The sequence below is a fragment of the Lepisma saccharinum genome, chromosome 1, assembly GCF_977018435.1.
Source record: "Lepisma saccharinum chromosome 1, izLepSacc3.1, whole genome shotgun sequence".
Taxonomy (NCBI): domain Eukaryota; kingdom Metazoa; phylum Arthropoda; class Insecta; order Zygentoma; family Lepismatidae; genus Lepisma; species Lepisma saccharinum.
This window is the reverse complement of record NC_139229.1, coordinates 185,855,516-185,965,948: the sequence shown is the minus strand read 5'-3', so window position 1 is coordinate 185,965,948 and position 110,433 is coordinate 185,855,516. Positions and strand designations below refer to the sequence as shown.

The 110,433-nt window shown below is 37.6% G+C and overlaps 3 protein-coding genes across 4 annotated transcripts; 2 read left to right on the top strand and 1 right to left on the bottom strand.

Moving 5' to 3' along the window:
* Positions 1-7,947: 7,947 nt before the first annotated feature.
* Positions 7,948-23,522, bottom strand: RpL21 (ribosomal protein L21). Of its 2 annotated transcripts, none has more exons than XM_083126276.1 (5): positions 23,390-23,522; positions 18,645-18,780; positions 16,505-16,638; positions 11,899-12,028; positions 7,948-8,083 (listed from the first exon to the last, which is right to left on the bottom strand). In XM_083126276.1, exons 2-5 carry the CDS (start codon positions 18,771-18,773, stop codon positions 7,997-7,999), a joined length of 480 nt encoding a protein of 159 aa, XP_082982402.1. In that variant the 5' UTR covers positions 18,774-18,780; positions 23,390-23,522; the 3' UTR covers positions 7,948-7,996. The 2 variants fall into 2 exon arrangements, with proteins under 2 accessions (XP_082982402.1, XP_082982403.1); XM_083126277.1 differs by lacking the exon at positions 23,390-23,522 and adding an exon at positions 23,265-23,285.
* A 343-nt stretch (positions 23,523-23,865) lies between these two features.
* On the top strand, positions 23,866-63,575 carry scf (Calumenin B scf). The gene is made up of 7 exons (XM_083144280.1): positions 23,866-23,964; positions 36,276-36,390; positions 36,805-36,932; positions 45,215-45,408; positions 46,633-46,875; positions 47,996-48,111; positions 61,553-63,575. Coding segments are annotated over exons 1-7 (987 nt in total). The 5' UTR covers positions 23,866-23,962; the 3' UTR covers positions 61,742-63,575.
* A 15,257-nt stretch (positions 63,576-78,832) lies between these two features.
* LOC145990787 (uncharacterized) lies at positions 78,833-85,463 on the top strand. Its single transcript, XM_083126275.1, has 4 exons — positions 78,833-78,940; positions 81,727-81,888; positions 83,095-83,211; positions 84,935-85,463. Exons 1-4 carry the CDS (start codon positions 78,880-78,882, stop codon positions 85,165-85,167), a joined length of 573 nt encoding a protein of 190 aa, XP_082982401.1. The 5' UTR covers positions 78,833-78,879; the 3' UTR covers positions 85,168-85,463.
* Positions 85,464-110,433: the final 24,970 nt, after the last annotated feature.

Below are 110,433 nucleotides of genomic sequence, written 5' to 3'. Positions count from 1 at the left end.
TTGTAATCGATTGTTTACATAAAGAAGTTAAAGGAATAAAGACATCCCTTTTTTGAAAGAATAGACTGTCCCAAAGGAAAGGGGGAAGAAGCACTCGTGCATTTTTCAGCACAGAGTAGTTGCAGCTGTAGTTCTTGAGCCTTTTGAGTAGAAGGCTATGTTACTTTACGCGATGGCTGCATAAGTTTACCTGCAGCAGTTGGTGCGGAGATTTCGACTGAGAGGTGTCACACTAGTGTGCTTGGTCTGTTGAGTTTTGCAGACCTTCGTGGTCATTTTCTTCTGGCGAAGTAATAGTAGATCTTCAGTTGGAAGACCACGCTAGTCCATCGTTTGCAGAAGCACTAGAAACGTTAAATTGGCATTAAGGCTCTCCGGAAGAGAGATCATGCGGGAGTGTACTCTGTCTGCAACAGTTTTGCAGATTTTCAGTCAGTGAAGCCGAGGTTGCAGAGAGGGAATTTCTTCAACTTCGAGGAACCATCAGGAAAAGAAGACTGAACATTCAGTAAACAACGAATAAGTGTTAACTAATGTCGAGAGCTCTCATGTGTGAAACCCCACAAATCTAATTCTGATACAAAATCCCCTGTAAAGTTTGGAGTATAGCGCTAATCCGATCTAAAAGCCGGCGAGGTATCCATTAAGTAGGCCTACATGTAAATATTTAATATTTTTATGAATAAATGAAACTTTACATTTTTCCTTTCGCCAAGATAATTCAAAGTACTAGTGTTGACTTTTTGTATTGGGAGTTTTCTCATGTTAATCAAGAACCAATGGCGTATCAGAGAAAACCTTCATTTTTTAGTGAAATTGTTTTAGTTTTCTACCGTAATTTAAAGTAAGGAAAGATAACCTGTTATTGTTTTCTTTCATATATTAAAATTATAATAATACTAGATATTAGTTTATCTTGATCAAACTGTAATTAGAAGCAAAACTAAGAATAATAAACTAAAGTCACTTGTGAAAGTTTGGCCCCCTAGTTTATATCCCACCCTCTGGATTGCTTCCTGCCTTAATCCCTCCTTTCACCTCACCTTGGGTGCCAAGCGAGTGGCTTATATTTGCACCGGAATTACAAAAGAGGGGGGTTTCACACAATAATTTATATTTTTATGTCCCTGGTTCGTTTACACATACACAGAAAGTGAATATACAACTTGTTAAATGGACACTACCGTAGTTCTTTAAATCATAACATTCTAGTAGGATATAATGGTTTATTATACGTAGTTATATATATATATATACATATTTTACATAGCGTTTCCATGTGTGTGCATAGACCAAATCTCTAAATCAATATAATCGCGCACCTATGGCATAACCATCGGTACTTCATTTACCGCAGAGTTAGCATAACTATCTCTGCGGGCCTATCCTCAGCTTAAATGATATTCCGTTCATTACAAATGAGTTTCCTTACGCCTTCACTCCTTCCTTTGGGCATCAATTATTCAATACGGAAATATCCACATATTCAAAGCTTTTTCTAAAGGGCGACTTGGGACAGCAACAGGGGCTGGCTTAACCAGATGCTACATTATTATATCCAGTTTAGCTACCATAAGTGGACTAAACTTGAGGAGACGTTCCTCTTTCGTCGATCAATGTGGAAACACTGTTTTTTTTGCCAAAGCCCACTGGCCTTTTTTATGGTCGGGGTAAACGTCCATGGACATGGACCCCATAGTGTTGGAAAATTCCACTGCAACGGTCTTTTGAAAGACAGCTAGCTCCCCCCAACTGGGGAGGTAAAACACAGGGGAATCTAACATCCAGCAAAGCACAATCCAATAAGCATATACACTTACATGCAATAACAACATAAAAGTACACTCATGGAAACATATTACTTAACCCTACATCTTGTAGCTGGCCAGCAATTAATTATTACAATATACCAAAACCAGTAATGGTCAATCCGACCGTTACACACACTAGCCTTCTTAAACCCAAAGATTTATGGCTGCAGCAACAAAAGCCTTCCATCTGTCCATATCTTGGGCAAGATCAATCTTTTCCATCGTTCCTTTAGGTTAATCTCAACACTATCCTATTCCATCTATATTTGTCTTGCCCTTCCTATAGGTCTCTTACCATCAGGTTTCCCAACAAGAATCCTGTAAACTTTTCTTTCCTCTACAATTCCTGCCACATGGCCTGTCCATCCAAGTTTTCCTGATTTAATCATGCTAATATCATCAGGACATGAATACAAATTATGCAACCTTGTCTACTCACCAGTCTCCGCACCCATTTTAGGTCCAGATATTTTTCTAAGGATTTCATTTTCAGATACTCTTAATTTATGTTCCTCTTTTAATGTAAGGGACAGAGTTTCACATCCATATAATACTACAGGCAAAAATCACAGTTTTGTATATTTTAACTTTGTTTCTTAGATATTATACAAGAAAATAAAACTTTATGAAGAGAAAAGTAACATGCATTTCCAGAATTAAGTCTGCTTTTTTATTTCCTCTTTAATATAATTTTCATTAGTTAGTATTAACGGATTCAAGTGAGTTTTAAATACGAAGGGATATCAAAAAGTAAGAGTAAAATTTTTACAGCCAAACTGAAATATACATTTGGAAGTACATGTATTTCGCCACCTTTCCATGAGATGGCAGGTGTGTGGACCTTGCACCCGAGAGGCAGAGTTGAGCTGCAGTGAGAGATTCGGTTTCTGTGGTCAAAGGGACAGAACCCACCTGAAATCTATCGTGAGTTGTGTGCAGTGTATGGTGACACGTGCATAACATTCTGGTGTGCAAAGTTCAACGCAGGGCATGTAAATGTCTTCAATGAACCCTGTTCTGGACGGCCTCGCACATACCCCACACAGAACAATGTTGATGCTGCGGAGGGATTGATTAAGGAGGACCGGCAGTCAACAGCGGATGCAGTGGACATTTCATATGGCAGTCCATACACCATCATCCATGAAGAACTTTGGTATCGCAAAGTGTCAGCGAGATGGGTCCTCAGACAGAACACACCACAGCATGTGGAGGACCATGTGGGTTACAGTCTTGAGCATTTGCTCCGGTACCATAGGGCTGGAAACTCATTCCTCGACCACATTATTACCGGGGACGAATCGTGGGTTTTCATTACACTCCTGAATGAAAGCAACAGTGTGTGGTATAGAAACAGAAAAACTCGCCCCCACCCAAAACAACCCCACCTGCAGGAAAGGTTTTGGTTACCATTTTCTGGGACAGCCAGGGTGTCATTCTTGCTGATTTTGGGATAAAAGGAAGCAACTGTAAATGCTGCTGCATATTGTGCCACACTGGATAGTCTACGAGCTGCTCTGAGCCGTAAATGTCCAACAAAATCTCTGGAGGAGGTCATCATTCTCCACGACAATGCTCGTTTCCATGTGGCTGCATCAGTGATGCAAAATGTCAATTCCTGGCATTGGGAAATTCTCGAGCATCCAGCACACAGTCCAGACCTGGCCCCATCACACTTTCACCTGTTCAGCCCACTGAAGGAACACCTTGCCAGCAAACACTTCAGCTGTGACATGAAAGTTGTGACGGGCATGTGTCATTCATTGGTTACGAGTGCAGCTGAAAGATTTCTACCAGATGGTCACCAAAAAATTGGTGTCACGGTGGGACAAATGTATAAATGTGAATGGATGTCATGTGGAAAAGTAGAGTAATGTTCAACCTTCAAAATGTATATTTCAGTTTGGCTGTAAAAAATTTACTCAATTACTTTTTGATGTCCTCTCATAATTAAAATTTGGTACCTAACATTTGGTTTTGGCCTGTAAGCATTTGTATAATTTCTCTCTCTTAATGGAATCATATACTTTCTTAAAATCAATAAATACCTAATGGAATTTTATTGTGCTGTAACAAATTTAAGAAAAGTAAAAATGCTCTTGTTTACTTCATTTACGTTAGGGATTTTACATTTGTACACAATCAAGTTTTCACATATTTATGAGAAGGAAAAAAAAATGATTGGAAATCATTTCAAGAAAACAGGGCATAAAAATAAATTTGTTAGGTTTTCTTGTAGAACACTATAATACTGCAATAAGTTGCCAAAACTACAATAAAAACCTCGAGTCTCTTGATGCATTCATCACTTTTGACTAATTGCAAAGATGAGGATGATAAGGAGGACCCACACAACACCCAGGACCCCTGGCATTATAGCAGGGTATGTCAACCACTCTGCCATGGAGGCCAGCTTGAATATCACGATAATTACAGAATTTGTTATACCACTCCAATGGATATTGCTTCTTCATACTTAAGATGTATGTCGATTAATGCTGTTAATTTTTTCTTTTAAATGAGAACATATCATCGACTTAGAATATGCACTTTGTTCTCACTTCATAACTAACTAACTCTCTAGCCTTCTTAAACCCGAAGGTTCATGGCTGCAGCAACACAGGCCTTCCATCTGTCCCTATCTTGAGCAAGATCTATATACTCTTTTCCATCCCTACCGATTTCCTTTAGGTCCATCTCAACGTTGTCCCTCCATCTTCGTCTTGGCCTTCCTACAGGTCTCTTACCATCTGGTTTCCCAACAAGAATCCTGTAAACTCCGCTTTCCTCTCCCATTCGTGCCACATGGCCTGCCCACCTAAGTCTTCTTGATTTAATTATTCTAATAATATCTGGACATGAATACAAATTATGTAGTTCTAAATTATGTAACCTTCTCCACTCACCTGCCTCCTCATCCCTTTTAGGTCCAAATATTTTCCTAAGGATCTTATTTTCAAACACTCTCAATTTATGTTCCTCTTTTAATGTAAGGGACCAAGTTTCACACCCATATAATACTACAGGCAAAATTACTGTTTTGTATATTTTAACTTTTAGTTACTTAGATATTAAACGAGAAGACAAAAGTTTATGAAGAGAGAAGTAACATGCATTTCCTGAATTAAGCCTACTTTTTATTTCCTCTTTAATATAATTTTCATTTGTTAATATTACTCCTAAGTATTTGAATTTGGAAACTGGTTCAAACGAGTTGTTATCAATAATTAGATTTTGATTATTACCTAACACTTGGTTTCGGCCTGTAAGCATATATTTAGTTTTCTCTTTGTTAACTTCCAAACCTATCTCTTTAGCAGTTTTGAAAAATATTTTAGCATTATTCTTAATCGTATTTATATCATCCCCCAGTAAGTCTACATCATCTGCATATGCTAACAACTGAGTCACACCATTTAATTTTAGTCCTTCTTTAGTTTCTTTTACCTTCCTTACAGCATATTCTAAGGCAAAATTAAAGAGCAATGGAGATAATGCATCTCCTTGTTTTAACCCATCATGAATTATAAATTTGTCAGACATATTATTACCCACACGAATTTTACTTTCTGTTTCACTGGTGCATATTTTTATCATACTAACAAGCTTCTTAGGTATTCCAAACTCTACTAATATATTATATAATTTATCTCTTTTGACCGAATCATATGCTTTTTTGAAATCAATGAATAGCTGATGGACATTTTGATTATATTCCCACTTTTTTTCAAGTGTCTGTCTGATGTGAAAAATTTGATCTTTAGTTGATCTGTTACGTTTAAATCCACATTGATAATCACCTATAATTTCATTAGCATATGGGGTTAGTCTTGTTAAAAGAATGTTAGACAATATTTTGTATGTTGTTGAGAGTAGAGAAATTCCACGGTAATTATTGCAGTTCATTTTATCACCTTTTTTAAACACAGGAACAATTATGGATTCTTTCCACTGTTGAGGGATTTCTTCTTTATTCCATATTAAACAAATTAATTTATGAATTTGACATATTAATGAATTTCCACCATATTTAATTAACTCAGCTGGTATTAAATCAATGCCAGGTGCTTTGTTATTCTTAAGCCTTTTAATAGCATCTTTAACTTCAGTCAAGTTAGGTTCTGGAACTAAAGGTTCTGCTGTGTGTACTTCACTTACTTCTGATTTATCTCCTACATGGACATTTAAAAGGTCATTAAAGTAGTTCTTCCATCTATTTAGAATATCGCTTGGGTCAGCTAGAAAATCACAGTCTTTATCTTTTATCAAGTTTACTTTAGGTTGCCACCCCTTTCTAAATTCATTTACACCTTTATATAAATCTCTGATATTTTTATTTTTGCTGTTTGTTTCAATTTCGTTAATTTTGCTTTTCAAGTAATCTCTTTTTTTACTTCTAAACGTGCGGTTAACTTCTCGCTTTATTGTATTATAATTGCTTAGATTTGTATCATCCGAGTTATTTAACCACCTAAGTCTAGCCTGATTTCTTATTTCTATTAGATTATGACATTCATTATCAAACCATGGCTTACTTTTTCTCGGTTTATGGTATCCTATACTTTCTTTAGCTGCTGATTCTATTGCATTACGTATGTGCTCCCAATTCTTATTTACGTCTGTTTCATTTATATTTTCATCATCATTTAAATCCTGCAAAACCTCAAATCTATTTGACAGTTTAATTTGGTAATCTTTCTTAATTCTTTCATCAGTAAACTTTCCTGTATCAAATTTTATAACTTTTAGATTTTGTTGCTTATGATTTATCACTGAGAGTCTTTGTCTTAATTTAGCAATTACTAAATAATGGTCACTGGCACAGTCAGCACCTCTATGTGTACGAACGTCAATTATACTAGTATGCCTTCTCTTATCAATGAGAATATGATCTATCTGATTATGAGTTTTACCATCTGGAGAAGACCAGGTATATTTATGAATATCTTTATGTTTAAAAGTGGTACTTTTCACAATTAAATTCTTTGAGGTTGCAAAAGTAATCAATCTTATACCATTATCATTACTTAATTCATGAAGACTTTCTTTACCAATCGTGGGTTTAAATGTATCTTCTTTGCCAATCTGTGCATTACAGTCACCTAACAGAATTTTCATATCATACTGAGAAAATTTATCAAAGACCTGTTCTAACTCTGTATAAAAATCATCTTTAGTATTATCATCTTTATCTTCCGTTGGTGCATGTATGTTTATTAAAATAATTTTACACCACCTACCCTGTAAAACTGCATATGATATCCTATCATTAATAAATTCTACTGTTTTAAGAGCCGAGATAATTCTATTATTTATGAAAAAGCCTGTTCCAAAATTATGATTTTCAGTACCACCATAGAAAAAATTATAATTTTTAGTTTTACAATTCCCTTCTCCTGGCCACCTAACTTCCTGGACAGCTACTACATCTAATTTATACTTCACTATCTCATTAACTGTACACTGAAATGCCCCAGGCCGGTAAAGGCTCAGAACATTCCAGGTGCCTAATTTAATATCCCTATTCCTAACGTAGATCTTATCCTTAGTCCAGGGACCTCCCAAAGTAGTCCCCACCCGGAGATCCGAACGGGGGACTATTTTACCTCCGGAATATTTTACCTTGGGAACATCCATGGCCTTATATTTCTGTTTCTTGACATGTCTTTTTACAGTGCAGAGTTGTCAGCTCTACGCCTAACCCCCGATATGAATGGAGGAACTACTACACAAGACAAACACAAACACATTAGACAGCACAATTACTACACAAGACAAACACAAACACATTAGACAGCATAACTACTACACAAGACACACACAAACACATCACAACTACTACACAAGACACACACAAACACATCACAACTATAACACAATATAAACACACACACACCACAACTACTACACAATATAAAAAACAAAAACAAACTAACACACACACACACAAACACACACTCGTGGAAGTGATCGATTTGCTACACCGGGACGGCAATACGACACTTCATTAAAAAGTGTATTACAAGTTTTTTTTCAAACCAGAACAATATCACAGTTCACTTACTCTCCACTTTAATTTTTCATGCCAAAAATACTGAAGGGTCAAGGATCAATATTTGAAATAAAAACCATGGTATTTATTCCATTCACTTTTAATAGTTCCAAATGTTTATGTACAGTTACACTTATGCGATGAATTCATATGGAATTGGTGCCAATTTGATAGGCTCCACCGCACCACTGACAATGTGTGCAGGTTTTGGTGGCTTGGGCTGAAATAAGGAAGAAATGTATTACATTTACAGTACATATAAACACGTTGAATACCATATTTACCTGTGTATAATGCACACCCTGGTTTTTGATGGGGAAAAGGGACAAACATATACAGGGTGACTGGTAATTAGATGTATTCCCTGAAAGGGGTTAAAGTAGAGACAATTTGCAATAAATTTGACCATATGATACCCCGTCCGAAAATTAGTAGTTTGAGATAATCGAGTTTCTATTGTTTTTTCTAAAAATGACAATTTTCCACATAAAAAGATGAATTGAGAAAAAACTGATAATTGTAGGGAACTTATTTAAGCGTTTTCTGATAGCTAACAAACAAGTGGTTCGTTTAAAAAAAAGTTTTTTCCAAATAACAATCACATGTAAGTACCGGGTGGGTCTAAACTTACAAGTGATGATAAAAAAATGCACTCTTAGTTTACTTGGCAACGTATTAATAACAAAAATGGTATGACACGAACTGTACAAATTACTTAAATTACTTCCTTGAGTCATCAGCTATCCAACAAGGTACAAATGTTGCTAACATTTACATTTGTGTACAAGAAATAATACTTCATTCATCTTCATGTGTATGGAATCAATGAACAATACAATTAAAGAACATTACACGTCTTGCTCAAAGTGGGCACCTCCGTTACGAATGCAGTCATGCAGGTTTTTACGGGTCATTTGGTCTCTTAACTCGTGATGCGATGGTGGCCTTGATGTGTTGACCAGCTGTTAAGATCCTCTCCCTGAGCTCTTCTTGCGAGTTTACCGGTGCCTTGTCATTCTTTAATTGTATTGTTCATTGATTCCATACACATGAAGATGAATGAAGTATTATTTCTTGTACACAAATGTAAATGTTAGCAACATTTGTACCTTGTTGGATAGCTGATGACTCAAGGAAGTAATTTAAGTAATTTGTACGGTTCGTGTCATACCATTTTTGTTATTAATACGTTGCCAAGTAAACTAAGAGTGCATTTTTTTATCATCACTTGTAAGTTTAGACCCACCCGGTACATACATGTGATTGTTATTTGGAAAAAACTTTTTTTAAAACAAACCACTTGTTTGTTAGCTATCAGAAAACGCTTAAATAAGTTCCCTACAATTATCAGTTTTTTCTCAATTCATCTTTTTATGTGGAAAATTGTCATTTTTAGAAAAAACAATAGAAACTCGATTATCTCGAAAACTACTAATTTTCAGACAGGGTATCATATGGTCAAATTTATTGCAAATTGTCTCTACTTTAACCCCTTTCAGGGAATACATCTAATTACCAGTCACCCTGTATATATACCTTATATAATGTGCAGTACACTCCAGGTCCAAGAAATGACTTTCTTAGTTGTAGGTCGTAAAGCTGTTGCTATGCTGATCAAAAGTGAATGACATCCTACCTATTCAATGAGTCTACTGTTGCTATGTGGACCAAGAGGAGAATAATCTCTTGCGTAAACAATAAGTCACCAACCCATGCCCCCTCTCCCTCCACTGTGTTTAGCATCCCAAAACTTTCACTATTTAATCCACCTTATTTATTCTGTAATAGTAGAAAGAGATCAAAATTAAGTTTTGAATTTTTCAGTGGTCAGGAAGTTATTTTCTATTTTCCTCACCCAACAACTACCGCTGATATGCATCCCTAGTGACGGGAGGTGAATGCTCAAATTTCACCATAACGGAACTGCTTTCCTGGTAAAAAAAAAAAAAAAAAAAAAAAAAAAAAAAAAAAAAAAAAAAAGGTAAAGTGCTCCCCTGTGCATAGCACCATGCCATGAAGGCATATAGGGGGTGTGGGGGTAACGCCCCACACTTTCTTGATCCGGTCGTGAGTGGGGGTGATGTGATCAGCATCACGCCCCTGACCGCCTTTACCCCCCAGGGTTTCCCCCAGGTACCCATGTTATTTGACGCTGGGTGGGCGCCGGGGCCGCTTCCATCGTTAGAAAAGTTCCCGGATTTGAACCGGCCGGGGATCGAACCCGGGACCTTTAGCATGGTAGTCAGACGCGTTACCGACTGAGCCACCGCGGCCACTGCTTTCCTGGTATCAGAGAACATTACATTACAAAGTGGAAAATGGCCTTTAAACTTTTATACATGGTTTTCCTAATTTACTTTTTACTTTTTCTCAAAAAAAACTTCAAAATACATACTTTTTTCATGGCTAACGTACTGTTTATAAGAGGCACATTCAGGACCCTCAAACTAGCAGTGAGCAGCACAAGATTTCTTCCATTAAGGAGGATTTACACACTCCATACATATCATATTACTTGGCCAGTAATACAGTTTAATTATTATTTTGTTTTCTTTTCATCCAAAGTACCCTAAAAATCAGAATGTTCCTTCATTTTGTGATGAGCTTATTTCAACCACACTGCACATTAATGTTACCATCTTGAATGTAACAGTATTGCCATTTTCAGAAACTGCAGATTTACAACGATATATAACATCATATAAATCATGAAAAATCAATACAAGTGTTACAAAATCATGGAATGACCCTGTGCGGTTTCATGTTGGCTGTCCAAATTATTCCCTGTATAATACCCACCACAGTTTTTGGGGCAATTATTTTGGAAAAAAGTGTGCATTATACATGAGTAAATACGGTATCTTCAACTTGTACAGGTTTACACTTGAAATACAGCTATATTAATAGACACTTTCCTGTCACCAGTACAATCTGGGATCAAATTAATATATAAATTATAAAACACTGTTGTTAAACACCAATCTTACATCCTCCTGCATAACTGATCTGCCCTGTCCTAATTCAACGTGATGTTAGAATTAACTCTGATAAACTTACTTTTCATTTTTCCACGTAAATTTCTTTCGCGATCGATTTCGCCACCCGTCTGGTGGCTTCGTCATGCGTGTACTGAAATTTACGTGGAAAAATGAAAAGTAACTTTATCAGAGTTAATTACCTATCTCCGTGTAACCACCAAATAGATATCTTTATTAGATACAATATGATGTTACAATTACTTACGTGAAATTTAAAAGATTTCGTAATTCCGCGTTGCACAATTTAATGGTTCAATCCTATCAATTTCGAAGATCCACTGTCTTCATTCACAAAAGGGTACGGCGTTTGAAGCGGAGGTGGTACCGCGTGTGTGCAACGCGGAATTACGAAATCTTTTAAATTTCACGTAAGTAATTTTAAACCGCGTTTACCGCAACCACCATGATGTTACAATGTTTTTCTGTATTTGGACATTTTTCCATATTTTTGGTTTATCAGCCTCCAGTCCCTTAAATGTGTAATGAAGTTTCACTGTATAGTGGGACCACAAGCTAAAGAACATGCACAGAAGCATATGTCAAGTGCAATGCACTCATGAGTGGAAAGGGGGGGGGGGGAGCTAAAGGGATTGAAGGGAAGATATGTGAAAGGTCTTTTGTTTGTGGTGTTAACATGATATAAAAGGAAAAGCCTTTTACCAGAGATGATTTTTCGGCAATTTAATATTTATAAATGTCTCCATACAGCTGTTAACATATATCATTCCAAATAAAAATAAAGGATCACAAAAATGGAAAGGGCCAGACTGCATGAGGAAGCGTCCAAGGCCTTCAATAAAAGTTCCATCCAAACATTCACCTGGAATGACTAAGAAAAACCACACACTACTAAAGAGCTTCAAGTTTTTAAAATTATTTTTCTTCTTTCTTGAACTCCACTCAAAGTTAACAATGAAAAAGTAATGCATAAACACTACAGTTAATGCAAAACGTATGCAGTTCTACAGCTATTAGTACATGAAGTCTGTGCACTTACCTGTCTCTTCAGGCAGATCTTCAGTCCTCGCTTCTTTGCTTCCTTCTTCAGCCTCTCATTCTCCTTCAACCTCTTCACGAAATCTTCTCTACATCTGGAGTGGCGCACATGCTCAATCCTGATGTTGATCCTGAAATGTTTATGATTTTGCTTTAGTATGAAACTTGATATTACAAATTCTAGCAATACACAACTTTTGTATTGAGTATCCAAAACAAGATCTGTATATTTCCTATTACCAAGTGGAAATTTAGTACTTTTGGTACCATTAAATAAAGAAATAAACATATAAAACCAGATGCTCCCAGATTTCTAAGGTTAAACGTTAAACTTTTTTGTTATCAATAATTTTCTCATTAATGTTAAACAGAAAAACCTATCACATTTTCTTTCTTATACTAGAATTACAACAATAATCACAAATATTAAATGTTATTATAATGAAAAAAATATCTTTACAATTTCAATAGATGACTGATTCATGTGTTATTAAATAACAGTATAGAGAAAGAAATTGACTATATGCTAAACAATAAATATGTAAAGGATCTTTATATTTGTCACATAACTTCTAAATTCTCCTTGCAGGGTAGGAATCATTTTCGCTATGGAATGTTGCTTTATTTTCAGTTTAGTACAAACATCATTCTCTGCAAACATTAAACATTATACTTTTTTACTACAAGTTTTAAGTTATGTCAGAAAAATTTCCATGTTTTAGTAATTTTTTTAACCTTTGTGGAGAGGAATGAGTAAATTCTAAAATTAATTCTACTTAGATTTCTAGAGATTGTAGAGGGAAAAAATCACACCACGATAGATTTTCATGGGGGAAAAAAACCTGGAAAGCAAAAGTGGTGTCTACAATTTCAAACACAGCAAAAATAGTGATGGAAACAGTAAGTTGCAACAAATTTCTGGCAGATCTGGCTTTTGCAAGTTCCATAGATCACTGGTTCTCAAACTTGCAGACTGACGTACCATTCAACCAAAATTCATACTTTCGCCATACCACAAAGTAAAGTTATGGGATTTTCAATGTTTATATTTAAAACTGCATATCATTGCTGAATACTAGCTACTAATGACTATACAATTACTAAAACTGTACTTGGAATACTATCTTTTATCAATATTAAAATAAGAAACCACTATTAATACCGTATTAATAATGGGATTGGTACACATACCATAGTTTCAGAAACTTTGCGTAGCAGGGGTGGCCAACGTATCGACTGTGGTCTACCAGTCGACAGGCAAGCCGCGAAAGGTAGCTCGTGGTACTCTGTCATATTATATGTATTTTATTATGCAGTCACAAAACATTTTATTACTTAACTCTCTATATTTTCAACTGTTGTATCAGGAAAAGAGCTTTGTCGTAACACTTAATTTCTTTCTTTGTTGAATCACATAATAATTAACCATAAAAAATGTAAATATTCTTTGCCTTCTCCGTTCGAAGTAACCACCAATTCGTTATTGAACGACTGAACAATGAGCGATCGAAAGCTTTCTTCTCCTACACTAGATTATTGTTAACGACAAGGCCGGTTTGATTACGCTGTTAGATGCAACATTGTTTGCACAAAATACTGGGCCAGGGGCCAATGGACAGTTATCCGCAACCCTGTGCTGTGGAACGCTGCGAAGTTTGTTGAAAGTTCGCAATCGTAAGACTGCAAACTCGCTGAGAGGCTGCTGTCGGCAATTTATTAGTTGTGCCACAAGCTGCCAAGTCATGAGTGAACCAGGTAAGAAGAAACAAAAGACTTACCACTATCATAGTGAATGGGAGGAAGAGTTCTTATTTATTATTGTGAAAGATAAGTGTATCTGTCTTCTTTGTAACGTAACCGTTGCACTCTCTAAAAAGACTAACAAGGGAAAGAAAGGGAAACAAGTGAACTGCCTGCTGAAAAGTAGAAAATAGGTTGTGTAATTTTTTTTACCAATCCCAGCAACAAGTATGAAAGAATAAAATTGTAGTAATTATGATTATGTAAAAAAAAAATTTACCTTCTCATTAAAAGGATGAAAAGATGTGTTTGTTACATCAGAAAGCATTTAGTACTGTTGTATACAGAAAGTCTTCAAGTTTACGACCTATGCTTTTGTTTGTCTCCGTGACGTCAGCAACATTGACGTAAGTCGAGCAGTATGGCTGCTAGCCAGCTGGAGAAGGCTTTTTGCATGATTGAATTTGCAAAAACAAATTCTGTTACTATCATGTAGCATCACTTTAGAACAAGGTGTGGTAAACAACCACCCACAAGGCAGTCAATCTACGATTGGAGCAAGAAATTTAAGGAAACTGGTTGTCTGTGCAAGGGGAAATGGCCCCGGAATAGGAGAACTGGACTATCCCATTTGATATGTCGTGTTACAAAAGGGCCACATGTAGAACACTTGTAACCTTCAGGACCTAATCTTCAAACCATGTGTAAGTATTTCAGACCTATTATTAAAAACTCTTCTTTCTGTAAAACTTTGAAAGCATATTTCTTTTAGGCTAACCCTGTATATACAACATGTTAAAAAGTGTGTGCAATATGATTGTATAAGGATGCAACAATCAATTTATTTTTAATTATATGAGCAGTGACCACATTACCATCGAGGTTAATTACTACCTTTTTTTGTCTGGAAGGAAAAGTTCTAGGCAGGGTTGTTTATAAACCATTCCCTGCAGCAGAGCTATATACAGACTCTCCAAAATTTGGCCTTTTTTGTTGAGTATCTATATATAGATGGTATTTTAAAATTAACTGTTTTTGTATTGTGGCATGTCAATTTTGAGCCAACACTTTCTCGAGCTGTTATTAGTCTATGTGAGGTATTGGCAATCAATCAATCCATTGTTGATGCTTTGTCAGTTGCTGAAAAATATTTCTTTTGCAAAATGGAATTAGAGCCACGGTGGTCTAGTTGGTTAGGTGTCTGACTGCCATGTAGGCGACCTGGGTTCGGTAATCTGAGGTTGGAATTTTACAGGCCTAGTCCCTGTATAAAATGGCTCTGGAAATCACACAGTTCCTGGGGGTAACCCTGGAGGTTAAAGATTGATTTAATGTTTTAAGTCCACTTTATGCGCAGTAAGGCTAATAGGGACTGGACGTACAGTTTAAAGTGGGATCCAAACCACTATGTGCCTCCACCAGGTATCGAACCTGGGACCCCTTTGAGGGTACAGGCAGCTGGAGCATGGTGCTGATCACATCACCTCCTAAACGGCCACGATCGAGAATATATAGCAGGGATGTGGGTACCTGCCCGCACATACCTTACTTAATGTGGAATGTTTATTTGCGGCAAGTCTTTTTATAGTTAGTTTTTGCATTATTTACGATGACATGAATTTGCAGTTGCATCTATATATACACATGATTTTTTTTTGGTCGCACTTCCCTTCGTCACCACAGGGAAGGGGTTAAAGGTCCAGGAACCAATAAATTCTAATGGGCTCTATTGGGTTTGGTAACATGGACCGGAACCTTTTTCTTTACACAATTTAAATATGGTTCAATTTGCATATTGTTTTATTTCATTACTGAAATTTGACAGCATTTTAATTGCTCTGGGAAAAAAAGGTTCTGGCACCAAAATTAGAGTTCTACATGGGTTCAGAGTTTATTTCTCTGCTCTACCTGGTCCAATTTAAAGAGGTGCGCCAGTACATTTTATATTTGAATAGCATACACATGGGTCGTAGAAAATGTAGTACATGGAAGCAATGACAATGCTGTTGCTCTCATGGATCATGTCCTTAAACCTCCCTTGGTAAAGGATTAACACAGTGAGTAAATCTGATCGAGAATGAAATGTGGAAAATGGGCGTTATTCTCCATAAAGCACAAGCAAAGACTAGTGCAAGTGCAAACACACCATCAGTATCTCAGGTTTCATTTACATGGAATTTCCATCTGCACTCTTATTGTCTATGAAATCTGTGGACCAAGACCATGCATAATGTTAGAGAATGGGAGAAAGTGAGTGGGCGGAGCAAAGCAGTGCATACTGCTGAAAAACAGCTGGTAGCAGCAGTTGCATTTTCTCCTCCATGGACTTGCTTGTTCATTGGTTGAACCTTCGAGACTTGTTTTTATTGGCTTGCTGCAGAGATTATCTTTTAGACTTCAATATTATCCTCCACCATGGCTGAGTGCTGTCATCTGAATGAGCTCTGGCCAAGGATTTGTCATTTCAGCTTGCCAGCAAAATGAAGGAACATGCCCTACTGAAATTTTCCTCTATCAAAAGCGAGACTAGACCTAACAAAAAAGGTGGCAGTTTGTGCTTCAAGAACCCCACAATGATTGAAACTAGGTAGTTCTGCATGAAGTATAGTGTGCCTCTTCATCCTGACAAATTATATCATACTCCCAAAAGCTACAAAGATGCTACTTGAATGTATTTACAGAATTCTCATTGTTCCAAAATAATATTTCACGTGGAATGTGCAAAAGGAATTGGGAATGGTTGTTAATAGCATCTGTTGTACTACACAGAGCTAATAGGAACCTTAAAAACAAAAAAATGCTTCTGATATTTAAAAGGATGCTGAGACACACACCAATGTATGCACTGAAGAGAAGATGGTACTTACTTCTTGGCAATATATCTCTGTCTCACACGCTTGTTGACAACAACCCCCAATGCTCGCTTGGTCACACTGAAAACTCTGCCTGTTTTACCATGGTAGTATTTGAATGGCATGCCTTTGTGAACAGCTCCATGTCCCTAGAAACAACAGAAAAACAAATAAAAAATGCTTTTGACCTTAGAATCAGTTTGCCACATCTTACATTTCTTTTCCCTTATTTTTCATACCTGTTACAGAAAACTAGTAACATGTTTTCAGGTTTGTTATTCTTGAACAAGCATTTAATTTCCCGGACATGCAGACCTGGAGGAATCCTTATCTCCCTCCTCCCCTTGAAAGCACTGGGCAAGTTGACCCAATCTACCCATGCCTGTGAGGACTAAGAAGGTGCAGGAAATGTGGGTAAATTTGGCCAACTTACCTTAGGCATTCAAGGGGACAAAAGACTGTAGACCGAGTGAATATCACCTGGTCATGAGCTTACACATTATCCATTATTGTCTTGCCATATCCACTTTTCAATGAAATTCTATGTTGTAAATGTCAATGAGAAGACAGTGGTGAATGATCTATTATGCCAAACATAAAATTTACATTATGGGTCTCTTTTTCTTAACGCAATACAGAAATATCCAACTAGTTAACCAATTTACTTTCACTTTTCCAAAAATGGATTATCTAAATAAGAAATAAAAATTTGGTGGCTTCCATAATAAGAACAAGTAGCAATGCTACCAATCATGTGAATAAATGGTGGGTTAACCCTCCATTGGTCACCCTGTATCTGTGAGATACATGTCTCTAAAATTGTTTACTTTCTCGGAAACAATTCGGCCTGCAGTCCTAGGCTTCTCATTAGCTGCTTCCGTCTTTGTCTGAATACAGTGATACACAGTCTGTCTGTGCCTAGGCTTATGTAGGCTGTTTGTATCTGTGTGATATCTGTATTTTGTCGAATAGTTACTAGAATTTTGGATTAATGGGTTATGACCATGCTTCCAAAGAGCAGAAACATGTAACAGCAATTCTGAGCACTAATTATCAATTATTCTGGACATGACCGGGAAGCTACCTGTTAGTAACAACATATACTTGTTTGCTTATTTTCTTACATATCTATATTTCTCTAGTAGAGCTTAAACAAATAGGTCACGACCAGAAACTAATAGAATATAATCATAAATACGAGAGTGTGGTGCATTATCTATGGTTCAAAAGCACATTGAAAAGCAGAATAAGTGACATTATATAATCAGAAAGAACCATGAAGTTATGATTTATTTTATCCAGGCTGGTGTACATCAATCCTGGTTCAATCAAGAGGTGATGTAAAATTGCCACAATTACCCGTGATATTGTACACCCAAAAGACATAAATTAATTATAACATTTATGTATGCCAATTTGATTAGATTATTTCTGTAAGTTTGCACAGAGGAAAGAAAATTCTGTATTTGCACGTGTTCAGACTTCACTGATTGACAGTGTTAACAATGCATAAAATTTGTACATGTTTACAAGCAATGGCTAATGGAAATCTCAGAATAAATTGACTTCAACAGTGAAAATCACAGAACTACTTACGTTATTGATGAAACATTATGACAGACTTCCACAAAATATACGTGCTTTGGACAGGATTTGGTATCAGATTCATTATGACAGGCAAGGATACTTTACAGACACTAACTATACACCACGTGCGTGTGTTAAAAAATTGAAAACATGTTCGAAATGCAATCTTCATTACATACTAATTGTTTTGTTCTTTTTCACTGCAGGCAGTGATAATTTTAAGTAAGTTGTAACTGGAGTCTATACAGACCAGAAAAACATTCTGAACCCAAACTGAAGAAAATATTTTCATACTATTTTTAAACTGTGGATATTTGTAAATGTACTTAATAAAATATTAGTAATCTAAGATTTATTTGTTTTCAACAAACTGGCACAATAATTTAGATACAAACAACAGTTTATAAGAAATAGAGAAACAAGTAGTGTACATATTAATGCACCTCCTGAAAAATAAAAGCTAAAAGTATCATCGATTCAAAATAAAATGTATGTTATGGACTGGTTTGGCTTCTTGCTGACAATATTACTGTGTTATATATACTTTACGGATACAAAATACACATACCTTGATGTCAACCATATCCCCAATTTTGTAAACGTGCATATAGGTGGACAATGGAATGACGCCATGTTTTCGAAATGGTCTGGAGAACAGACTCCTTGTTCCCCGACGGTAGCCTTTAGAATTTGTCATCCTTTACCTAGTGCAGAAAAAAAAAAATAGTTCACAAAACATCAACATTTTGCAAATGTCTATTACAATTAACACTAGAGATTGCATACTTATTTGGAAGGTATTTTCCTTTAAAAATGTGAGCTCTATATACTATATCAGAAAAATTTGCTCCGAATGTGTGTGCACATTGGTCCACTGTTCCATGAGAGCATATAGCATTCCATAAATTTCTGGCAGATAACTCCCCAAATCATATTGGCACTTCTAGTGGAGTACTGGGTTTTTCAAAATGTTGGCAACCACCCATCGAGGAAGCTCCAAACTCAGGTTTGGCTACAGACAAGCAGAAATGAAATTCCCTAACTTTTCCAGGACAAAATTTGCATTTTTTCCCTTACAATTTTAAACTAAATCCACATATTTGTATATGGAAGTAATACAGATCTGGAAATGCAGGTATGGATTGTATTAAGTATCTATATTAGCTTACAAGAAATTGACTTGGCTTCTCTATAATTTATATTCAAACTGGAAAACAGTAAATTTAGAAAAGCATTACAATTCAGAGGCTAGGGAGGGATTTTACATCTGCAAGCAGGTTCAAATAAAATATTTGATTATTTTTAAAGTTACAACTAAATGAGATTAGAGTGAATTAGTTGTTAAGGAAGACATTTTGTAAGTTCTCATTCTTATATGTTGATATTTCATCTAATTTGGAGATTTCTAAGCACCTGTTATTTCAAACCTACTTCACTGTTCTATGTGTAAGGCAAACAACTTAACAAGTGAGGGACTAAATGTTCTGAAAGTGAAGCAATGGAATCGTACAAAACAAAGTGTCATAAGTCCACTTTATGCACAGAAAGGCTAATCGGGACTGGACCTACAGTTTAAAGTGGGATCCGAACCACTGTGCCTCCACCGGATATCGAACCCGGGATCCCTTGATTACAAGGCTACGACGCTACCACTGCGCCATCGGGGAGGCCCATTTAATGCAATCAATTTATAGAAGGGAAATCTACTGCATTGTACAGGCATCTGATTTAGTTAATCAAATATTAAAACAGGAACATGCTGTTGATAATATTTTTGCTAACAAAGAAAATGTGTAATACTTTTGCAAATAAAAAAAAGGCCAGGACAATTTTCACCAGGTGGTCGTTGTCAAAGTATGGTCCGTATAAGTAAAAACCTGCCATCTCGGGAGTACTTTCTGCACTTTTTATTATTAAAACAGTTTGTATGCACACTAAAATAGTGAAAGAACACATCTGAAATTGCTATCAATGCCAACGTAACGACGTAAAATTACAGCTGGTTTTGGAATGTCGTGTTGTGTGCCATATTCACCTGTAGGAAACTGCGGGTAACATGCTAAGGGGCAATGGTTCCGATTGTTTTATAATTTTTTTTTTTCAAATTCTCCTAGCAGGAAGACTAATTATCATAGAACTTTGGCAATCATTGTCATACAAAATTTGAAGTAAAGAATTTACAATACCAGACCCTTCTGTAATTTCTATGCTACTGCTTATACTCACGAAATAATTAGTCGTGATGATTTATCTGAGGTTAACATGTTGGGGTGAAGTGTAGAAATTGTTCACTAACGTGCAGAAGTTGTAAAATAAGCTTTTCTATTCTCGCAATGATGCTCCGTATACGAGTATGGGAACCATATTTGTTGATATGAACAATTGACGTTCGCAATTAGTTACGCTGTCCACAGCATGGATGTAAGAATGACGGAAAGAAAACAGTAAAAAAATTGTTGTAAAATTTTAGTACCCGCGAAACATATTTCTTCAATTTTACAGGAGAAAGTACTTACCGAACTGACTTTCGTACACTTATGAAAGGTCGTGGAAGTGTTTTTTCCATCGCTTAATTTATTTTGCAGGTAAATCATGTATTTTTGAAGATTAATGTCTCTCCAATGCAACGAAAGCGGTTGCCTCTGTGTCCTCCTACTACATGAACCAAATGTTGCATGCATTCGATGATGTAACCCTGGGTCAGTGTTTCCAACCACACTGATGTTTTCAAAGAACATGACAATTTTAACTGTTTGCCTAACCTAACCGAACCGTACTGTGCATGGTTCTTGGGGTTAACCCGGAAAAAAAAATACAAAATCAGTAACATTAAAGTAGGTATTTTTCGATGAAGAAGGTTGATAACACTGAACACCCACTGATCATAGACAACGCTAGTCAAGATTTGCCCGCCATATTGTGTGTAACTCAACCAAAAAACGAACGAATAATAATTACTCAATATGTGGAAAATTGAAATTATTTTCGTGAAAAAAATGAAATGCCACCTGCAAGAATCCTTAGCAATGCAGAATACGTTAAGTACCAATGTAAAAAAAGAAAATCAAGGAATTTCCGACGTTTCGCGGATACTAAAATTTAAATGTTGTGGTTAAGTTAAGTTAGGCAAACAGTTAAAATTTGGGGTCGTAAAACCATGCACGGGTAGCCCCACAAACCATTCACTGTAAGGTTAGGTTCACCAAGCATACTTGTTTACTATCCGTCGGACAGATTTCTTCATTTCTACAGAAGAAACTACTTACCATAATAAGTTCCTGTAGTATTGTCTAACATCGGGAAGGTGTTTTGTGTGAAATTCAGGTAAGTTTTCCATATCCTGGAAACGGATTTCTTCAAATTTAAAACTTTGGGGCTCATTTGGGGGCAGGTGTCTCCGGCCAATTTCTAACATGCCTTTAACAGGGAGTTTATAGAAAAAGCCGGGGAGTCGGAGCGGAGGTGGGGCCACGTTAGCGGTTGGGGGTGGTAGGTCAATTACCCAGGGGAGCCCCAAAAACCATTCACGGAATGTTCCGCGAAGCAGATAGGTAAGTACCAATGTCAAAAATTGAAGAAAACTCAGAAGTTATAGGTGTCCGACGGATAGTAAACTTTTACCTAGTTAAAATTTGGGGTCGTAGTATTGTCAGGAATGTATATTTCTTTTTTTAAGTATTGGAAACACAAAATCTTCCAGTAAATAATGAGCAATCGTACCTGTCTGTTCCGATCACGGACCACTCAATTTCGCTTCTTTTGCAATTTCTACATGTGACCCCCCCAATTTTAACTTCAAATTACTTATTAAAGGTAAAAAAAGGTAAAGTGCTCCCCTGTGTATAGCACCACGCCATGAAGGCACATAGGGGGTGTGGGGGTAACACCCACACCCCCTATACTAATTAGGAGGCCTCAATTAGTGAGTATGCGGAATATTACAAAAATCGGGGAAGAGTCCGGTACTGTAAATTCGCTCCAATTTGAACTTAAAAAATTACCTTGTGCAAACATGGGCGCTTCCCATGGACAATGTATTTTTGGTTGACAAGCGACTGTAAGTATCGTAGACTAGTGGGAATTAATGTAGAAGTAGAAGCTCAGTAGAATGCATTTAGGGACTTTAAGAACCAAACCTGGCCCGCTTAACCTAACTACAAAAGCATATATGGAACAAGATCCTAAGTAATCGGTAAAACTCCGCAGTATGTGTTTACAGAAGTAAATCGAAATCGGATCATGCATTTGTAGCATGATGAAATCACAAAAAAACAATAGGAACTTGGGCCCGATAAGGTAACACGATCTTTATTTCACAATAACACATCTTCGCAAGCTAAAAACAACGGAAGACATTCACAAATCACAAACCATGCAAACTGTTTCTTTCTCCAGTGTGTCAAGGGTACCAACGAATCATTGTTATTGTCACCACCTGGTGAAAATATATCTGTAACACTTTACTATACCGGAGACGGATTTCTTCAAATTTACAGGAGAAAGTACTGACGCAAATCATTTACTGTGGCGTTGTTGATGTTCGGGAATGTAGTTTTGATCCATTTTAATGCGAATGCATGTGGTTTTCTACGAAAATCTATTTTCGACACGCTATTGCTGCTGCCGCCATTTGCTTTCTGCACGAGAGCACAATATGCTCTCATATTGTCCGTACATGCTAAATTGAACGAAAGGAGTGCTAATGGAACCTAACCTAACCTAGTAGGCATACCTCGTCCCCGTGATGGTTCGTGGGGCTATCGTGAATTTTTGGGCTACCGTCAATGGTTTTTGGGGCTGCCCGTGCATGGTTTGTGGGAAATAAGGAACAACAGTAAGTACTCGTTAATGTAAGAAATAGACATTATTTTCATTAGAAATTCATTATTTCACCTAAAGAAATGTTCCGCAGTGCAGAATAGTACGTTAGCAATGTAAAAAATTGCGAAATAAATCATTGATAGGTGTCTCCGGTATAAAAAAAAGTAGTACCAATATAACTTTAAACTATTCTCATCACCTGCTGGGAATAGTAGTGCCCTTACAAATTTCACAATTGGAACTTGGGCCGAATGTCTATAAGATGTTGTCAACCAAAGTTGATTTTTGACCATTTGGAAAATCTCAAAATGCATTGCATGCTAATGCGAGCTCAAGAAACACGTGGCTAACACAATATATTCCTTACAATGTTTAAATACAGCATTAACTAACGCTCCTTTTTCTCAAAATACACATTCCCTTTTGTCCAATTCACTTCACATAACGAATAAAATGTTATTATGTAAAAGAAGTCGTAATTATAAAAATTACCTGTGGACTTCAACGCTTTCCTCGGTAAAAGAAGCACACAAGCCAGTGTTACTAACTTCAGGACACAATTTCCCTTAGCAAGGTGCAAAATTTCCCTTTATCGTCAAAATTTTCCCTTCACCTGAAATAAAGACCGCTGAATGCTGAAACCACTATTCTATGCTGAAACTTCTTTAATTTGTTTAATTATAGAAGAAATCGTGAATTGACTGTGTTATGAAACAATGTAAATTCACTATCATACAGTAGATTTCCGTTTAACATGGTCTAACAATGAAGGGATGCTTTTCGAGAATTTTGCTACGGGGAATACGTAATCCTTCTTTATTTTATTTCACATTCCGCCTTACTTCGAGCACTGTAGCAATTATTTTTGCATTTCGAGGAAAAATCATATTTTTTCACAGGGAGAAGAGATTTGATTTGGTATTCTAGAAAGAAAGTGTAATATTTGGCAACGTTGTAGATGAGTTGGAACTTCGAAAAGATGAGAATCAACTTTCTTCCAGCGGGGAAAGACATCTGTGGCATTGCAGCATCCACCGTGGCAAAACATCCGGCGTTCATGTTCGAATGTGAGTATCTTAGTTTCTTAACTTACAGAATAATTGCTGGAGAAATATTCATTTGAATTTTAAGTACATTCTGAAAATGAATTATTTCGTGCAGAAAGCTAAAATTTTCTATATCTTTATTTTTCCATTTAAAGTTTACATTTCGTCTTGTGTCAAAGAGTAAATACGTGGACATCGTACAAGTTATCTAAACTCTATGTTACACGATTATAGTAAATATCGAACTTCATTTTTTCTTAATTTAAAACTCGACATGAAGGTTTACAGAGACCACTCAGGAAAGTTCTCGTTTTATTTCCTTCATTGATGATGTCAATAATACAAACTCTCTCACACACTCCAATTTTCTAATCCTGAAGCTTTATTTCGGTAGCAACATAACTCATAAATCTTCTATTTGACTCTTATCTTGGGCAAGATGAATTCATCCCTGACCACCCTTACCAATTTCTTTCATGTCCGTCTTAATATTGTAATTCGTGAAGCTTTTCTGACGGCGAATGATGAACTTTTCTCGGGATATATGAGCCAGCTGATTTCCGGATAGGCTTTCGAGAGGTAACGTCACACTTTTCTTCACTTCAATCCCTGAAGATGAGAGTGACGTTAGCTCTCGAAAGGTCGGAAATCACCTGGCTGATCCCGAGAAACTTCTTCATCAGTCTTAATATTGTCATACCATCTTTGTTCTATGGATGTCTCACCAAGTTCCCCAATAATTGGATATTGTAAACTTTTCTATCTTCTCCCATGTGTATGATCACATGATCCACCTAACGATGTGTTTGACATTTAATGATTTTAATAATGTCAGAAATTGAATACAGGTTATGCAGTTCTGCATTGTGGAACATTCTCCACTCCCCTATTATTTAATTTCTCTCCTTTTTTTAGGCCTTCAAATACTCTCAATTTAGATTCTATCTATTTTGAGTATAAGAGATCATGTTTCATATTCATATGAGACATCAGTCAGTACATTTTAATATTTCGATTCTTTGACATCATACAAGAGGATAAAAGTTTATGAATAGAAAAGTGGGAACGAGTTTACAATACCGGACCACTCTCCAATTTCTATGAAATTTCGCCTACTCACTAATTGTGAACTCCTAATCACGAATCTGCATGTAATAATTGGCGGTCAAGTATGGAAATCGAGAAAAAAATGAAATAAACTATGTTTTCTTAACGTAACGTAACCCTACCATAAGAACAATAGCTCCACGGAAGACGCCATTTTCCCAACATGAAGAAATCAACAGGCAAGATAAGGTATAGTTCTCTTAGCTAAAATATTAATTTTTCTTTGTATTTATGCTAATGGAACCTAACCTAACAGGCCTAACCTAACCTCGTAGGCATTCCTCGTCTGTCGTCAACAAGATTGTTGTGCGTAAAGGAAGACCATTAGCTAATTAATTGCGAAAGAAAGATGGTTCCGAATTGCTGTGTATGGACAATCACCGTGGTAAATTGCAAGGTTATTTTACAAGTTGTACACGTAAATGTACAATTTTAACAAGTGACCGCCAAATATGAACTACAGATACGTCATCAGGACACCGAAATTAGTAAGTAGGCGAAATTTTATAGAAATTGGAGAGTGGTCCGGTATTGTAAACTCATGCCGAAAAGTGACATGCATTAACTGAACTAAGTCTGCTTTTAATATCCTCTTTAATACTTTTATTAAGATACAGTTTTGCATGAGGCATACGTTTATGTTCATTGTCAAAATGCAAGTATCACTTTGCAGTTGTATTTGTGTTTTAGTTATTTAGTAGTGTCACTTTTCTGCCAGTTTTGGCTAATTGTGATGAGGATGAGCAGGGTGCGAAATCATTGAAGATTTGTAGTGGGAGGAAGATGTAGTGGGAGGAAGAGCTTACAAAGAAGGTGCATATATTCTGTGACAATATGGCTGTAGTTGCTTGCCTAAAGCGACAGGTTTGTCATATTTTTTTTTTAGTTCTTGTATATTTCTCATGTGGTTTATACTGTAGTAGATTTTGATGTAAGATATGTACAATCTGATTAAAATAAAGCAGATGTTCCAAGCCGGCATCTCATCCGGTAACCTCAGTCAATCTGTGGTGCTGCCACTGTCACATGACTCCCAGCAGTCTGAGCACCAACAGTGTCTCGGTTATCATTTGTGGGTTTAAGTATCTCCTCTTTGCCAACATGTGAATTGCAATCATCTTATAGAAATTTCATGACATATATAAAATTTTACCAAAGACCTATTCCGATTCATTAATAAATTCATCTTTAATAAGCTCATTTTTATTTTCTCTTGGAGCATGAATATTTATTAATACAATTTATACCACCTTCTCTGAAAAGTGACAAGTTTTACATATCATTAACAAGTTATCTCATTAGCTGTAGACTGAAATGCTCCTTGTCTGTAGAAGCTCAGAATAGTGGTTATTGACTTTTCATTTACCGTTAATCCCACTTTAAATATCTTGTTACAGACCCCATCAAACAACTCCAATATTTATTTATAACTAGCTGATTGCCTGAGTATTTATTTATTCCAATCTTCTATTAGACAGAAAAATAATGAGCTCTAGTAAAATGAACCTGTAGTTGAATGGCATTGGGAGTGTCACTATTCATCTTAGCGACCCTGAAAACTATGGATTCCACACTAATATCGGTCGTTTTCGATTATTTTTCCATGTCACCCCTTCCCACCCCCACCCTTGGGGTGCCAATGTAACTAATTTTATTTACAGGTAAATGTCACCAATTAGCTTAGCGACTCCGAAAAGTATGGATTCGACACTAATGTAGGTCATTTTTGACATTTTATTTTTCACCCCCCTCTCACCTTCATGCCGATAGGTGATGAACTTTGAGTCGAACGGCATTGGAAGTGTCACTATTCATCTTAGTGACCCCGAAAACTATGGATTCTACACTAATATCGGTTGTTCTCGATTATTTTTACATGTCACCCCCACTCCTAGGGGTGCCAGGGGTGTCTTACCTCCACAGTATGACACGTTCTAAGCACAATTATTTAGATGCGTCGTATTATTATACTATTAATATTAACTTAATAATACTCAGCGGTGAACGATGAGACTCGGTGAAGTACACAGACTCCTCTCAGGTACAGGGGTAGTGTTAGGCAAAGACAATATTCACAGCACAGAGAAATAAAATCACATTATTGCAGTATATATAAACTGAAAGGTTTTATTCTTTATTCATTGCAATTATAATGCAAATATACTTGAGATGAAAGCGAGGATTTCGCTTTGTCGATGAGTTGACTCAACTAAAACGCATAAACTCAATGCGTGGCTATCGGCAAGCCTATGATCACATAGACCTAGCTTGCGCCCCGAACTACCACACCAAGAGATATGCAATGATAACTGAGCCAATATTTGCTCTTTAGCCTTTTATTTCCAAATTAATCTTTAGGCTAGCTTTATTATTTAACGTAGAATGGTTGCAGTATTGTGCATATCATCAACGCATGGCTATCGGCGTACCTATGTTCACATAGGCCTAGCTTGCGCCCCGAACTACCATACCAGGATGTATGCACAACACCAAGGAGTTGTTTTTAAGTTTAAAAGCTTCGACGATCCGTGGCGAAAGTGTGATGATTCTTACGCGATATCCTCGCTTTTATACTATTTTTGAGAACACAGATTAAAGTACAGATGAATCACTCACTATCTACAAAAGGATACTACAACAAAACTGACATCTATACATGTTTAGAAATACAAATTCGTATAGTGAACTCTCACAAACATGAAGATACATTAAATTACCCATAATGTAGCATAAAATACAATAAACATGAAACAAAAGATATAAATTACTAATAAGGCGCAATATTACATAGAATAACAAGGAGGTTACGCTTTCTTTCACAAAATAAATATAATAGTGACACATTTTCTACTGATGACGTCACACAAAATATGGATCATATCATCTGCCCCTTCCTTTCGAAAACTAAGTTTCAGGAAGGAAGTTATCTACCTGGAGGAAACTTAGTTTTAAAGTACAAACTCTTTCTTTTTATCCTCCGAAAAACGCACCAGTTTTAGGTTATCCAAGTTAACCTTATCATATAATTCTTTAGTCCTTGGAATAAGCAATGTCACAACATTATTTTCCACTTTGTCCACTAGATAAGGTCCTATCCACAACATAAATAACTTTTGAATGGTCCTATCTAGTGAGGAGCTTAAGGAATGGTTTTTAACCATCACGAAGTCTCCAACTGTCACTGTCTTGGCGTTTCCCTTCTGTTTTAAATCCTTCGACAGCTTCTTCTTCTCCCTGACTTGGGCTAAGAATAATTTGGACTTCCAATCCGGTTGGGCTTCTTCCCGTTCGGGCCAATTGAAATGAGTTAGGATCTCTCTGGGTATGGGATGGTTGAAGAATAGTTCAGCAGGTGAATATCCAGTAGTCTCAGAAATGGAATAATTAATTAACCAAACAACTTTTGATATGTATCGCGACCAAGTCTGATGTTCTCGATAACAAAATAAACGAAGTAATCTGACTATCTCTTGATTTGCTCGTTCTACCATGTTCCCCTTTGGATTGTAAGCTGTTGTGCAAACATGATGGATACCACGGCTTTTGGTAAATTCCTTCCACTGCTTCGAGGTAAACTGAGCTCCTCTGTCGCTTAGGGTAAACGTAACGTTTGGATAGTGAGCAAAATATCCTCTCTGAAGCGTGTTTATAATTTCTGTGGTGCTGGCAGTCCGTAAAGCATATGCGGAGACAAAACGTGTACCCACATCAATAAGGCTCAAGATGTACTGGTATCCATTACACCGAGGAAGCTTCCCAATCAAGTCCAGAGAAAGCATCTCATGAGGTTGCTTGGGACTGATATGAAGGGTCTCCTTGAGTATCCCTAATTTGTCTGGTTTACTCTGGGCACAAATTTCACAATCTCGGATGTACTGTATCACGTCATCCTTCATGCCTTTCCAGAAGTATCGTACTGTAAGTCGCTTCAATGTCTTGGATACTCCAAAATGTCCAGCTTCATCATGAATTACTTTCAAGAGAGGTTGCTTCATTACCACCGGAACACACAGTTTCCAAAGGGACTGATTGTCTGATCCTCTCTTAAATAAAATTCCTTCTTGAATGCGATAGGAACGATGCAATCTGAGGTTAGGTTCCTGAGAATTTAGAGATTGGAGTAAATTTTTGCAGAATTCATCTTCAGATTGTGCCTCTCTCCACTTGTCGACGTCATCTATTTCTCCTCTTTCGGCCCACAGGTAGTTTATTCTGAATGTCTGCTGGCTATTTTCAGGTTGAATCTGGGGTATATCATCAGCAGGATACCGAGATAAAATATCTGCCAGATCGTTTTGGCGACCAGAGACGTATACTATTTTATACTGGTACTGTTGAAGTTTTAGAGACCAGCGAGTCAAACGACTGTTCCAGTTTTTCTTGTATGTACGCATTGCTTGCATTATAGAATTATTTTCCTGTAGTTTACGGTTATTACAAGCATAATAAAACAGTTTTTTCTTTGTGACGTTTCAGGAGAACACACGCTCCTTTCATCAGACATTTATTTTCATTTTGACTAAAGATACAGTTATAACAATGGTTAGTAATTTTTAAACAAAAAGAATCTGTTATATAATGGATGTTGTCAATGTTACATTGTTGTAATATAGCAACTTAACTGTGAAAAAAAAAACAGTCTGTTTTATTTTTATTTAAATTATGAATCCAAAATATCATCAGGCAATTCAAATTCATCATTGTTTTCACAAAGTCTCTTGATGTTTTCTGTTACATTAAATTTTAAAGATGGTGGCTTACTCCATTTGTGAAAAAGAAAACTCCATACTGGATCTATGTTACCATTTTCATAACTGTTCCAGTTACGGGCGTCTTGTAACCATACCAACCCTTTATGATCACTGTAGATAGTGAAGGGCCTACCTTTCAAATAAACTGCATACTTCTCAACTCCAAAGATTATGGCCAAACATTCTAACTCATTTATGGAGTAATGGCGTTCGTTCTCCTTCAGTTTTCGGCTTGCATACTGAATGACTTTTCTCTCTTCACCATCCATTTGGAAAAGAATACTACTCAATCCTTTCCCAGAAGCATCACATTGGATACAGAAATCCTTTTCAAAATCAGGCTGTGCCAATTCAGCATCTCTTACAAGTTCATTCTTCAGTAGCTGGAAACTTTGTTCTTCCTCATCTCCCCAAATCCAACGTTGATTTTTACCTAACAGCTTGGTGAGCGGTTCAGATTTAGCTGCAAAATTTTCAATGAACTTCCGCCTCCAGTTGGCGAGGCCAAGAAATTTCCGAACATCCTTTCTAGTTTTAGGTTTAGGAAATAACTTAACGGCGGAATTTTTGTCTGGTTGGATTTTGATAGCATCTCCAGAAACAATGTGACCCAAGTAGGTAATTTCCTTTTTGACAAATTCACATTTTCGCAGCTTTACAGTCATCCCCACTTCTTGGAGTCGCTGCAACACTTCGTCCAGATGTTCGAGATGCTTGGAGAGTTCTTTGTCGAAAATCAGCAAGTCATCCATATATTGAGTTAGATACTCTTCGGTTTCAGGACCAAATACAGCATGCATGGCAGCTATGAAAATTGACACAGCACTAGAGATACCAAAAGGCATTCGAGCAAACATCCACTGACGTCCTTTATAGGAGAAGGCAGTACATGGTTGGCAGTCAGTTTTTACAGGGATCTGTAAATATCCAGAAGCCAGATCCAGATTTGTAAAATAACGAGCACCTTTAAATTTTTGTAAGGCATCCGAAATGGGCTCAACTGAATTTCGTGGAACACGTACAATTTTATTCAAATTTCTGAAGTCAATGCATGGGCGTACTGTACCGTCAGGCTTGTCGACTACAATTAAAGGGTTCAAGTAAGGGGAATTACAAGGCATTATAACACCCCATTGTCTCCACTTTTCTAATTCTTCCTCCAGGAGTTTCCTTTTTGCTATAGATATGGGATATGGAGATCGATACACAGGTTCTGTGGTGGTGAGTTCAATCTCACACTGGAAGTTTTTAATAGTACCTGGTCTCTCGGAAAATACATCTTTATGCTTCAGTAAGACTTCCTTCAATTTGCATCTACCCCATTCGCATAAAATCTCATTCGCATTGACCTTCTGAAGAATGTCGTCAGGACTAGCCGTCCACTGATCGACATGGGAACCTTCACGGACATTTCTTACATACGTCCCTTTCGAAGATCCATTATTCACGAGGTCCTGCTCTACCGGAACTCCGTCTACGGTGAGGGATAACTTCTCGCGCTGTAGGTCAATTCCTGCTTCATATTTCCTGAGGAATGAGTAGCCCAAAATAAAGTCAGCTTTGAGACCTCTCAAGACAAACATGTCCTCCAATAAATTTCTTCCAGCAATCTCCAGATATACTTGTCTACATCCCACAACTCTAGTTTTGTTTCTCCCAGTGAAATCAGTCAGCCTAACATCTGGACATGTTTGTAACTGCAATGACGGCAGCTTCTCTTTAATCTTCTTCCAAATGGCATAGCTCATGAGATTACATTCGCTGCCAGTGTCCAGAACACAAATAAACTCGACGCCTGTTACAGTTGCCTTAATTAATGGAGCCCTGGGTAAATTTTCCTTTCTAACTGCCTGTTGTAGTGCTCTATCAAAACTTTGTTCTCCTTCATTGAGAGTCAGCACAACAAAAAGATGATTGTCTTCACTATTTATAACGCTTTCATCTGTTCCCAGAGAAGTCCAAGATTTTAGCCCAACCGTGATCGGGAACGAAGAATTCACGTTGGGCGACTGGCTAAATCCGACTGCATACCACTCGGATTAGCACTAGTCGATGGTGCCCAACAAAAGTCTCTTGTAATGTCGACGCTTTGACGTTGCTCGTTCGTCAAACGTGAAGCAAAAGGCTCAAACGGAGGCGCCGTCGCTCTGAAGTTACTGGGTTCAGAGGCGTTACGTGAAGAGTCACGGGAATGTTCTTCTGGATCAGATCTGGAACGACGCGGCCCACGTGCGTAGTTGTTCCTGCCATCCCTTCTCGGAGGATTACGCCGCCTGTTGTAATTGGAATATCCATTCCTCTGGTTCTGCATAACTTGTCTGACTCTGGGTTGTTGGTTTCCAATTCTATTTTGTCTGGGAGCATTTCCCTGGCCTGCACCTTCCCTATTCCACACAGGCTTCCAACTGTCCTGTTCCTCAAGCACCTCGAACCTTTTCAGAAAGTCGGCTAGCTGCCGTACAGTTTGAGGAGAATTAGCTAGACTCAGACTGCGAGCTCTATATGGAAGCTGGGAGATGATTAAATTCACAATCTCAGGTTCTATGTAACGGGCAGACAGATTGCGGTAGGCTGAGTAAATAGACCAGGCATATTCCTCCATGCTCATACCGGACTGCTTTAAGTATCGGCGAGATCTCACTGCTGTCAGCTGCCTCTCTTTGGCTTCTTCTGAAGCATATTGTTTGCGAAAGCGACGGCAGAAATCAGAATAGGACTTGAACTCTAACTGGTTTGCTCGAAACCAATGCTCAGCCTGGCCCTTGAAAAGCCGAGGAATAATTTCCAATCGGTATTCGTATGGAATCTGCATTAAATCAAAATTGATATTAAGTTCTTTTAAGTATTGCTCAGCATTCTGGGCTTCCAGGTCTCCCTTGAACTTCGACAAGGAATTAAGGTCTGCCATCCTTGGAGTTCCAGTCATTGCTGATCGCTGAGTTCTTGGCGGCGACTCATCTGGCCCGCTCCTTGAATTTCCATGCCTTCGTGTTCGCTTCCTGATTTTTGCTTGATACTGAGAGTCAGAGGTGGTGCTGGAAGAGGAGGAACTGCGATCTTTCTTCCTTTCTAGACGTTTCCTCTTTGTCCTTTCTTCATAAAGACTGTGCCGGGCCCTGCGAGATTCACGCTCTCTGTAACCTCTGTCATCGCCCGAAAGACTAAAGGTAGGTGGAACAGCAGACGCCACTTCATTAGCTCTTGAATCAGCAGTAACTCGTGGGCGACAGACTTGTTTGTCTTCTCTAGTTCTCTCTCCACCGGCTCTGTCCATCGCTTCATTTAGTTCAATGTTCATGGTTGGCAACGCTGCACTCTCAGCAACTGCAGACGGATAACAAGCTGTTCGAGATCCAGTTTCTGTTTCCGTTTGGCGGGTAACGTGCATGGTATCTAACTGATTCGTAAGTTGTTCTACTTGAGTTTTTATTTCCTCAACGTCCTTGCTTCTTTGAGACACAACTACTGAAATCTGACTAATATTTTCTTGGACCTCAGCCCGGAACTGTATTTTGTCAGTCTCGGCCTCGGCCAACATCTGTTCTATTGTCTGCTGTTTTTCGATAATCCTATTGCACTCTCCAGTGAATCTCGAGTTAATATCCTCCACATCTGTGCGAACATTTTCCGTGGCTTTATTTACATCGGCTGCCAAGCTGCGCCGGAAGTCGTCAAAGTCTATCTCTCTAGCCTGCTGGATTTCTTCAGAGAATCGAGCCCTAGTTTCCTCGTTCTCAGACTTCAGTTGTTGAATCTCACAGGCCATCTCGCCTATTTCAGCTCTTAATACTTTTATAGATTCATCGTGCTGCTTACCGATATCATCCTTTAGCAACGCACATTGTCTGAGGATATCTTCCTTTAATATGTCAGATTGTCTACAGATATCAGCCTTCAGTGCTTCAGACTGTTTACACATATCAGCCTGCAATGTTTCAGACTGTTTGCAGATATCGGCCTTCAAGCTGGTAATGGAATCAGCTTGCTGTTTAATATCAGCTTTCAGTGCTTCAGACTGTTTACACATATCAGCCTGCAATGTTTCAGACTGTTTGCAGATATCGGCCTTCAAGCTGGTAATGGAATCAGCTTGCTGTTTAATATCAGCTTTCAGTGCTTCAGACTGTTTACTAATATCATTGCTAATATCGGCCTTCAAGTTATTAATGGAATCAGCTTGCTCTTTAATATCAGTCTGTAATTTTTCCATACTTTCGACTTGTTGCTTGCTAATTCCTTCAATCATGGCTTTTAATGCTTTAAACATATTTAATGGATCAGATGAACTATCCGTAGACAATGATTCACAATCTTTACAAACCAAATCGGTAGCATCGTGGCTTTCAGTTCGAATATCTAAGCCACAACATTCAAAATGTAGAAGCTTTGTACATTTCTTGCACACAAATGTGGTTTTATCTTTATCAATGTCCCGACAACAATCGGGAACATTAAGTCCTGAACTCGAAGTGAGATTTTTATTTGCGCTACGCAAATGCTTCTTGTCCATATCGAAACAAAATAACTCTGTGCTTTTCAATAAATATGAAAGTTCAGTTCTCTTGCACAATTAATCTCAACTTTAAACAATTGTCTTGCCCTTGTACACTACAAAATCGAGCCAACACGTTGAGCTGCCACTTGACACGTTCTAAGCACAATTATTTAGATGCGTCGTATTATTATACTATTAATATTAACTTAATAATACTCAGCGGTGAACGATGAGACTCGGTGAAGTACACAGACTCCTCTCAGGTACAGGGGTAGTGTTAGGCAAAGACAATATTCACAGCACAGAGAAATAAAATCACATTATTGCAGTATATATAAACTGAAAGGTTTTATTCTTTATTCATTGCAATTATAATGCAAATATACTTGAGATGAAAGCGAGGATTTCGCTTTGTCGATGAGTTGACTCAACTAAAACGCATAAACTCAATGCGTGGCTATCGGCAAGCCTATGATCACATAGACCTAGCTTGCGCCCCGAACTACCACACCAAGAGATATGCAATGATAACTGAGCCAATATTTGCTCTTTAGCCTTTTATTTCCAAATTAATCTTTAGGCTAGCTTTATTATTTAACGTAGAATGGTTGCAGTATTGTGCATATCATCAACGCATGGCTATCGGCGTACCTATGTTCACATAGGCCTAGCTTGCGCCCCGAACTACCATACCAGGATGTATGCACAACACCAAGGAGTTGTTTTTAAGTTTAAAAGCTTCGACGATCCGTGGCGAAAGTGTGATGATTCTTACGCGATATCCTCGCTTTTATACTATTTTTGAGAACACAGATTAAAGTACAGATGAATCACTCACTATCTACAAAAGGATACTACAACAAAACTGACATCTATACATGTTTAGAAATACAAATTTGTATAGTGAACTCTCGCAAACATGAAGATACATTAAATTACCCATAATGTAGCATAAAATACAATAAACATGAAACAAAAGATATAAATTACTAATAAGGCGCAATATTACATAGAATAACAAGGAGGTTACGCTTTCTTTCACAAAATAAATATAATAGTGACACATTTTCTACTGATGACGTCACACAAAATATGGATCATATCAAGTATTTCTTTCCAGATTGTAAGTCATATGTGTATCAAGTTTGGTCATCATAAATGTCACCAGTTAGCTTAGAGACTCCGAAAACTATGGATTCGACACTAATCCAGGTCATTTTTGACATTTTAATTTTCACCCCCCATCCTGATAGGTGATGAACTTGGAGCTGGACGGCATTAGGAGTGTCACTATTCATCTTAGTGACCCCGAAAACTATGGACTCCACACTAATATCGGTCATTTTCGATTATTTTTACATGTCACCTCTTCCCACCCCCTCCCCTAGGGGTGCCAGGGGTGTCTTACCCCCACAGTATTTCTTTCCAGATTGCAAGTGATATGTGTACCAAGTTTGTTTGAAATTGCTACAGGCGTTCGAGAGTTATGCCGGAACAAACAAACACACACACACACCCATTTATATATATATATATATTGGTGTCGGATATTTTATAACAGTTTTGCAAATTTATTACAATATTCATACTTTATTGTGGTGATAATAATAATGAACAGGGGAATAATATTTTTCTTGTGCACAATATTTAGTGAAACAGATCAAGGTTATGCTAAGAATTCTCCTGGGGGAGGGGTCCCCTGGACCACATGTTAGGAATTGCTGGCTTAGAACACTTATATTTAATATGTGTTTATATATATAGGTAGATACATAAATCATGAACCCCTAAAGCAGTTCTCACCTGGAGATCTGAATGGGGAACTATTTTACCTCTAAGATTTTTACTTGGTCTCATGTTGCTGTTTCTTAGGAGTTGTTTTTAACAGGGCAGAGTTATCAGTTCAAGGTGTCTTCAATAATAATACAAAATGCATTTCTTTTGTAATGTTTATTTTTATGTAGGTTATTTCCTTTCAGGTTTTCCACAATGAGCGTTTCAAGGGTGCTGCTTACAGTTACACTGGTATTTATAATTGGTGCAAGCTTTGCCATACCAAAACCAGAAGAGAAAAAAGAACGGGTATTAAACAAGGTGAATATGATAGTAATTTTTTCTTTCTGTAAGATAAAAGAATGTTGAATATTGTATACATTTATAATTATAAATGTAATGTTCGTTTTCTAGGTCTTAAGATGTTTTTAATCTTTTGACTAGATTTGGTTACAGGGAGAAGGGGAAGGAATAGAAACATGATGTAAACAAATAGGTTTTTGAAAAATCATTCAATCAGCTCCATTTAGTCAATGCTTTTAGTTACAAATCATTGATTTTATAAATATTTTCAAAAGCGCTCTCATTATATTTGGTTATACATCATTTAAAATTTTACCTTCATTCATTGTCATAGAATTTCATTTTAAATATTCAATTCAGAATGATTTGTGATAATTATGATTTTTTTTAATTGTTAAAAAAGTACACATTTACTATTTCATTTCCTGAAAGGACCTAAGTGAAAAGGAACATTATGAAGATGGTGAACATAACCCAGATTATGATCATGAAGCCTTCCTTGGAGAAGAAGCAAAATCATTTGACCAGTTATCCCCTGAAGAAAGTAGGCGAAGATTAGGGTAAGTACAAGCAACAGGCCTTTCCTTTGAACACAGGGGTGGACACAGGCGGGTGATTTTTTCCATTCAAATTATATAATATACAACTTTTATATATTTTTCCAAAGTATCGTAACGAACTGTGAAGTTCGTGGGATCTTACCAAAAATGTTAACCAATTAATCAATGGGTGATGTAACTTAACGCTTGGCAGTGCGAAAGGCACAACTAAAACTAAACCCCTATCAAGCAAAACTAACAACTAGAAAAGACAATGGTCACTCATTGAGTTTTATGAACCTTTGAACCTGAATCATGGCTGGGTTAGGATAAGTACCTGACGAATGAAGATAATTTCGAAGAATAAAATAAACTAAGTCCTCTGTAGGCTTCATTACAGGTTGACCAGTGTCTCGCCTCCATTTTCCTCCAATCCTTTTCTCAGCTCTTCTCTCTCCTCAATCCCAATTGAAAGTCCGTCCCTTCTCAGTCTCTCTCACCTCTATATCACCCAGGCCATGGAGACCTTCCTCCATGCCGAATCGTGATTTTTACTGCCACTATGCAAACCGCTGACTCCATAGGCTGATGCAACTTCCTATATCCTGAATACCTCAGGAGGTTTGCATAGCACAACACTGTGCATTATTTACATACCTCAGAGGTTGAGACAACTGAGATGAACAAGTGAATGAACTGGTCAACATGAAGCATCAGAGAGGCTTTAAATAAAATATAATCTTATGGATTGATATGGTATATGTAAACATTTTATACCTTAAATACACCATATTTAATCTATTGGATGAAGAAAAGAAAGTGATTATGGGTATTATCGAAAGGGGGGAGGGAAGAAATATCCAACTCCTACATATTAGGCCTTAATTGAAACGTGGGTTCTGGGGAGATTCTGAATTAAATGTTGAAGGGTGCCAGTATCCAACTCCAGGCATTAGATTATGGTGGTTACTGTAGTTTGAGGGGGATTGAGCATTAATTTGAGAGCTATCCAATTTTTGTGTATTACTATTATCTTAGACTTTTGCGTAAATTTTGGTGTGGAGACCGAGAATAATTTTTTTGGAGGAGGCAATATGCAATCTTCAATATTAACAGTAAGTCGAAAATTGGCATGGAAATTTTGGTGGTAGGACTGAATATTAAATTTAAAGGGGGAGATATGAAGCTCTTGATAAAGCGTTAAATCTTAGATAGTCAAGGGGTTTCTGTAGTGGAGAGAGAGTTCAAACATTACATTTTGGAGACTGTAGTTAGCGATATGGTATCCACACATTTTCAACCCCAAACTTGCCAAAAGGGAAACTGGAAAAGACTAAATATCTCTGGATCCTTAGAATGTATTGACATCCATGGACATTGGGAGGGGGGGTCAAACCGGTCAGTGGAAATTGACATTGTTCATTTAAAGATACAGGAAAGTTGAAAGTTTGTTACTCTTATTATTGTTAAGAACAAGAATAAAGTTCATTTAGATATTATTCGAAGAGAATAATTAAAGTAAAAATTAATTGGATGGAAAACATTGAGTGAAATATACACAAATAAGCTTATATTCTACCATTTCATTCAAAGAACAAATGGTTCTACAGTTTTCAAATCTCTAAGAATTACAGTTGTAGGTGAGAGGTCACACAACAAACTTTATGAAAGAAAATTCCCCCTAACATTTAAAGACTTTTCTTGAACGAGACGTGCAAAACTTAATATCAAAATGCATTTCAGATACTAAATGCATAAAATGTAAAAGAAATAATGGAAAATAGTTGTGCTGGTATTCACTCGTTTGGTGAATCGTCTCTCCCCATTTATGTAATAATAATAATAATATTTATTATTGTATAATAACATTTACAACTGTGGTAATAATACTTATTAGTTTTCTACTATTCAACTGTTATCATATTCTCAACCCCCCTCCCCCCGCAAAAATTTCTGGCAACACCCATGTTGACATCCTAATACATTAATATTCTTGAGAACCTGCAAAGAAATGGATGTAAAAATTTCCTTGTGTTGCGAGAATGCGTGTTTGGCTTTTTTCTGTGTTGGATGTTAAGTTTTATACTATAGCTGCATTACAGGACACATGCGATATTCATTAATAACATTGCTTCTTAAAATATAATGCTTAATGTTGGTATACTGCTTAATTTAAAGCAGGGGTGTTATTTGAAACAAAAATATATTGTGGAGGGTAGGGTGCAAGTGACGCACGAATCTTGCCTAATGCCCATGTAAGTTCGATGTCAAATATGCACCTCCCTGCTATATAAGCACGGAAGCAATTTACGTGGGGTCTCTTTTGTCATCGATCTCTTGTAACGTTTACACCTAAGCTATTGGGATGGTGATCCTGGAATACTCTGTGCTCGAAGGAGTGCCGTCAGATTATGCAAGGTGAGTGAGCGACGGTGTGCCTTCCGTTTACAATCCTTACCTCCAGAGCCACATCAATAAATATAATGTGGAGAGAATATCGATCCTTGTAATTTACTGTTTGTCTTATCCCAGTACGGTCTCTACTCTCCCATAGGATACACGTTTAGTAGAGCTATGGAATGTGATGATCCAGCATCGTCTTGTCCTATAGCGGACGCCGTTCACTCGGGGAGAGCTGAGACTAAAATATCGAATCCGCATTCCTAATTTCTTGTCACTGGAAAAATTTTACTTTAACAAGTTGAATTTGCACTGAAGATAAAATCCACGTAATTATTGTTATGCATTACTAAAATAATTATATTTATCCTAAGAAAATGGTGGGGGAGGGTGAGTTGTTTGAAAGAGGAACCATATTATATTATCGCCGAGCTTAAGAATTTCTAACTAGGGTTCTTTAATGTTCATACGGTTGGAGCATGTTATTTGGTTTGCCAAGATTGAATTTTCAATCTTTATCTTAAGTTGTGTAACAATTTGTGATAAATACTGAAATTGTGAATTTATAAACCCACTCAAAAACACTGTTTATATGCATATTTACATAATTTAATTTACTACATTTAACCAATCAATATGCTAGCTTTATGTTTTTCGAAAATCAAACAATTAAAAAATATGGACAGTTTATTAACATGGAATTTCATTCAAATAGACATCAATTATTATGTATTCATCCAAACTATTTTGGGAGATTATAATGAACAATTTTAGGGGCCATTTTGATTGACCTTGTCTTGTGTGTTCCTTGACTTAGGGCACTCCTGTTTAGGGAGGAGGGGCAGATCAAGTATAGTGTTCAGTAAATCGAAGAAAAATATACTTTTGGTAGACATTCTGTCATAATTAAATACTTTGTGGGGATTACGATATGGTTTGAGGGTGTGAATGATATGATTGGGGGAGGGGAGTCACATGACATGATTTTGGGGGGGATGGGCACCCCTGCTTGAACAGCATTTAAAATGGTGTGGTTATGGGCCTGATTATCTAATGAATTTTGCAGTTGTACAGAAGGATAAGAAATGCATTTAGAATGCAGTTATTGTGGAAGTATGTTTGAAGGTTATACTGCATAAGCGACACTTAAGTTTTTCCGTTTCGACGTTTAAATAATATATGTTCGCTATTCATGCTTGAAGATGCCACTCTGCATTTTTCACTTACAAGTTCCTGTTCTGTGAAAAAAAATATATAATTTCGTACATTACTTACCATAGCTGCTTTCCTGTATCGGAATCCATGTTGTAAACATGCAGTATTGCCAGGTCAAACTTTTGCTTCTTAATATGGATATATGTGAGACATTAAGTTAGATTAGGGGGAAGTGCTTCCTAAAAAAATACAGTGGTATTCCCTGCGCAAATTAAGCTCATTACATTTCATTTGTAATGTATGTGCCTCAAAATTAACAGTACGTTCTTTTTCCATTTCCAATTGTTTCCTCAGCCTAAATCCTGGAATCCTTGATTCATACCTTTTCCAATGAGGTATTATATGTATTTCTATTAAAAAGGTTCTACTCAACACCCTTATCAGTTTGAAAATAGGGGAAACTTATTTGTGTGTTTTATAGGCTCAGAAAGTATTAATTTGCAATTGATTGAGTTGGTGTTTTAAGTCCACTTTATGCACAGTAAGGCTAATTGGGACTGGAGTTACAGTTTAATGTGGGATCCAAACCACTATGTGCCTCCATTGTGTTTCAAACCAGAGATCCCTTGATTACAAGGCGACGATGTAATTGCAATTATGTTGTGAAAAATAGGCAGTGGCATCGTGTGGAATAAATTATTGGGTGTTTACAAGCCTAAATTCACACATATAATTTCCCCTTGGCTCAGGACTGGACATGAGTGCCCCTACAACAGCTTCATTTAGTCACATTCATTTCCATTGTTGTGATTTGCCAAATGTGGAAGAAAAGAGACATAATATAAGAGATGTACAAATATAATAATGCATGTTTTATCAAGGATACGAACCCAGCACCTGGTATTTGTAGCACCTTGTGCTAACAACTCTGTCAGAGAGTCCACCAAAAATAAGTCCATTTTCATTTATTTCAAATTATCATTTGCTTGTAACACTAGACTTCCTCGCAAAAAAGGAATTATTACCAAGGTAAATAATGTAAAAAGTCTTTTGTAAATTTGAATTATTGAAACACCTGGCTTTTCTCCCGATTTTAGTATTGAAAATTCCTTTCCTTGCTTGTAAAAATTATCTACCCCTCATATCCGCTGTCATGGAGTGTGTGGAATATGTGTGTTTTTTGTCTTATTTTCAATTTCATTGTCTATGTATTTCATACCAGCTTCCATGTATTTCTGGTGATGCTGGATGGCAACCTTTATGATGCATTTGGAACTCATGGAACTTAAAATCACTGTTTTCAAGTTTATCTTTAGAAGCTTATAACAATCATAATTTCTTTCAATAAATATGTAATGAGTAATTATCTATCATCAGCGTGATGTAGGTGTAAATCTGCTCATTGTGGTGAAATTGAGTTTGAATAATCAAACCTTCATCATTAAGGTTTTTGGTGCACGACCACTATTTGCAATGAAGTTGTTGAGGGAGTTTGCGGCTGAAATTTTTGTTGAAATATATTGCAAAGAGGAAGATATTAAACAAAAGCATCACAGATCGTACTACTGCTTACTTTCCTCCAATAACTAACTAACTAACTCCCTAGCCTTCTTAAACCCAAAGGTTCATGGCTGCAGCAACACAGGCCTTCCATCTTTCCCTATCTTGAGCAAGTTCTATATACTCTTTTCCATCCCTACCGATTTCCCTTAGGTCCATCTCAACGTTGTCCCTCCATCTTCGTCTTGGCCTTCCTACAGGTCTCTTACCATCAGGTTTCCCAACAAGAATCCTGTAAACTCCTCTTTCCTCTCCCATTCGTGCCACATGGCCTGCCCACCTAAGTCTTCTTGATTTAATGATTCTAATAATATCTAATAATATCCAATAGAGAAGCTAAATGAAACAAGCAATAAAATTCTCAGGAAAAGCAGAAATGCCAGTGACTGGCCTTGTAATTTGAGTCATTCATGGTAGAGACTTTTGTGGGTACCTAAAACAACTGAACGTTATAAGGGGGTAACCCTGCCTGAGACATCCAAATGACTTCTCTTCCACATGGTACACATGGACTACATTTTGCAGACTAACAAGGCTCTTGATTCATTCTCTCTATGAGACTGTATGTTTGTCATTGTTCTTTTACCAATCTAATCTTCTCACTTTTCATCATCTTTATGGTTAGCCAAAAGTGACTATTCATTTGTCCGCGAAAGTTTTTTTTAAGCAATCGATTTCGCCACTCGTCTGGTGTCTTCGTCAGGTGTGAACTGTCTTGCTGCAGCTTGCGTGATTCTTTCTTCTTCCGCTTGTGCTTGTGGCGGTGCTAGTTGATGCAGCACTTTCACTTTTTGTTGTTCTCGTGCGGGTGTAGAGCTTCCCTCTGTTGCTGTGCCTCGGGGTTTTGGCCCCAAACGTTCACAAAAAAGCCAATTGCACACGCGAGCAAACACCACCCTGCGAAAGCAGATGACAAGATCTGGAACTGCCTTGTGCAGTGCCAAAACCCCGAGGCACGGCAACAGAAGGAAACTCTACACCCGCACGAGAACAACAAAAAGTGAAAGTGCTGCATCAACTAGCGCCGCCACAAGCGGAAGAAGAAGGAACCATGCCAGCTGCAGCAAGACAGTTCACGCCTGATGAAGCCACGAGACGAGTGGCGAAATGGATCGCTGAAAAATGAATAGTAAGTGTATCAGAGTTAATTACCTATCTCCGCGTAACCGCCAAACTGAAATCTTTAGAGGCAATGTGAAATGATAGGTATTTTGTTATTCTGATTATCTCGCTTGAAAACTTATGAATATTTTATATCTAAACTTTGGTAGATTGGCATGGTATAGTTTCAATGGAACACTTACATATATGCATTTGTAGATATTCTGACCAATTTTATTAAAAGTTTTTTCACTGAAGTATCAATGTCAATGAGAATCGTTAAGTCTCTGCATTGGTATCATTATTGGTTTAGTCCTAATTAAAAGAAGCTTTGTATTTTTTTTATTTCTCGTAGTCTACGGTTTTACAAGCATAAAAACACCATTTTTCGTTATGTTGTTTCCCTTCATCAGACATTTATTTTAAGTTTGATTAAAGATACAGTTATAACAATAGTTAAAGAAAATTAACAAAAAAGAATCAGTTATTCAGTGGATGTTATCAATGTTACATTGTTGTAATATGGCAACTTAACCGTGAAATAAGCAGTTTTATTATTATTTCAGATAAAAAAATTTGATCACGTTTTTAAAATTTTAAAATTTTAATTATGAATCCCAAATATTGTCAGGCAATTCAAAATCATCATTGCTTTCACAGAGATTCTTCATGTTTTCTGTTCCATTAAATTTTTAAGATGGTAGCCTACTCCACTTGTAAAAAAGAAAACTCCATAGTGGGTCTATGTTACCATTTTCATTATTTAATTTATTCCAGTGTTCTTCTGCAATGAATGAAGCTTCCCAGACATTCAAATCTATGTTTCCCGTCACTCTTTTTAAAACCCTGTGTGTTGTAAATCTTTTCAGATTGATCATATAGAACCCCCCCCCCCCCCTGCCTTTTTTTCACCTCCCAAAAAAAAAAAACAATTTGAAATCATAATGTTCTTGCAATTACCTTGTACCAATTTTACTTGTAACTGTCAGCCTCTTATAATACTAAATGCAAAATACCATGACTGAAATGAAGTTCAAGTAAGTATAAACTATGCAATTCTCAGCTGCCATTTACCTACCACTTGGGGAGTGGAAGGAGGATTTACTGTTGACAAGTTAATGAGTACACTTTATTTGTAGCTGCTCATACTTTTCCACTAATAATTTAATATACATCTCTCAAGAATTTATTATAGTCTTGAGGTGAGGAATTGCGCTACCCCTTCCGCCATATTTTTGCTAGTTGTTATATTGTGGAGTATCTGGCACTCTTGTAATGCACAGACATTGCAGCTGATTTTTTAAAACAAATGTGATAAAAGCAGCAGCAGTCTAATTATTCTTTGACTTTTTTATATGTATACACACGCACAGAAAACAGTGTGCGGTATCAAGAAACTATCTTTATATTCATAAAATACATACGACAGGTTAAGATCATCTTGAAATCTGTGATGCTTGTAGTGTTGGATACAAATGGGGTGGTTCAGTTGCTCCATTGTGAGGACAAGTGGTGAAGCACTATGGTGGGGTGAACTGGCCATGCACATAACAACTGTAAATTGGTTCATAGTAATTTAAACTATTGTGTGTGTAGTTGCAGACTACATCGAGTGAAATTGTTTATTTTGTTTAGTTGTAAAATGTTACATTTAGTTCAGTTTTCATTGTAAATTTGCTGTTTGTATCTTTTGCTTGTTTTATTTATCTTTTTTTTCCCATTTAGCACGTATCACATTTAATCATGTGAAAACTGAGTGTTTCTTTAACGGTAGTCTACCTGTTATTATTATTTTTTTCAATCCATAATGTCATTTGGAACTATCTACATGTAAGATGATGTATGTTTAATGTTTGAAGGTTCAGAGGTTGGGAGAATGTAGGAATAAAAAATCTGTTTGGTGCTGATCTTTGTCAAGTGTAATACAAGGTGAATTATGTTATTTTGGTGACTCCCTTCCACTACTTTACCAAACAAAGAAATAGTTACTCAGTGTTGTTAATTTTAAAACTATCAATTTTGGAGGTTTATCATGTTGGTATTGTGATAAAATTCAGCATAAATAATAAATATTGTCTTTCATTCAGGCTAATAGTGGAGAAAATTGATCAAGACAAAGATGGCTTTGTTTCTCAAGATGAACTGAAGACCTGGATACAGTACACACAAAAGCGGTACATAGTAGATGATGTGGAGAGGCAGTGGAAGGCCCACAATCCAGAAAATAAGGAAAAGATAGAATGGGAAGAATATAAAAAAATGGTATATGGATTTATGGATGGTGAGTTAAGGGAGACAGCTGGAGTACATTATTTGTAGGGATTGACTGATATGAAATTTTTGGCCAATATAGATATAGTACCGATATAAATTTTACCAATACCGATATTGTATCGATTTGATATAAATTTCTAAATGGTCCTTGAAGAACCTGAATAGTTAATTGACTTCCTTAATAAATGTGTATTTACATGTGACTGCAATGCAAAAGAAGTTGCATATTTAGACACTTAATTTCTTTGAAATGTAGGTCATGGAGATTATCCAAAAAGAAAAAAATATAACAAACGGGCAGAATTTTGCACTAAATTAGAAGATATATCGGATTGGTAATATAATCGGTAATTTTACAAACAAACCAATACACCGATATGCCTATATCTGATGATACTGATAGAGTACAGATTAATTTGTCCCATCCCTAATTATTTGTGCAAAGACAATTATGAACTCATGACTAGTTTCGCAAAGAAATATGGTGTACTGTCTTAAAGCCTTACATGCCCAAGACGTATTCATCAGAAAAATGACTAATGAAGCTGTTTACCATGAAGACAGTATCACTTAGTGTATGCTTGTGCTCACATCCCCTTTCTCCAGCCCCCCCCCCCCCCACAGAAAGAGAGGGAGAGAGAGAGAGCATATGTGATATTGAGTGCCTCTATAGTATGAATTGAGATGCCTCAGCCCCACTAATGCAGTGAGACGACATGGAAAATGAAATGCTGAAACTGCATAGTAGACCTACTTGATCCCTGGTGTATGGATGATGTGTATTCATATGCAAAATACCAATATATGTAGTTACATTGTGATCTATCCCCCTCTTTTTTAGTATTATCTAGGTCCTTTCTGCAAGCCTACTGCCTAAGACCTGTTATCAAGAGCATGATTTCAGTTTTGAACTAAATTTGTGATTTAAAACTATTGGTATTGTACAGTCGTAAGTAAATTGCCATCTTCATGTTTTAATTTCATTTCGTACAGACATGCCTGGTAATGCTAAAAATCAAGATGCAATACATGATGCAAGACTGTTTTTCAGGATAGGGTTCAAGTTTTAGGAATTTGGCACACAATAAGTCCCTAACAAAACCAATTTCCTCCTGACTACATTGAATCAAATTTCTCTATTCTGTTGAAATCTTGTGGACTATGTTGTTTGAATTGGTTAATAAGTGTGCTCTTGTATGTGAGAACTACTGTGGTGCTTTTCCCCCCCTAGATATGGATCAGAATGAACTGGACAGAGGAGAGGAGGGATTCTCTTATCAGGATATGCTTCGACGTGACCAGAGGCGGTGGAGTATAGCTGATGTTGATGGGGATAATGCATTGACAAAGGAAGAATTTGCAGGCTTCCTTCATCCTGAAGAAGCTGGGCACATGCGTGATATTGTGGTCCTTGAAACAATGGAAGATATTGATAAGGATAAGGATGGCAAGATATCATTGAAGGAATATATTGGTGAGCTCTCCATTCTTTTTTTTTTTCTTCATAATGTTCAAAATTGTAAACTGAAACCAGGTTCAATGTTGTTGTTGATGATGAATTTGTATAATCTTTAATACTTACCTGTTTTGTTTTACCTCTAAGTGATTGTAGTAGAGCCAGCAGAATTTTGTTTAAAGATAGATGCAAATCAGTCTTACATAAATTTGAACTTTCATTTTTTTACCGCCCTTATGTAGATAATTTTCACATAAGCCTGTCTTATAATTTATGTTACAACTCCTTATTAATAGAGGCACATATTTTTGGTAAATATAAAAGCAAAATTTCGGTACAAAAATAGTCTATTTCTGGTCCAAAAGCGGTAAATAAAATGAAATTTCACTCTTATAGCGATGAAAAAGCACCATATAAAATGACATTTTGGTTTTAAAAAATGTGAATATAATCCTAAATTTGATTTAAAAACTGCACTATTACACAAAATAAACTTATCCCTTCTAATAGCACATTAAATCATTACCAGAATATTAAGTTTATTCCTGTATAAAGGAGTCCATTTCTGGTTCTCAAATATTTACAGCAGAATTCATCAATTTTCCGCGAATTGCATAACTCATAGGATAATTAGCAATTCAGAAAGTGTCCGTCGGTATAAAAATAGTAAATTTCATGTTTAAGAGTCTATTTCACATTTTGCAGTTCATTTCGCTTCATTTCGTGACAAAACAGGATAGGAAAATGCAGCTCACACCTTTCAGAAACATGAAAAATTAACGTTAGAATGTGTTATTTCACATTTCGTGTTTTCGTCAAAAACGAAATAATGCATGCCTCTACTTATTAAACATGCTCTTATCTTTTAAAGTCCAGGAACAGAATGAAAGAAACAATGCACAATAAATTAACAACAATATCCTGATGTTTCACCTCTTTTTCCACTAGCGTTGGAAAGTTTAAATTGGAGTGGTCAGGGTGGTGAAAATCAAGCATCAGCAAAACATCTCAATTTGTTTCCTGAATTTTGTATTAGTTCACTGAATTCCTGTCTAACTTAGTTTGAAAGTGACTGTATGTGTGTTCAAAACCAAGTATTCCTCTGCCTTTTTCTAAGATTCTGTGTAATTTTTTTCAGGGGACATGTATAGAGGAAGCGAGGGAGAAGAAGAACCAAGCTGGGTAACAAATGAGCGAGAACAGTTCACAAAGTTCAGAGACAAGAATGGAGATGGAGTCATGGATAGTGAGGAGGTATGTATTCATCTTTTACGAAAGTCACTACGAAAATTTCAGAATATGCCCATGTGGGTTAAGATTGGATAAAAAAACAATAATAATAGTTTGTATGCTGTTATTGTTGAATTCAGTGGAGATTAAAAGTCAGAACTTTAAGCCAGTGATTGTTTATGATATTAGAGGTTGTTTAAAATAGATTAATTCATTCGAAGTTCTCCAGAATACTGTTGGCGATCTTGCAGTATACTGCACAGCAGGTGTTTAAAATGAAAAGAAATTATCTTTACCTTTAGTAGACCGAGCCTTTCACATCTGCCACCCCACTTGCGGACTGGGCTTTTCAGACTGATAGGTAACGTTAAGAAGAAGAAATAGGCAACTTGCATGTTGTCATGGTATACAGAGGTTGTTTCCAATCTATGGAGACGATTTCAAGCTGCTCCTACCTTAAGCGAAACCATGTCGCCACCATCGAGAGTGCTCTATTTGGTGGCCCTGCATCTTGGCAATTGAGCGACAGCGAAGTTTCCACTGTAGGAGACTGGCACGAAGTGTAGTCATGTCCAGCCTCAACCACTCCACCTGACAGGCTTTCCATAGCCCTTCAATGGTGCGGGGTCTCCTCTGAGGAAACAAGGCTCGTTTCAGTAGGCCGAAGGCTTGTGTGACTTGATGCCTTGTCTTGATGCACCCACACACGATTCTGATCCCTCCCGTAGAGATGGGGAATGTCATGGCGATAAACAGGTGTCAGGACGTTAGCCTGATAATAATTGGAATTAACTTTCGTATTTTTGGCAACATGATGCATGGTCAGCTTGCCATTGTACGAGTATCCAGCAATGATCATGAAACCTATGCCAAAACTTTCCTTATATTCAGTGAACCATCTTTGAAAGTCCCTCGAACCTGTGGATCGATAAAAAATTGCACGTGGCTTGTGACGGTCATCAAGATAAACATATGCCTCGTCTAATGTAACAACGAACTTCCACTTTTCACCTGACAGGTGCCGCTCATAAAGCTTGCGACAGTTTGTGCGACGTTCCTGGATGTGTTTTGGCAAGAGCTTATGAACACACCCCTTGCGTCGCTTTTCCAAATCCAAATCTAGGTGAATGATGGTGTGCACTGTCTTCAGTGATGTTTGTAGCCGGTTCGCGATACTTCTCTGTGTGGCTGGATTCTCCCTGGTGACCAGTGCCCTGACATCCCGAATTGTAGCTGGTGTGTGGCTAGTGGCAGTTTCTGCCCCACAGGAATCATCCCACGCCTTGTCTTACCTGCCCCCTTCAACACCCGTGATATGCCATTTTTGGACACAGTGAATCCACGCTCCTTGCACAGTTTTATAATGGCACTATAACTATAGTTTACGTCTGAAAGTGCAGTTATGTAACCCTCCCAATATGCACTGATTTTCAGCAGCATTCTTCCCGATACGCAATGACCACACTTGTCACGCACAGTCAACGGTTTAACGTGCCCACACGACTGGCAACTTCCTTTCTCTTCCCGCTTGGTGGTGGTGCAAAGGGTGTGCAATTTCGTCACCATAGGTTGGAAACAACCTCTGTATTTTGTTTTGTTGATTGAAAATGTGTTTGTAATGGAAGTGAATGGTGAAAGCACGGATTGTGTAAAATATTGTTTTGCAGTTAATAAAACCATGTGCATGAATAATCAGCCATTGTACACTTCACTACATGGTTCATCTTTTCCAACGCTCGTCACAGGAATGCACTTTTCAAATGTGTCTTATGAACAAAATATCCTAGCAGGACAATGAATTGTTATAGAGAGCTGATGTCGGTTTTATCTTTGTGATGCAGGTAACAGTTATAAAAAGAAGAAGGAAAAGAAATTTGAAATTTTACAAAAGAAACTTATTTGGCAGGTCACTAAGGCCACCACAAAAAACTGAAATGAATGAGAAAAGAAATCACATTTTCAATACTCATTTCCCATTATTTCCCAATACTGGATTCCCATGCTATCTGTTGAACAGTTTTTAAACTTATTAATTCATACTTTTCTCATTTTATATAACTATTGCAGTGAGAATTAGATAGGAATGATCGAGTGAAATAAGTCACATGCTTTTCAAAATAATATGAAGCTGTTGTACATTATAGCAAAGTATATTAATTTTAATGAGTAAACCGACATTATTTATGTACATATACAAAGAATCTGCCATGTTACTCATTAAAATTAATGATAGTAAAGCCAAAATTCCTAATTGTTGCTCAAAAGGTGAAAGGTAAGTTTGCTGCTATTTTTATCATCAAGAAAGAGAATTACATATGAATTTGTTATTTAATTTGGGCTTGTTGACTTTTAACCATGCAAATGATGATTAATTATTGAATGAATTAACCCCTAAATAGGGCTTAGCCGATACTGATACTTGTACAGGGTCCGGCGGAATGAATAGCCTGATTTGAGTCACGTAGTACGGCGTCGCTGTTGCGCCTACGCAACGACGTGTGTGCTCGCTGCATTGAGGAAGGACTGCCATTTGTAAGTATGGCCTTGTAGAGTTCGGAACATCGAGCATTTGCCGTTGAGGTGTATTTAAAAAATAACGAGTCTCCAATCACCGTGCAGCGGCTCTTTCGTCGCCATTTCCAGGTGGGCCGACATCAGAACGTCCCGGATCATAGGACGATTGTACGGTGGGCGCAACAATTCAGGACTACTGCATAGTGTGCAAAAAAGAAAAGCCCGGGGCGACCAAAGACACAACGGACCCAGGGGCGAGTGGAGGAGGCCCGTCAAGCACTGATCCGAAAACCTCGGCATTCTGCTGCCAGACATGCCTTGGCGCTAGGAATGTCAGATCGTTCCCTGCGGCGCATCATCCATGAAGACCTCCACTTCCACCCCTACAAAATGCAGGGCGCACAGAAACTAACCGAACAAGATAAACATGCCCGACGAAAGTTTACGTTGTGTTGCTTGGAACTTTTAGCAGCCGAGCCGCAGATGCGAAACAACATACTGATGTCGGATGAGGCTCATTTTGATCTGCACGGTAGTGTCAATAAACAGAATTACAGATACTGGGCGCCATTTAATCCTCGTTGGCTGCATGAGCAACCCCTGCCCAGTGCACGTGTGACGGTGTGGTGCGGTGTGGCATCGTTTGGCATCATCGGTCCATATTTTTTTGAGGATCTTCATGGACGTGCGGTAACGGTTAATAGCGATCGCTATGTCCAAATGTTACATGACTTTCTCCTTCCAAGGGTGAACAGAGACATATGGTTCCAACAGGACGGGGCAACAGCCCACACGGCCAGCCGGTCCATGACTGTCTTGCGGCGTCATTTTCCTCGTCGTGATTTCCCGATTTGGGGACAATCATTGGCCATCACGGTCGCCCGATTTGATGGCCCCTGACTTCTTCTTGTGGGGCTACCAGAAAAGTCAAGTGTACGCTACACGTCCTCATACCGTGGCTGAACTGAAAGCAAGGATACGTACAGCTGTGGAGGCGATCCCATTGGACATGCTGGAGCGGGTGATCCGAGCTTTCGTTCGCCGCCTGGAAGAATGCGCTGAACGTGATGGCGACCATCTGTCGGGCGTTATCTTCAAAACCAAGTAAAATGGCATATATGGTATGTAATGGCATCTATTATTCTTTGTTTTCAATGTGTGTTTCAATAAATTATTCGATTTGTTTCGACGTTCTGTCCTTTTTATATCCTTCTATTCATTCTGCCGGACCCTGTATAATTCCAGTTTAAAATAACATAGGCTAGTTACCAAGTCATACTAACTTATCACAGCATATTTTAATGACATTAAATAACTCCCAAATTATTCTTACGAAACAATATAGTACTTTAAAATGTCTTGTGATAGTTTGTAAAATTTTTTATGTGAACTTTCCTCTGGACCCAGAGGATGCAAAGAAAGAAGTTTTTGAAATGTTGCAAAAAATCTGTGACTTCTTCAATTTCTTGTCGTTTGGGGTTATTCTGGAGAGGGACAAAATCGACGTATTTACAAATACAGTTATTATAACAACTCTCTTCTGGTCGCCTGTGTTTATGTCCTACTGTCCCTTATTTTGTCATTTGCAATTAAAACAAGTCACTGTGGTATCGGCCGATACCAACAGTCACATAAAAGACTTCCACAGAAGGGAAGAGCACAAGAAGAAATTGTCTCCCTCCCCCCACCTCTGCTTGAACATATTGTTATTGGGTCAGCCCTACCCTTAAATATATACAAAAAATACTTTTTAAATTAACCACTTGAATCAGTACATCAAAATTATAATCCCAATCCACTCCTTGTGCATGGTAAGCTCTTACTGGTAGTCTTTCTGCATTCATCCTTTTCATGTGTCTTCATTCATCTCATCTGTGCCTGATCTATCCTGTCCTGAAGATTCACCACACCCACTGTCTGTCGGATCTCATCATTCCTTATTCTATCCCTTCTAGTCTTCCCCAATATACTTTTTTTAAAAATTTCATCTCCACTGCCTGCATCTTTCTTTTGTCTCTCTCTGTCATTGTCCAAGTCTCTGCTCCATACATAATTATCGGCACATAGTATGTGTTATATATTACCTTCTTGCATTTCATAGGTACATCCCTGTTCCATATTAATCTTCAAACGCTTTGATATACTTCATCACTCATTTGTCCTCTTCTGTTTACCTCCTCATCTATTCTTCCACTTCTCTCAATTATGCTTCCTAGATATTTGAAACTCTCCACTACCCTCAACTCTTCCGTGTCCATCTTTATTCTTGGTTCATTTCTGGCTTCGTTTCTTGGTGTTATTAGCACTTCACTCTTTTCTGCACTGAATTTCATTCCTGCTCTTCTGATTTCCTCATTCCAACTATCAAGCTGTCTGTACTTCTTCTTCCCTGTTCCCCCATATTACTAAGTCATCAGCAAACAACAGGGCCTTCATCTCTTCCTCTCCTATCTTCTTCCCCACCTCTTTGTTAATTGCATCCATTGTAATTATGAAGAGCAGTGGGGATAGAGCACTTCCCTGTTTTAGTCCATTACTTATACTGAACCACTCCGTTCTTCCCACTGGTGTCTTCACACAGCTCTGGTTGGCCTTGTATGTGCTCTGCACTCTGAACACTATCTCTTCCTCTTCAAAGAAATCCTTATTTTTAAATTTGTAAACAATGGAAACATATACTCTTTGGAGTTGGTAGCATATAAAAACATGAAGTTGCCCTAGTTCCTGCATTTTACATGCGTATTTTTAGTTTTGCTCTTCTGTTGGAATATTAATTAACTAAACTGTATTTTTGACATTCATTTCTGGGAGGGATTGACTGGTTCAAACCCTAGCCTCCTCTTCGCAACAACCATTGTAGTAACAATAATGTATTACTAATGGCAACAGCAAAGATTGTGTATCAATAACTTTTGTTTCGTTTTACCTTTAAAGTAAATAAATAAATAAAAATAATAAATTAAAAGTTGCTCTGTTTTGCCCTCAACTTTTCTAAACTACATGGAGTTTGCATGCAAATGCATGATGTACATGCCATTTTGAATTCAGGTTACTTCAGGATTATATTTAAAATGGTTATGGCTAACCATTTTTCTATTGTAACCCTGCATCGTTAGCCGTAAGCAATTTTAAATATAACGGTGAGAAAGGAACTTGTAGATTATTTTAATCTTTATATGGAAAAGATTGAAGGCACTGCCTTCCTGGGGATCACGTCAGAATGTATTTATGTAAATTTTTCTTAATTTACTTTGCAGGAGTGTTCAATAAACTTGAATTATTTGAATAGCATATAATGGGGATTTAACACTTACTAACAAGGTACTGAAATAAAATTATAAGTCAGTTTTTAATAGATAAGATAATTTCATAATTTTCACCATTGTATTTGCAACACATGGGAGATATCGTATATTAGTTTTTATGACCACTGGAGAGATATGAAATTTTACCGATTCTGACAAACTGATTTGATATGAAATATTAGACATTCAACAAGGAATCTTGCACTGTTTCCATGTTATTAATGATTCAAATTAGAATTGGGCAAATTTTGGATTACTTGGATTAGTTGTATTTATGCAACTTGCATGTAAACTTTGTTACAGTTTGCTTATTTTATCATCACTTGAAGCTATTTTTGTGAATAGTTGAAGCTGAGCATTATACTATATTTCTTCGAATCCAAGATGCCATCTTAATTATTTCTTTAGCTTTTGAGAAAGAAATGTACTTCCAATTTAAGGTGCATAATACGTACTGGAACTTCATTAGAACAACAGGGTGGCAACAGACCTGGAAAACCTGGAAAAGTCAGGAAATTAGAGAGGTCAAAAAAGTCAGGGAAATGTCAAGGGAATTTTGTGTCGATTGACAAATGTTTTTTTGTTGAACTGTAGATCTGATGTGATGCAATGTACCTGCCAGACTTGATTTTGAAGTTGTAATAAGAGCTGCACTTAAAAGGGAAATCATCTTGCCAGCCTTTGGCATAAACATTTAGGTCTATTATGCATTAGACACAACCACGGGGCCAGAAACAAGTGATGGAAGATGAGGAGGTGGGGGAGGAGAAATTTCCAGTGAGGCAGACACATTTGACGAACCTCTAAATGTTGAATTTCAAATGTATTGACATACTGTCACTTATTGCATCCAGTCCTTACACCTCTCACAAGTTCCGGTGGATCTCTGCCAGTATCCGCTTCTTAGCGTGCAAAAATCTGATTACAGCATGCAGTCAGTATATTAGAACTGCCATCTTTCTCATAGAGTTGAGCCAAGTTAACTCCTGCTGGTCCCCATGTCAGAGTTGTGGTCACATTGTGCTACAACACCAGGTGTCCCGGGTTCGAATTCCAGCCTGAGCATGGATGTTTGTGAGTGTCCATTCATCAATTTCATCATGTCATCATTAATCCCCATCTTCACAAATTAACCAAAAGTGACACAAAAAGTGAAGTAAAATAAAGCAAATCAATCAACCAAGCTAACTCCTGGCGTGGGACCCATGTTTATGGCAGTGACCCCTGTTGCCACTTTTACCTACGAAGAAACTTGCTGTCAAACAGCCAATTAGGCCCACCGCTGCCCCTCCTCTTTGAGCAACAATCGACAACCTTAGAATACCTCCTACCTGAAGTGGCCAGTACAGAAACAAGGATTTTGCCAAAATAACCATTCTGTGCTGTGAATACAGCCAGAAGATAGTTTGGCCCTCGTATAACTCTGTTCTTAAATTGACTCCCTTCACAACAATGAAGCTGTATCACATTACAGACACATACCACCTCTTCCTATCTGTATCTGCACGTCGGGCTCCAATCACTAGCACAGCATTACAACAATATCGGAACTTACTTTCTGGACATGCCTCATATATAAACGTATGGAAATGTTATTAACCTTTTAACATAAAAGCCCGAGTATATTCGGGTTTTTAATTTCCATGAAAATATAATATCCCGAGTATATTCGGGGTAACTTCTTTTTATCCGTACACATTTTAAAAGGACGATTATACTCGTTTTTCTATGTTTCTGCATGTTTCCGCTAGATAGTGCTGTTGAAGTTGTTGTTTACTTGTTTTTCCGGTAGATGTCACTAATAGTGCTGTTGAAGTTTTATTTTCTTTGCCTTTCCAGTAGATGTCAATAATCTCCTTCTTTTGACGTTTATTTTCGTCTAGGGCGTAGGTGTGAAAAAGTCAGTTAGGGTGCCTTTGTTTTCTTCAATGTTTCTTGACGGTATTCTTCTTCTTTTGCGAAAATGGAGATTGAAGAAGAGATTGATATTGAGTTTAGTGGTTCAGATAGCTCCGAAGAAAGTTCAGAAGAAAGTGATATGTCAGATTCATCGGAAACTGACTTTGCAAGTGCCAGACAGTGGTTATTGGTTAGTGTTTCAGTGCTATTTTGTGTTTATTTTGATTATTAAAATAACTTATCATGATTTTTTAACAAGTTCTATTTGTAATATTTTACTCATTGATAGCACGAGAGCACGAGTATACTCGGGATTTTATTTTAGGGGCTTTTCAGACGCATGTATCTCATTGTTGAGTTGTCAACAATCAATATTATTATAACTATTTATCATGTTCTTAACTGATTATTTCAAACTAGTAATAAAAAAATTACAATAAAATCGAACAATTTTTCTTTAAAAATCTGTATGTTAAGAGGTTAAATATTATTAAAGTGGCCACGGTGGCTCAGTCGGTAATGTGTCTGACTACCATGCTCAAGGTCCTGGGTTCGATCCCCATCTGGTTCAAATCCGGGAACTTTTCTAACGTTGGAAGCGGCCCCGGCGCCCACCCAGCGTCGAATAACATGGGTACCTGGGGGAAACCCTGGGGGGTAAAGGTGGTCAGGGGCGTGATGCTGATCACATCACCTCCACTCACGACCGGATCAAGAAAGTGTGGGGCGTTACCCCCACACCCCCTATACGCCTTCATGACAGGGTGCTAAGCACAGGGGAGCACTTTACCTTTTTTTTATGGAAATGTTATTAACAGCATGTTCCCATCTTATCCTGTCTGATTAGTAAAATTAGATGCCTGTGCATTGCAGTAGATTCCCCTCTACACACACACACACTCAATTTTTGGCAACAATATAGGTAACAATGTGTTGTAAGTTTCACGGTACTTGGATATACTGTGAATGTTTGCTCCGAGAGAGAATTCACATTGATAATATAAGGTAATATGACACTTTGTTTTGTACAATTCCATTGCTTCACTTTCAACGTTTAGTCCCGAGAAACAGGTTTATGATATGTTATGGTTTTGGTTGCCAAGCGGATGCCATGTGGTGCCATGTTCACATCAAACAATCTGCTAATTCACCATTGTGCATGCATTAAGAGACTTAGGATACAAGCGTTAATGCTTTGAAAATAAGTTTTTGGTCATCGTTCTTGCAAGTAGCAGGCGAAATATCAACATTTAATAATGAGAAAGTCTTAATCTCATTTAGTCATAACTTTAAATATAATCAAATATTTTATTTAAGCTTTCGTGCAAGTGAGAAAACTCTATAAAAGTCACTCCCTAGCTTGTGAATTGTAATAATTTTTCAAATTCACTATTTTTCAGAACGAATATAAATCATAGAGAAATTAAGTCAATTTCTTGTAAGCTAATATAGATACTTAATACAGTCCATACCTGAAAGCTGTATGAGTTTATTTTCCATGTACAAATACATCGATTTTGTTCAAAATTGTCAGCGAAAAATGCAAAATTTGTCCTGGGAAAACTGGAAATGTCAGGGAATTTCATTTCTGCTTGTCTGTAGCCACCCTGAACAAGATCGTAGTATTAAATTTGTTATATTTACCATTCACAATACTACCATTGCCATTAGCATTTACATTTACCATTTGAACAATAACTGCATATTACACTCTATTACACTAGTAGTATGGTACATTTATATGTATATATACTCAAGTCCAAGGCACCTAAATTTTCAGCATACAAAAGCCGTAAATAAGGTGCACCTTAGATTCGAAGAAATACAGTATTCATGATGGATGCGATAAATTCAGTTTAAGTATTCCGTACGTGAAGTTTCATGTTTCTGCGTTACACAATTGGATAGTTTTCTACCCGATTAATCTTGAAGGCTCACCTGACCAAATGGCTCTTCCAGAAACTCACTGCTCACAACAAGCTAAGCTGCTGCCTAAAGAACAGCCTTTAAGAAAAGAAAGAAAGAAGAAAAAATGGCACGTCTTTCATCAAAGCCAACAACGTTTGATATGTACTATATTCCAATCAGCCTTGCATTTGACTACCAGAACATGGTTCAACAGCAGCGACACCCCCCCATTCGTAACTGATGAAATCTGCAACCTCCTACAAGCCTGCCTCACCCACAACTATTTCCAGTTCGAAGATTGTTTCCTCCACCAAACAGAGTGCCTAGCGATGGGACGTCATTGCCTTGTAATCAAGGGGTCCCGGGTTCGATACCCGGTGGAGGCACAAGTGGTTCGGATCCCACTTTAAACTGTAGGTCTAGTCCCGATTAGCCTTACTGTGCATAAAGTGGACTTAAAAAAACACCAACTCAAGCCTAGCGATGGGCAAATCCCCTTTCTGCACCCCTGTCAACATTGTACTGCATGTGGCAGAGAAATCAGTACTCACTCAACCACGCACATAAGATACAGAAGATATGCCTATGACACCCTAGTTGTTTTAAATCGAACGAAAACCTAAACTGCCTCCTAACTGCCCTCAACAACATACTTCCCAAATAAAATTCACTGTACAGAAGGAAGAAAATGGCCACCTCTCTTTTCTCGATCTCAGCATCCTACGCCAAGACAAATTCATCACCTCCATATACAGAAAACCAGGCTCAGGAACCCAGTACATCCACGCAAAATCCAACCACTCGTCAAAACAGAAAGCTGGAGTGTGGATGAACTTCTATAGAAGAGCCTTCACACACCTGCACGGAAGACAAACTATGATGAAATAGCATGCATCACTGACATAGGACTAAGCACCAGTTACACCGAGCACCAGCTTTCCATGTGGTGTGAAAAACAGTCAGCTCAGACACCCATGGGACAAGAGATAACCCGAACCAAAATCCCAAACCCAAATGGCTCATTTTTCCTCCATACCACCCCACCACATCAGGCAAATTATCCAAGGCTCTCAAACCCTTTAACATCAGACTGGCACACCAAACCTGTATTCCAGATCAAAATAGTCCTACCCAACTTGCCAGAGATACTACCTACCAAAACTTGCATCCCCTGGTGTACACAAAGCCCTATGCCAATGCCACGACAGCTACATCGGCAGAACCATCTGTACTGTTCAAGAATGGATCACATTAAAGATGACAAGAAAGACAGACCAGGATCAGGCTGTTCACACCACAAACACTATCAAAGAAACCCATTCCATCATCCAACAGAAACCAGCACTGAACCTAGACAATGGACAGGCACACCCAACTGGACATGCCATCCTTCAAAAAATCCCGAAGAAATGCAGTAGCTCGACCTCGCAAAGAACAGGAACCACACCACACGGAGCAACACAATGTAGAAGACAGACCAACACCACCACTCGGCAATGCCACCTGACGACGGAAAGTGAAAATTACAGCAGACTACACAAGCCAGGAAACACACCAGCACTGCCAAAAGGGAGAAAATGCAACTACTACCACCCGGGAATGAACAAAGAAGTGATGTGCCACCATCTCCGCTCCAGACGCCATACTCTTGGCGAATGAAGGCAGTGAGCCTTCAAAATTAATCTGATAAAAGCTATCCAATTGTGCAACGCAGAAACACGAAACTTCACGTTCGTAAATACGGTATTATTTTGTACCTAGTAACATGATAAAGGACAAAAATATCAGTGAACATGGCTCTGACTTCATCCGTGAAAAAGATTATTACTTCCAAGACTTCATTACTAAGTATGTGTACTGAGAATAGTTTTCTGAAAAAGCGAAATTTCATGAAACCATTTTTTTTTCTTTCTCCCTTTCTTCAAGCAATGGAAACAGATTCAAATTAAAATGTAAAATCAGTCATGTGTTTTCTTTCCCTTGTTTGTATTTGAAGACTTTAAAAAATGTGTTATAAGGTTTCCAATAACTTGGAAACTGCTGATGCTTGTTTCAAACCATAATAAAGATTCTAGCTTGCATAAAACTGATGTTGAAAGATGAGTTGTGTCATTCTATCAATCCATCCTGGCTGACGTTTTACTTTGGTTGCATTCAGTTTCCCTAGGTAATTCCAATTAGGGGACTTTTATATAGGGCTAGTATACTTCCTTACACTTTTTGTTTCTTTACCTCCATCCAATAAATCATCCCAATGGTACAAATTAGCTATATTAACCCTTCCTTGGTATACATGTGAGTGTGCCGCTTAACGTATGATATAATTATAAGTTTTCCAGGTCCAAATAAAGATATCACTTTCTGGTCTTGAGTAGTTGTCATTGGTAATGTCTGTGACCAGGTGATACCAGTTGTGGGTTGTGGCACTGCTCACAGTTTGCACAGACATGCCATTTTGATGGTAGTCTGTGTTTTGTGAACACTACTCTCTCACGCATACCAACCACGTAACCATTTTCGGCAAACATATTTTATTTTTGTGCTCACTGAATTTGCATTGTATCATTGTTTTCTGGTCTGATCCATTTACTTATTACTGCTACTATTTTTGGCTAAATGATGTTTGAAATCTGATATTCATCACGAATAAGGAACAGCAGGCCTAATCTGTTGAGGAGTCATTTAAAAGTGATCATGATAGCAACACGGACCAATCTCCTTGTGAAGATGAACCTAATTTACTTGTCCTTTCTCCACAATATATTGGGTGGGATTAAACTAGGAAGTAGAATGTACATCCTTCTCGTCAACAAATAATAAATTATGGTATTTATTACTTATGTTATACAAATTAGTTAACATCAAAATTATATTCCAAGTAAAATTATAATAATTTTTATACTTGATAAATTATATCATAATAGGTAATCAGTAGGGGTATCCATATTTTGTTTTTGACGAAAGCACAAAATTTAAAATAGCACATTGTAATGTTAATTTTTCATGTTTTGTGAAGTGCATTTTGCTACCATGTTTTTCACAAAATGATGTGAAATAAACTGCAAAAGAAACATGTTGTTACCAATGCAACATTATCTGAGGTCTTAATTATCCTGTGAGTTATGCAAGAAGTTAATGAATATTGATTAATTCTGCTGTATATATTTGAGAAGCAAAAATGCACTCCTTTACACAAGAATAAACTTAATACTCCGATAACTATATAACTGAACTATTAGAATTGAAATGTTAATTTTGTGTAATAAGTATAGTTTGTGAATCAAATTTAGGTTTTTATTCACCATTTTAACACTGAAATGCCATTTTGCATACCATTTTTGATACTGAAATATGCCCAGTTTTTGTACCAAAACCTTGATAATCAGTAATATTGCAACACAACAATATCATTTTTTTTGTTATATAATAAATAAGCTAAATATTAACTTATAAGTGATACATATTAGGCAATAAATATTTTTAACTCTTGTTAATATGATAAATGCAAAAATATATTCCAAAAATGGGCAAAGAACAATGAAATAAGTGATACATATTAGGCAATAAATATTTTTAACTCTTGTTAATATGATAAATGCAAAAAGATATTCCAAAAAAGGACGAAGAACAATGAAATTCACAGTGAATGCCACCCTCACCACATACCAACGAAGGATTATAATTATTAAATCAACCACAGACTAATTCTGTGAAAATCCACTATCCTCAAAATATTCATACAAATTTCAGAGTTGCAGTTTCATACTGGCCTTGGAGGTGGCAACACTTATTTTTTTCCCCTGGCTGCATGTAAACTGAATCTTAATATTCCTTTCCAGGTAAAAAACTGGATAATCCCACCTGACTTTGACCATGCAGAAGCAGAAGCCAAGCATCTTATCTACATGTCAGACACTGATCAAGATAAAAAATTAACAAAACAGGAAATCATGGAAAAGTATGATCTTTTTGTTGGATCCCAAGCAACAGATTTTGGAGAGGCCCTAGTGAGACATGATGAGTTTTAAACATACATAACATTTAAGCTATTTCAATTATAATTTTTATGTATAACTAGTAATTAGCCACTCTGACATTTTGAAACAAAAGCGTAAATAAGTAGCATGAAATATTACAAAAATACTCTAAAGACTGCACACTCTTGTCTATAATTTTAATATATACTTACAAGCTGACAATAAGTTTTGAATGTTCTAGCTTGTCTTCCTTTCGAGTACTTTTGCTTTAAAAAAATGTCAGGTGAATTATATATGTGTGTCCTAATTTTGTATATTTTTAACAATTTTTTTACATATTTATATTTCTTTTTTATACCTATTTCAAGTATGTTTATACCACTGATTTTATTATATATATTTATAATTTGATGAGTGTGAGATATGACACTAAGAGTAACTTAACTTTAATTTGAAAGCATACATATTCAGGAGTGAATGAGTTATATAAAGAAGCAGAAGATGTACAATCAATTAAATAATGGGATTATTTTCAATATATATCAATGGAATGAAAAAAGTTTCAAGAGGCGAAAAAATATTTATAGTATATGTCAGTGTAATGCAGTTCAAGCGGCTGTTGTGAAAGTGTGTTCTTGCTGTCCAAGTACAAGTGTTATTGCATTGCAGATCTGTTATTATATATAGTTTATGTTATGAATGTTTTCTTCAAGTATTTTGTACAACCATCATTTGTCAAGTCTGATTTTTTCACACACTAGCTTAATTAGTTGGTTTATTTGTATATCTTCATTGACATTTTCCTGATACCTCTCAAGAAAAATTGGAATCTCAAATGTATTAGAAACAAACAATACATTTTAAAACCAGATTTTTACTAAAGTATTGTTTGCATTATTTTCCATAAGTGCAATGTTGTTGGATCAATAAGATATTGTTAAAATATTTTGTAGAAAAAGGATGAGCACTGTTGTTTATATAGAAAAGCACTGAACATTTTTGGATACTTTTTTATATACATAATTTTTATTTTTTCTGGTTTTGAATGCTTGATGCATAATGAAAAAATTGAAAATAATATATAAGCTGGCATATAAATTCAAAATTCTATTTTGTGTGAATAAATTGTTTTTGAAGAAGCTTGATTTGCAACTAGGAGAGAAATGCATATTTCCCCTACCATATTCCCATATTCTGAGTTTTTAAAAATGTTGGCAGAACAGAATGTTGATGTTCATTAATAAAAATTTTGTAATCCATGTAGGGTCTTCTGTTACTCTGTTCTTAAGAAGAACCTATCAGATAGTAGTAGTAGTAGTGGTACTACTATAGTGTGTGTCTGAGATTAATTAGAGCTGCAAAATGAAGTATTATCTATAGAAACAAGTTTTTTGACAAATTGACAACTTTTTGAAATACTTGGAACTTTGAAATGCATGCAAAAAAGCATCAGTTTGTTTTCCTGCAATGGTCTGTATCATTCTTGTAAAAATCGGCCATTTATAGTAAAAGCCGTTGATTGTATTCAACATTATCTAAAACTGTCCCTTTTCTTTTGATTTCATTAGCTTGTTGCAAATCAAGCTTTTTCAGTTCTTATGTACATTTTTTGTCCTTAAGGTCATTTTTCTATTATTTTATTATCCCACTTAATTTAGATGAGTGTACCAGCATCAACGAGTTACCTGTTATACTTTTTTTTTTTGCATTAACCCATTTTGCTTCTCAGTAAGTGTGAAAGCTGGGTCTACACTTGCGAATCTATTGGTGCTAATGAGTAGTATGTGTGTGTATCTTCTCTCAGGCTAAATGAAAAATTTCCATGGATCTACTTAAGTTAGTGTACGAGTTAATAATTTTATAAAAATAAAGCATTTTTCTGTTAGTTTGAATTATTATTTCTATCTTACTCCCTTGTAGTGCTGTTAGAATAAGAAATATAATTTATTGAAAAGTTGCTTAACCTGGAATTCAACCTTATCTTTGTCTTTCTGAAGAGGTGTAAAATGTATAACGTTTTGTTCTTTTTAAGAATACTGTAATTATCATCTGTAAAATATGCATAACTAGGGTTATCAGATCGCTACAGGGGAAAAGTAGTACATGATGTCCCAAAATGTAGGACACAAAACATTTGCAATAAATAATACATATTTGTATAGAACTTAAAACTGACACTTTTCAATTTAAAGAAAAAAAAATTCTTAATGAATTCTTGAATGCAGAGTTTCCAAACTTGTAATCATACAGAACAATGCTCCTCTTAATATGTACGGTAAGAATTTACAATATAGAGAAAGTCTCCAATTTCGTTAATTTTCGGTATTCTAACTAATTTTGGCCTCCTAATCACGAATCTGTTGTAAAAAACCGGGGGTCACATCTGGAAATTGTACATTTTGATGAAAAATTGTTTGTTAGCGCAAAAAACCATCCATGGGTAGCCCCACAAACCATTGACTTTAGCCCCAAAAATCATCCACAGGTAGCCCCACAAACCATCTTTGGGTAGCCCCACAAACCATTGACGTTAGCCCCAAAAACCATTCACACAAGGTTAGGTTAGGCCTGTTAGGTTAGGTTCCATTAGCACTCATTTCACCCCTAAATTCAACGAAAAAATAGGGATCGTACTAGAATTGAACATCATAAATCATTTTCTTGTAAATCAACGGCGTGGTTGGACACAATGACAGGAGATTACATTTTTGTTCGTAAAACTACACATATATACCTATATATATATATATATATATATATATATATATAAAAATTCAATCGGCTTTTTTTCAAATTTTCAGATGTGACTAGGAGGTCAAAATTAGTTAGTATACCGAAAATTAACAAAATTGGAGACTTTCTCTATATTATAAATTCGCTCCATATGTACTACATGTTTTAACTGGTACTTTTCAGAGGAGCCAATTTTTCTCAAAATTTCAGATTTGGTCAATATATATTTATGAGAGAGAGGACAGCCCAACTCTTAAATTATAGGGACCAGTACCAAACTTTTCACAGACTTGTGAAAAAATTATTTCTCTCGTGAGTCAGTTGTGCTGATGGTAATGAAAGAAGTATTCTCTCAACATTTGCATTATGACCTGTAATGACAAACAAATATTCAGCAATTACCGTGATTTGAAAAGGTTCCAGAAGTTACATTTTGGAGGGTGTCTACTAAAATAACAAATCCAAAATTCTTGACTTTTTTCGTTTTTATGAACCTTTATTTATTCGACCCCTACTTAGGTAAAGTTGGAAATTAGCAATTTAGAAAATACATATCTATTTAATGAAAAACCTGTACCAAAAGCCAGTTAAGATAAAAACTGAAGTATTTAACAAGAGAATTGTACCTGCTTTATCTATTAATGCATCCTAAACTGCATTTGGTAGACTAGCGAGGGTTTGGCATCTTGACTCCCAACCAGTATAATGGTATGTGGTGCTCATGTTGTCGTCCCTATATCTTTGTGATTGTCCCTTTGTCCATCTTATCTTACAATCACATATCCTCACATTTGCGATTAGCCAAAGGGGCAGAAAAGTGAAGTAAAATGAACTTAATCAACCAATCAGTCATTGTTTTAGCAAAAATTCTTGACCACAAGTATGATTTTTAACTTTTTATTGATTTCTTGACCTACTTGTTCATTTCTTTCCTTTTCCTGACTTTCTTGACTGGTGGACACCCTGAACACTTTATGCCCCCTATTTTACAATCAAAATATTGATTACGAATGGGAAACAGCATTGAACGGAATGTGGCTCCAAAACTTTGTTCATTAATTGCTTCTCTTTGTCAGTTTGTTTTGTAGCACAACAAACTTTTCTTTTCTTTTTGGGCAAGGACTGAATAAAAATTAATTTCACCATTGAGTTTGGGAGTGTAGTCCATGGACTTGTAACTTGCATGATTTCTTTTTGTTCAACTGAAACATGTTTTTTCCTAATTATGATCATGTGACGGTCAAAATATAGGACATGTCGGGGTAAAAACTGACATCTGGTAACCCTATGCATAACTTGTTTTAGTTCTATCATTTGCTGGGGTTGGATTTTTTTAAAAAAATTGGCCACGAAAATCTGTATTTTTTGTTGTGATTGCAATCTGTGATGTTGGATTTTTGGCTGATCTCCCTACCAAAGTTCCCATGCATCCATGGGTATTATTTGTTAGTGTCCCTTCATTAATTTCATCTTAATTTCATTGTCATGATAACGACTAGCAGAAAAGCAATGCTAAATAACAATAATATAAATAGAAATGAAGCTATGATTTGTTTTTGTTACTACATTGTTGGGGATACCAGGGGACTGCTGAGGAAAATTACTTTATTGAAACACAATATACATAACAGCATGATAAAGGAGGCACAAAAATTAATCCTGTACCTCAGAGTCGTCATCCATGATGGCAATTTTGATTGCGGATAATGTATAAAAGTATTAAAGTCAACGTGACAAAACTTGTGGTAGGAGTAGAGAGAGCAATAGAGAGAGAGAATGAGAAAAATATGACATGTAGAAGCAGTGCACAAACTATTGAGACATGAAAGAGTTTTTCAACAATTTCTTTTATCCACAACAAGTACGATAAATATAAATTTCATCTTCCAGTAATTATATTTTGTTCTAATTTATTTTGATAGTGAAAATTTGTGCAATAATGGAAACTTATTTTAATCTGCATAAAAATGCTAGCTTTGTGTTGAATAAAAAATATATGCTGGTTATGAGGCCAGATAAGGGCAATTCCATTGTGAGGGGGTGTGATATTCAGAGAAATTTACATTCATTTTTAAAAATTATTTTCTCAGCACCTTCAAATATGTAACTCTTATCAATTCATGTAATTTCATTTTCCTTTATGAAAGGTATTTAATTGCAGAAAATACTTTTTTTGTACTTGTGACAGGTGTGACACTTCTGAGACATGACTTTATGACCTTCCTCAGTCTTTTAAAAAAACTGTGAAATATATGGGTGTACTGAAACAATTGGATTATATTTTCACAAAGCAAACTTGACTCGACATTTAGCTGCTTGTAGTTTCTAAAAATATTACTACATATTTTTTTATAAACATTTTTTGCCTATGATGGGTGTGAGAAATTCTGTTACCCTTTTGTGACATGCACATGTAGGATTATGGAACTATGAAAATTATCATAAATAAATTCTTCAAACTAAGGTTTGTATCAGAAATTAAGTCGGATACTTCAGAGCTTAAGATATAGAAACAGTAAATGAGACAATTAGAACAAAATTTGAATTATTTTAGTCTTCTTATGGTATAATACTGCACAATTTATGTAATTTTTGCTGTTGGTTTATTGTGAGATGGATGAATTTATTGTGTAATGTATTTAAATAATATATTGTATTGTAATTTCTACTATAAATAGTAATAGGTTTGACAATATGTTATTTAAAAGCCATGAAACTAAAGTTTGTATTAATAATTCCAATTTCTGCATAGTTTTCCCTTTAACTTCATACATATTAAGTTATATTTTCAATATAAATGAATTATACGCCTTTCAGTCATATAAGTTTTTATTATTACTTCTTTACAAATCATAAAATTCAAATTGAATGGAAAATACTTGAATGTTGCATACAAGTTCACTGGTGTCTATTATTTAAATAGAAACCGGATTTGCCTTTCTTTCTTTCTTTCCAAAACATCTATCACTTTCATAATTAGGAGAAGAGAGAGGCGGTAGTAGATAAATACGGAGAAACTAGTACTCACTTTATCCGTGAAATAAAGTGAGTACTAGTTTCTCCATATTTATCTATCACTTTGTTGATGAATAGTTCTATGTCTTTTTTGTACTTGGTACCTCTGATCCATGCCTTTACATGCCAAAGGGTACCAATTTATTTATTACAGGGTCAGCTTTTGAAGTTACATAATCCATGTCATAGTTTCATTTCTTGCAATTTTACATATAGATATTTAGCTTCCTTTATTCTTCTAAGAATCTGTGGGTGTTTATTAGCATTCAGCTTACCCTTTAGGATTATAAACTGGGTCTTCTGGGTGGCAATCATCAATTTCACCATACCTCACAAGTCTTCGAGAGTGTTTCAGTTGGAAGAGGGACACAAGGCCATTTGTACCTTACAACCTTGCGCCGGAGAATCAACTGCAATCGACTTCATATATCGCTTGCAAATACACTCGCAGTGGTCAGAAGTAGCGAGCTACTTGTAGCGTCGCTACTGTAGCTAGCTACAAAATTTGTAGCTGTAGCTGTAGCGACGCTACATTTTGAAAATTATAGTTGTAGCGGTAGCGAAGCTACAAAATTCCTGTAGTTGTAGCGAAAATTTCGCTACAGCTACATTTTTTCTCGCCATTTTGAGGTGAATTTTGAATGTGGCAACAGAGTCAGAAAAATCGACCATAACCCTTAATTTTGCAGAAGGTTCATAAAGACAGTCTATTACATGGAGATACAGATTATCTAGATTGTAGATTATAGATATCTGCGTAATTTATTTAATTAGTATCTGAAGAATTCAGATATCCAGATAACTATCTGACATATATGAATATATTCCTGCTAACAGCTACGTTTTTTTTTAGCTGCCTCGCTATTTTGCCTCCTTTGCTGCACCACTGGAAGAAAGTGCCTCGTTTGCATCACCCCCGGAACAAATCCTGTGGATATTCATGGTGTAAGAGACACCAAAATGTCATTAATTGCTGTGTAAGAGACACCAAAATGTCATTAATTGCTGTGTAAGACACAACTTGCAGTGCAAAAACGAGCAATGGAATATCCACTGCACTGACAAGGGAATAGTGCCACCAATAAATGGCTCAGTACGTTAACAGCATTGATCATCATCAGTATATAGGATCTCACCAGCAAGAAATTATTGTTACAAGAATGATAAGAGTTACTGGAATTACAATTATTTTCGCGATAGTATTTGTTCACAAATTTTAAAATTACAATACGTTTAGAACACTCCGGTTTATACGACAGTTTCCTCAATAATTTTATCATATTGCAAAAAGTATGTACGAGTTATTGACTTTCCTGCAGAAACGACAATTTTCTTTAGTTAATATACATAGTTTTCAAATTTATGTATTTCTCCTACTTTTGCGTCACTTTTCTGTAACTTTTGCTAATCCTGACATCATCATCCTTCGCTGTTTCCTGCCTCTTGCTGGGTCGGCATAGAAGTCAAGCCTCTCCATTTTCTCCCGGTCTTTCACAACTCCTCTCTTTCCAAGGTGTTCCAATCTTGTCTCCTAACACTCTCCACTATCTGCTCTTTCCACAGACATCTTGGTCTCCCCCTTGGCCTTATTCCCACTCCTTGTGCATTGTAAGCTCTTACTGGTACTCTTTCTGCATTCATCCTTTTCATGTGTCCGAACCATCTCATCTGTGCCTGATCTATCCTGTCCTGAATCTTCACTACACCCACTGTCTGTCGGATCTTCTCATTTCTTATTCTATCCCTTCTAGTCTTCCTCAAAAGACTCCTTAGAAATTTAATCTCCACTGCCTGCATCTTTTCTTTGTCTCTCTATGTCATTGTCCAAGTCTCTGCTCCATACGTAATTATTGGCACATAGTGTATGTTATATATTACCTTCTTGCATTTCATAGGTGCATCCCTATTCCATATTATTATTATAGTCCACCACCATTCATTTGTCCTCTTCTGTTTACCTCCTAATCTATTCTTCCACTTCTCTCAATCATGACAATGAGGATGAATGGTTTATTTAATTATTCTCTTATCTATAGTCGCTTTCTGCCACTTTCGGCTAATTGTGAGAACGAGGAAGAATGATGAATGATGAGCAGTGTGGGGAATGGAGGAGCAGGAGGATCTCATCCTCCCAACTTGGCATTTTTCCTAGTTTTTGTTTTGAGTCCATTTTAAGCATAGATAATCTGATCGAGACTGGATCCTAACCACTATGTGCCTCTGCTGGGTATCGAACCTGGGGACCTTTTGTAGTCAAAGGGCTCCAGGTACTTTTCATTTAAAATGCTGACTTCATATCAGCCTATAAAAAATGAAATATTTATTGTCAAGAAAAATATGTTGATGTGAGCATAAATACGTAATCCTACCAAATTTTATTTGTGTATAATTGTAATAATTAATTTGGGTAACACCCTAATGGACATTTCCACTTTGACATGAAAAACGTTTTAAATCCATTCATTTTACAGATAATGACACAAACATGAGACGTGCAAAATATCTCTGCGATATTTGTTTCGGTTCTCGAGAAACACGCCTTCAAACACCGCTGAAATTCACCTACTACGTCACGGATTTGAAAACGTCCTCTCCACAGACAGGAGGTCCTCTGACGTCATCACTTAGAAATGCGTGGAGGCGGGGCTTCTGCTCGTCCCGTCAACTTAGCATGAGTCGCGGAATCGACAGCAAATTCACTTGTTACTGTGTAAAACAAGTATCTTACAACTTCCAGTGCAAAAATCTGTGCTCCATTTCTTGAAGATGAATTATGCCCTAGCATTATAGTAGTATTTACTGTAATTCAGCCACTCGGTAGAGAGTTTTCCCATTAGGGTGACAAAGCAAACCTTGTAACAGTCAATGGCTGAACACGTGAAGAGCCTTGTTCATTGTCAGTTCTGACTGGCAAGAACTTAATGTTATAGGAATGCTTTTCGGGAATTACAATTAATTTCGTCATAATATTTTCTTCACAAATTTTAAGATAATACTTTTAGAACATGCTGGTTTACACGCCAATTTCTGCAATATAAGAGGTGATACGGTATAAAAAGGTACGGTGAGTTTTTAAATTTCCTGCAGTAAATGACAGTTTTCTTCAGTTAATATATATATATTGCAAATTTTTGTATTTAGCCTACTTTTACGTCGCTTTTCCGTTCACTTTGTTTAACCGCAACGATGAGAACGCATGGTTAATTTATTATGTATCATCTCTAACATCACATTTCTTCCCACTTTTGGCTAATCGCTACAATGAAGATGAATAACTACAAGCAGTATTCGAAGTCGGGGTGCAGGAGTACCCCCCCCCCCCACACACACACACTACCATTAACTGCACAATCTAAGTATCACCCAAGCTGCCATGATAAGAGACGAACTTTTTCTTCTGTCCCATCTCATTTCGAAAACATTCACTTGTCCCATTTCCTTTTACGAGACGAGACGGAACATGCATCATCTCGTGAGCAACACTAACATTAACAATAGAAGCATCCCCCTAGCTGTCCCCAAATTTTCGAGCAAACATCCTCCCATGTAACAATTTCCAGTTCAATGAAATGTCACTCACAAGGAAACAGTCATGCCCAGGTCGAGAGTCAAACCTGGAACATGCGACTTCCTCAGATAAATCATGAATTTTGTGTGTATTAATTACAACGCCAGTTCATTCCTGGTAAATCTGAATCTGAAGTTTGGTTTGCATATATAAGCAGGATAATATTTAGTCTTCGAGGGCTGTACCGTCGAAACGAGGAGTAAAAAAAAAATATTAAGAAAGGTTTTTTTGTATTTATAATGATAAGCCTTTGCATACGTTGTTAATTCTATATTTATCTAGACTTGAGACGAGAACGAGAATTGCCCTCCCAAACCGAGACGGATGTTTATAAATTGAGACGAGACTGTCAATGAGACATTTACAAATAAACACGAGCCAAGACATTTACAACTCTCAACGAGAACGAGACCAAGGCTGCCATGTCTCGTCTCGATAAGATCCTTAGTGGTGAAGTTGTGAACCAGCCAATTAATGAGTTCGGGGTAACGAGATGAGGCGGCTTTTTTCGCAGTACAAAATTCAAAATAATTATATCGTACCATTTCAGTATGGGATATTGTTATACACATGGGCGTATATATAGTTCACGGGGGAGGGGGGGAGGGATGGATCAACTTTTAGTATGATAAGGGTTGCTTTTTTTCGTAAGTGAAAATCCAGGACACTGCTGGCCGGAAGCTTGTTGGGGAGCATGGGGGGAGGGGATGTTGGACCCGACAAAGTTGTGTGTTTGTAGTCACGAAGTCACGCTAGTTACTGTTGATACTTTTCTGTTCATCTTTTGTCACTACGTTTTTAAGAACCAAATTTCTTTAATATGATTCGAGGGGGAAAAATAACTGATTTGACAGTTTCAATGCAGTTTCTTATCGCAGAAATTCCAAAACTATCAGGAAATTGCAGATATTGGTCTGCAGTCCCATCTCGTGTGTGGAATTACGAAATTTCCTTCCCATCCGTATCCCGTCCTATACGTCTCTAATTTAAGAGAATGAAATAAGTCCGAAGGAATTTTTTATGAAGAAGCGGATAGAACAAGGAAACTGGTAATTTTAGTGAACCAAAAAAAGAGGGGGATTGGACCCGTTGAATCCCCCTTAAATACACCCATGGTTATACACATTATATCCTTGTAATGATTATACATAAACTAAGTATAGATATGTACTGTGCAACTAATGTAATCTTCTCAGTGTATTTTCTCTTATCTGCACAAAAATATTTGAACATAATTTGCGCAACAGAAATGGAACACAAACTGAAATTGCTTTATGGAAAATAAAGTTAAATAGGCTTTATAAATAAAGTGAAGAATGTGAAAATTCCTATTTTGCACTACATAGGTTACGGTAAATATAGATAAATATAAGTTTAAAAAATATTTTTGAGTGTCTGGTCAGCAACCAATTTTATAAGCAATATTTTTCGCATGGCCTAAGAACACACACGCAGCTGAACCCTTTCATTTATCTTGCACTGAGCAGCACGGATATTTCATAGAAGAATGGTCATTACAAAGCATAGCTTTCCTTTCTCCTATCGCTCCTCCTTCCATTATTTAAATCGGTACAAATTTGTAAAACTGCTGCACGGGTTCGCTCACCGTGGGCTACCCATCCGGAACTAGACGCTCAAAGCAGACGACAAACGAGCGCTCCCTAAGGAGTGACGTAGTAACATGGCGGCGGCGTGTTTTCAGCGCAACGCTAGTCTCGCAACTTTGGAAGTCTCGTTTCTGCCTTAAACTGGACGTAGAGAAACGCGAGAACTTGCAGGGGTCATTTTTTCAAGGTGTAGTTTTTAAAATTGTTGTAAAAATAATTGAGTGGAAATGTCCATTGCAATATTCATATATCAAATAACAGAATCTATTTACCAGTAGTAGGGGATTTTTTTAATACCCATATCATTGTTTTCATTTTTTTATGCAGAAGTAGCGCAAAAGTAGCGAAGTAGCGAGTAGCGAACAGCAGTAGCGTAGCGAGCTACTTTTAGGTAAATGTAGCTGTAGCTGTAGCGAAGCTACATTTTGGAAGAGTAGCTGTAGCTGTAGCGAAGCTACTTTTAAAATGTAGCGTTCCGATCACTGTACACTCGATATAAATGTCGATTGCATCTGTGTATAACAAGATCTCGCTTTCATGTCCACAGCGATATCTTGTAATAAACCGTTCTTCCTTTTGAGTCTGCAAATACTGACATGTTTAAAAGGTAATAAAAGTTGCACAAAACACTTGAAATATCGATCACTCAACCTAACCTACAAGCTTAAGGAATTACTTTGCAGACCCAAAAGGAAAAACTAAAACTGTTAGTGGTCTTACATTACATACCTACTATCTGCATACCTACACACACACACTGGCTATGAAGACTTTCTTCATTACACACCTACAATTCCTGAAGTGACATGGGAAATCTCGGGGATTACTGTTATTACTGTAATTTTACTGTGGCAAGCTGACCAAGTTCACCCCAGCATAACAACGGTGGATGCTGAGCAAACATAGGACCTTCCCGACCCAGCAATATTCCAGAGGAGACGAACTCTTACTAAATAGCTTGGAAAACGTCATGTACTATCACACTTGGGATAGGGCCACCAACGCATTGTCCTAGGTGGAACTTCCATGTTGTCTCCTACCAAACGGTAGGGAAAAGCCTTATCGGGAGAGATCCTAAAATTTTTCTTTCCATCCGAATAACAAGAATCCTTGAGATATAGGGTGGAAACGTAACGTGTATAGTGTTTTCAATTTAAAATAAAAAACTGCCTTCATTAGCAACTATAGTATGTTTAATATGGAAACAAGGCATAATCATGTTACAGCAAGAATCCAAGTTACTTGAGGAAAATCCTGTGTGTTATATTGTATTATATATTATTGTGAATCTCATTGTACGTCTGAAATGTTTTTGAGGTAATTGGTCATATTTCGAAAGAAATTTCACCAAATCTGTGAAGTTTCCTTAATTTTCTATAATTTCTGATGTGTATATGGTTTCTCGATGTTCTCGAACCGCTAAATCATGAGAAGTCAAATATTGTGTTTATGCTTATCAACCTTTGTAAGAGAACGTTTCACTGTTGTTGTTTGACTTCCTGAATATTCTAAAATCAGACAGCTACCACCCAGTTAATTTAAAATACCAAATAGTTGACATAGTGATTCAAATTGTAATGTTTCACTAGAATTTATAACCGGTTAAAACATAATGATGTAGTTTTATAACCTACAAAAATTAGCCCTTTCCATATATTTTTCTCCCCTCTATTTATTACATTAATATATATATATAATACCATGGGACGCGAGGCCCCTTCGCCCACCCTTTTCTACGTGTCTGTTGTTAACTTAATTCCTCCCATTGTTACGGTAAACTGAAGGTCAGATATGAGGAGTAAAAAGAATAAACAAAGAAATTAAAGCACATTGTCTGCATTGGTCTGAAGTCCGATTCCCTTATAAGGCACCTTGTAGACTTGTTCTGATCCAAATTTAAACTGTAGGTCCAGTTCCGATTAGCCTATCATGAGCATACAGTGGACTTCTCGAGCCTGTTAAACGTGGTGATAAAAATAACAGAAGGAATGAGTCTAGGCATAATAATATATCCAAAAACATGGCCGGTGGGGGCGGTTGTCCCTTTCGCCCTCACCGTCGATCTGTGCCTGGTACGGTGACACTGTAATGTTTGTGCAGATGGTCAGAAGGTGGTGCAACATGTTCACCGAAGGCAGAATAGGGATTTTTGATGAAGTTCGATCCGGTTGTCTCTCAACTGGCTCCACTGATGAGAACTTCGCGAAAGTGGATGAACTGATCCGGGGGAACAGAAGAATCAAGGTTCGTGAGCTGGCCAACACGTTGAATATTTCCCGGACCGCTCACAGTCGACGAGTGTTGCAACTTGCAAGGCCTGAGCCTGGATTTTTTTTGCGCAGGGCTTCTATAAGCTGGTGCAGCATTGGGACAAATGGCTCAGTGTGCAAGGCGATTATGTTGAAAAGTAGTACAGACATGTAGAGTTTGCATGTATATATTACCAAATAAAAATATTACAACATAGGGAAACTTATTTTTTGGACGACCCTCGTATATTACACTTGGACCTATTGTCGGTGATCTCACTTGAGACATTTGATAGGGAGAATATTGCTTACATCATAAACAGTTTTACAATTAAAACTGAGAATTTCAATCACATTTCTAATTCTTAAACTTAGTTACTACGATGATGATGAATTGCTGAACAAGGAACAAAAACAATAAAATGTCCATACCTTGCACAGAAGTTGAACTTAGCTACTGAGGCTAGTGTTACAAATGTGACTATTAGGTTTTTAATAAGTTTGCATCTATCGTGAAGTCCAATTAACATAAAATGCCAATATCTGCTGGTTGTCCTTATAGGACATGTTTTGACCATATTGGTTGTAATGGTTGAAAAACGTGTTGGATAATTTAAACTTAAGATACATCTTTTTACTTTCCAAGTATAGCTTTTTTTTTAGAAATCACGTTAGCCAACACACTTTTGGTAGAAGTTTGGGGAATGTCTGATTCTTATTGTGTTCCACCTCACTGATGTTTGAAAAGAATAAAGTGTAAACATTTTCCGACATGCACTATTTTATTTAATTACCTTTAGTGAAGGTATTCTGCGTATGTTGCTTTCATTATTCTTTTTACAAGTAAAATGTTCAATGAAACGCATTAGTCAATAACATATCAGTGCTGACATTGATGACCTTGAAAATAACAATACAAGTTACGTTGTAAAGCTGAAGTGAGACAGTATGGTTTGTAAGCATAACGTAACATCTTTTGAGAGGCTGCTAGTTTTCTTCCTATGACTGAGTTACTTCCTTTGTGACATGCATGGTAAAATTGATTAGAAGTTGTAAAAATTTACATGAGAGTTGTTATGTGTGTGCATTATTTGTTCCTATGACACAGAAAAGACTTATTGGAAAGATGGGGTAAAACAGCTTACAAGCTGTACTTTGGTTGTGGATTTGATAATGAGGAGAAATATTTGCACCCAACATATTGTTTAAGACATGTCAAGCCGAATATGTAACAATGTGATTGCATGGTATAAAAAGCTGTGCTGACATTTACTGTACCTACAATTTGGCGAAAACAAACCAACCACTATAATGACTGTTATTTTGTATGGCAGATATGTCTGGGTATTCCAGAATAAATAAATATAGAACTTTTAAATTTAATTCCTACTTAAAACTATGTCTGCCATAGGTTACAGATTATTTTTTTTTATTTTGAATCAAAAAGTGAAGTAGTTGATTATAACTAACATTAGCCTTAATACAGTACAGTCAGAAATATATTAATCTTGTTAATGACATTTTAAAAACATACAATGTCTACTGATTTTTATTGAGTTGAGTTGGGTTGGTGTTTTAAGTCCACTTTATGCACAGTAAGGCTAATTGGGACTGGACCTACAGTTTAAAGTCGGATCCGAACCACTATGCGCCTCCACCAGATATCGAACCCAGGACCCCTTGATTACAATGCGACGAATAATTTTGTAAAATACTATCTATACATATGTAAGGTATGTGGACATTGCCAGAATTTTCTGTAAAGGGGTCACGCTATTGATAAAAATGTAATAGAAATATTAATAATTATCATTATTATGGTTACGATATTATTACACATGAATAACTATTATAAACTGATAAAAATAAACCAATTTTATTCTAAATTTATTATTATTTTACCCTTTTGTACTCGATCCACCAGATGAGTGAATATCAGCACAATTCTTTTTCTTTAATATTTTGTCATTTCATACAGGTAGTGTACTGAACTGGAGGACGCTTCTCTTTTCCCGAACCAGCCTCTTAAATAAGTATTGTGTAAATGTATGATATCACTTTATTATACAGGGTCTACATCCTTCATCCCAGTTCGCTGAGTGGCCGAGCACTTCAACGCTTGGCTGGACATGAAGATTCACGTGAACCTTCTATAGTGGGACCACAAGCGAAAGAACCTGCGCAGAACAACGTGTCGTGTGAATCTTAGTCGCGCGGGTAGGCGAGGGGTTTAGTAGAACAGGCTTCTTCATGGGCCGAGCTGAAGGGGAAGATGCGCGAAGATTCTTTTGTTTGTGGTCGCTCTATAGAAGGAATGCTAAGCATTGCAATTTCTTTCCTGATTTTGGAATATCATAGCAGTTTTTCGAAAGGAGAGAAAATTTCTAAAATGCCGTCGCTGACGTCAGCCTTAAGCAGTAGACTTTTGATGGGGCCACCCAAGTTCTCGAGTTCGATTCCCGATTGTGACTACTCCTTTGTCAATTTAATCTAATCACCAGCTGCCGTCATCGTCGCGATTAGCAGAAAGTGACAGACAAACGACGTAAGTCAACAAAAGTACAACACTATTGTCATGCCCGTAGCTAGAATTGATCTCCGGGGGAGCTCACGGGTTATCAGGGGTGGCCTTGTAAACCAAGTCCATTTTTTAAAAAAATGACAGTATTAAATGAAGATGTGTGTGTGTAGGGGGGGGGGGGTCATTAACTTATATAAAATTTATAAATATCATACAGATACTACATATTTCTACATCTTTTAAACTATTTCTTGAAGTGTTAATTGATTGATACTGAAATCATCCCTTACAGTAGAGGTTCCCAAACCTTTTCGTTTCACGGCGCCCCTAGTGTTTCAAGATTTTCCCGCGGCGCCCTAGTCAGAACTTGCAACGCCTATCTAGCACTTGGAACGCCCAATTAGTGTGGTTAAGTTGCTTGCCTTAGTTAAAGCAATATGCACATATTTACATATTTCAAATTCAGAAACATTTTACATGTAAAAAGTACTAAATAAGCAAATATTTAGAACAATATAATAATTTCAGTGAAATTAATGTAACATTTCGCGGCACCCCTAAAACCCAGCCACGGCGCACACTTTGGTGGCCACTGCACACTCAATACTACTTTAGATAATACAGATATATATATCACACACAAACGCACAATATTCAATCACATTGCCTACAATACATTTCACGCCCGGCCGAAGCAATGCAACTCCCCTTTGTTCCCAAAACTTTCGAGCTGTTGACCTTTGATGCAGATCCGAAGGGAATTTGCATGATGACATCAAAGTCACAGATTTCTGTCTAAACGGGAGGTCACAAGGGGCAGTGAGGGTACAGATAAAGAAGGCCCCTTATGAAAGAACTTACAAAGTCTAGATAATCTTCTAAATATTTGCAGCTACTTACACTTCTGGTCAAAAACAAGATGAGCGAATGTAATAGCTGCTGTTCATGTTCTCTGGATTTATCCTTAAAGTTGTGAACTGTTTACATTTTCACTCTTCACTGGAAACAAATTACAAAATAGTTTTATCTAATGTAAAGGGAGACTGATGGCAGGTCCAGGGGGGCTCAGCCCACCTGGCGCCTGCCTGGCTACGGGCCTGACTATTGTGTTCCCCAGTTCAAATCGATGCCTATGTTTCTTTCAATGAGATTATGGTGAGTGGGAGGGGGGGTAAATCCTTATCTTACACGACTACACTTCCACCGGATTGCAAAATATGAATAGGTGAAGTGTAGTTTCTAATACGGCGCCATTCTTGTTGGAAGGGTGCATGGAAATCTATTTGAAGCTTCTTTATTGTTGCCCTTCCCCTTCCCCAGTGCCATATTACAGTAAAATATATTTTCGGCGATAAAAATATTGACACATTTCTTGAAACAGGATATTACACTGCATTTGTGACGAAGATGATAATATCTCTTTTTTATCTGTTGATAACGTATCCTTGTCATCAATTGAAGAATCTAAGTTTTCGATAAGAGATAGGAGTGCAAAAATGGCTGTGTTGAAGCAAGCCTTCGACATTTCTAAAGTTTTAACTATTTTCGTGCTCTTAGGTAAGTTTTTGAGTATTAAAAATTAGAATATATACATAATTGTGTCTAAGTGGTGATTAACAATATTGATATATAAGTTTTGTATATGATTGCGATGGTTGAACGCTTTGAAGGTCGAGTTGCGATCTCGTCACCGAAGGTTCCAGGTTTGAGTCTCAGCCTTTGCGAGTGTACAGCAATTTCATATAATCATAATTTGTTCTCATTGTTGGAGTTAGCCATAGGCGTAACTCGGGATTTACCTTCGAGGGTGCAAGTTGATCGGTGAAATGTCAATGAGAATTGCATGCATGTATACAGGGTGGGCACAAAGTCGCTTTCCCCAAATATTTGATTTCTTCATTTATTGGGGAAAGCGACTTTGTGCCCACCCTGTATATGTGTATCGGCTGAGCCGATGGTATCGGTTTCGGAAAATATCGGTTAGATTTTTATTTAAGAAAACCGGCCGATGTCCTTCTGGCGTTATGATCGTTCAGGGGGTCCGCAAGAATGTCGTGCGTCGATTTCAGTCTAATAATTCTGGGAGGGAAGAATTCGAAGTTTTTATTGATTTTGTGTCAATATATTTGGGGAAAAAAAAAACTATAATTTGTAATCACATAACAGGTGTTTTGATATTCTGATGTGATTCTTGAATATTTTGAAGCTAAACTCTGGTCAATTGATGCTCATATTTGGAGTGGAACACTAACCCACTACTATTAATCGATATTTTGAACTTATTTGTAACAATTTTGAAGTATCGGTATCAGTGGGAATCGAATCGGTAAGAGCATAGATATTGGTTCAAAGTGGTATCGGCTCAGCCCTAAGCCGGACCCCCCTTCCCGAAAGATTTACCAAGTACTAAAATTAAGTAATAAAAATTAATTGTTTAGCATTATACCATTGTATAATATAATTATAGCATTATATAAATTATATATTAGCATTATATAATCGATGGTTATTTATTTCCGCCGAACTCATTGGAAGGCAAGGAATTTGGCCCATACGACTTTGAAGGAATTTCCAAAGATTTAAGCACACTACTACTTATGATAGATAATATGCATAAAATATTATTCAGGAACTTTACTTTTCGTCATTGGGTCTAACTCCTTTTTCGTTATTCAATAAATATTCAATTCTTTATGCATTTAACATTAATTTCCTTCTCAGGACAGTTGTTTTTATACAAATTTTGGCCATCTTAGCTACATGTAAACTAGATAATGAATACGTGCTGTTATATACAGATTCTTTTACAATCTTTTTAATAACAACACATTATTAATTAATTTACATATTTAATTAATATTATTTATTTTAATTAAATATAATTATATTATTATTATTATTATTATTATTATTATTATTATTATTATTATTATTATTATTATTATTATTGAAACACTTGGTCGGACTAAGTGTATTTCTAGATACGTGCCTGACCATACCGGAATAATATTTCTAACTTTTGAATTTTGTCTCAAATACCTCTCGTTCCTCTACAATAAAAATTACACAAAATCCTCATTTGATGAAAGGTTCCCAATGCGCATTTGGCATTAATTATTTATTTTATTGAATAATTTACAATACGTTACTTTTCAGTACGAGTACAATTTTTACAGAATACAGAGAGTTGTTAATACAGCATTTAACAAGAATATTTGTTTAGAGGTATTAATTTGCAAACTGATATTATATAATTACATAGAACGCCATTATTTTCATTTCTCAGCGTCCAGCGACGTTCACTCTTTGCAAACTTCTTCTTTGCACTTTCGGAGCCTTCCTTACCTCGGCGTCCGCTCCCTGCCCCCCCCCTGCCCCAGCTACAGTTCTTTGTATGTGTGTGTGTGGGTGTGTGAGAGTGAGTGAGTGGGAATTTTGCGAGTGAGCGTTACAAATTCTGCTTATATTGCCAAATCTCTGTGTTTCGAGCACGATTCACAGATTGGGATTAAGAAACGAATTTGCCCATCCCACTTTTTGTCCCCGTACTATGGCCTGTTAATGATAAGCCTTCTCTACCAGGAGAAAAAAAAGTGCCCTAGCGCCCCCCCGTTTTGATACTCAACCACCGCTACTGAGCTGAGTAATAACTATTAAGCTCGACGCCCACTGAGACGCAGAGAAACGCGGCAACAAAAAGCAACAGAACTTCTGTTGTCTGCTTCTATTGAAATCAAATGGTGTAGCGCCCACTACAGGAAACGCGCGGAAACGAAGCGGGAATTTCCGTGCCAGAAGTCGGCTGGTTACCTTAAAGGTTGTCGCCCACTGAGACGCAGGAAACGGGTCTATTTCTCCGCGTCTCAGTGGGTATCAAGCTTTAGAAGCATGGACGGTCATATTTTTTTTTCGAGTGGGAGCAAGGAAGCAAGGTGATTTTTTTCTTCTCAGGAGAAAGCAAATAACTTTACACCTCAAACGAGTGATGCCTCCTCAAAAAAAAGTTACTACGACTGAAATGAAATTCAATAGGGTGAAATAAATACACAAGTGATGCACCCCTAGCCAAGGGGATGCGTATATCCGATTGAGATCCACTGAAATAGACGAAGGAACAAAAAGCGAAAGTTTCACGTCATCCAGAATTCCAAGCTAAGATCATTACCTTCGTAACCAGCTACGCTAACCACTCTGCCACGGATGCTAGCAAGAGCATGCCCTTATCAATTGCTGTTCAAACTATTCTCTGTTCAACCTCGTATTTCTAGTTCTCAGACGAAAATACTAGAAGCATATATTCCCCACTCACATGCCTGAACATTTGAAATTCTCTTTCTTTGCAGAGTTGGCTGCTGTCTCTGGCCAGGATGACAACAATTGCTTTCAATTCACATGGCCGGGTCCGCAGTTTAAGATCGGCGGCACAGACAACGCGACTTCATTCCCTCCACCCAACAACTGCGAATCACTCGGACAACCATGCAGGAACCCTATAGTTGCAACATGTGAGTAAAAGAGCCGTTGTGTAAGTATAACTTACAGTTCCAGGATTTAAATTTCTTTTCAGAAAAATATTGACATGCCAGTAGTAAAATGATCACTTTTCCCATTTTAAAATTGAGTTCGAATAATGAAAAATATTAATGAATAATAAAAGAGAGAACTATAGCTTCGGACAAGCTTAAATAAACACAAACCACAGACAAATATATTAAAAACCTAACCTAACCTAACCTAATACATTTGTCTGTCCGTGGTGGAGTGGTTAGCAGATCGCGCTACGACGCTAAGGGTCCAGGGTTCGAATCGCAGCCTGGGCGTGGGTGTTTGTGAGTGTCCATTCATCAGTTTCATCATAATTATCATCACTCAACTCCATCTTCGCAAATTAGCCAAAAGTGGCACAAGAAGCGAAGGCAAATAAATCAAATCAAATCAAATCAATTTGTCTATGCACTAACTTTATCTTCCTCACGAGTTTCTTTAAGTTTGTCCGGAACTATTTGATAGAATATATCTTACTCCAGGTGATGATTTCTTTCCTCCTGTTGGAAATGAATTTGCAAACGTAAAGCCTGGGAAATAAAATTCAGAGTGGATACTGGGGGTCTGTCCTATCCTTCAATGAGAACTCTACATGTATTAGATTCTAGATTTATTGCCAATAAAAAAAATGTCTAGCGTCTTGTTATCAATAGTTCTGCAGCTATATTATAAATTCAATTGACGGATAATGGGATAAAGGTACCCTACATTATTACGTGTTTCCCCACGGACGTTGCTAGGTTGCTGTGTTTTCGGGAGGGGAGTGCTTATAGTGCAAAAAGAATAAGATGAAACCGATTGTGATCTACATGGAAAGTTTTTAATAATTAATTTGTATGGTTTTTATAACAGTAAAAGCTACGAAAAAGTTGGGGAGCGCAAGTGGAAGTTTCGTAGCGGGCAGTGTCCCCGTCCCACGCCCTGTATTTTTCAAATCCACCACGAGCTACCCATAAATGCTGCGTTTCTCCGATATTTTCGAGGTCTATTTCTGACACTCTTCAACCCTCTCCCGGAAAGATATTTCCTGAATGTAAGATTTACATATAGATGTAGTTACCTTAAGAATTATCTACCTAGTTTTTTTTGTTTTTTTTTTGCCACGGCATTACTCTATGCCTCATTAAGGCGTCTATTTTGAAACTTTTGAAATTATTTTGTTTCAGTCGATGGCACAGCACCGAACACAACTGCTTTATGGAATTTACACAACTCCTCAGTATCCTGTAGAAGAGGAGAGGGAGAAGTGTGTGCCAAGTACACTGTGATGTTCGACAACAAAGGTAATTAACAATATTATTCCAATATTATTATTTCAAGTTTTTATGATAGAGATGGGCAACACACTTGTTTTCTAACATAATGCAAGCATACCAAAACGCATCAAACTACATTTTTCAACTGGAAACTAAACAAAGACTTAAAAATAATAAAAATATGTTAATTATTTTGTAATTTATTGACAACTTTAACCAGTTACAGTGCGTTCAGTTTGGCTCGGGGCCGATATAGAGCGTGACTGCAGAACGGCGAGGCATGGTGCAGATGCCGGCATTTTCGATCTGTAACCTCCCGCTTATTTTTACGTACGTATATTTAGCATGCAGACAATTATATTTATATTGCATAACGAGTATAGTCGACGCGCTAGCTTCGTTAACGACCGGCTGGCTTTGGAGTCAACGGAGCGCGCCCACCAGCTGCAACAGTCACTATCAAAGCACAGTGTTGCCACACATCTACTCTCCACATCCACTCTAGGCCACCTAGTCCCTCCCCCGCAGTTACACCTTCCCACGGTCTCCACATTGAAATTACAAACTACGGCAACAGCGTATTCGCAGTCATGTGACTGAGACTCCACGTGGAGTAGACGAGCAGAATGACAGCTGCGCCCATTGGCTGAAGGTTGGGTGTGATTGGACGAGAACAACTCGCTCGCTGTTTAATCCCACCCACGTTCGTAGCGGCGGCTTCCTTCAGTTCTTGGACGTTAACGAAGTAAACGCGTGGACTATACTAACCTGTGTTATAAGAGTTGTTCAAAGTGGTGGCCAACTGCATTCACACATTCCCGGCATCTTTTGATGAAATTTTGATCGACACGCAAAAGTTCCTCTTCCGTAATTCTTGTAAGTTTTGTTCTTCACTACGTTGAATAAAAATCTGTATAATATTGGTTTCGCAGTGTGAATTGACAATGATGGCGGATTTTAAAAACAGATGCAAAGGGTTTAAAAGGACCAAGGTCGTGCTTGTAGGACTACCCAGCCAAATTGAGAAGAACGGTTTTTTGACAATTTTTGAAATCTGAAAATTGAGAATTGTGTTTAAAACCTGTCTGCCTGCACCGTATTAAAATTTCATTATGAACAGACCACCCGTTTTTTTATTTATAGAATTTCAAAGATAGCGATCGTTTGCAAAATTTAAAAAGCGGCACTTTTTTGTTGTCACGACGATAAAGAATCGAAGGCCTACTCGAAAAAAAATTTGGTTGCCATAGATTAACACAGAATTGAATAACCTAAATTTTGATGTATCTCGATTTTATGTAGGTTTACTGCTTAATTTTAATTGGAGTCCAAACTCGAGTATCCATAATTTTAAATCTGAAAGTGGTGTTTAACAATGGCAAGAAAACAACGTGCAAACAAAACAAATATGTCAATCAAAATTTCATCAAAAGATGCTGGGAGTGTGTGAATGCAGTTGGCCACCACTTTGAACAACTCTTATAACACAGGTTAGTACTCGTTAAACAATATAAATTTAATTGTTTGCATGCTAAAGATACATATGTGCGTAAAAATAAGCAGGACGTTACGAGACGAAAATGCCGGCATCTGCGCCATGCCCCGCCGTTCTGCAGTCAAGCGCTATCTCGGCCCAGAGCCAAACTGAACGCACTGTACATGTAACCTCAATGGAACAGCACCTTAGTTCCGATGTTGCTATTTAATTATTACTTTACGCAAAAATGAAAACTCCGATTTTTTGTTTCAGTACTGAATGTGACAAGGATGTGCACGAAGATTGAAATAGAGGACGAAGGCGCCATGACGTATGGATGTGAGATATCTACCGGAGGGTCCTACACGACAGAAATCTGTGCCTGTCAGGGACGCAAGAATGGAATATCCACTGAGCCATGCAACTCAACTTCAGTGGCGACACCTAACGGCCTTTTTCTCTTCACTCTCGCGCTTGTCTTGGTTGTAGTTATGTGTCGGAGGTGACTGAACAGAAACTCTATGAATATTCTTTGTTCATTCATCTCTAATTTGATATTAAGATTGTTTGTTTATTAAAATATTTTCTTAATATGGTTGTTCTTGTATGTATGCATTGCTTGCATTGTAGAATTATTTTCCTGTAGTTTACGGTTATTAAAAAACGAAAAACTGTTTTCTTATGCTTGTAATAACCGTAAACTACAGGAAAATAATTTCTTAATATGGTAGCGAAAAACACAGCTTCTTTACTATTGTTATCAAAGCGCCCAGTGGTTGATACTACAGAGTATTCCCTGACATTCGCTACGAGACTCGGCGGCAAGCGACCCGGCATCAGCGCTTGTCTGTCCCGGTGAACAGATCCGCGACAGTCGCTAGAGTCGGCTATTAAAATTACAGTTTTCATATTGTGTACTAACCTTGACTACAGAAGGTGTTGACAATGACAATGATGTCCCTCTGCTGCAACACATTCCTGGCATATCCGAAGGAAATTGGCATTTACATGTGCAAGTTCGTCTACTGTAATTCTCCCGATTTCTTGTACAATACTCTCTTTTAACTCACGGATGGTGTGCGGATCGTCTTTGTATACTTTATTTTTTAGATTTCCCCATTTTATTTCCACTTTTATTCAGAACTGACCCTGTTACTCTAAACTTTTTTACGAGGTTTAATATAGTGGTCCTATGTGGAAAGGGAACACCAGGAAATTTCGTTTCAAAACGTCGTCGCACTTCTTCACAATTCCTCTTTCCGAAGTAACACTCGACAAGTTTCTCTTTCCGAAGTAACACTCAACAAGATAAAGCCTTTGTCGTAATGTAAACTTTTGTGCCACAATCTTCAACACATGGACACGACACAACACAACTTCCGAGGGAGGATTATACTGGCGTCAGTCTGCAACGTCAACAGAAAGGGAAAGAGAGCGAAGGCAGGGAGAGCGAAAAACACAGACTGTAGCGTGCGACTGTTGCGGACCCCGTTCACCGGGAAAGACAAGCGCCAAGCGCTGACGCCGGACCGCTTGCTGTCGAGGCTCGTAGCGAATGTCAGGGAATGCTGTGTAGCAAAATTACATCTCACAAAACAATGTGACGCATACTGATACTGTGAGTGTGCTTAGAACGCTTGAGATAATATTAGTTAAAGTTAGCAATAAACATATACAGCTATTACGTCACTGCTTCTGGTTTATTTTATCCGCACCTCAAGCTAGATTGGGAAGATTGATTTAGACGGCAGTGCCGGATCTACAAGCCGCAAAACCCCGCGGTGCGGGGTGGTGTGGGGCAGGACAAGGGAGCCTTTAGGGGACCCTCGGCCATTGACATTGTAGAGAGTTCGCGTAAAAAAAAGAAGTTACTCAGCGGTGCAGAAACGAATACAATATATAAAGGTATAGTTAAAGTTCCGTGTGCATATAGCACCGTGCCATGAAGGCACATTTAGTGTATAGCGGGGTAGAACCCCATATATTTCCGATGTCTGACATCTTGGAGCTGATGTGATCAGCACCACGCTCCGGCCGCCTTTACCCTCCACCTGGTACAATTTGATTTCAGGATGGATGGGCCCTGGAGCCGCTTTATGTGGGGACAAAGCCGGAAAAATTCCAACCTCAGATCACCCACCCCGGGTCTCCCGCGTGGCAATCAGACTAGAATCGAATTAGGCTAGAATTTCACAAAAAATGCAGTGGTTTCTTCAACCTATCTTTAATCAGGAAAATGTTATGACTGCGGATTTTAAGAAATGTATCATTTTCCAGGTGTGAGAAAACAGTGTCATATATATATACATTACATCACCACGGGCGCCAAAACCAAGAGGGGTCCTCGTCCGCCTCCCCCCTATAGGGAGCCCAATTTATAACTTTCAACATATTACATAACTTTTGCACACAGAAACTTCGCACACAACAGGTGGGAAATTAAGCAGGATTCTGCTCCCAAATGGGCAGAATCAATGATGTGGGACCATCACTCAGTTTAAGTGTCTTTCTTATGCTTGTGCGTTTACTAATTCAGTAGGCTATATCCTTTTTCAAACCGACAATGAATTAAGGAAACCGCATGGTATATTGTGAATGGATATGTGCGAGAATAGAGGAAGAAGCATGGGAATGCTGTAGTCTTCATGCTCTTGAATGAGCTAGTTTATTGCAAAATATACACTTTTGTTTCCCTTCGGAAAAGTCAAGCAGAAGTTGAAAATATTCTGTTTTCAATATACCACTGTTTTATATAATCAGGATTAGTATTTCTTTTACATGTACCTGTAAACATGTGTGTGCTACTTCATACTGCATTGATGTAGCTGAAAGTTTCTCTAATTTTTTTGTTGCACGTAACAGCTGTGCATCGGCGCACTGCAGCGATTTTTCTATCGGCTCCATTAGCAACACTGCTTCTTGAGTTGTGTCGCGCATTGCACGGCAGAAATATATGTGTTGGGCTATACATATTTATGCAAGTGCTTAACAAACGTTTAAAACAATACATGTATGTGTGTGAATGGAGGAGCGGATTAAGGGCCGGGCGACCCAAGCGAATGCCCGGTGCACCGCCCTCGACGGCACCAGACCAGGGGGTCCCGATTTAGTAGAGCCAAATCCTTATTTCTGAATACATAAATGTGGATATTTGTTTTATAAAGAGTTGGATTTGTGTAGAAAAAATTGATTGAAGTTACTTCTCAATGACAAATGTATATTGTAAAGTCATGTAGCAATTTAAACTCAGAGGCTACTGTTATTTTGATATCAACCTACAATATACGCATTCTTTGACATTAAGGCATTGAAAACACAAGGCTATTATATATCGTCGTAAATACAGATACAGCACGGTCATGTTTTGTGTTAGCCGAAGGTGGAAAGTAATGAGACCATGGTAGAAAGTTGAGGCGGGGGGTGACAGGGTGGACATTTGGGGTGCCAAAAATCGACCTCGCCTGGATGAAAATTTTATCTTGGGTCTTCCTTTTTTATGTAAATATTTGTGAAGATATAAAACTCCTACAAAGGATGGTAGGAATAAGTATTATAAACGGAATATGGTAATCAAATTCTCAGACAAGAGTTACATGTAAAGAATTATGTTGTATAACTACATATTACAATTTTCAAAAGTTTAACTCAAGTGCATTAGGTCCCAATTTAAAAAAAAATAAACTTTGCCCCCCCCTCCCCCGCTCGCAAACAGAAAGAAATCAGTATGTATGCTTTACTTAGCTTTGTCCCTCCCCAGGCACGTATCCAAGGAGGGGGCTTAGGGGGCTCGAGCCCCCCCCGAAAGTTTTCGGTTTACACTAGATAAAATGAGGTTTTTTGTTTCTTGTGGTGTGAAATAAGATAATGTGTCGATAATTTAAGGAGAAAAATAATTATCGAGGCAATACGGAGAATGTTCTGTATCCTTGTTATTGTTAATAGTGCGTATCCAAGGTGGAAATCAGGGGACTCGAGCCCCCCCCCTTAGATTTTTTTTTCTGTTTACACTACATAAAATTAGGATTTAGGCTTCTTGAATAATGTGATGATAATTTGAGAGAAATAATTATCGAGAAAAGACGGAGAATGTTCTATAACCATGTTATTGTTACTAGCGCGTATCCAAGGTGGGGATCAGGTGGCTCTACCCCCCCTCCCCAGGAAATGTTTCAGTTTACACTAGATAAAATTAGGTATTTGTCTTTTTGAATAATATGACCATAATTTAAGGAGAAATTATTGTCGAGGCAAGACGAAGAATGTTCTATAACCCTCTTATTATTAATAGCGCGTATCCAAGGTGGGAATCAGGTGCCTCGAGCCCCCCTCCCCAGGAAAGGAAAGTTTTCAATTTACACTAGATAAAATTGGGTTCTTGTCTTCTTGAATAATGTGACGATAATTTAAGGAGATACAATTATCGAGGCAAGACGAAGAATGTTCTATAACCCTGTTATTGTTAATAGTGCGTATCCAAGGTGGGAATCAGAAGGGCTGGAGCCCCCCCCCCCCATCTTCAGGAAATTTTTCTGTTTACATTAAATAAAATTAGGATTTTGGCTTCTTGAATAATGTGATGATAATTTGAGAGAAATAATTATCAAGAAAAGACGGAGAATGTTCTATAACCCTGTTATTGTTACTAGCGCGTATCCAAGGTGGAAATCAGGTGCCTCGAGCCCCTCTCCCCAGGAAAGGAAAGTTTTCAATTTACACTAGATAAAATTAGGTTCTTGTCTTCTTGAATAATGTGACGATAATTTAAGGAGATACAATTATCGAGGCAAGACGAAGAATGTTCTATAACCCTGTTATTGTTAATAGCGCGCATCCAAGATGGGAATCAGGGGGCTCAAGCCCCCCCCCCCACACACACCTTCAGGAAATATTTCTGTTTACATTAGATAAAATTTGGATTTTTGCTTTTTGAATAATGTGACGATAATTTAAGGGGAGAAATACTTATCAAGGCAAGACGGAGAATGTTCTATAACCCTGTTGTTGATAATATTGCACGTAAACTTTTCTTGAGCTTTCAGTATTGTCGCAGCAAACTTGAGCACTATGTAGAGACTTGTCAGCATTTGGAAGCTGCACAGCAAAGGTATCGCCACACGTAGAGCGATTCGTTGTAATTTTTAATCTCTGAAAGATGCGAGAGGGAATGTTCTTGAATAAGTGGAGTCGAAGTACTGGCAATACTCGTATTTATAAATCGTTTATCTGCGCAACGTTCTAGAATATACTGAGGATATACGTAAATACGCGTAATTAGAACCATTCTTAAATAGAAATTCTTTGACTGAACCTTGGATCCAATGAGCAAAATGGCGTTGTCTATGACATCATTTCCTTTTAAGCGTTCAGTTCAAGGACTTGTTCATGATTTATTTGATCGTGTTAAAGGTGCTTTACTTCAGTCTCTAATACGAAATGATAAAAACTTCTGGTGAGTTGATTTTTAAAAATGTGTCCGAGATAAAGAGTGGCGTGCCAACGATTTTCGGCAGGGAGAGGGGTTACGCATACTATTTTTGGTCGTCAGTCCTCATTTTGCCATATATTCCTGTTTTTTACGTTCTTTTTTTAAGGACTGTGTCAAATGGGGTTATGACCCCACCAACTCTCCCTTGGGCACGTCACTGGAGATACCTAAATGAGTAAGCATTTGATCATATTGGGAGAAGAAACATTAGATGTGTTGGGAACGGAAGGGTTTTCACTGTGCAATAATTGTTCCGCGATCCAACTGTATTCTATAGAAGACTTCCTTTGTTTCGTGCCGATATATGACAAGACTGCGGAAGCTGTGACAGACAATTTTGAACACTTGCGAGTGCTTAGGCCTGAATATGAACAATTTGGTGGGTTTCGGCTTTTAAAAGAGCTGCAAAGATAGGAGGACAAGACACATTAGTGGTGTTCAGGCTCGAATCAGAGAAATATTCGAGAACTGTCTGCGTCCAGTTCGCAGCACACAGTTTGAATCTCGTGTTGTCGAGTGGATTGATTGTCCATCCCGTGCATGTGTAACAGCTTCGTAAAAACACTTTTGGTTACCTGGTACACAGATGTTTTGATGCCTGATGAGAAGAAATGGACGAACATACATAATAAGATGGTTCCGGCACACAAGGTTAATGGAAACTGAAGAGTCGAGTGGTAAAAAATGTTCCGATTTCATGTTCTGATTAAAATCACAGCCTTAAACAGTGGTGACGATTTAGGGGATAGTTGCTCCCCATTTTTTTGCCTCCATACTATGGCCTCTTAATCCTAAGCCTTGTCTAACAAGAGAAAGTAAACTTTACTTGCACCCCCCCCCCCCCCGGTTTTGGAACCAAATTTCCACCACTGACCTTAAACATATAATTGTGAGGTTCTATCTATACCCCTTTAAAAAATTGTGTTCGGCCCCCCCCGAAAGGAATTCCTGGATACGTGCCTGTCCCTCCCCCTATGCACATCACCCCCTTCCCATTTAGAAGTTTTGAGTTGAATTCAATATGGCGGCCACCAATATGACGGACGTCCTCTTGGAAGACATCAATGTGGTTCCCCCTAAGCCTAACCTGTTTCTATCAAGACCAATTGTACCCAGCCTAACTCCTTTACTTTTTATAGGGGGTGCTAAGGGACTTTTGAATAACCCTGTAGGCCCTTGCATGTGACTTTCTCAACCTGAGATCAAGAATTACACACACACATAATATATGTGTAATTATATATATATATATATATATTAAAAAAATGTGTGTGTGTGTGTGGTGTGTGAAAGTAGGTAGGTAGGGAGGGGGCCTTTGGTAATATTTTGCGGGGGGCGGCAAGATTTGTAGATCCGGGACTGTTTAGACGTTCTGGTTTTAGGTTATAATTTAGCAATATTTCAAATTCAGCTCGACGCATCTCTCAAATTGTTAGGGCTACAGTGATACAGATTGTTCATGTGCAAAAACACATGTGCCAATTTCAACATTCTCCCTGGTCTCTAGGAAATATATTTGGAGAGACATTTCACATGTAGGTTACCATTAACTTACTTATCTTTTAGTTTCTGAGATGTGGCTGCTTAATGTAACATCGCTTTTTGACTCGTATATGATAAATAATACAAGCCATGCTGCAGTCTGGCGAATTTAATTTTTCTGCCTTTGATATTTTCAAAGTTAAAAGAACAGACCTTGCCAACACATAAGAGTATTTTTCAGCTTTGCTAAATATAATATTTATATTTAATTCATTATATATATTTTCCCACCAAGTTTAATTGCGATGAAACAAATGGCGGAACAGCCATAAAGAAATACGTGTATATTCGCACTTTACCTAAGAATCGAACTTAAACACCAGGTTTATTAGGGCAATATCTAAGCACTCCTCTGCGAAGATCGGATAAAGATTTCTTATTTTCTTGTATTATCTGTATAATGCAATGGTTGAAAGAGAATATCTGCTTATTGCAACGCAGACAATTTCATTGTAACTGAAAGAATGTTATTATATCTTAGAAACTATACAGTGTGTGTGTGTGTGTGTGTGTGTGTGTGTGTGTGTGTGTGTGTGTGTGTGTGTGTGTGTGTGTGTGTGTGTGTGTGTGTGTATGTGTGTGTGTGTGTGTGTGTGTGTGTTGAGATAAGTTACATGAAGATTACAAGTGCGAAGTTTGATACCGACCATCTGTATTACACAAGCCCCTACAATTTGAAAGATGCGTCGAACTGAATTTGAAATATTGCTAAATGCATAGCCTAAAACTATTCAGAACGTCAAAATCCAGCTTCCCAATAATTTGATGAGTATCCGGAGAAGAAAGGTTGGTATTACAATTCACTTTATAAGCATGGGTTACATAAACCCGACTTTATATATTTACGTCGACTCGAACTCGCGGCCGTTCGATTACAATAGGGTTTCTGGTTGATTGATTTGATATTTTAAGTCCACTTTATGCACATTAAGGCTAATGTGAACTGGACCTACAGTTTAAAGTGAGATCCGAACCACTATGTGCCTCCACCGGGTATCGAAACCTGGACCCCTTGATAACAAAGCGACGACGCTACCACTGCGCCATCGGGGAGGCCCTACAATGAAGTTATACCAGTGATATCCCTTACCGCAACGCCAGTGCTTATAGAACCCGGGAACTTCGATACAGAGGTAAGGAAATTCAAATTAAATATTTATACTTGAAAAAAATTGCATCACGCAAAACATTTGCGCTTAAAAAAATGTGTAGATTTAGTGACTAACATTTATATATATTCAGGAAACCCGATTTTTAACGTAGAGAAGAGTCGTACCATACCCCGTTCGGTTAAGAAATATTGACCCTGGCAGGCCTTGTCAGCTCCTGCTCAGAATGTGTAGAATAAGCTTTCTACAGGAAATGGTAAGAACACTGGCCTTTGGCAAGAGGTGACGAGAGGCCAAGCGAGGGTTTATATACGTGCGCATGAGAGCGACACGAGGTCTTTGAATCTGGAATCATCGGAGAAGCAGGAGCTACTGGTCTTATTTCTAAACCGAACAGGGTAAGCTAGTCTACACCCATTCTGCCATTTGCATTGCTCACTTCAGTCTAGAAACGAATCATGAGTCTATTTTAATGAATAGTTAGATATCTGTACCTGCCCGTTCAGGGCTGTCTCTACCATCAACTAGTACCAATAGTACATGCCCATTCAAGATCCCCGCGTTCAGAGGAACGCTACGTGGTGAGATGCTTGGGCTTTTCATCCATTTTACGGAAATGTGATGAAATTTAGAGCTACGTGTTCGAGTTGCGAAATTTTTCATTTATATCATTCGAAATAAATGAAAATTGAAATTTGTTAAATAGTGACATGTCAGAATTGTTTTCTCCGCGAATCTTTATTTTTGGGGCAAGCTGCGTAGCACGCAGTTTTAATGTTAATCATGGTTAATGTCGATAATCAGCTTTAATTCAGTCCTTACCCACCACACCCACCCAATAGGCTAATCACCCGCTGCATTAAAGCACATTACAATGCGGAGGAAACGAAAATAGAATGTTTCCTTTGGTAGCCACGGGCAATGAGGCAACAGCTCTGCGCTCTTGCTTCGTCGCGGTTATCTGCGTCGATGCGATGTGGCATAAGGTACGTCCGTCATTCCGCGCGCCGGAAGGTTCGATGTCGGACATTCGAGTGTCATATTCCGCCCAGAATTTGGCCAGCCCTACCGACGAGCCCTTGTCATTCCGCTCCTAGTAACGCCGTGGTTCGCTCGAACCCGGTACCTTCGGTCAGGCCCTGATGGCTATGACAAAACTACCACCTGGGAAATTTTCATCAATTCCCAGGATTTTATCTAAATTTTGAAAGTGGCACTTGATTTTGATGACCCTTGTTTTGCAGTAGTCTCTTGAACAATTTGGTATTTTTTTTTAACGTAAATTTGGTGCGTAACTTATGATATTTCGGCTATAAACGATACGACTCAATCACACCATGGTGTGTGTACTTAGTGGGTCACAGCAGAGAGTATTGCTGAAGTCAATTGTGTTTTTAATTAATTAAAGTCCTTTAAAGTTTCAATTTCATATATATTTTTAAAACAGACCGTAACTTGTTAATGATCCGAAAAGTAACGCCGTTTGTGTTTATGTGTTTTAAGTTAAACTGTTAAAGATTATCGCAAGGAGAATATTTAATTTTATCACGTATAGTTTTGAAATGCACAAGGATCAGTGGTCGACTCACTCGTAATTTAAAATGACTGAAATCTCCTCGCCCCGAAGATGGGAGCCTTGGTACTAATAATTGTAGTGCAAATTGATAAGGAGATAGTCGAGAGAATACACGAGTCAGTCGCAGAGCATTTTTATTTTTACCTTGTTTAAGGAATATTTTTTTTACTAAAGTAAAGTTAATATGTGAAAAAACGAAACGCTAATTATATTTCTAGGAATAGAGGAGCAATTATATGTCCGCTACTATACGCTGGCGTAAGTAGTAAGAGTGACGCTACCATTCGTTTAGAGTATAACCCGCTCGTTGATTCAATGTTCTAGCTAAGGATTAATAATAGGTGTTTTTAGTTGTACGCGCAGAAATACCGGTAGTGAAATATAAAAGAGTGCGCAAGTGTTTATATATATGTTTTAAGGAATAGAGGAGCAATGATGTCCGCTACTAAAGGTGTGACGCTCCCTTCCATTAGTTTTAAGGTTATGTCTTCCCCTACGAATTAATTGTGTACACAGAGGTACCCGTAGCAAGAGGAATGACACTGTCATTGTAGCGCAATGACATAAGAATGACTTAGTCTGCATGACTTTTAGTTTGTTAAAACACCATAGTTAGGCGTAAGCCAACTTGTAATGAAAAGTAGAACGAGACGTAAGCGGTATTCAAGGCGTGGAGTATTTCACATATTAACGAGATTTTTTTGTTATTATCCATATATTTATTGTCTCCTTCAGCTATTTATTAAAGGATAGCTTAATATTCCTCCTTTTGCGTTTTCTAGCTTTGAATTTTAAATACCTTAAATTTCATGTGTATTTATATTATGATATATATATTTCAAGTTACGGCATTCCTTAATGTTTAAATAAACACTCTTCATCATTATTCAACAGATTTCGTGTGGTTATTTAATCGCATCGCAAATCACTAAATCACTAAATAGCGGTAAAAGTTAAAAAGGTTGTTTAAATTAAGGCAAATCTGGTTGTCATTTTTTTTTTCATTAAATAACGATGAAGTATTGCGAATAGTGTAATCAATCAAGCCCTCCCCTTAGGTATAATCACGTTTACATTCCGTCAGCTTACGATAGGTTTAAACACGCAAGTTTAATCTCTGCACCGAAAGCACGATTCATTCGTTGTTTTCCTTTTGTTCCTTCGAACTCAGGATATGTGCAGTCGCAAGACTCAAGTCCAGGATTTTCCTCCCATGCAAGTCGCCAGATTTCCGTGCGGAAATTTTCACATTCGGGTTAGCGGAAGAAACATATCTTATTTCAGTCTCGGAGAGAGAGAATTTGATGACACATTTTTTCTTTTCGTCGAGTGTCGGGATGGATGCGGAATTTGTTGTAGATGAACTTTACACTCCTCAGCTGGCTTCGGCAATGAAATTCCTAGTCTCCAAACGAGGTGTGAATAATAGCCTCTTCAAGGGCGCTTATTTATGCGATTTTTTTTTCTCGTTTCTTCAGAATTTTCAAAAGTTTCCCGAATGAAATTTAATTACTTCTTACAGATTAATTTCGTGTTAATCTTCGTACAGTAGGTAATAGCGAGTAATTGTGTTTATATTTTAATCTCCCACACGTCATAGACTTTAGTTGAAGTAATATCATACGAAATCCTATAATTTTCTCCCGGCCCGGCGTCATGATGTTCATTTACGGTTCCGTTTCAATTTTTTTTCTTAAGGCGACTATAAAAAGTAGTTTTGTTTACCTTATTAGGCTAAAAACTCAAAAGAGTGGATTTAGACGCCTACAGTTGTCATGGGTCAAGTGTAATCTCTTACGCGACGAGCATTTATGCTAAGTGACGAAGAAAATCCACGGCGGGTTATAGCATTATTATTATTCCTCTTTTCTGTTTAACGCAATGCCTTATATATTTTTTCCCCTTTATTCTCAGAACCGTAAATTTACTTCACAGATAGCCAAGAAATGTTTTCTAAATCAATAACCCAGTTTAGTTTCAGTTTTGAATTTACTGTTATCCTATTACTAACTTGGAACTTCATTTTAACTGTTTATTTATGCTATACGTCAGGCGTATGCAAGCACAAACCAACCTCGACTAGTGACCGTTAACAATGCGTCACTATGTCGCCTTGATATATTCCTCCATCTTCATGTATCTTTCGTAATTAATGATCTTAACGTCATTGGAGCCATGTCATTTACTCTTTTATTATATCTTAGTGATCCCGAATTTACTTGTGGCTAGGTCCGTTTTAACAGCTGTGACGTTACCAAATTTTGGGTTAATTATTTTTTTTCGTCAGTTCCTCATTTTTTACAATGCTTTGACATTTCTGACATGATATTAATGGATTTCGTCGGGTTAACTTTCTGATACCAGGGGATATATTTTATACCATCTACATATTACTTTTATATATTTATCAATATTTAATCCTACATATTTTCGTTTATTTTGTAGTGCCATGTCATGACTTTAGTTTCATATTGCACATTATTTTATATTTTGGGACAAGCCAGGGGCTATATATATATATAATTTAGTCACTATATACATATATTACTTTTGATGACGTCAGATTTTCATTTTAATTGTGTTCCAGTGTTAAGGCGTCAAATGACATTTTCCGCCTTTTATTTATTTAGCCTTCATTCAAACTTTGTTTTATAATTTATATCACTTATTGGGCAGTTTATTTTATTTTAGTTTACTTATTTTTACTCATGATTTTCACTTGCCTGTAAAAGACGATTACTTTACACATTTTTTATATATTTTCAATATTGAATGACTGTGAGCAATGTAGTTTATTCCTATGTCCAACCTGTTTCCTTCCCTGTTCGGGAATTCCAAGAGTTCAAGGAATTTCGAAAAGTCCAGTGATTTTTTTGAGGCCGGAAGAAGAAGGCATTCCTGACGGCTTTGGAGCTCACCAGCCTCCTTTGGTTTTCAGCGGTGTATGTCACGTAGCACCACCGAAAATCCTATTCCAAGTGACATCCCAGGATCGGATCAGCGTCACAAACATCAGAAGAAATGTCATCTTACAGAGCAAACCCCCCCCCCCCACGACTCTAACCCCCTTAAGAAGAAGCATGAACATCTTTCATGTACATCGTCCCCTTTTGCTCTGTAAGGCCAGGCAGTGTCCTTCACCACATATTGGAACTTTCCGGGTACAGTCAACGACCCAAATGTGTTGACACCCAGCCCTGTGGATCAGCAACCTGCCAGACCACCTGTGACGTTTCATCCTACCAGTGGCCATAATTACTGTATGCAATGGCGTCTGCTGTGAACTTTCGGGGCCCTATCCTAACATCCCCCCACTGTTCGCCATTGGACAAGGCATATTTTTGGGGCTTGGAACCGCTATTTGGAGTGGCTTCCCATGGACTACCCTCTATTCGCCCGCCCCACGGCCAACGCCTTTTCATCTGACCTTTGCTGACCAGTATTCCGGAACTTTCCACACCGGGATTCGAATCCGGTCCCCCAGTGAAAATGATCGGTCAAGGACCGTGTATGTCACAGAACAGTGCTTCGTACCCCAGGACTCCGGGGTTGGAATGTATTTGGATTGCCCTGCCGTCTCATTTCTCAGGTCATAGTGTGCACACATAGTGTGCTAAGAACGTCAGTGGCAAGTGCAAACATAACCTTCATCTATTTTTTAATCTTCGTGTGGTTGTGCGCAGTCCAGTGGAGTTTGGTGATTACCACGGTCCTTTGCTCTCGCCTCGAACTGTCATCCTGATGAGGCGGAAGATTGCGAGCATGCGGCATTAAGGTTTCTCACGGATTACGTTCTGTGCTTATTTAGCATTTGTTCAGAAGCAAGTCGCATGTATCGCGTTACGATGCAGTGTGTTGAACTTTCCGCTGACCCCACGGACCTGCGAACAACACTTTATATCGCATGTTGACCAACTGTCAGCATTGTTGATTACGAAAGACTCTTCCAGCGTGTGGCTAATGAAAACAAAAGACTTTCTTTCAGCTTTCAAGCTTGAGCTTAATTCTGTTCCATTTAATTTTCGGTGAAGGGTCTCCGACATTTTTTTATTATTTTATTTTATGTAACCTTTTTTTCATGTAATAAACAACAACCTTTTAAATTTTGGTGAATGGCAGAAGGTTCAATTTAAACTTTTCATGACTACAATTTCAATTTTAGAAATTGTCTTGCAAGAGGGGGTGTCGTACCATACCCCGTTCGGTTAAGAAATATTGATCCTGGCAGGCCTTGTCAGCTCCTGCTCAGAATGTGTAGAATAAGCTTTCTACAGGAAATGGTAAGAACACTGGCCTTTGGCAAGAGGTGACGAGAGGCCAAGCGAGGGTTTATATACGTGCGCATGAGAGCGACACGAGGTCTTTGAATCTGGAATCATCGGAGAAGCAGGAGCTACTGGTCTTATTTCTAAACCGAACAGGGTAAGCTAGTCTACACCCATTCTGCCATTTGCATTGCTCACTTCAGTCTAGAAACGAATCATGAGTCTATTTTAATGAATAGTTAGATATCTGTACCTGCCCGTTCAGGGCTGTCTCTACCATCAACTAGTACCAATAGTACATGCCCATTCAAGATCCCCGCGTTAATTTCCTTATTTATTGCCTCAGATATGTAGCAGTTACGGAGATTGCAGACCGAAGCGACGAGCGACACATGTCGCTTGTGAAAGAATCAATCAAGAGGAATGTTCGTGTACAAAATATTGCCAAAATTCGGGAACCTAATTTTCACTTCAACAATTGTGTTTACAACATGAAATAACAAACTAAACTACAAAAAGTATAACTATGACTGATCTCGATATTCATGTTCGCGAAATTTTCAGATCCCTAGTTACAAATAATATTGTAATTAGCCTATCAGCTGTCTCTAGAGGAAAGCCTCACGATGATGTTAGCTCTGGGGCTCCATGTTCACATGTATAAATCCTTGTCTTGGTTTACATTGTTCTTCACATAACTATCTAAACCTGGCTTGAGACATGTTCTTCTTCCTAAGACGTCTAAAATGAATAAATATTCAATGTTGTGATGAAAAAATTTCCACTCTCCATTCCCGAAAGAAGGTCGATAAGCTGTCACCTGCTCTTAAAGGCTTAATTACTGGTCAACTGTTATCTGTTTAAGAGACATGTCAGTGTTAGAGGAACAAAAATTTAGATAATCAATAAGTTTTATTTATCCAATCTATGGTCTGAGTAAAACAACTAAGGCAGGAATGCAAACTGTTTCCAATCAAATACTTGGCAATCCACAAATAAGCAGGTGAAAGAGCTAACGATGGGAAGTTTGTCAATATGGTCGATAATGTAATGAAAATGCCAACTTGTTCAGCATAATACTTCGTATTTTTATGAAATTGTTCTAATTTAGTTACTTGCGCTAATTTTGTGTGGAAAAACCTGCATACATAAGACATACGCCTTTTCTTAGAACCATATAGTCCAGGAAACGAAGGCAAAAAATGGGGGTTGTCGGAAATGATTTGGGGAAAGTTGAATGTTGGTGTATTGTTAGACCATCATAAGAGATAAATTTTCGTTTTCTTAGTTCCAGTGCCAACATTACTCTCTAGAAATACGCTCCTCTTCATGTTTCAAATATTCCAAATGAGTAATTTTAAGACAAAATTTTTAAAAACTGTAAATTTTCATACTTATTTTTTTTTAGCACTGTATTTTCGTTATGAATGATAAGATTGGATAATTATCCGAGCAAAAGTTGTAGAATATAAAATTATCTTTCATTTGATACTAATAGTGACAAGCTTGCTACTAAAATTTGTGGTGAAGCGAGTAAATTTTGAACGCGCGTGTGCGCTTCCACTCGCTATGTGCGCTCCTCTACTCTCGCTGCCTCCCGCAAATATTTAGTTACGTAATGTAGGGGAGAACGGGGCCCGTTGCCACACTTTTTACATTTCATTTTTTGTAAAGAAATAGAAGCAAGATGCATGAAGTCTATTTGTTCAGGAATATACCTACATGTCTTGGCTATGAATCAAAGCAAGTTATTTCATGCTCTAATATATTATAAAAAAACATTCAAATTATCGTAAAGTTGTGCAAGTGTGACAACCTGCCCCACACCCCGGGTTGGTTGTCTCAAGCTTAGGGTTAGTTGTCAAACATTTTTATGGGAATAATCATAATTCTAATGATAATAAAAATAGGATAATGATTGAGATTTTAAGATTTATATTGAAATACGACTACATTCATTGACACACTCCTGAAACTATTCAAATCTTATGAAAATTATGTCCGCAAAAATATTACAAAATGCTGTTTTCTAGAGTAACAAATTGCAATTGTAGTGTCATGTTTCACAAAGCTCATAATCATTTTCACTTTCTGCTGATTCACAATTATGGCACACGTAATACAGTCCACCATCCGTGCATGGTCCATGGGACCATTGCTTACAATTAACGCATTGGACCCATTCTTTCTTCGGCAGACTGTTGGAAAAAGGCTCCAAGCACACTAGGCAAAAGCATTCTTCAGCATCACTACTTTCGTCACTATCAACTTCATCCTTCTTAGTTTTCATCTTCCTCTGTTCCTGCAATCACATCTTTCCGATCAATTGGTTTGAAAAGTTTGTTCCGAGCAGTCTCTGTGCCTTTCTTCTTTTTCTTTTCCCTTTCAGCTTTTTCTACCTCGAACTTTATTTTTACTGGTGTATCGGTGAGAACTGCAGACTCTCGTCTCTTTCTATTGTTCCGGCAACTTCTCCTCTGGCACATTTTTGGAAAAGGCCGCAAGTTACCAGGGCTTAGCACTTGAAAACTTGAAGTTAGTTCTTCGTAGTTCTCTTGACATGCTGCTTCCTCTGAAGGCATGCTTGTGTCTGAGCCTCTGTTGCCAGTTGTTTCTTGGTTCTCTGAAGAAGTGCTTGGTTTGCTTTGGCAGGTTTGGATACCTGTTTCCTCTCGACTCCGACTGGTGTCGCTACTGGCTGCTGGAGCTGGCCTGTCAGTTAGGAAAACTTGGAGCAAAATCAAGATCTGTGAAAATGTGCCTGTTGAATGTTGGATGGTGTCGTTGCAAGAGGATAGGCAGTGGAAACAACTAAGGGAATGTTGAAAATGACAAAGATTATGTCAGGGTGATTTAGTGTCCAAGCATCTATGGAAGAATTGATATAATGTTTGAAGGGTCCAAATACCGTTCTATTCAGTGGCTGAAGCTTGTGCGAACAGTGCGCTGGAAAAGAAAGCATCACAATTCCATTTCTTTTCGCAAATTCCAAACCTTCAACGCTAAGATGTGACCCATGATTGTCAAGTATTAAGAGGATTGGTCTTTCAACTGTAGATTTGACGTGTGTACAGTGCCGGATCTACAAATCTTGGATTCCCCGCAAAATATTACGAAAGGCTCCTTCTACCTATCTACCTTTACACACACATACACACACACACATATTACATGCATATACATACACATATATAATGTATGCGTGTGTTTGTATGTAATTCTTGATCTCGTGTTGACAAAGTTACATACAAGGGCCTAGAAGGTTATTTAAAAGTCCCTTAACATCCTCTATAAAAAGTAAAGGAGTTAGGCTGGATACAATTGCTCATGATAGAAACAGGTTAGACTTAGGGAGAACCACATTGGTGTGTTCCAAGCAGACGTCCGCCATATTGAATTCAACTAAAAAAAATTAAATGGGAAGGGGGTGATGTGATATATACGTCTATGAAACTGTTTTCTCACACCTGGAAAATTATCTCTTTGTTTCGATCATGCAGTCATAACTTTTTCCTAACTAAAGGTAGGTTGAAGAAACCTTCACCACTGCGTTTCTCGTGAAATTGTGGCCTGATTTGATTCTAGTCCGATTGCCATGTGGGAAACCCGGGGTGGGTGATCTAAGGTCGGAATTTTTCCGGCTTTGTCCCTGCATAAAGCGGTTCTAGGGTCCAACCAGCCTCAAATCAAATGGTATCCGGGGAGATAAAGGCGGCCGCAGCGTGGTACTGATCACATCACCTCCAAGATGCCCGACATCGAAAATATGTGGGCCCTACCCCCACATACGCTAAATGTGCCTTCATAGCACGGTGCTATATGCACAGGGCACTTTAACTTTACCTTTACCTGTATATATTGTATTCGTTCCTGTACCCCTGTACTACGTTTATTTTTTACATAGGCTACGCTTATACGAACCCTCTACTATGTCAATAGCTGAGGGCCCCCTAAAGGCTTACTTGTCTCCGCCCCGCCCCTTCCCCCCGCACTGCGGGGTTTGCGGCTTGTAGATCCGGCACTGCGTGTGTATGAAAATGTTTCAAATATTTCACAAAATCTTATTCCTGCATCCCTCCTGACTTGTTGCCTGTTCGACTTGAACCAACTGGTGCGGAAGAGATGAAATGGTCTTTAAATCGGAGACGGGGAAATACAAAGAACGGAGGCACATGAGTCCTTGTGGCGGATATTGCATCTGCCACAGTCACCAAGTTCCCACGTTCTGCTGCAACAATGCTACCAATCTGTTTGAAACCTTTCCTAGTTACTATCTTCTCAGGAACCTGAACTGTAGTGACTCCAGTTTCATCCATGTTCCATATTTCATGTGCTTGGAACCGATAGCGTGACATCACATTTTCAAGATTTTGAAAAAACTTTTCAACGTTGACTCTATTGAAACTTGATACTCTTGCTCTGCTAGTGGATTCTGGTTTTTGCAATGAAATTTCCTTGTGACGTTTCATATACCCGGTGAACCAGCCCTCACCTGCCATTTTGTTTTTCAACCACGCTCCTGGTGTTTTTACGTTATTGATAACAGCCGCCAGATTGTAAGCAATTTTACGTATTTCGTTTCGGGAAAGACTAAAGTATATGTCTGCTTCTTGCACAAGGTAATTTACCAGTTCCTGTTCTTACAACTCCTTGAACACCGGTCTATTCTTAATGTATCCAATGGGCACAGAATGATTAATACTAGCTTCATTTTGGTAGTCCTTTTCAGGGATTTTCTGACAAAAGCGACCTAACGTGCGATAGTTGATGTTGTATTCAAATGCTACCTGCCGAATGGAACGATTTAGTATTTTCACAGCCTTCACCACTTCCAGCATCACATCAGTGTGTTGCCTCTGTCTGTCTTCCTTTTTTGATCGCGAACCATTCTTCTCTCTGTGGAACAAAAATACACGATTTAAAGTTAATATTGGGTAGGTTGTCACATTTGACAACCAGCCCCGCATAGTTTTGAGACAACCAACCCGGCTTGGCCATTTTGCGGAACAAAGGGCATTGTTCTCAATCCTGGTATGATAGAATTTCACACTTTACGTACATGTACCTGTGTTTAAAATACACTTGTTGTGGTATATATATCTAAAAGGAAGATATTGGCAAAATATATTCGTATGAAAAAATTACGCAACTCACCTAAAAATAGAAAACTTGCTGTAAAACCAGAACTCTACACGTCCAGTCCACCACACAACCATCAACTATTCACCTCAATGCCTGTAGACCACAGTGTAAACAACATCATTCCCTGCCATCTGTCGGCAGAGGTATGCCTTGGGAATTATGGGCTCTGTGACAACCTACCCGCATGTACAACTTACCCCGGACTCCACTAATGAATGCACACATTTTGATGTTTTTTGTTCATATATGCTACATTTAAACAATATTTTTAATATTTTGTAACATTTCAAAGTAGACAATGTGCTGTAGATAGATAGAAAGTACGTACATTTTAATTGTCTTATTTTGAAAATATTAAAAATGAACTGTATGCAAATATTTGTATTACTTATCTCAGAACAATATCATTCTTGTCTGTCATTCTCAAATTGTTGAACTTTACACATGATTGTTTCAAGTACTTTTTCGTAGCCTAGTTACACTCTGTACCGGGAATCTGTGGAGCAGCGTCGCGCACAACGGTGGAGAAGATAAGAGACCGAGTGGACGGAAAAAGCAGTGCGCGCTGCTGCAAACAGCCACGTTTCCCCTCCATGCAATCACGCACTCATTGGTCGAACACTCTCGAGTCCTACTTGTGCAGAGGACTTGTTTTCGTTTGCTTGCTCCATAGTTTCCCGGTACAGAATGTAACATATTTAGTCTGTTTGAATACATTCTTCATCTTATATACATATACGCACGTTATCTGGAGGGGTCTATGATGTTCTATAACTAATGTTGAAAATCTAGTTAATTTTCGTCATCAAACACTAGAGAAATGTGGCAGGAAAGTCTGTTGCAGTGCTCGCTCATAGCAGTGCATCTATATCCTGATCTCCGGCAACCACAGAAGGCTCCACAAGCTGCCCTGCAGTCACATAAGTCATCAAGAGGACAGATTGGGTGGATGTCATTGTTTTCAAATCTTGGCCAAGTTTTTTTTCCATCCCTAGTCAATATGTTTTAGTTTGTTTCCAAACCATGTCTGGATGTGTAAGTGAGTCCTGAAAATATGTTGACATGTTGCTGAGGCACTTGGAGGGAGCTTATCTAAATCAGAATGACCTTTTTTATACGATTTGCTGGTTTCAATTATGAAGCTGAAGTTACAAGCTTCATCTAGATGTTCGTATTTACTCAATCCAAACAAGACAAGAATAAATTTATTTTCTATTGTAATTAATTCATCTTGAGAGCATCCTCCTTGGCTGAAGATGGATGCCTGATCTTTTGCATCAGATGATAACAAGTTCTATTGCTTTTGTCTTCTCCAACTCCACTCCCCCTCAGAAGAGAAGCCCTTTAATGGCCACGAGGAAACAGATATCTACGACTAGCTCGGTGAAATTGAATGAGCTCTTGGATACGGCAAAATACAAGGGACTTCGGGGCCAGTGCAACTGCAGGACCAGTAAATCTACTTCTGATCCAGTTATTATAACTTTTAACTAATCGTCAAATTTTGCATGCCCATCTAAATTATGTCAACATCAGCAACCGCTTCTTCAAGAACTACTTCTAAAACAGATTTCTCAGCAACAGCATTGGCTAGTCTTTGTTGGATGCATTAGCCTGGTTGTTCTTTCAAACCTCTTAGCCATAAAAAATTGATGTTGCGTATCAATCCATAAGATTACATTTTATTTAAAGCCTATCTGATACTTCATGTTGACCAGGGCATTCACTTGTTTATCTCAGTTGTCTCAACCTCTGAGGTATGTAAATAATGCACAGTGTTGTGCTATGCAAACCTCCTGAAATATTCAGGATATAGGAAGTTCCATCAGCCTATGGAGTCAGCAGTTTGCATAGTGGCAGTAAAAATCACGATTCGGCATGGAGGGAGGTCTCCATGGCCTGGGTGATATAGAGGTGAGACAGACTGAGAAGGGACTGACTTTTAATTTGGATTCACGAGAGAGAAGAGCTTAGAAAAGGATTGGAGGAAAAGGGAGGCGAGACGCTGGTCAACCTGCAACGAAGCCTACAGAGGACTTAGTTTATTTTTATTCTTCGAAATTGTCTTCATTCGTCAGATAGACAGGTAATTATCCTAACCCAGCCATGATTCAGGTTCAAAGGTTCATAAAACCCAATGAGTGACCATTGTCTTTTCTAGTTGTTAGTTTTGCTTGTTAGGGGTTTAGTTTTAGTTGTGCCTTTCGCACTGCTAAGCGTTAACTCGTCATGTTAATACGTAACGAACTCTGATGTTCGGGGGATCTTTTGGGAATGTAGCTCACTAATCATCATTCATTCTTGATGGTAAAGCACTCTCTGCTCGTGGTGAGCTTGGTGGTAAGGCGCTAGAGGTACTAAATTTACACACTTGAATGGCAACACATGACACTTGAGTTTCACACCCCTGAAGACTGGATCAGCATGGATAATGTAAGGATATACCTGTCTCTGTACTCCAACTGAAGATCTGCTGGGAGAGGTTATGCTTGTGACTGTACGTAGAGTCTGACTTGCGACTCGCGTTAACACACTCTCCCTAGAACCTCCTCCTCTCTCTCTATTTAATCGTAACTTGCTCCTCAATAACTCAATTAGAACTGACCCCGAACTCTCTGCCTCCGAGACATTTATTGCAATTCAATTTACTAAACAAATGCACAGTCAGGGCTGTAGCCTCTCCCTGGATTTCGTCTGTTTACATGTTTGTGCCGCTGATGACCAGGAAGAGCTTCAGTGCTGTCTGACACTACTGCATTCCTGTGATGTTTCTGAATATTTCCTGATTGGAAAACGATGGTTGGATGACTGGAAGTTGGAGTTCGTTGTCCATAATAATTAAAAGATACTACGGATCGTTACGATGTACCTCTCCGGAAAAGAATTCCCTTTTGAAATAAAGATAATAATGATTTTTCATTGTTAAAATACTCTCTAATAAGTTGCCAAAGGGCTTACTGTGTCAGAATCCACTTTAGGAAATACTGCCAAAAGAAAATTTTCAATTCTAGCAAAAAGTTGCAAAAATGAGCGTTTTGAAAAAGTGCTACAAATTCGGACCCCCTACTAATATTTGTAAAACAAATATTGTAAATGGCAACTGAATAATAATTTAAGGTAGAAAATATACTAAAACAAACTGAGGTTATGTAATATTATGATGATATTTTTAAACACAGTTATATTTGAGTACTAATACGTAAATTCATAGTCGAGTGGATAACCTCCTAAACAACGTTTTGCAGTTGTTCTGCTCGAACAGTCGGCCGACGAACAGACAGACGTTTCCTGCGTCTCTTCAGGAACAAGTAGAACCTTTTTCGTCCGGCCAGACTCTCTCTCTTCCGTTCCGTTAATATGCCATGCATCTTAAATCTGAACGTGTTAGACCAAGCAGCATTCTCTCCATCGCTAAATTCCTCCTTTAGCTCTGGTGTAAGTACAGTCGAACGTCCCATTTTTGTCTGGGATGCTTCTTCAGGATTTCAGTATCTCACACTGGATAAAACGTTGTTTTAGGGACAACAAACGTATTATCAGCTATCTTCCAGAGCCCATTTTCTTTGATCTCATTCCATCTATCGCTCTGGCCATCTACTCATGGGACCTTTTCTTGTTGCTTCTGGCTTTTCCTGCCATTATTTGTAACCTACAAGTAAACGAAGATAATCAACCTTCCTCAAAATTCCGCGTAAAGTAGGGTACCGACTTAGGAAAAGGCAATTGTTTCGAAACGTCACCATAGCCGCTCACTACCTTTACGAAACTATTATATAACCACATATGTTGTTAGATCTACTCTATTTTTTACATATTAGTAATGAGACACAAACTCTTACAAATGTAGAAGCCAAAATATAATGAAATTACTGACAGCCGAAAAATATTCACTTCAGTAGATGAAGAGAAATCCATGTATACCACACGCTGCTACTCAATACGAAATAAAAATTGACCAGGCCACTGGCTCGTCACATTATTCAGAATAGTTATCCTAACACGTCGCTAATCTGCGCGCTTCCTTGAAAGGATAAGCTGGGGGTCCAACTTTGGTCACTTTCCTCTCTCTCTCTTTCTCCTCTCTCCATTTCTATCTCTATCTATCTATCTATCTCTCTCTCTCTATATATATACACACACACACACACACACACACACACACACACACACACACAGACACACATATATATATATATATATATATATAGCCTCGAATCAGTGGCGTATGCTAAGTCCAAAATCTGAACTATCTCACTATGACACGTGGTCCTAAGCTATGAAGGAAAGAGAATCTGACCACCGTGTGTAAGTGGATAGACACACCTATTTTGCTAGTTCTGGGCGCTTTCAAGGAAGTCTCGTTGCCATACTAACGTCGACTAGGTTGCCAACTCCTTAGAAATCAGGTTGCCAACTCCTGAGAAATCAGGTTGCCAACTCCTGAGAAATCAGGTTGTCATCTCCTGAGAAATCAGGTTGCCATCTCCTGACAAATCAAGTTGCTAACTCAATATTCACAATCGTCTCTTTGAAATGAGTAATTTTATTCATAATTTATAATCGATTTTTCTTCTATATTCCACTCTTTAGTTTTCAGGCTTCGCAGATAGCCTAGCTAGCCTGATATATATATATATATATATATATATATATATATATATATATATATATATATGATCTGCCGCCCCTCTCCTCAAAAAGTTCCTGGGTACGGGCCTGGCGGCTGATACAATCCACAACCGTTCTATAGTAGGTCATGCCTTCTATCCATTCATCACTAATGCACTAGTTTGAGCTTTGAGTGCCAAATAGACTGTATGAGAACAAGTCCTCTGCGCAAGTAGGACTCGAGAGGATTCGACCAATGAGTGCGTGATTGCATGGAGGGGAAACATGGCTGTTTGCAGCAGCGCGCACTGTTTTTTCCGTCCACTCGGTCTCTTATCTTCTCCACCGTTGTGCGCGACGCTGCTCCACAGATTCCCGGTACAGAGTGTAACTAGGCTACGAAAAAGTACTTGAAACAATCATGTGTAAAGTTCAACAATTTGAGAATGACAGACAAGAATGATATTGTTCTGAGATAAGCAATACAAATATTTGCATACAGGTCATTTTTAATATTTTCAAAATAAGACAATTGAAAATGTACGTACTTTCTATCTATCTACAGCACATTGTCTACTTTGAAATGTTACAAAATATTAAAAATATTGTTTAAATGTAGTAAATATGAACAAAAAAACATCAAAATGTGTGCATTCAGTACACTAAATAACTCAATTTTTGCGGGAGGCAGCGAAAGTAGGGGAGCGCACATTGCGAATGAAAGCGCGCGCGCGCATTCAAACTTTACTCGCTACATTACAAATTTTAGTAGCAAGCTTGTCATTATTGGCATCAAATGAAATATAGTTTTATACTCTAAAACTTTTGTTCGGATAATTTTCCAATATTATCATTCGCAACGAAAATACAGTACCAAAAAGAGAAAAAGTAAGTATAAATGTGTACATTTTTTAAACTTTGTTTTAAAATTACGTAAAAACAATTAGGAATATTTAAAACATGAAGAGGACCAAAATTGTAGAGTAATGTTGGCACTGAAACTGAAAAAAAGAACGTCCCGGTATGTCCACTAGTTTCAGAGATATTCATGATTTCCTGAAACACTGCATGTATATTGAATATTCAGGTGAGCTTATCGGGGGGAAGCTCCAGGGGAAGGGTGGGGACTTTTGGGAAAATACATCTCTTATGATGGTCTAATGATTCACCAAAATTCAGCTTTCCCCTAATTAGTTCTGACAAAAATCCTTCGTTTACTGGACTAATAAGAAACCGCACGAAATCTTGATCTGAAAATGCGATATTTCATGTTATATTATTGTCGATAAATATGATTTTGTTGAGAAAATAAATGTAAAAAAAACTGTAGGTACAAACACATTTTAAACATTACATTTTAGTTGAAAAAGTATTCTAAGGTAATTTTCCAAAGTGTCAGTAAAATTTTCAGTTCTACCGGTTACCTTCGTTTCCATATTCGGGTAACATTTTAAATGCGGTTAATAACATTAGTGACATTTTGTTAACTACAATTTAACACGTAATATTATAGTTATGCATATTTTAATGTATCATTGATTTCAGGATTGCTTGTTTCTGATTACATTCCTGCGTTACGTGTGCGTGCACATAAATTTTAGGTTCTACACATAAGATTGTATTAAAATATTCCTAATGAACATATTTCATATAATTATGAAGCACTTTGTAGTGGCTGCTAACAAATTTAGAAAATTTGATTATGATGACGTAGCCTGAATCAGTAGCGGCGATTGGGAGCCAAAACTAAAAAAAAGGGGGGGTTAAGGACAGTTTACTTTTCCTTGGTAAGACGACAAGGCTTAGCATTAAGAGGCCATCGTGCGGGTCCAAAAAGTGGCGAAATAATGTGGGTCAACTGGCCTTTCATGCTCCCTTAATCGCTGCCACTGGCCTGAATGCGTGAAAACCATAAACGAAAATGTGTTACGTGTGTGACGCTTGAAAAATGTAGTAGACTTAATTTGCCTGTGAATCATATAGACTGTAGATGGTAGTACTTTTTTGGTGAAATATGCAAGTTAAATTTAAAAATGCCACCCTCC

Coding starts and splice junctions, on each gene's coding strand:
- RpL21 (XM_083126276.1), bottom strand. CDS start 18,773: ATGACAAATTCTAAAGGCTACCGTCGGGGAACAAGGAGTCTGTTCTCC. Junction 12,029..16,504: donor CAGAGATATATTGCCAAGAA/GTAAGTACCATC, acceptor TAAACATTTCAG/GATCAACATCAGGATTGAGC. Junction 8,084..11,898: donor AGATCTGCCTGAAGAGACAG/GTAAGTGCACAG, acceptor TCCTTATTTCAG/CCCAAGCCACCAAAACCTGC.
- scf (XM_083144280.1), top strand. Junction 36,391..36,804: donor AAGAACGGGTATTAAACAAG/GTGAATATGATA, acceptor ATTTCCTGAAAG/GACCTAAGTGAAAAGGAACA. Junction 46,876..47,995: donor ATCATTGAAGGAATATATTG/GTGAGCTCTCCA, acceptor AATTTTTTTCAG/GGGACATGTATAGAGGAAGC.
- LOC145990787 (XM_083126275.1), top strand. CDS start 78,880: ATGGCTGTGTTGAAGCAAGCCTTCGACATTTCTAAAGTTTTAACTATT. Junction 78,941..81,726: donor AACTATTTTCGTGCTCTTAG/GTAAGTTTTTGA, acceptor CTTTCTTTGCAG/AGTTGGCTGCTGTCTCTGGC. Junction 81,889..83,094: donor GAACCCTATAGTTGCAACAT/GTGAGTAAAAGA, acceptor ATTTTGTTTCAG/TCGATGGCACAGCACCGAAC.